This window comes from Cololabis saira, chromosome 20, assembly GCF_033807715.1.
Source record: "Cololabis saira isolate AMF1-May2022 chromosome 20, fColSai1.1, whole genome shotgun sequence".
Lineage (NCBI taxonomy): Eukaryota > Metazoa > Chordata > Actinopteri > Beloniformes > Belonidae > Cololabis > Cololabis saira.
Genome location: NC_084606.1, coordinates 18594689 through 18701873, shown reverse-complemented (window position 1 = coordinate 18701873; position 107185 = coordinate 18594689). Strand labels below are relative to the sequence as shown.

Sequence of the window (107185 nt, the reverse complement as noted above, 5' to 3'; positions counted from 1 at the left end):
TTGCTTTGCATCAACATCTATACATATGTATAATAATTGAATTCTAGAACTCATGTTAGCATTCATTGAATTGTCAGACTTTTGTTTTGACATTTGACAGTTTTCTATTCCTCTTCCATTTCAACCTATTATGGTAGTTACACATTTTCAGAGCCATTCTCATTGTAGAACATTAAAGTCCTCAACAAAATCAATCTGATAATATCAGGTATAATGTAGGCTACAGGACTGTCTCAGAAAATTAAAATATTGTGATAAAGTTCTTTATTTTCTGTAATGCAATTAAAAAAACAAAAATGTCATACATTCTGGATTCATTAGAAATCAACTGAAATATTGCAAGCCTTTTATTATTTTAATATTGCTGATTATGGCTTACAGTTTAAGATTAAGATCCACAGAATATTCTAATTTTTTGAGATAGGATATTTGAGTTTTCTTAAGCTGGAACTCCACTCTAAATCAACGAATCACCTGAGCTGTCATCATTGATTGACAGGCGTGTCCTCTTGTTTGGGAAGGAGGAGAAGAAAAGAAACTAGGTTATTGTGTTGATGAACTTCATGAACTACCAATCAGGTCTGGGGTGGCCACAGGGTGGCCAATGAGATTTCAGGGGTGGCCCAGGCCACCCCAGGCCACCCCCCAAAATCGCCACTGCTGCAGAGCAACGTCGAGAGCCTGCAAATGCATCTGAGGCCAAGCAGTTCTGTTGTGAGAAATGTTTGGAAGCTCCTCCCGAACATCGTACAGGTCTGATCCAGAGTTACTGACGGTTCAGCGTCGACTCCAAGGCTTCACTTGCATTCTCTCACTTTAGTTAGTTTATTCAATAAAAAAAGGAGAGATTATAGTTGCTTAAACACATTGTCTGTTACTGTGACTACATTTAAGTTCAAATCCGATTTTAAAGTTAACTCCAAGGGGTTCACACATTTTTCTTTTTCATTCCACATCGCAACTTGTGTTTTATTGAAGCTTGACTTTATTAGCTGTTGATTAAATACCATAATTAAGTCTCAGATTAGCCTCTTCTATGTGAAAATGTTAATGTTAACTTAGTAAAAATGAACTGCAGTCACTGCAAAAGTTATATTTCTGGTCTTTTTAACTGATCATTATTATTATTTTAATGTTTTCTTCTATGAGGTAACTTGACTGGCTCATATTCTCTCAAATACTTTAAGGACGTGGAGCATCGTGGCAGAACCTTTTGTAACTGCTCGTTGGTTTCCTGCATTTTTTTTCTTCCCCCAGTTGCACACAGAAACCACGTCGGCGTTATTCATTCATATTTTGGCTCAAATGGGTTTAAGGTTCATGTGCTTATTCATGCAATCAGTCTGGGGAGGTTAAGGGGGACTGATCCAGGGACATGCGCTATTCTGCTGATGAGACTGATGCTGATGACAACAGGCCCTGTACAGATGATTGTCCTACTGAGTACTTACTACGTTTAAGAGTAATAATTAATAATTCAAGTGCAGATCAACATTCAAGCAACATTTTTGTCCTGCTGTTGCTTTGGAAACCAGAGTGGACAAAGTTCTTCTTTGTGGCTTCCTGGTGAAATGTGAGAAAGGATTTTCCACTGCAGGGACCACTGCTTTCATGTTGGCCTGTTCCATCTTCTGCTTTTATGACGAGCAGTAATTATAATAAAACATGTATTCTTCATGCAGTATGTGTCCCTAGTGTGTGACCGGCCCATTCAAGACTCACCTCAAGGTCGTGTGCATCGCAGGAACTGGTCAGATAAACCATCGGGTTGGAATCAGAAGCATCAAATTATGCCAAATATTTAAAAGTTGTTTTTTTTCCTACAAAAATGGTTCTTCAAAGTTTCAAACTCCACATCATAGCCAATTTTTCAGGATCACAAATATTGTAAATGTCTTCAATACAGGATGGAATAAAGTGGAATCCTTTACACTCCAGTGTTTCTTGTTGCTACAAGTGTGCAGAGGAGCAGCAGCCTCATAAGAACAAAGAGCCTTGAGAAAATGTGTTTTCTAATTTTGTCTCTTAGGGAAAAAAAGTGTTTATTTGCATCAGTTGGTTTTATGAGTTCCATCATGCAGAGCAGATGAAGTCTTTCTAGTTTAGTTCATCATTTAAGTGACTCAACTGTGCTTTGCTGCTCATGCTGGTGCGGCTGCTTCTCTGCACGCTCTGCGGTGATGTTGAGGACTGAAGGCTGGTTCTGATGGCTGCTGGAATTAAAATACAAACTGGTTTTAAAGATGGGGTTTTTGTTTTTGTTTTCAATTGTGGTTTTTGAATCAGTCATTATATCAAGAGCGGCAGGTTAAACCACTGAATACGAACAATCTGATTAATGATGCTCTAACCTCTTCAAGCAATCGTCTTTGTTGCTATAATATGAACCCTGAAGGAAAGATTTGGAGCTTGAACTTAATAAATAATTAAAAAATAAGACACAGATGTTAAAGGTCATGTTCCCATCATCAAATCTCCATGAATGAAACCAAATGGAGAGACGTTAAATTGTGAAAAATGCATCAACTTTTGTTCAGTTTTGTGAAGCTCGTCACTGCAAAGTGAGAGTTAGTATAGCATCTTTTTATCTTAATGTACTTTTTTCGTCAACAAAAAAAACCTTAAAATGTCTCTAATCATCAAATATTTAAGATTCAAAAACAACAACACCCTGACTGCATACATTTGCAGACCCTTTTAATGATAGAGTTCTCACAGTTTCAAAGTTAGGCCTTCGGCTAAAAGCCACACACATGTCAGCAATTACAACCATTCAGATTAATATCACAGAAAAGCCTGTTCTTGCTGTAATATTTGCTTTAAGGTTTAGAGTTATATGCGACTGAGAATCAAAGAGCTGCTAAAGATTTAAAAAGTACCAATAGACAGATGGAGGACATGTGGCACCACAGAGATGTTGCAGAGATCATGTTCTCCCCCCATAACTGATTAGGGGATGAGGCTTTAACCTAATGGGAAGGCCGACAGCGGCATTGAAGGAAATGCAGGAAGTTGTGGAAGGTTCTGGATCTTTCTAACGTCAGATTAGCATCTCCTGTATCCTGCACAAGTCTGAAAACCGGCGGGGTTTTGCACCAAATATATATTTTAGAATAAAGAATAAGTCAGCTTTGTCTTATCAAACCATAACACATTTTCCCACATGATTCAGGATGACCATTGAATTTTCTTTGGGGTAATTCAGAAGGCTTGCATGACGCTCTTTGTTAAGAAACGGCTTCCTGGATGCCACCAAAGTGACCGTGGTAAAGGTGTTTGCCAAACGAGCCCTTGGGTCCTTGTGAGTTCTCCTTGTTTTCAATCCAAGCTTGACATATTTGCATCTGAGAAACGTTTATCGTGATATGTTGCCCCCGTTTGCTCTGGAGTGGTATTATTACATAGCATGACTTTAATGTTCATTAAAACATCTTAAGTGAAACTCATATTCATGACTCCATTTATCTGCAGGATCCAGCAATTAAATCTTCTTTCTTGGTCCTCAGTGCCTTATTAGCTTTATTTTAAAGAGCTACAGCTATGGAGAGAGATGCAGCGTCGTTTACAAGGTAAGCTCTGTGTTTGCAAAAACTGAAAGCCTAAAAAAAGCTACAACAATGCTACATTGTCCTGTATTTTACTTAATGAAGAATGTGCTTTAATGGGATTTCTATCATGTGCAGGTCTATCAGATTAGAAAGGTTTTGTCCTTCTAAAAAACAAGATAGGGCTTTTTGCCACTCTGAATTTCTTGCATCTTTCCCTCAAAGTTGTCCCTTTTTTTTTAATCATCATCTGACTCAAACAATTGCTCCTCTTATATTCGTGCCAAAGCCATAGCCATGACCTCAGCTCAGAAACCGTCCGAACTGTGACTCATCCTCCTTTTTCTTTCTCTTTGTTTTGCTGCGAAGTGAACGACAAACACTTAGACAAAAGACGGGTTGAAATTTAATTCTCTGCAGCCAGGCGGTACATTCTGAAACAATTGGTTTATAACACACTTTAATGGGTTTTACAATGACGTTTAAAAAAAAACTGACAAGAAAAAAAATATTTATATATATATATCTTGTTATTTCTACAAGATATCATAAAAAAAGAAAAAAGATGAGACATTCAACTGCTGAAGTGAAGAACATACATTTCTGTTTCTGGGGGGGAAAGTCAGGGGTGAAAAAGACTTTAAAACGAAAGGAACATGAATTGAAAACATCTGTGCAACTGCTAGTTGTTTGGCACTATTCTGAAACCTAACAGATACGTGAGCGCGCTTCGCCGTGAGCGCGCTTCGCCGTGAGCGCGCTTCGCCGGGACCACGTGACCCTGAAGAGGTATAATAATAACGGGAGGCTGTCCAGACTTTATGAACAGCTGTAAAAGCAGTAAAGGCTGCCCTCTTGTGTTGATGTGGAGTAAAACAACTCCGCCTGAAAAATCTCAGCATCATTTCCACGAATCTTTGATGACAATTCAAAATACTGTAGAATATGGTGCATTTTGACGACTTGCACCATTAAAACAGGCCCAAACAGATAAATGACCCTCATTTACACTCTGATGGCCGAATTACAGCCAACTGGAAAGGTCATAAGGAAATAAATGTTCCGATTTATGATCATTTATGATTTTATACTTTGGGAATTTGGATGCAATGAGATTTGAGGCAAGTTTAATCTCAAACAGGTCATCTTGAACTCAAAATAAACTGAAGCTAAAAAATGATAGCATGGAGAGTCGAGACAAACCAGTTTTCAGCCATAAAATGATCTAATGAAAATCAATCAGCCGGCATACGTCAACTATCTAAGAGAGCTGTTAAAGATTGTGAAGAAGTGGATTCTGATAAGCTAAGGACATTTGAAAAGGTGTTTGCAGTCTGTGTGTTATTATAATTCCAGTTTAATGCAACTATTATAGTATATATACATCTATATATGTCTTGTATTGGTATATTTTTATATTAGTTCCATCGCTGAAGTTGATACGGAGACGCAAGAAAACAGTTTTATAGTCACCAACATTGAAAAGTGCTGACTCCATCTAGAAAGAGTAAGTGGCAAACAGATGAGTCGTGTTTCATTTACATTTTGACAACTGTAAACTTTAGTTCAGTCTATGCGTGCACATGCAGTGCCAAGACGAAATCGATTTGTGACACAGACGTTAAAAAAAAAGAAAAAAGCAGCACAACAAGTCGTATGTGGCTCCATTTTAATCTTGATCTGACCTGCAAATCACTGCACTAGTGCACGCTAACGTGGGCTGCTGCCTGTACGTACACTCAGAGTAACGCTCTAAAAGTCCATTAAGATACTGCATTCAGTCCCCCCCCCCCCCCTCTTAAATGGCTGGAAACAACTCATGCGAAATACACCAAATATGTACACGTTTTGCATTTACATCCCCACAACTGCTAGTTTCAGAAAATATGGTGAGCAATGGTCTTTGAAAGACTGGCTAAGAAGAGATTAATGATAAATTCAGCCACCAGAAGCACTTTCTTCATATTTTACCCATGAAAACAAAAACCTTGTGAGGCCTAAAACCTGCTCATTGATCACTGATATCTGATTATCCTGTATTAGTAAAACTACTGCAGGATCTGCCTTTCCTCTGTCAGCTCACGCAGCGTAAATGCCCACAACTACTCAAGACGAGTACGTTTCACCTTCACAATTCATTTAGGGGCACCAGATCACACAGTTTGTGAAAGCATGGCAACATTTGGATGAAATTTAGGTTTTTTGGTGGATGTTTTCAGGCTGGACAGGCATTGTTGTAGGTTAAATACAGATACTTAGGCATTTAAAAGAGAGAAGTTGTGTTTGTGAGTGAATATGAATGTGTAATATACACCACATGTACATTCTTGTTGTTACTGCATCTGCCTCATCTTTATTTGCACAGTATTAGTGTCCGGTGTCCTCTTCATTTTCTTGTACTTTACCTATGATGCATTCAGTAGTTGCCAGAAAATGTGGGAATTCCCAGCCTCCAACAGCCTGATGGTGAACGTCAGACATTTAAGATGATACGTCAGGAGGAATTCTGGACTTTTTGAATTACCAGGAGCTCGTAAGAGCAGCACGGTGCTGGTCCACGTCTTTAATCTCAGGAATAGTGTGACGGATGTGTTGAAACACTAGGAAAAGCAAATGTAACTGGAACTTGAGCGCTGTTTTGGGTGTTTGTGACCTCCGACTGCGAGGACACACATGCACACACTGTTTTTCTCTTTATATTCCTCTTATTGTTCTGGCTTCCCATCATACCATCGTCTCAGAGCTCGAGCCCTTCCCGCTGAAGAAGTCCCAGAAATTGGCGGCCGGCGAGGGTTTGCTCTCCTCCTGCGGCGTCTGCCTCACCCAGATGCTGCTCTCGGTGGAGCCGGTCAGGCTGGAGCAGCTTCCACTGCTGCCGCCGCCCAGGTTGAAGCCCAGGGGGCCCCGGCGCTCCTGGGGCTCCACGTCCTGGAATCCGTGGAGTCTCGAGGAAGAGGAGGAGGCGTGGGCCAGGCTGAGCAGGTTGTGATGGGAGTGGAACTGACGCATGTGGCGGATAGACTTTCCAGGAGGAGCCTCACCTGGAGGGAGAGAGGGAGAAAGAAAAGAGATGTTTGCTTAAATGATACACGGAATTACTGACAATATAAATAAACACTTCATTTTTGTCACTTTATAGTCTGAGAGATGCCACAAACCACCGCCAGGTGGTGCTGTTGTCTCATTTATCGTTCCCACAAGACTCAAACTTCTGTCTCCACTAGAAACTGAAGTCAACATGGTAGTCACTAGGGATGGGCGGTATGGACAAAAAAATTATCACGATAATTTCTGGCATTTAACCCAATAACGATAAAAAAAATACCAATACAAAAAGTGTCATCAACGGGAATATTTCTTTCTTTCAGGCTCATTTCTTTCTTCTTTCTTTCTTTCAGACTCATTTCTTTCTTCTTTCTTTCTTTCATGCTCATTTCTTTCTTTCTTTCTTTCTTTCAGGCTCATTTCTTTCTTTCTTTCTTTCAGGCTTATTTCTTTCTTTCTTTCTTTCAGGCTCTATTGCGGCTTTCCTTGACTTTTAATAGCCGCTTGAGAGTTTTTGTTGGGTCCTGTGTATTTGTATGACGCGCTGCTGCTGACAGGGAAGCACGCTGAGTCCGAGATACGTTTTATGGCGTTTAATAACAAAACTTCAGCCACATCGGCCTCCCGATTACATTCACTTAGGTTTTAAATGTGTACACTGCAAAGTGTAATCGGGGTGATCAATAAGATGCGGTCAACAAAAATTACGGCTACCCAACTCGCCTCTCTCCTCCCCAGTGCAGGTGATTTGATTCCTTATATAAGCTACGGTGATGACCCACGTGACCCAAACTTCCTTCATCACCGTGGCAACCAGACCAAACAAATGAAACATCAATATGTGGCTCCTACACACCAGCCCCTAATTATTGAACTAATCTCAATAATTACTGACATAATTAGACATTAATTTTAACATTAAAGCTCAAAATGTCCAACCCATAATCCACACACGAATCTTCTTCTTGAATCATATGACTCAAAGTCCAAAGTCTCGATGGTCAAAATCAAACAGTCCAAAGGAAAGAAGAAAAAAAATCCAAAAAAAGTCACAACTGAAGCCGGTACATCCTCAGATGGCTTCAGCCTCCTGCAGCAGGCAAACCTTTGTGATTGGCCGATCCAGGCAGCTACTCCGGGTTTTAATCCGCACCTGACGGACGAATCCTCTTCGGTCTGGGAAGGTCTGTATCACTCGTCCCACAGGCCACGAGTTACGAGGTGCCGTGCTGTCCATGATAATGACGAGGTCTCCCACAACCAGATTCCTCTTCACTCCTGTCCATCTTTGACGCTCTTGTAGCTGAGGTAGATATTCCTTCACCCATCTCCTCCAAAACAGGTCAGACATATATTGAGTTTGTTTCCACCTCCTGTGCGCATAAATGTCTGAAGGTTGGAATACTCCTGGTGGCAGTGTTGGTGAGGTTTTCAACAGAAGCAGGTGGTTAGGTGTTAGTGCTTCAAGGTCATTTGGATCCAAGGAGGCTTTGGTGATTGGTCTGCTGTTAATTATGGCCTCAATCTCACAAAACACTGTGTGCAGGCCTTCCTCATCCAAGTTTTGTACTTTCAGGGTAGAATTCAGTACCTTTCGCACGGACCGTATCAACCGCTCCAAGCTCCCCCATGATGAGAGCCAGCAGGTGGGTTAAAGCTCCACTGGATCCCCTTCTGCAGCATGACATTGTGGATCTGCTCCTGATTCCACTGTTCAATAGCCTTCTTCAGCTCTCGCTCTGCTCCTACGAAGTTCGTTCCGTTGTCAGAGCGTAGTTCCCGAACTTGTCCTCTTCTGGCAGTGAAACGCCTGAGTGCATTAATAAAGGAGTCAGTGTCCAACGATGATGCAACTTCGATGTGTACTGCCCTGATAGCGAGGCAAGTAAACAGAACACCGTACCTCTTTACCATGCTCCTTCTACTCTTAACCTCAAAAGGTCCAAAGCAGTCAACTCCGACACGAGTGAATGGTGGTTCGTCTGGGATGATTCTTTCATGAGGCAAATCGGCCATCTGCTGGTGAACTGGCAGAGCATTCAGACGGCGACAGATGATGCACTTGGCTAACACTCTTCTGATGGCTGAACTCACACCAGCTATCCAGTACCTCTCTCTCAGTTTAGACAGCATATGATTCCGGCCACCATGTCCCACTTCCTGATGTACATGTCTCAGTAAGAGTTCGGAGATATGAAGATCTTTTGTTAGAATTATAGGGTGTTTCTGTTCCACAGGCATAGACAATCTACTGAGCCGACCACCAACTCTCAGGATTCCATCTTGCAGCTGTAGACAGAGTTTATGAAGATGACTGGACCTTTTAACAGCCTGCCCTTTCGCCAGACTGATTAGCTCTTCCGAAAATCTCTTTCCCTGGCAGAACTTGATGATGGCTAACTCAGCCTCATCCAGGTCTTCCACTGTAAGGCTCCTGTGCACTGCTGTCCTCTTAAAATCCTTCATCTGCTCCTCCACAGATGACTCCTGTTGATCCTGGTTGATGTCAGACTGTGCCAAGGTTAGATGTAACTGTCTTCTCTTCCTCACACAGGACATAAGCCAGCTTTTAATCCTCAACAGCCATGCCACAGATTTCTTTAAACTCATCCAAGAAGAAAAGTACTCGATCAGGTGAGTTACAGGTTCTTCCCTAGCCTGGACAACATTCACTGAAACAAGTCTTTTGACTTCAGGGTCATCAAGTGAAAGGTGATGGAGGTCATCCGGGTAAACAGGCCATTCACTCTCGGGGCGAGACAGAAAGTGAGGCCCTGACACCCATGCAGTATCTGCGATGAACACATTGACCTTTACTCCCCTGGAGGCTATATCGGCTGGATTACTGCTGGTGTCCACGTACCTCCATTGAGCAGAACAGGAAACTTTGAGTATTTGAGCAACCCGGTTTGCAACAAAGACTTTAAACCGGGAGGTTTCGTTCCCAATGTACTTCAAAACAGATGTGCTGTCTGTCCAGAACATAGAGTTCAAAAGATCCATCTGTAACTCTTTCCTCCACAACATGTCAATGCGGCTGGCCATAGTTGCGGCGATAAGCTCCATCCTAGGGATTGTGACACATTTCAAAGGAGCCACTCGAGCCTTTCCCATCACAAAAGCACTGTGTACTTCCCTGTTCCTGGATTTCGACAGCAGGTAAGTCACTGTTCCATATCCATGGTCGCTTGCGTCACAGAAATGATGCAACTGAGCTGAAGTAACTTCTCCAAAGCCTGTTGGCTTCATACATCTGCTGACTTCAAAGTTGTTCAAAAGATGCAGCTGCTGCAACCACTCCAACCATTCCTTAGAGACTGACTCAGGTACAGTATCATCCCAGCCTAAGCCTCTCCTGCAGAGGTCTCTCAGGATCTTCTTCGCTGTTAAAACTACAGGGCTCAGCATCCCAAGGGGGTCGTAGATGGAGCTAACAGTCGAGAGGATTCCTCTTCTGGTGAGTGGTCTATCCTTAACCACTATTTTGAATTTAAAGGAGTCGGATTTAATGCTCCACTCCAAGCCCAGCACTCTCTCTACAGATAACAAATCCAGCTCCATGTCCAATCCTTCAATACTTTTTGCTCTGTGACTCTCTGGGATGACTTTGAGCACTCCAGATCTGTTACTCAACCACTTTGTCAGGGAAAATCCACCTTTGGAGCACAAAGAGACCAGGTTCCTGTAAATCGACACCGCTTCCTTCTCTGTGGCCACCGACACGAGGCAATCATCTACATAAAAACAGTGCAACAGCTTATCAACTGTTTCCTTACTGTAGCAATGCCCGTGGTCCTCTGCACACTTTCTGAGAGCGAAGTTAGCACAACTGGGAGATGATGTTGCTCCAAACAGATGCACCTTCATCCGATACTCAGCAGGTAGTTGCTGAATATCCCCCTTAGGCCACCAGAGGAACCTTAAGAGGTCTCTGTCATGAGGAGGGACCTGGACCTGGTGGAACATAGCTTCAATGTCAGCCATGATCACAACCGGTTCCTTCCTAAACCTGGTCACAACTCCAATCAGAGAGCTAGTAAGATCAGGGCCCTGTAGAAGTTCGGCATTCAGAGATGTTCCTTGATATCTTGCTCCACAGTCAAACACAACTCTGATCTTTCTTTTGGTGGGATGGTAAACTCCGTGGTGTGGTATGTACCATACTTTTCCATCACCACGGTCCAGCTCCTCTTCTGGCACCTTCTCAGCATAGCCTTTAGCCAGAAGGTTGTTTATAAAGGTGTTATATTCAGTGTGGAACGTTGAGTCCTTCTGAAACCTTCTTTTCAAATGACACAAACGTTGCTCAACCACTCTCTTGTTACTTGGCATGCTGATATCAATGTTCCTTAAAGGTAAAGCAATCTGATAATGCCCCTCCACCTGTTTTGCTGAGTTGGTGACAAACTTCAGGAACCTTTCATCTTCCTTTGACATTCCTGGTTGCTCATCAATGCTACTTTCAGGGAAGTCATTCTTAAACTGTTGCTGCCAGAGGTCATCCAGGTTCACAACCGAAACTCTGTTGACAGTTACTTGTGGATGCTCCCAGCTAACAGTCTCTCCACTGTTTCCTGTCAGTGGACCATTAACAGTCCAGCCCAGCAAGGTTCGGATGGCATATGGTCCATCATCCACACTACACACCACTTCCAGTGGTTCCAGCGCTTTGGGAACATTGGTTCCAATCAGTAGCTCTATTCCTGCATCAATCTGAGGTAAGTGAATATGTTTCAGATGTGGCCATTGCTCAATATCCCTTTCAGTTGGAATATTTTCTCTGTTTACAGGCATGGACTCTTGGGTGTAAGCTCTTGGTAGCTCGAAAAAATTGTCCCCCTCTAGTGCTGCGACCTCCAGTCCTGACACTATGTTACTGCTTACGACTTTCTCCTGGCCCATGGTTCGAAGGAGAATGCGTCCCTTCCTCCCTGTGAGGTGGAGCTTGTGCATCAAGCTTTCAGTGCAGAAGACAGCAGTACTCCCCTGGTCCAGGAAAGCGTAAGTGATGACAGTTTTGGTTCCTTTGTTGGATTTGACCTGGACGGGCACGATGGGCAGTTTGCAGTCCTGGTCTCCAGCCCCTGTAAGACCACTTGACACGAGTGTACCGTCAACGTGCTCTGGGCTCCTCTCTGTCTGCTCGGAATCATTGACGGGTTCCTTGTGAAGTATGGTGGGATGTTTAAAGCTGCACTTTGAGCAGGAGATCCTTTTCCTGCAATCTTTACTGATGTGCCCTGTGCACAAGCAGCCAAAACAGATGCCATTTTCCTTTATGAAGCCTATCTTCCGTTGATGTGGCATTCTTCCCATCTGTACACATACATCTAATGTGTGTCCTCCTCCACAGCAGATGCATACTTTCCTTCCCGTTTGTTTAATTTCTCTTTCTTTCCTTGCAGACTGATAATTATTCTCCACAGGTTCTACAGTGGTAGCAAAGCTACTCCCCTTGTTTCCAGGACGAAGTTGTGGCTTGGGTTTGTTCGATCCTCGATTTATGGTTATTGATTGAGAGTCTTGTATGTTGCCAAACACCGGATCAGTCAGAATTTTCACTTGCTTTTCAATGAAGTTAGCAATGTCTGTGAGCTTAGCTCTCCGCTTGTGTCGTTCCTGCAGCTCACAAGCATGGTTCCTCCATCTGTCTCTCAGTTTGTAAGGAAGCTTTTTAATGACACACAACATGTTGGAAGGCATATCCATATCTGAAAGATACTGCACATCCTCCATGGAGTTACAGCAGCCTCTCAGGAAGAGGCTGTAGTCCTGCAGAGCCTTCACGTCCTCTGCTCTGATTAGAGGCCACGAGAGGGCTTTATCCATGTAAGCAGAGGCCACCTTTTGTTCATTACCGAACTGCTCATTTAATAAAGCTTTTGCTTTTATGTATCCCCGTTCTGAGTTTATGTGTTGACAGCTTCTCACAAGTTCTTTAGCATGACCTTTTGTGTGTTGTTCCAAAAAATATAAACGATCACTGCTGTTGGTTGTGTTTCTCTCAACTCCATTCTCAAAAGCTTTAATGAACGTGTGATATTTCAATGGATCACCGTCATAGATTGGGATTTCTCTTTTAGGTAGAGCTGAGAGGCTTTGCTGTTGTACTAGCAACGTTGTTATTTCATTCTGCTTCATCATTACTCCAAGAACATCATTTCTGGGCTCCAGATCCATTGGATTTAATCCTGGTTGTTCATGTGAATCCTGTGTGTTGAATGAGGGGTTCACAAGGAGTTGCACTTGGTCTTGTTCATGTGAAGTTATATTTAAGTTCGTGTTTGTATTTGTTTTGATTTGTTTTGGAATGAACTCATCTGCGTCAACATTAAATAACTGCTTAGATTGTGTCTTTTCAAAGTATGATTTCATCCCATCAGAAACCTTTGATGCCACTTTTCCACTTGTTGTGCTTCGTATCTTGAGAATTTCCAGCGTTGCCATTTTTTCTGCAATTTCAGTGTTGAGTTTGAGTTCTTCTCTCCTTTTGCGCAGGAGTTGTTCCTCTTCTTCCAAAGCGTGCTTTTCTTTTAATAGTCTTTGCCTCATGTTTAAGGCTGCCAGCTCAGCTTGTGCCTTTAGACGTATGGAAGAAGTTGAAGAGCTCTCGGACTTAAGCGTTTTATGGCTTCCGACATTTGAAACACTGTCACTTGGTTTAATGTCATCCTCAATTTGCATTTCTTCATTCATTTCTGATGAATCCTGGTGCTCCTGACAGGGGTTTTGTTCAATTTCAACAATCCAGTTTTGAGTGCTCTTTTGAAATGTATTGCTGTAATTCATGATAGTTGAAAACCATTCTTTTTGTTTGATGAGTTCATCTTCAGGAAGTAAAGGTAACAGTCTACTGTGTGTAGTTGTAGCATTTTCACACAGTGTGTTTAAGGTCTCCATACATTGTTTCACTTCCGACACATTTTTCTCTTGTTTCATTAACTCTTTCATCTGTGGTATTAAACCTTTTATTTTATCAACATCACGTTTGCGTTCTTTTTGCAGCATTTCAATTTTATGCATCAAACCCTTTTCAGTGAGTCTCCTCTCCCGTTGTCTAACAGACGCCATATCAGAGCACGAGGAGGCAGCATCATTTGTTTGACTCATTTTGATCACTTTTCATTCAGTTTTCTTTGAACCATATAGTTTGAATCCATCCACAACACACAGCATATCATAGATTATTTCAACAAGGCAGCATCAGCGTTCTTCCTTGAAAACATCAAAGCTTCACGTATTGCAGCAAAGTGCAGACTTCATTCAGCGCACGGAGCGAACGTAACGCCCAGACAGCGCATATCCGACCAGCATTCATTCAACTGTTCCTCAAGGAGACACTTCGACGTGATGCAATCCAGGTTCCTTCTCCACACACACTCATCCACAGGTAATCTTACCTGGCCTCCATGACAGATGATGTGGCGTTTGTCTTACTGTGATTGTTTGTCACCGCTGTCTGACTGAGTCAGCTGATTCCTTTGCGCTGCAAGCGATCGCTTTCAAATTTGATGCCTTTTTTGTTGACAAATATTGCGGCTTTCCTTGACTTTTAATAGCCGCTTGAGAGTTTTTGTTGGGTCCTGTGTATTTGTATGACGCGCTGCTGCTGACAGGGAAGCACGCTGAGTCCGAGATACGTTTTATGGCGTTTAATAACAAAACTTCAGCCACATCGGCCTCCCGATTACATTCACTTAGGTTTTAAATGTGTACACTGCAAAGTGTAATCGGGGTGATCAATAAGATGCGGTCAACAAAAATTACGGCTACCCAACTCGCCTCTCTCCTCCCCAGTGCAGGTGATTTGATTCCTTATATAAGCTACGGTGATGACCCACGTGACCCAAACTTCCTTCATCACCGTGGCAACCAGACCAAACAAATGAAACATCAATATGTGGCTCCTACAGGCTCATTTCTTTCTTTCTTTCTTTCAGGCTTATTTCTTTCTTTCTTTCATGCTCATTTCTTTCTTCTTTCTTTCATGCTCATTTCTTTCTTTCTTTCTTTCTTTCTTTCTTTCTTTCTTTCTTTCTTTCTTTCTTTCTTTCTTTCTTTCTTTCTTTCAGGCTAATTTCTTTCTTTCTTTCTTTCTTTCAGGCTTATTTCTTTCTTTCTTTCTTTCTTTCTTTCTTTCATGCTCATTTCTTTCTTCTTTCTTTCAGGCTCATTTCTTTCTTTCTTTCTTTCTTTCTTTCTTTCTTTCTTTCTTTCTTTCTTTCTTTCAGGCTCATTTCCTCAATTTATCGTTTTTACCGTGAGATACAAATTCTTACCGTGGGGAATTTTTTTGACGGTTTATCGTGAATGGTAAAATATCGCCCATCCCTAGTAGTCACTGATGAATCTAAGCATTTCCGTGTCATGATTTCACTTAAGCTTTTAGTTTGGCATGTTCACGTACAGAAAATGTTATTATTTAGGAAACTCGCCAACAAATGAACAGCATGTGGCGTCTTTTAGAAGAAAGGATGGACAGATATCCACCAAGATGCAACATTTTCATCACTAAATTGTGAAAGAATGACATAATAATGTTCCTTATTGTAATATCATGAAGACTTGATATATCTCATTTTCTCCAGCACATGATATTAGTGAAAGATTATGAAAATCTGGATAAATCTCCAAGATAGGTATTTGAGGCCCGCGACCTTCAGGTCTGCAGGCGGTGCTGCATTAAAAACAAGCCCGGTTCTCCAAAAGAAATGATTGAAACATTCCCAGAAATCACTTAAAACACATTTGATGATGCCATTCTCAAATTGAGGTTAAAGCCGCATCGCCGCAGGAAGAAGTCCCACGTGAACAGGATCTGGAAGTGCTGGAGGTCAAGGCCGCGCTGGATCTCTACAAGTCAAAGTTAAATTAGGATGAACTAAGGACAGATGAAAAATTGTCCTGTGGAGGGATGAAACCAAAGATGCAATCCTTTTCGGAAACCACGAACGCCACATCCTCCAGACTGAAGAGGAGAGAAACCATGCAGCTTATTGTCAGCGGTCATTGCAAAAGCCTGCATCTCTGATATATAAGGCAAGGCTTTGTGAAAGAAGGGCCCCGGTGCAGAACTGCCCTTCCTGGAGTCAAGAACATTCAACAATTGAAAATATTCGATCCATCACAAAAGGAAAAAAAAAAAAAACAACAGCCAGCAAATACGATTGAGGTTTTGGGAAAACTTAAAACTCGGGCATCTGTCGCCACTTAACGGAGACATTACCGCCACCAATTGTTTTTTTAAAGATGGTACATTTTACGCAGTTCAAATATTTGATATGTTTTCTTTGTTCTGTTGTGAAGAAAAAAGATTTATGACATTTCCAAAACATGACACTCAGTTTTCTTTTTACATCTTAGACTTCACACATTTTTGGGAACTGTGGCTAGGGTTGCCACCTTTCAGAAATAGAAATAAGGGCCCTGATTTCAGCAGCGCAGGAGCCAAAAAAAAAGCCCCAAAACTTCTAAACTGAATAAAAATGTGTTTATTTTATATGAAAAAACTAAATGCTTTGATTTAAAGTTTAAAGTGCTTTAATAGCATTGAACTTGCATGACTGTAGAGACAGACAACCATACTAGCAACTGAAATAGCCTCCTATGCTATGTATGTCCACATCAGCCCAGATGTATAATATAGATACAGGTGAAGAATATGGTGTAAAAGTTAATTTATTTCAATAATTCAACTAGAATATGGTGTAAAAGTTAATTTATTTCAATAATTCAACTAGAATATGGTGTAAAAGTTAATTTATTTCAATAATTTAACTAGAATATGGTGTAAAAGTTAATTTATTTCAATAATTCAACTACACTATGGTGTAAAAGTTAATTTATTTCAATAATTCAACTAGAATATGGTGTAAAAGTTAATTTATTTCAATAATTCAACTAGAATATGGTGTAAAAGTTAATTTATTTCAATAATTCAACTAGAATATGGTGTAAAAGTTAATTTATTTCAATAATTCAACTACACTATGGTGTAAAAGTTAATTTATTTCAATAATTCAACTAGAATATGGTGTAAAAGTTAATTTATTTCAATAATTCAACTAGAATATGGTGTAAAAGTTAATTTATTTCAATAATTCAACTAGAATATGGTGTAAAAGTTAACTTATTTCAATAATTCAACTAGAATATGGTGTAAAGGTTCATTTATTTCAATAATTCAACTAGAATATGGTGTAAAAGTTAATGAAAATACGGTACAAATCGTGTCCTGTATTAGTTCAATACGGGACGCAACATTTTTTTCTCAAATAAAGGACAATTCCGTATTTTACGGGACGGGTGGCAAGCCTAACTGTGGCCGTATTTCTTATTGTCTTCTTTCTCTCTGACGAAACGAAAAAAATCCCAAAACAAACTGGAGTATCAAGCCTCAGCTTCTTCAGATTTTTATAAATACATACATTTATGTATACGTCATTTAAAAAACTACAACAACATACCGAATCTCCCCTCTTGCCGCTTCCGGTTCTGGTTCAGTTTGAGGACGTTGAGGAAGATCTCGCTGGTCAGGCTGCCTTCTCCTCCACCTCCACACCCGTCGGGGGGGAAGAGTGGCGACGGAGGCTCGAGTGGGGACAGACTTCCACTGGAGGCTCCCACCGAGTCCAGAGACGCCCCCGTGTCCCGGCGGCCCCCCGACTCGCTGCTCTCCACCGTCAGGTGGCTCCCACTACCAAACAGGCTTTTAGCTTGGGCGTAGACACTTTGTACATTGACAGATTTTGCAGAAACCCGTTTACCTGAGTTTCCTCCGTAGCAGGTAATCAATGACGTCTGGGTCGGTTTGGATCAGGCTCATCAGGACCTCCTGCTGCAGCTCTGCTGACACCTGCAGGAACATTCATGATGTTAAAGTCACCACCCAGACCGGCGTGTCGGAGGGGAGAAGAGAGTCTGATCATAACAGTGAAGCTGGAGCACCTTGAAGAGCTTCCTGTGGTTCTGTATGAGCAGCAAAGTGACGCTGATGATGGCCGTGCTGTCCTCGATGCCCATCGCCTGAGGACTCACGTCTCCTGCCCGTTCCTTCTGCAGGAGGTTCGGCCCGAAGATCACTGCCAGGTTGGCGGCCGTCATCTTGTTACCCGGGATCTGGAAGCAGTGATGAAAAAAGAAACAATGAGGTATAAGCAGAGGTGGACAGAGTACTCGACCCCAGTACTTGAGTAAGAGTACAAATACTACTGGTCAAAATTTACTCCGTTACAAGTAAAAGTAGCTCAGTCAAAATATTACTCGAGTAAGAGTAGAAAAGTACTTGCTTTTAAAGGTACTTAAGTATCCAAAAGTAAAGAGTAAATTTCTTATTTTCCACATCAGTAAATTACTATATTTTTTCTAAATTAATTTAAGGATCTTTTAACTCTTGTTTCTGAGAATTAACTCTTTGAAACCAGCTGCACTGATGTGCTGCTTTTAGAACCACAATGTTATATAAAACCTGCAGAAACACCAAAAACAAATCAAATGAATGGGATCATAAGCAGGCGTAGCCATTGTTGCGGCTCTGTCTTGACTTGTCTTGACAAACGCAGGCTACTTTGGCGGTATCATTTTGAGGAGGCTTGACGTATTTCCGCTTTACGTACATCCCAGTGGAGAGCGTGCACTGTGATAGGTCTCCTCCTTTGACAAAAACAGCTTGTGTCCAATAGGATTTTAGGGAAGAAGAAAAAAGAGCAGACCTGAAAGTAACGAGTACTTTTCAGTCTTCCTAGAAATTTACTCGAGTAAAAGTAAAAATATTTGTCTTGGAAATGTATTCAAGTAAGAGTAATAAGTACCAAAGAAATCTAATACTCAAGTAAAGTACAAATCCTCTGGATATGTACTTAAGTACAGTACTCAAGTAAATTTACTCCGTTACTGTCCACCACTGGGTAAAAGTTATTCATGAATGCAGTTAAAATACAGTTAAAATCTGGATCCTCTTGTCAAATCTCAGGAGGCCAGTAGGTGACTATGTGACTTTAAGGTTTAACATGAGGGATTAGACTCTTTCATGACGCTGCTGTGCAAAGTAGTCGCTATTTGTCACAGTTTATCATCCTGATTTAATTGGGCCATTAAACAACTAGTAACCCTCAACCACACCCTGACCGTCCCTCAGGGATCTATTGCTGTGTATAAGAATGATTATTGTTCTGTTCATTCAGTTCTCTTTATTGAATCATTCAAAACTTTTGTCTCTGAGCTCACTGGTTGGAAACTTCTGCAGAGAATAATACAAAAAAGAAATAAATCTCTTCTCTTTTCGTAATATTTTGATCTCAGGATTTGTGCTTGATCTACATAAAAAAATTAAGGCAACCTTTTGCATGAGATTATTATGTAGATCAAGAAAGACTAGTCTTTGTATAAACTACTTAATTTTTTGTATGTAAATAATACATTTAGCAAGTACAGTCAACTTAATTGTGTTAAGTTTATTTATCAAAATTAAGTGCACTTTACTTGCAAATGAAGTAGTTTATACAAAGACTAATCGTTCTTGATCTACATAAAAATCTCATGTGAAAAAATCGCCATAATTTTTTTAAAGTAGATCAAGCAAGATCATTTTTACTGTGTTGTTCTATTTAAACAAATAAAGCATGTTTCATCTAAACGTTGGTCAATCTGCCCAATAGATTAAAACTGGTAAAGGAAAAGTAAATACAACAAGACCATTGCTTGTTGTTTGTGTGTTATGAAAAGATTGCCTGGGATTACATAAATACTGCTTGTTAAGGAAAAAATGCACAATATCTTGTTTTTTGAACAAATGCAGATTAAGTTCAAAACTAGATGTATTCATGTAAAGCAAATAAACTTAATTTTTAATTGTTAATATCACAGATTTAAATATGTTATATTTACATGTGCTTAGATTTATTTTTTTCAGTGTATCATGTCTCCTTCAATAAAAGAAAAATACATGTTTACATGTATAGCCAATCAGAGACATTCACTTGTTGAATAATTTTGCCAATATGAAATTTTCTGCCGGTCCTGCTGTCAGCTCCGTGTGAATTGCTCATAGTGATTATGCTCAGGAACGTCTGTGATATAAAGATTATAGGCACAAAATAAGATTCACATATCAGGCCGGTATGGAACCAGCGGATAATCCAGTAAGCGGTTTCATTTATATCTCGCATGGGCTCCACAAACAAACGCTGGGTGGGAGACGGTGAGATATAACTCCATTTCATAACTTCAGTGCTTTGTTGCTACACAAACGTTTAGTATTTCAATGTTTTTCCTTCCATTTGAGGGCCCCGGTTGTGACGTTTCCATGGCGATGAGGCAGCCTACCTCCTCGTCGTTGGTTCCTACGCTGTCCTGAGCGAAGCTCTGCACGGTGTGCAGCAGCGTGAGGAGGCGCAGCAGCGTGTCGCAGTTGCAGGGAGGCAGCAGGTAGAGGAGGTGCTGCAGGTACTGCAGCTGGTCTGCTCCTCTCAGCACTGCAGGGGCCACGGGGAGGAAGAACGGGGGTCATTACCCACAAAATCAAGCTCATTAATACTCTACAGTTGTCTAACTTGAATCCATCATCACCCAAATATTGAGTTACAAGAGTAAAGGAGGAGAGCTTAGAGTACTGTTGTTTTTGGCAGCCTGTTTCAACTTTAGTTTTGGTCTAGTCTTTGGGTCAAGCTATCATTTTAGTTTTTATTAGTTTAAGTCATGTTCATTCGTTTCAGTCGACTAAAAGTCTGAGCATTTTAGTCTTATTTTAGTCAGAATTGTCCAGGACCATTTTAGTCTCGTTTTCATCAAAGATTTAATTTAGCCAAACACATTTTACAATTCAAACAAGGTTTTCTTATCACTATATTATTGTTATCTTATGGACTCAAGAATAAATTCATTCCAGATACAGAAAACGCTCTAATTTGAGTTTACAACATTTATTTTTTCCTGTGATTTTGTGGCCGCATTTCTCCCCATTTTTTTCTTTTTCGACGACACATTGGGTTTTCTTTTCCACGTCTATGTAGGAAAGTCCATCTTTGGATACCAAAGATGGTCTCTTCTTCTTCTTCTCCCAGCCCCAGAGAAGATCCCCGCGTGGCCGGCCATCGGTCCCTTTCTCTACTTAACTTTGTTTTTAATTGACGTGAACCTAGAGCTCTGCGTTAACGGCATCAGCCTCTAACTCTGCAGCTGCATCTTCTGGATCTGATTCCCCGCGGGCCGCGACTGGGATTGAGGACGAGACGTCACCCAGCAGAACTAAACCAGAGGAAACTACTGAAAACATGGACATTAAGGATCTTTGTTACAACATTTTGTCTTGTTTTTCTGGTTTCAATGAAAATGAAGACACATTTTAGCAGATTTTTTATTTTGTAATCTACATTTTAGTCTCATTTTTATCCTTCTACGATATTGCATTATATATTTAATTATCGTTATCGTCACATGACCAGCATGTTCATTGCGTCTCGTCTCGTTTTCCTCATGTGATAAAGGTTCGTTGATGACGATATTTAGTCATAATTTTTGTTGACAAAAGCAACTTTAGCTTAGAGTGCATGAAATGTTGTTTAATCTACCAGTGACTCAATGCGACGGTAAATGAAAGCACTGGTTTGTGCACAGAGGGGTGTCCGTGTGTGTGCGTGCTCACAGTTGGCGTGGAGGAAGGCCGGGTAGAGTTCCCGGGGCAGCAGCGGGTCGGGAATGTCCCTCAGGAACTCTTTGAGCAGCGCGGCCACATCGTGCACGCTGTGCTCCTCGTCCAGCTGGACGTCCACCCCCATGTCAAAGTCTTCCCGTAGCTGAAGGGCACAAAAGTGTCACCAAAAAACAAAAAAAGGCACAAGGGAAAAGAAATTCACTAATAGAAACCAAGGGCATGTGTGAGGTCATGTAGAGGTCGCCTTCCCCCCCGATGGATGCGACCTCTGAAAAACAGGATATCGCGCCTCATCGGCTTGGAGATTATTTTTATTTTCCAGAGTTCAGCATCAGGAAACTGTGTACTGGGGATCAGGAGGCGGTTGCCGCTGAGCTCCGGCTCTGTCGGGAACGAGTCCCTGGCAGTTTCAGGGAAAGTGTGTGAAAGAATCTCTCTTAATGCTCCCAAAGGGGAAACCGGTCCAAACCACATAAATATCTTTGTAATAGAAGATATTTAAGGTGCCGCCATCACTCAACATTTTTCTTCAACTATTTACTTCAGTGTACGTCCATGTGGACGCATGATTGATGAAGTTTGAATGTAATAATGTCTACTTAGCTTATCATTCTGGCAAATCAAGATAAACTCAATTGCCTCTTCTATTTTCAGCTACCATTAAGCTGCACTTAAATTGTACTCTAATTGTAACTTTAATTCCATTTGAAATCAATTAGGGGGAAAATAAAAAGAAAAGCTTTTTTTGTTTTTTTGTATTTTTAAATGGTTATTTTTGTAAATCTTATTTCTAACACTTAAGATGGTTGAAGTCTGGATGCAGGCAAACAAAAGTCAGAAATAAAATCCTTCATGTTTTAAATTTCTGTACGAACACAAAAACTCCTGGAACTACATTTTTCAAACATCTTTATCAAAAGTTTTCATTAACCCATGGTGAGGCGCTGGTGGACCTGAGGGCTGCAGAGAATGTTGATATTTAAAAAAAAAGGCTAAAGACCCACTTTTTTAAAAACTTTTAATTAATAGCATTTTATCTCCTTTTAAATTACTATTTCAGTTTTATCTAAACTTTTTTTATTGGTGGGGTTTGAGTGAGGGGTGTGGGGGTTTGGACCCTGCTTTAACTTTTTAACCATTTTTAAACATGTAAAGCACTTTTTGCTACATATATGTATGAAAAGTGATTTATAAATACAGTTTGATTGATTGATTGATTGATTATGATGATTCTAGTTTTTTTTTAAAGTGATCAAACACAGAAAGTCTTCAAACACATGTTTTTATTTGTATTCCTAGTCTTACAGAATTATACTTTGACTTGTTCTAGTTCAAATGAAGAACTCGTCCTCACCTGTCTCACTCTCTTCTTTGAGCTCCCGACTCGGAAAATGCCCACAGTCTGAAGACCTGAGGACGAGATGTAACTTTCATTTGTTACAAAGTAAACATCAAATCAAATCTGGAAACAGAAGCTCTGCAGACTCGTCAATAAAACGTCCTCAGTGTTTAATATTTAGCAGCATCACAGGGATCGGGACACTTGAGGACTCCCAGTGTGACAGCAAGCCTCACCGTGGGTCTCGATGTGACTGCAGCACCTCTCCAGCACCCGGGGCACCTGCCGGTAGATGGGGTTGAGGCTGAGCTTGGTCTGGGTCCTCCCCTCCGACGGAGATTTGATCAGCTCCAGCTCAGCCGGGTGTGACAGCTGCAGCGCCTCCAGCAGGCGAGACTGGCTCTCTACGAGGTCGGAGATGCAGTCCACCGACATCCCTCCCTGTGGGAGAGAAGATCAGTGATCAGCGTCTGTGCATTCTCTGTCCTGAGAAATGAAACTATACTTCAGCCACTGGTTGACCAGCGTGTTGTAGCTTCAGATTCTGCATCCAGTTTTCATTTCTCTGTAAGGTTCTGACTTCAGCTAAAAGCTGAATTTCATCAGACAACCTGGTATCAAAGTTCAGAATTTTCCGTCTTCTGTGAATACAAGGTTTACAAACTGAGGTAAACATAATTTCTCATCATATTTGTGTCAAAAATATGATGTTGTGCCAGGTGATGTACATTCTTCATCTTCTGGGGATGAAAGGAAAAACAGACACGGCAATTTGATGATGTTGGAAAAATAAAGGTGATGCTAAAAATCCCACAAAGTAGAAAGAAAACATGATGATGTGGATGAGAGGGCAAGAAAAAAAGAGGAAAATAAAAGGGATGTTGGCAGCAGAAATTGGAAAGAGGATTCTAAGATATATGGCAGAAGAGGAGGCCATCAGAACGGCCGGCTTGCATCGCTCATCTTCACATTTCCATCCAATAAATATAACAGGAGGTGAAAAATAAATACAGTACATTTAAAAGATTTGTTTCCAATGGCAACAAAGTCCAAATTAAATACCAGCCAGAGAACATTTGCTCCGTCTGAAATGTGTTTGGTCCAGTGATTTATAACACATTTGTGGTTTGTGGAGTAAAGTGCAAGTGCGAGGGTTTTTCTGTGTTTGAATACCTCAGCTGCTGATGCAGATCACAGCAGAGCCCCGCTAAGCGTCCATGCAGGTGTGTGGGGAACAATCTGTTCCCAGCAGATGACTGCGGGTAGTTATCTCATACACCGATACCCAAAACTGTTCAGAAATGTGTCTGAAACTCTGAAAATCTGACAGCGATGTATTTCAGCACCGGAGAGCATCGGATAACTTTACCAAGCAGGGTGCATTGTTTCTATATCATCCTACCGCTGTGCATTCTGGGACAGTTCGGAGAATATGCATTTAACACGCCGTCTGTTTTTAGTTTGAGTCGTTGTAAATGAAGCCTGAACTTCTATCCACCTGTACTAGAAGCTTTGTGAAGATGGACTTGGAGCTTTGAGCTGATTAGTTATCGCAGTGCTAAATTTTTCTTTAATAACAGATCCAAAGTAAAAACAGACCAGAGGGAATGTTATAAATTTCACAGACATGCAGCCATTAACCAGAATGTTGGAGAAGGAAGACCATAAATTTGAAGCAGCATGACTAGTGAACAATGTTTCCTACAAGCAATCCAATATTCCTTGAGCTGAAATTGAAATTTATTTTTCATCCTGAAAAACTCCTTCGTGCTGCTCCACGATCCATTATGGACCTAAATTGTCAAGCTGGATGGACCTGAAGTTGTCCCGATTATGTTTATTTATAGAGATAATGTGTGAATTAAAGTAACGTTTAAATGATGAAATGATCGGTTATCAAAGCACATTGAACACCAATATGACACAAAAGTAAAATAAAAAATAAAAAATCACCGCACACACCAGAAACTTTGAATGTGATTAAAAAAGGCAGTGTTCTGGAATCTCCTCCGTAAAGCAACTTATCAGCCTTCATAAATACTTTCAACTGCACTCTGAAATTACAGTGAAAAAGACCGCATATCAGTTTATGAGCCAGTGGAACCTGATTATAGTTACTTTTCCTCAACAACCCCCCGCGCCAGTAAAAGTATAAAGGTTAAGAGACCAGGCCGGCATAATGGATGACTTATCTTCAAACTATCTCGCACATGTAGATCATTAAAAGTCATTATTTAGTACAGTGTACAGTAGACATTTTCTCTTGCATCATTCCTTCTCGTTATTAAAAGCTTCTGCATTTCTGAACACGTGCAACATACTTAATCTACGATCTATTTCAGTGATTTGAATTCTGGAATTTCAGTTGATTAATGAGCTGCTACCAGAACCCGTTATGGTTTTTTTTTAAATTTGTTTATTCTTTTTAAATAAATCAAACAAGTGACCTATAGGAGCGAGTTCAGGTTGACATCTTGAGTAGTCCTTTAAGCTCACTGTCATCCCTCTGCTGTTGATAATTAATCCATCTTGCTCATCGATCTATTTCAAGAGGGAGAGGTACCCGTCTCTCACCCATCAGCCATCCTCCTCCTCCTCCTCCTCCTCCTCCTCCTCCTCCTCCTCCTCCTCCTCCTCCTCCTCCTCCTCCTCCTCCTCCTCCTCCTCCTCCTCCTCCTCCACTTGCACCTACAGAGGCCAATTCTCTGGCTTGGTAGTTAAGATATGTCCATCGATAAATCTTGCAATATCTCTATGTACGGCAAGGTTGATTAGATCAGAGCCCAGACGTCATAACTCAAGTGTTTTATTATTATGAAAGCAGTTGACGTCTTTTTGTAAGAGTTGGCTGACTGAAATGAAAATAATCATAAGTCAGACGAGTTCCACATCAGATGTCAGCATGTGCAGCGTTTACCTCTCCGGAGCTGCACTTCATTGCTGGTTTCGGTACCATAGCTGTCTTCTGCAGCTTTAATGATACTCTTTACAAGCTTAACAAAATCACTGTTTGCAGGGTGTGAGGGCCACACACGTGCACAGAAAAGCAAACACACACACACACACACACACACACACACAGCATTTCTGCTTCCGCCGCACGACTGTGCAAACAAACAGGAAAATTAGATTTCTAAATGTTTATAGCTAGAGATGCAGTCAGAGATTAGAGAGCGCCACTTGCTTTCACTTCACCGACTTTACACTTCAGACCTGAACCCAAACAAATAGGCACCAAACGAGTGTGCGAAGGCTTTTTGAAAACCAGGAATTCGAAGCGCGAACATGAGTAGAAGTTCATGCTAAAAGGTCACGGTTAGAGTATTTTCCAGTTAGAACGTTTAGTTTTCATTTCCCCAGAGAGCAACATCCAGTAACTGAAGTAAAAGTGAGGCAAGTAAAGGAAGAAGTCCATCAAATAGACCCAAAAAATGTTAATTTACAAGAGGTCAAGGAGGATGCATGGACTGAAGAAAGCCTAGATTTTAATTCATGAGAGTGCAGCTGCCGACAAACATGTACTAAGTGGGTGATTCACATCAAATCTAATTTATTTCCCTCAGAGGTAGAGGGGTTCAGACCCGTCAGTGGAGGAGGGAGAAATATTTGCTGTTACAGGACAGCCTGTTCGTTAAGTTGAGTTGTGTTTAGAAAGCTGCAACAACCTGGGGTTTACTGTAGGAGTTACTATCGGTAACCAAGCATTACATTGTTCAAAACAGCAGTTTCTAAGCTTTTCTATTTCCTGGGTACTTTTTCATTTGTAACCCCCCACCATGTTTAAAGGAATGCCATTATTTAAATAGTATTGGGATGAGTTGTACAGTTATTTATCTAAAGTGATTATCCGTGATTGAGAGATTGAGGTCCCTGAGAACACCTGCACCCTACATAAGTTCCTGGTCTTAAAACACTTCCAGTATCTTGATTCTTGGCAGGGTTAAAGTGCAGCAAGTGTATTTTGAATCTATTTTTAAATTCTATTTCCAGTCATGCATCGTCCCAAGTTTGCTTCTGTAGTGTAATATAATAATATACGATCAAAATGTCAACCAGCTTTGCATTGATACAGAGTACAATCAATACAATAATAATATGCTCCTATTGCAATTTAGTAAACTGTGTCAACTAATGTAAAAACTTGTACATGATGTGCCTTTCAAGTTAGTTGATTAGCTTATGTATGATGTTTTAATGTGTATGTGGGGTGGGGTATATATATATATATATGTATATATATATCTATATATATATATATACATATATATATATATATATATATATGTAGCACTTTGCTACTACTGTAGGAAAAGTGCTATGAATAAATAAAGTTTGATTTGATTTGTCCCAAATAGTAAGTCTTTTCCACGGTTCTGACCATGCAGTAAGCACTTTATTTATTGTTTACAAATATTTTTTTAACTTTACATTGTTGTTATGCTCTCACTATATTTTTACACTGCAATTAAATGAACTTTCAAAGTTTTTTTTAGAGCAATAAAATGATTGCTCATAAAAAAAGTTGAGTTGCTAAAAGGTATTACTGATTTTTGTTAAGTTAGTTGAGTTAAGATGCGCTTTGGTGCAGACGTCTTACCCTCCTCTGTGCTCGGCCGGTGTTGTCCAGAAAAGTGGGCGACATGGGCTTGTTCTGCGTGTCGGGGAGTGGCGCGGGCGCCACGGAGTTGGCGGATGGCGATGCCGGACCTCCCCCTGTGATGGCGGAGGAGCTGACCAGAGGCTTGTTCCCGTTGAAGAACTGCCACTTCTCGGCCCTGAAGCGCAGGACGCTGGCCTCCAGGTCCAGGCAGTCGCGCCGGCTCTCCTTCAGGGCATCCTGCCGCCGCTTGTAGGCGTGGTCATTGGAAATGACCTGGGAGAGGGGGATCCCGAACGCCTTAGCAGCAGATTCTGCAAAGAAAACAATGTAGTGTAATGAACACAGGGAGATGCAGCAGGTGGTCAAGGTCAACCTAAACAATAGAAACGCCTATCCATCCCTTTTCTGTGCCCAATTGACCCTGTTCCGGGTCATAAAGGGCTCCAGTCAATCTCAGCTGAGAAATGAGGGGTACTACAGGCCACTAATACATTACAAAACTGACACTGAAATATGTGAAATATGTGTCTTTGGTCAGTAGGAGGAGTTTCTGATACTGTACTCCAAATCCTGGTTCCTCAGATGGATCCACGGCCTCAGCTGGACAGTCGGGGATATTCACGCCCCGACTGCAGCGCGTGGCCTCAGCAGCCGAGGTTCATCATTCATCGACCTCATTTACCGTGGACCCAGACGGACAAACCGCAGCCGGCCGCTGAACCCGGACAGCGGCCAGCTGGCTCCAGCTAATTACCTGTCTGACTTTGATTTATTGTGTGTTCACCAAGTGTCTCAGGTTGTGCATTATTGCGCTACAGGGGCTGTGTGTTTTAAGCAAAGTGCTGTCCACATTAAACACCCATGGAGAGAATACCGAGGCTACACCTGCACCTCATGTGAATCCACGGTGGCACCAGAGCTCCAGTCTTCAACACAACAACACCTGAAGAGGGCTGCATCTCTGCAGGGACCTATTTGATGATGATGAACGCTGTCTAAATGATGTGTTAATGAATGTCAACTCTGTAAATGTATTTGTTCCTGCTGTTGAATAGTATAACGACACATCTGCCAAACCATCATCCTTCCTGAAAGCAGTTCTTTAAACTGATGTCACTGTTAGGACATTCCAATAAATAAATTTGCTTTCGTCAACGAAAATTATGACTAAATATCGTCGTCAACGAACATTTATCACCTGAGGAAAACGAGACAAGACACAACGAAAATAATGGTCATGTGACGATAACGATAATTAAATATATAATACAATATCGTAGACGAAAAAAAACGAGACTAAAATGTAGATTACAAGATAAAAACTCTGCTGCTGGGTGACGTCACGTCCTCAATCCCAGTCGCGGCCCGCGGGGAATCAGATCCAGAAGATGCAGCTGCAGAGTTAGAGAGGCTGATGCCGTTAACGCAGAGCTCTAGGTTCACGTCAATTAAAAACAAAGTTAAATAGAGACCATCTTTGGATACACTTTCACTACATAGAGGTGGAAAAGAAAACCAAATGTGTCGTCGAAAAAGAAAACGATGGGGAGAAATGCGGAAAAATAAATATGTTGTAAACTCAAATTAGAGTGTCTTCTGTATCTGGAATGAATGTGTTCTTGAGTCTAAAAGGTAACAATAATATAATTAAAGCTGCAAGCAGCGATGAACGGGCCCTCGCACCCTTGTGCACGTTCAGGCGTGCTGCAGTGGAAGCGCTTGTATGACTTGCATGTAGATTCTTCAGGCCTGGACATTTAGCGGATGACACCAGCCACGACTCTCTATATCAAACCATTCAAAAGTTATGGCAGAAAGTAGGAACTATCAGATATCGACCAATCAGATGAAGGAGCGGGGCTAATTTGCACCAATTTTGTTCAAGGACTCAAAACTGAGTCCGATGACACCACCCACGAGTCTTTATGTCAAAACATTCAAAAGTTAAGGCAGAAAGTAGGAACTATCAAATATGGACCAATCAGATGAAGGGTGGGTGCACTTTTTGGCGTCTATCGTTGCCACGGTAACGCTTTTGACAAAGAAAAGTAATGCGCGTCGTGGCAGGATCGAGATGCACATTTAGATGTATAACACACCTGGGTGCACGTTACGGTTCTGGCGAAGAAGCGGCCGAAGCAATGGCATAAATTGCGCCAAAATTACATGATTAATTCAAAATGGCCGACTTCCTGCTCAGTTTCGGCCATGCCGCCAAGAGACTTTTCTTTAAGTTGCGACATGATACAGGTGTGTACCGATTTTAGTGCATGTACGTCAAACCGTATGGTGGGGCTTGAGGCACAAAGTTTTCCGGGGGGCGCTGTTGAGCCATTAGGCCACGCCCATTAATGCAAACCATTAAATATCACATTTTTCGCCAAGCCTGGCTTGCGTGCAAAATTTGGTGACTTTTGGGGCACGTTTAGGGGGGCAAAAAGGCCCTCATTTCGTTGGAAGAAGGAGGAAAAAAAATCCATCCATCCATCCATCCATCCATCCATCCATCCATCCATCCATCCATCCATCCATCCATCCATCTTCCACCGCTTATCTGTTCCCGGGTCGCGGGGGCAGCAGTCTCAACAGAGATGCCCAGACTTCCTTCACCCCAGACACTTCCTCCAGCCCTTCCGGGGGGAGTCCGAGGCGTTCCCAGGCCAGCCGAGAGACATAGTCTCTCCAGCGTGTCCTGGGTCTTCCCCGGGGTCTCCTCCCGGAGGACATGCCTGGAACATCTCCCTAGGGAGGAGGGACATGCCTGGAACACCTCCCTAGGGAGGGACATGCCTGGAACACCTCCCTAGGGAGGAGGGACATGCCTGGAACACCTCCCTAGGGAGGGACATGCCTGGAACACCTCCCTAGGGAGGAGGGACATGCCTGGAACACCTCCCTAGGGAGGTGTCGAGGAGGATCTGGTACAGATGCCCAAGCCACCTCAGCTGACTCCTCTCAATGTGAAGGAACAGCAGCTCGACTGTAGGAAAAAAAATTCCTACAGATACAATAGGACCTTCGCACTGCCCTAAAAATAAGATAACCTTGTCTGAATTGTAAAAATGGGTTTGGCTAAATACAATCTTTGACTAAAACGAGACTAAAATGTCATCAGTTTTTGTCGACTAAAACTACACTAAAATGGTCCTGGACAATTGTGACTAAAATAAGACTAAAATGCTCAGACTTTTAGTCGACTGACACTTGACATGACTAAAAGGAGTATGAACGTGACTAAAACTAATAAAAACTAAAATGATAGCTTGACCCAAAGACTAGACCAAAACTAAAATTGAAACAGGCTGCCAAAAACAACAGTACCAATATATCACCATGTCATGGTGGTTGCCATGCAAGGAGAAAATAATATTTTTCCCTTTAAGTCCCATGAACCTGTAATTGGTTTATGTATAAGGAGTCATATGATGGCAGAGCACATGTACCTGGCTGGAGCCCCAGATATTCCTGGCTCACCTTAAACCTGCACATATTTCTTCCCCCAAACACTGTATTAAAACACCTCCCTTTATCTTCTGTCTGTCTCTTTCTGTTGAGAGCTTCTGGAAGGAGAGGATTGGGAGCCATCAGGGCCAAAGGAGTGGTGGGAGCTAGACGGTCAATGAACTGTTATCCTCGAGACGTACGCAGGTAAATCTGATCAAGCTCGAGAGTTGTTATGTCTCTGTGTGTGATGATGAAAGGAACTTGTTAACTTGTGAGCGCAGCAACCCTCCCGCAAGAGATTAGAAGTACAGTACAAGTTGACGAGTGGTATAAGAATAGACAGAATCTCTGTAAAGGAGGGATAATCCTGTTAGAGCAGCCGTAGCCACAAAGCAGACATCACACTCGGGCTGAGGCCGGCTTACAGCAGGAGCAGAATCAGAGAGGAAGACTCCAGGCTCAAGCGACGTCGCTGGAGTCTCCGTGCAACAGTTGAGAACAGCAAAGGCTACGAGTTACAAATCACTTACGAGCAGTACTCGAGTTGTAAAAAAAAATCAGGGGGGATGGTGGATTTTATCATATGGGGACAGATAATTTTTGCTGATTACAAATAATATAATATATTACAAATAATAGCACTGACCAAAACACCTGCAGAAATACTGCAGGAATGACATAGCAGCAGTTAAATGCAGCCTTCTGTAAGCTTTAAATATCCACTGGGCTTACATCAAATACATCAAAACACAACAATAAAAAACAGTTTTCTGAACTTATCAATATGACTCTGTCCTTCACAGGATAAGTAAAATAGATCACTGCAAAAACTCAAAATCTTAACAAGAATATTTGTCTTATTTCTAGTTAAAATGTCTCATTTTAGTAAAAATGTCGTTAAGCTTAAAACAAGACTCATCACTGGAAAAAACAACAATTTTCACCTGTTTCAAGTAGATTTGCCCTTAAAATAAGTAGAGAAATCTGCCAGTGGAACAAGATTTTTTTGCTTTTAATGAGAAGATAAATCTTGTCCCACTGGCAGATTTTTCTACTTATTTCAAGTGAAAATTTACTTGAAACAGCTGAAAATTGTCAAATAAGTTATTTTTCTGGTATTATTTTTCTGGTGATGACTCTAAATGTTGAAATAGCAGTAAAACCACATTCATTGATGAAATGACATAAGGGATGGAAAGGGGGGATGGCAGTTTTACAGGGGGGATGATTTGGACCGTTTTTATTTGAGGGGGGATGCCATCCCCCCTCATCCCCCCTCAACTCCAGTACTGCTTACAAGAGTTAATAATAGATAACAGCAAAAAAAAAATTCAAAATTCTAAATCAAAGAATTTGTCTCGAAGGTTAAATGATTTGCTCTGACAAACATCCAGACAGAAGATAACATCCTATGTTTTAAGGCACTTCTGGACATTAACAAGCAGACTGATATTCTATTTTTTGGCTTCAGATATTCAAATGTACAGTAGATATGCTTTTGCAACTTTCACGCATAGAAATGGCTGTTTGCATGTTCTCCACATACTTTTCCTTGGATGCTTCCTTTCACAACATAAAAATATAGGAATGTTGCATTCATTGGTATTTCTAAAAGAGATCATGGGTGTAAGTAGGAGCATGCATGTCTGACTGTCTCATGCATAGGCTGCATAAAAGGAACTGGACAAAACCCTCTGTGAGGGTTGTTTTGAAGCTTATTTTTTAGAGCTGTGCTTGACGTCACACTGGCAGGAGCTGAAGCTGCTGAAGCCCAATTTAAAAATGGGGAGCACGCCCTCCTATCCTGTTACCACAAGCTAGTTGCTAATAGCTCATGTTAACCTACGATACTAACTAACGTTACCCAGAACCAACATTACAAGTTCTGGGTTGAAGCCCACATGGACGTAAGGAAAGTTGTAGTTCCTTAACTGACCACTGGGGGATGATTATAATGACATTTTTTGGCATGAAAGAAGAATATATGGTGAAATAATAATGTTCAAACTGTCTAGAATGAGGAAAAGCATACTATTGCATCCTTTAATGAGACTTGTGGAGTTCGGCTCGCTCTACATGTGTCATTCATCAGAACGGCTGAGTGTTTCCTTAGAAAGGTCAGACTAATCAGAATCCATGCATGCTGAACATGCTCACCCTCAGAGGACCGTGAACATGCACATGATTGCCTGAATGAAAACACATGGGCGAGTTAAACACACACACGTGCAGCCACGGCTCCCGAGAGGAGGAAACCGTAGCCAGGACAAACTGGCAGGATGCCCTGCGAAGCCTTAAAGATGTGGGATTGACTCCACTTGAAATAACTCCCAGCGAACGGACGTCTCTGTTTGTTTACAAATACATGCCTTGTACATTAAACCGATTTTCATCTACACACAATGTCAAAACTGTATCAACATAAAGTACAGAGGATAAAAGCCGGAGCGTAATCTACAGTTTATACACAAATACTACTACAGATGCACTTTAATCTTAATTACCAAACTTAATTGAATTTGTTGCAACTTGACATTAGTGAGTCCAGTAATGTTTTTGCAGAAATTAACAAGCAATGCTAGAAGAGAGTCACGCTTGAACTCATGTACTGACGATGACTCAGACACCTTCCCTCCCCCACGTTGATCCGTTGCTGTGTAATTTAAGGATAAACACACGCACACAAACACACTCACCCCCACCACGTGTACGTCCACCAGGTGCCTGGCTCATGGATAAGCTCCTTGCCTTCTTGGCACACTATAAGGTAGTCTGTAGCCCAGGTTCAAGTGGACAGTCTGACATGTAGCTAATACTAGCATCAAGTTTGTCTTCTGGAGGAAACTAGAGCGCCTCTTTATTTAGGCTGAGGCTAAAAACGTTCCTTTTTTAAAGGGGACCTATTATGAAAAACAAGTTTTTTATTGCTTTAACATATATAAAGTGGTCTCCCCTCAGCCTGCCAACTCAGAGAAGGAGGAAAGCAACCAAATTCTGCAGTGTCTGTACAGCCGCCCGGATGAGCCGTCCAGTGTGATGTGGCTTCTACGAGCCGTTCAGATTCTGCTCCCGTCGTTACGTAACGAAAATGCAATTTACATAGGTTGGCCTCCGATGCGTGAAACTACGCCCACAACTAACTCCACCGGCCGGAGCTTCTGCCATTTTTTCGTAGCGGTGTATCGCGTCATTCAGGCAGCCAATCAGCACAGAGCCTCATTATCATAGCCCCGCCCACTCAGAATTCCACATAGATAATGAGGTTAGAGAATGGGAAGATAAAGACATGGCTCAGAGGCAGAATTTCTAATTTATTTAGCAAAAACAATCAAAAGCTTGTTTTTAAGACATTCATGGCCTGTTTAAAATAGGTATTAGATGCCATAATAGGTCCCCTTTAAATCTGTACTTGGCTCATACATACAGTATGCTCAGAGAGTGGGTACATCATAATAGCAGCTACATTAGGGGTGCGTCTTAATTGTACTTTGTTTTCTAGTGACTTGGTCATAAAAAGACAATTTACAGTAATCAATAAAACATCTGTTTCTTTTTAAAGAAAAATGATGTGCAGTACAAATGAAATGACCTCTGGAAGCTAGCTCAGGTAGATGGTCGCAATCAGCGTTTGTGTTTGCTTCCACCTCCCTGCACAAGGTGGTCTGGAGTGGGGGTCTGGGGTTTGGGCCACATCTCAGGCTTTTGTAGATATTAAAAAAAAAAAAAAAAAAAAAACTTTTTCCAACCTTCAAATAGTATTTGTTTAGGCTTCGGCATTACAGCCAAAGCCAAAGGACTGCTAACTACCGATAAATAACAGAAAGAGGAGGAAAAAAGAAGACAAATAAAACAGGAGAACATACAAAGTATTCACATTCATTACTCAGGTAGAAGTATAGATACTAGAGTTTAAAAAATACTCCTGTAAGTTTTTTACTCAAGTAAAAGTATAAAAGTACTGGTTTCAAAACTACTTAAAGTATAAAAGTAAAAGTAATGTAAGGGGGGGAAAAGCCATTAAGGACAAAAGCCATTGAACATGAATGTATCTTAGTATAATGCAAATATATTAAAGAACCATATATGTGTACTATTGAGCATTAACATGTGTTTCAGAGAGCAGGAGATATGATGACTAGTTGCCTATAAGTATTGTAATGGTGCAAAAAGTCAAACTTCGGAGGCATTTTATCATTTATCCTAACCTTTATTGGAATGTACATCCAAGTTTAGTTGCAGGAATCTGAGGGAACGGATGTAAGAACAAAACTGGACAAGAACATCTGAAACAACCACAACCAAATTCACTCTATCCGGATGGAGCAATTTAACTGGATAGTTTTTTTTTAAAGGCTGAAATTAAATAGAGTAACGAGGCTGTTTTTAAAATGTAAGGAATAAAAAGTACAGATAATTGCGTGAAAATGTAAAGAGTACAAGTAAAAAGTCGTCTGAAAAATAATTACTCCAGTGAAGTATAGATAACCAAAATTTCTACTTAGGTAAGGTAACGAAGTATTTGTACTTTGTTACTTGACACCTCTGTCTGCATGCAGTGGCCTTAATGGCCTTAATTACCGCAATGCACTCCAATCAAACCGCCTCAAAAAGAATACGGCGGTGCACCTGGCCTTTAATCTACACAGATGGCTACAGGTCACACAAGGTGATCGCGGTCTCAGGCGAGACTGTTCTCCCACGTTGTTCCTCTAAAGGTGGAACAAGTCACCAGTGGCCACAAGAGAGGCTTCAACCCTCTCTCCATTCAAGGTGTTGAAAACGTTCCTCTTCCAAGAACACCCTCTGTCCTGAACTGTGCTCTCTCCTAAACTTCCTAAACTGCACTTGAATGTCACCTTAGCTGCACTTATTTCAACATTATGACACTCGAGCAAATTCATGTCTTGTCCGCAGCACCAACCCCTGCCAGCAGTTTTTCAGCATCGTTTAGTCCCAGTAAAGCTATCCCAGACCTCCTTTTGAAAGGCCTTGTGATGTACTTGTGATGTAAAAGGCCTTGTGATGTGTGATGTAAGAATCTGTTATTTTGTATTCATCATAAAAGGAGACTTCACAAACACCTGAGACCTGTACCCTGCTAAGCAGGAGGAGTCTTGCTGGAGGCTTGTTCCACAGTTCTGACTCTTAACATCCTCAGTTGTGTGTCCCAGCACCAAAGCTTCTCATTAAAAAACTGTCTTTGAAGCATTGACTTTATATTTTCTTTCAGAGCATTATGATCGGCATCATAGCTGACCATTTGCACTTCTATCTTTTTTAAACTGACACCATAAATTGATACTGCTGTGGGTGTTTATGTTCCCCAAGGGATCGGCGCTAACTATCCACAGATGTAGTCCTGGTGGTTTCAAATAGGTTTCTCACAGTTTTTTTTTAAACATGGGCATGTTCTTTGGAGTCCTGTTTTTGAATGCTTTTCTTTTAAGTCCTCTTTTTTTTTCCTTTTTGTGGCTCTAGTGGCCTTTATTCAAGTTGTAAACAGGAAGGGGGTGGAAAGAGCAAATAGGGACGACATGCAGCGAGGGGTCGCGGGCTGGGACTCGATCCTGCAACCGCTGCCGGAGGACTGTAGCCTCAGAACATGGGCCACTTGCTTAAGTCCTCTTTTTTAAATCAATTTTTCAATCCTTTCATCTTTTTAAAAGGATATCTTTATATTTTGCTTTGCGGATTCTTCTGATTCTTGAGAATAAGTCAAACTTTTTCGTGCAAAATGAAAACTTTTTGTGCACTATTGAAGCAGTTTCTCCACCTCAATTTGAGCAGCCGTATTTAATAGTAGTAATTTTCTGCTTTCAATTATGTTGAAGAAGAAAGAGCAGCAGGATGGATGGACAAAAAGTCATTAAACACTCCATCGCCATCAAGAAAGAGTTTCATCTATTCAGAAGGTGTATTGTGATAATGGATGCATTACTCTTGATGTCTGTTGGCAGGTGACCTCTCAGCCACAGAGACTCTGGACATGGCGACATAAGAATAATAGTGGTTGGGGTCAACCACATCAGACAAGACCTCAGATGGCCTAAAGACATTCCCACGCATACAGTAACAACAGGTTAGGGCTGCACGATTAATCGTTAAAAAATTGCGATCTCGATTCATGCTTGAACGCAATCTCATTTCCAAATGACGACGATTTAAAAAAATATATATATTTTTTTTTTAAAGATTTTTTTGGGCTCTAGTGGCCCTTTATTGGAGATGCAGACTGGAAAGGGGTAGAGAGAGAGAACGGGGAAGACACGCAGCAAAGGTGCGCAGGCTGGATTCGAACCCGCGACCGCTGCATCATATTTTTTGTAACGTTTACCTTTTGTATCGGCAGCTTCTTAATAGCAGCAAAAGGCAATGGGGGGTTCATCCCAGCCAGAGGAATAATTTGTTGCCTCAGAACTACAGGATCTGTTACAAGTCCCCTTTCTGAAAGGGTGTTCAACTCAGGGAGGAACAAATATTGTTCAAAATTGTTATTATTGTTTAAATTATTCAAAGGTTTGTGTAAAGAAGACAAGAGATGTTTATTGTTATTATATTTTTGTTCAGCTGTTGCAAAGTTAAAGTAATAAGTGCAATAAATTTTATATTGGAAAAAAATCGTGAGAGAATCGTGATCTCAATTCTAAGCAAAAAAATCGTGATTCTCATTTTGTCCAGAATCGTGCAGCCCTACAACAGGTTGTAAGATGCAGCCAGATACGGGCTACATGGGACTCTATAACCACGTATGTACCAAGTACCGGTTGGAAAACCAGTCCCAAAGTTAAAAATACACTCCAAAAGACGAAGGGCATTAACTATTAAATCCCTTGGGATGTTATGAACCAGGCCAGTGAGCTGGTGATAGCTGACCAGTCTGACATTATGCCAACATGGTTGGGGTAGCTTTGTTTAGGCAAACCCAAGTAACAGGAATGTCAAGAAGAAGGGAAATGAGGAGCTGGAAAAATACCAAGGGGCTGAAAGAAGACCCCCAACCTAGAAGAGTGGCTCCACAGATTCCAGGAATACAACAAAAAACCTGAATATATCTTGCCAGGAAAGTGTAGCTAAGATACTGTGAAGGACTTGGTAGGATTAGTTTTTTGAGTCTGTGTCAATCATCATGTCCCTGCATCAACTTCAGGTACCTGACCTGTGTTTGCTGTATGGATCTTTCTATTGGATGTGTAAATGTCCACTCTTGGAGAGTTTATTACCTTACCACATCAGGAATTCATTGACATATTTTCACTTTTAGGACATCCTAGACTTACTAGAAAAATCCCACGCTAAAGCTCAGACAGGAAGACAGCTGTGTGTACAAGAGGCTTGTTTAGAAACGCAAGTGCTTCTTGAGGATATCTGGTCCTCGGCTCTGAGTTCATTATGAGAAGATACGAGGAGATGTAATGCTTTGCTTCTTAGGAATCTCTTTTATTGCTCTTTCACAAAACTGACAGCTGGACGATAAGGTTGATCCTCCAGGGTATCCTGTTTAAAAATACGTTTACTTCAGACACGGTGTCCTCTGTATAAACCTAATTACAGGTATTGTTAATGCATTAAAATAAATATGCCGGTTTTTGTAGTTTTTCTTTTTGTTTTTTTCCCCAAACTTCAAACAATGCCTTCAGGTGACAGAATAAAATGTAAAAATACCACATTGTTACAAGCCTGGACAGCCATTGCAATTCTTTTCCTCTTTCATGCAAATAAATGATCTGGGGCCTCATTTAAAATGGACTGCGTAGGAGTCATACTAAAAGTGCACGTACGCTCAAAAGCCGAAAATGGCGGGCGCAAAAAAAAATCCGGATCTATAAAACCGCGTGCACGCAGACTTCCACGTAAGGTTCTCTTTATAAATCACAGTCAGCTGGAAGGCTGCGCACGCGAATCCGCCTGGTATCCCGCCCTCTACACGCCCACTTTCTACCAAAAATGGAATCATTTTGCATATGAATGAGCGTGCTGAGCATGCGCAGTGGCTTCCTGCAACCTGTTTGGCTTCAGAATGAATGAATGAACGTGTCGAGCCACCGTGCCACTGAATTTCACTGAGATCTGAGATCTAGATGTTGTTGAATAGGAGGAGGACAGGAAAACCACATTATTTTGTGGTCACAGTAAAAGTAGAAAAAATAAATAGTATAAAATAAAGCGAGTGAGTGGCAGCACGCCGTTGCTGCGCGGAACGCCGTGAGTTCCCCGTGCAACAGGGGGACACACGTCCCCCCGTCTTTTCAAAATCATGTTTATTTTCCCCTTACTTTTTACAGTTTAAAAACTAATGGTAGGCTCAGCCTTAAATTGCAAATTATCAAGACGCTGTATGAAAGCGATACGAGAACGGCCCCGCTCCCCCTCCTCCCCCGTCTCCCCTCAGAGCGGCTCAGGGCGGGTTTATGGTTCTGCGTCACCAACGCAGAGCCTACGGCGTAGGTGTGCGTCGCCGCGTACCCTACGCCGTAGGCTCTGCGTCGTTTTAACGCGGGGCCATAATTTAGTCACCATACACCCGCACGTAAAGGTTTCACGCGCCCGTAAAACTCATATATATGAAAACAAATCTGAGTCCCTTTAGGGAAGAAATGAGGGGCTCCGTGGGGCTCCCTAAACGCAGCCCCTCATTTGTTCTGTCCTAAAGCGGTGAAGGAGGTTCCCGGCGTGTCCTGCACCGCGGCTGCAGCTCCAGCAGCACCAGAGTCCTGACTGACAGCTTCACACACAGAGGAACACGATCAGCGCTATATTATTTTATTTTATTATTTTATTATTTTAAGTCTGATATATTTTGTGATATGTGATGACATTATTAAGAGTATGACATGAATCTGGCTTCATTTCACCACCTCAAACCCTGCGTCGCCAGTTCCCCGTGTCTTAAGTACATTCTTACGGGAGGGTCCTAGTTGCCGTAAAGATAAGCAGATTTTTCGGTTAGTTTTTTCTTTTTAGATCCGAGGATTTGCGTAGAAGGCGGCTTCCGCAACTTTCAGGCGCTTTTTCTGCGCAAGCAAGCTTTATAGATGAGGCCCCTGGTTCCTCTGGATCTGACTTGGACCTCCAGGAGAAAATACTATTATACGCAGAAGAAACTGACCCTGGAAACGAGTTGATAGACGTACAAATAAACAGATACAGTGACAATCAAGCCAATATCAATAATGGAGAAGTAGGAACACGGGGCTTGATGTTGGTTTTGGGGTAAAAACCTGTTAATCCAAAGTGCTAGTAGCAAATGTGCACTCATCTTGGTCATCTTAGTGGGTCTTACATGGTCCTATTTACCCCTTTTCCACCAAACCGGTTCCAGGGCTGGTTCTGGGCCAGTGCTGGTGCTGGTTCACAACTCGTTCAACTTGCGAACCAGCTGAGAACCGGAACAGCTTTTTCATAGCTCGGGTGCTATGGGGAGGTACGTCATCACGTCACTGCAAACGTCAGTTACGTTGCTGCGTTTGCATCGGCGCAAAAGTTGAAGCAACAACAACGTATTTGCTCAAATACGGACTTGATCCGTGTAGAACCCTCTGTGGATCATATCGCTAAAAGACAGGTTGTCTCCTCCACAGACCATGTTTGAAATTTGAAAATGTCGCGGTCTTGCAGTCTTGCTATTGCCATTGGTCTTAATAACTCTGCCTCCTCCACTTACGTAAGCAGTTCTTTCCTCTAGTCCAGCAAAGAGTTGGTGCTACCTTGGAACCAGTTTTTCTGGCCCGGAGCCAGTTCTTTGTCAGTGAAAACAGAAAGCCCGGTTCCAAACTCAGCACTGGGCCAGAACCAGCCCTGGAACCGGTTTGGTGGAAAAAGGGTATATGAGTCATCGCATACAGTCAATCCCACCTCTTCTGTTCTGTGTTGCATTTGCTTCAGTATATCTATACGGCCAGAAATACTACAGCAACTCCAAAGATATTACCCTTACTGACATATAGTACTTTTTACATGTAATCAGCAGCCTGCGGTATCTGGCCCAAGACGCATCCCGTCTGTGGTGGATAAGCAGAGTCCTCAGTGTTCTCTGTTTCAACCAGCTTGCTAATGGCGCTTTTCCACTAGTACCTACTCAGCGCGACTCTATATTCGCCACACCCCCGTTTTGCGCTTTTAAACTACGGGCCGAGGCGGGTGGAGGCGTGCCGAGTAGATACTTTTTCTGTATCTATTCTGCCGAGGTTCTAAGTCGGCCCTGGATCTGATGTCATCACACTACACGCCACCGATTGGTCGGGGGTCGGGGCCGTCAGACGTTTGAGTCAAGAAGCGGGAATCAGCGCAAGAGCGGCTCGCAGCGATTTTATTCAACAGGCAATGGCAGCGCAAACGTTTGTTTCATGATCCAACTCTGAGGTGCAGATGTTCATAAACCTGGTGTCTGAGGAGAGAATTAAAAAGGGATCTAGACGGGCGATAAGGAAGGACCAGATCTACCAGGCGCTCGGTCACTTCTCAGTCGCTCACGGTTACCAGCTGACTTTTCATCAGCGCCGACACAAAAAAAAAAAAAAAAAGCAGCACATATATCATCTCCTCCAGGTTCTACATCTTTAGTGTTGTTGTCTTCTTCGTTTAGATCACACAATCAAATACGTCACAGCAGCTTCGCTCCAACCTCCTACTTCTCATCTGGGTGTCTAGAAACAAACGAGGACAAGGCGAGTGGAGGCGAGACGAGTCGAGTCGCGCTGAGTAGGTACTAGTATAAAAGCGCCATAAGTGGCTGTTTTTAAGAGGCTGGATTTAAAGAGCTGCAAATACAACCTGTGAATGTGTGAGTGTTGTGTGTTTACGCATGTATCTTAACGGCTGTGATAATCACCTGAGAACAGCGGGCATCTCTTTATGAGAGGTGTGAGGTAACATAGCAGATGATTGACCACGAGGCTTAAAGAAGGGAGGGGGAATAAAGTAAACAGGAACTAAAACAGACTAATTCCTTCTAAAGATGTGTTATCCTCATTCAACAACAGTGGTGGGGTTTGTTTGCCACCGGGCATCTCAGTCAGGAACCCGATTCTATTTAACTTCATCATTCAAACACAAGTTTAATTTAATTACTTAATATACATCCATTTTTGCATTGCAGACCAGAAACAAATCCCAAAAACTCTTCAGGCGATCAAACTATAACCCTGATGTTTTTATTTAACACCAGCTAACAGATAAAGGTTTATTTTTAGCAGTAATCAGAGTACTGCGGAAAAATCAACCTTTTCTTCTGAAAGAGGTGCAGTTGCGTTCAAAGTGTGACACAGCGTGACTGTACAGGAGCCCGGTGGGCATTTGTTTTCATTCAACATCCAGCTTATAATAATGCAGCTGGAACAAAGACGCAGGACCCAAGTCTGACTCAGTGAACCCTGCATGATTCAGCCCTGCAGCCCCGAGTCACTTGTGCCTTATAAACACAGCGTCTCAAGTAGGAGAGACCATTAGCGGTTAGTGCTGGTAAAAGCCACTGGACGCCGGTGGTGGAGATGCTGCTTCAGCCAACAGAGGCTGCATTGTACTCCATCATGACAGTTCGTGCGGAAAACAGTGGAGCTGTGGGGAAGTGTGTCCACATTCACCCCGGGAGACCAGCAGGGACCGTGGATGGGATGGTGTTTAACCGCTTTAATGTCGGTGTGTTTCATGAACTCACCTCGCTCTTTCTTTTCCTTGGAAAAGGAGTCAAACTTCCTGCGCAGAGACTTTCTTCGTTTGCGTATTTCTGTGGAGGATAAAAGAACACTCGATATGAATAAAGCTTGTTAGCGGGTAAGAGCGTGTGTTTCACAATAAGGGATGTTGTTTAGCTTTTGGTCTTTGACCAGGGTGAGATCAAACACTGGTGGGCAGCAATTATCTGCACACCAAAGAAGCAACACTTCTGCAGCTCTTAATGAACCTAATGAGCTCAACAGTGTTCTCTTCTTGCCACATTAAAACACCTTCCATTCAAAGTGCCCTCAGTGTGAACTCTTGTCTCTCCGCTCTCCTCCACCGGTTATCCGTCCCTCCTGAGTGCTCGCGCCTCTTCCTCCGAAGATCAAACCGTTTCAACAGACGAGTCCTTGTTGTTTGTTTGAATAACCAGTTTATTATTACTGGCTGCGCGTGAAACAAAAGGCAGACGTACGTGTGACAAGAACATAAAAGAAAGGTAAATAAATGAAAGCATGTTTTCATAATTTGAGTCTTTTCTTTTTTTCTGATTTTTCCTGTCATTTCTCATAAATTCTGCTATTAATAGACTTTATAGCAAAAACATGAATAAAGAGGTTGTGTTTTCTCTAATAAAGCGATTAATGGTATACCAAGTAGGTTTTGTTTAAGTTCTTAAATAAACAAATGCACCAGTGTCAGTTTGTATTTTTTCAGAAATATTTTTGAATCTTTTAGAAACGAGGGCGGTAATTTCTTTAGAAAAATAAAATCTGGGTTTGGAGGTTCATACACTTTGCTGACACCTTAATCAAATATCTCACATGCCTTGGTCAAAATAACACAAAGATACAGTATAGAAGCTCCCTTTACAGCCACGTCTTCACAGCTCTGTTCACAGCAGCTGGTTTTAGCTGGTTTAGAAGCTTTGAGCTACTCACTTTAAGCTGGGCAATATTTTAAATCGTTTGAGACAGCCCCATCTCACACTGCACGACTAGATCTTTGAGTTCAAAAGTTCACAGCGCACGATTTATGTTCTCACACTGTACGTCCCGATGCTCGGATGCGACCCGTCTGCTCACACTATACGATCATAATCCTCACGTCGGACTTCTGTGTACTGGAACTGTACCCTACGCCGTAGGCTCTGGGTTGGTGTAACGCGGAACCATAAATCAGCCTTTAGCAATTTGTGCCGTTCTGTGTGGCGATAAATGACAAAAGATTAGACAACGCCGTAATTGGACAAGGAATTGGCTGGGCAGACGTGGGATATGCAGCCTTTTTTTTCTGCTATTAAAACATGATTTGTAATGTGAATTTGCAACACTTAAACTACATATAATAGTTTTTGACGTGACATCAGAGATTGCGCATGCTCTCTGCGAAAGGATGAGGCAAATCGGGTCGTAGCACGACCAGGATTTCAAACACGTTTGATTTTCTTGCGAGCACACGATTTGTGATCGGGAGCTCGTCGTGAGGTGTTAATCTCTCGTCGTTACCCCACGTACTGTATACTGCACGAGGCACGACCAACGATTGGGTCGAAATCCGGCCCGATCCAAAAAATAGTCGCACGACTGGAAAATCGGCTCAAAACGAGCCGATAATCGCACAGTGTATGCCCGGTTTTAGAGGTACCACATATGCACTATGAGAGGACAAGATAAAGATGAGGAAGCTGGATAATTATGCATTCATCAGGTCTGTGATGTCACGGTACAGTTAGATACGGCAGACAATCAAATATATGTCTTCAGGCAAAGAAAAGGTTATTGTTAAAACAATAAATGTACATGAAAAATATTCAAATACTCTTATACTGCAACAAATTTTAAATTAATGAAAAACAGAACGATGGAAAAATATATAGACAGAGTTAAAGTACGTCATTGCATCGGTTAAAAGGTCCGGTTCAGCTCACTTCACAGTTTTAGCTTTAAGCAACTGGACGTTGACGAGAAATTATGGTCTATCCAAAAGAAAAACTTTACACTTATTTGTAAGATTTTTCTTTTCATCAACGTTTTTAGCTTTTATCAAAAATTGTTTTGGCTTACATGAATCAATTTTATTGTGACTTTTGAAGTTTAATCCAATTGTTTCCTAGAATATTAACCCCTTCCTAAACTAGATTTACTATTTATTTTTACATTTCCAAGCATTGTGTCATATTCAACTGTGTGAAAAGTGCTATAAAAATTGTTTATCTTTTGGAAGGAGGCCCAGTCTTTAGTCCAAGAATTCATGTCAGTGGTTTAAACTGTGCAGTTGTCCAGTTCCAGTCCACATGGCTGTGAACGCCTTCTATGTCAAGGCTCGTCTACTGTCTTTTATGAGCTCAACATCCCCGTCCTCTGACAGGGTTTATGTGGAGGAAGGAGTTGTTATGGTGAGTAAAGCTGCTGTTTAGAAGTTACCAACTCAGGGTTGGATCTTGTCACCTATTAAGCAACGACTGGAGTTGAATACTGTCCAGAATACTCCCGTCACTATCATGGAAATGATTCTCCTCTTACTCATATAGAATAAAGAAAGTATATTGTATATCTAAAAAACAGCAAGAGAGAGAGACTTTGTTTGTGCTGTTGGGATAACGGGGTCAAATTCCCATGACTACAGGAAATTAAAGTTTATTTCCAAAGCTCATGGCTCCTCCCAGCATACACACTGTTGCCAGCTAAGGATGATCCTCTAATGAGTGTATGCCTGTGTGCTTCTATGACATATGTATGTGATAAGACACCAGTAAACCGAGGTAAGGTGACAGAAAAACACGAGTACCCAGATTTGTGACTCCATGTATGAAAGAGCCATTCCCCTGCAAATTTGCATCACTAAGAATGTTTTTGTTGGTCGTTAAAACTGCATCTGAGGCTGATTTCAGTCTGCGCGCAAGTAAATAACTGGAGAGCAGTCATTTGAATCAAAACACTCCCTCTGGCTTAGCGGGGATTCAGAGACGGGGAACAATGGTGGTTTAGAACTTTATGAAAGATCTGCTGAGAACGTAAAGCACCGATATCTCCCAAGAGTTTCCGGAACTGATGATTTTTAAGCCCCCCCCCCCCACCCGTTACTATGTCTGCAGGCAGATTTAAAACCTTTTGCAAAAACATTATGTAAGATATCAGATTTTAATAAAGTAAGATTGGCTGTTTCAGAGGTGCAAACATTTACATTTGGTTTTTGTTCAAATGCACTTTTTTTCCCCACACAAGTTCCAGCCTAATTGTAGAATTTGCAAAAGAAATATTTGATTGTCTTAGTTTAATATCTATCCAGCTGTAAATGTTATAAATTAATGAATGTGGATGCCAGTGAAGTAATTTTGCAGGATTTTGCAACAAGCCAATATGTGATGTTTTGGAAACAAACTACCTTTGTGGATATCAAGCAGTTTCTTTCATTTGTCAGCAAAGAAGGATATAACTTCTTCCAGGTTTTTCTTTTTTTTTTTTTACTAATTTTACAATTATGTCATAGAATGTAGTTTCCAGAGAAGAGTATAAATCTCCTAACGGCAAAGATGTGAAACTGAGAGTGAAATTTTAAATTGGTACCAATATTTCTGGAGTATTTGCTATGGGGGTATTATTGTTCCAATATTATTTGTGTGTGCGTATCTCAATCTGTGTGTGCGTAAAAAGATTTGTGTGTCTGTATTCAGATTTGTGTGTGCGTAAAAAGATTCGTGTGTCTGTATTCACATTTGTGTGTGCGTAAAAAGATTTGTGTGTCCGTATTCACATTTGTGTGTGCGTAAAAAGATTTGTGTGTCTGTATTCATATTTATGTGTGCGCAAAAATCAGCCGGGAGCTCTCGATTGGCTGTCTTTGCACACGTGGATTTTGACACACTTCTGCCGCGGCAAATCTGTAAAAAGATCTGTGTGTAAAACGATTTGTGCGTCCGTAACTTTTCCTTTGCCCTGAGCTCGGACTCACAGGCTCACGCCAGGCTACAGCAATGCAGCCTTCACACCACTAGTCGGCGCGTAGCTCTCAGTCAGTACGTTTACCTGCAGCAGTTCCATCGGGTTTCTGATCATATTAGACATTGTTTGGATTTTTAAACTGCATGCAACACCTGAACCCCATCTACTTCGGACCTATGTCGGACACTTAGTAATCGGGTTGCATATGGAGTAAGATAACTTCCAAAAAGATGTGTCCATGTTATAACTATTCGTATTCGTAATGATAAACATTTGTATGTAAATAAAAAAGTTGTACCCAAAATTCTGCTGTCAGGCACATGAGTCTGATAAATTATTAGGGTTAGGATTGTTTTTATATGAGTAAGAAATTAGGTAAGAAATTGACCTTTTACGTCTCATTTATTCATTCACACGCACTAATATACTTGGGAAACAGTTAGGCACCAAATATAATATTTTTATTTATTTTTTATTTATTTTATTTATTTATTTTATTTTCTCAGATGGCAAAAATAAGAACTTTATTAATCCCACATAGGAGTAATTCATGTTATATCAGCTATAGTAGTAGTGCTGAAAAAAAAAAACAATAGTCTATCCCCCCTCACAAAAATAAGAATAGAGAAACATATTTTCTCAACAACAAAACAAATTTAAATTTTTTCAAATAACAAAATAACACATTTGAACCATTTTTCAGACAATAAAAGAACTGAAAAAATCTAAAGAAATGTTACTAATTTTTTAAATATGTTTATGTAAAATATGCTTTGTTGATGAGAAAATATATTTTTCTTATTTTTGTGAGGGGGGATAGGCTATATATTGTTTTTCGGCGCTACCTTGTTCTCTATAGCTGATATAACATGAATTACTCCTATGTGGGATCAATAAAGGTTACTTTTAAGTGTGACTTTAGAATATAAAACAGGTAAAATACAAGAAAATATTGATGGTGGCCAAACTAATTGTAAACACAGGTCGCACACATGACGCTGGTGAGTTTCTGGTGCATAATGTGACGTTCTGAAGCTTAAATCTCCGTTTTCCTCCGTTTTCCTCCGTTTAGACGCAAACGTGAAAACGGAGTTTTTGCAAATCTCCACTTTGGCCGGAGTTTTCAGAAATGATCGTTTTTGGGGGCTTTGAGCTGCGTTTACGTGTAAACGAACGGCCAAAACGCATGAAAACGCCTCCGTTTTTGCCCCGTGTAAACGGGGCCTGAGTGCTACGCGCCGACTAGTGGGGTGAAGGCTGCATTGCTGTAGCCTGGCGAGAGCCTGTGAGTCCGAGCTCAGGGAAAAGGAAAAGTTACGGACGCACAAATCGTTTTACACACAGATCTTTTTACAGATTTGCCGCGGCAGAAGTGTGTCAAAATCCACGTGTACAAAGACAGCCAATCGAGAGCTACCGGCTGATTTTTGCGCACACATAAATATGAATACAGACACACAAATCTTTTTACGCACACACAAATGTGAATACGGACACACAAATCTTTTTACACACACACAAATGTGAATACAGACACACGAATCTTTTTACGCACACACAAATCTGAATACAGACACACGAATCTTTTTACGCACACACAAATCTGAATACAGACACACAAATCTTTTTACGCACACACAGATTGAGATACGCACACACAAATAATATTGGAACAATAATACCCCCATAATTTGCACTTAACTAATGATGAACTTGGCATTAATTGAAATGTCTGTCAAATTCATCAAGCCGAAGAAGACAGCAAAACAAAAACATAATTAAAAAAAAAATGTAAGAAATACAATTCCACAGTGCACTGCAAAAACAACCCCTCTAGAAATGACCCTAATATTTCATAAACCTGGTCAAAATCTTCTTATTTTAATCAAAATGATCCTTGCCAATGGGGTAAAAAAATGTTCCTGAAAAATAGGCTTTAAAAAAGAAAACAACTTTTTTTAGAATTGAGTGTTTGCAGTGTAAGGCCCCGTTTACACGTAGCCGGGTATTTACAAAAACGGAGGCGTTTTCATGCGTTTTGGCCGTCCGTTTACACGGAAACGGAGGTCAAAGTCACCAAAAACGATCATTTCTGAAAACTCCGGCCAAAGTGGAGATTTTCAAAAACTCCGTTTTCCCGTTTGCGTCTAAACGGAGGAAAACGGAGATTTAAGCTTCAGAACGTCACATTATGCACCAGAAACTCACCAGCGTCATGTGTGCGACCTGTGTTTACAATTAGTTTGGCCACCGTCAATATTTTCTTGTATTTTACCTGTTTAATATTCTAAACTCACACTTAAAAGTAACCCCCCCCCCGTCCAGCCTCCTGCTCATTCAAGCCTGTGAGCGCGTCAGCCAGCAGCATGAAGCCTGAATTATGGTTCCGCGTTAAATCGACGGCGTAGGGTACGCGGCGACGCGCAAGGTACGTGCGCGTCGCCGCGTACCCTACGCCGTAGGCTCTGCGTTGGTGTAACGCGGAACCATAAATCAGCCCTTAACTGGAAGTTACACACGTGTCATTTGTTGATGTTTTTCCAGGATTCTGATTGGCTTGCATGACGTTAAGAGCGTTTTCATGCGGGTCCGTGTAAACGAGGATTTTTTTGAAAACGTAGAGGGGAAAATATCCGTTTTTGTAAATACCCGGCTACGTGTAAACGTGGCCTAAGAAGACCTACAACAGAGCACTGTCATGCATAAACACATTTAATTGTGTTTGTTTGTTCTGCTACTTGTAACTATGGAATGGTTGGCCAACAAAAAGATTTTTGAGGAGATTTTCAAAATGTGGGAATGCACCCGTGGCAAATAAAAAGTTAATAGATTAAGCAGTGCTGTTCCTGTGGTGTGTGGAGCCAGTGATAGTACCACAACCCGTCTTAACGGTCAACACATGGCAGACAACCGGACAAGAGGAAACAACCAAAAGAGCATTTGGACTGTTTTAATCCAAAATAAATCTTTATTGGAAATAAGTGAAATTCCTCAAAAAAGTAACATATTTTGTACATTTTGGTGCGTTCCACATCTGTTAGGGAGAGAGAGGCTTTATTTTCTTTCAGACTGCTTAATTAAACATGAATACATTTTCATCTTCCTCTCTGTTGCAGTTCAGGAATTGTAACCTTCCAGGTACCATTTGGACTCGGACTTGAGGTCTGAGTCTGACTTGACTAAAACACGAACAGCTCCAACAAAGTTGCTGCACGTTGAACAAGGTGACGTCAAGCATTGCCAAAGTGAACCACGGTGAAGACGCTCAACTTTTTGTAGAAGTTGTCAGCCGACAACACAGCTACACAGCTAGTGGTTGCCAGGGAGATGGTACATGGGGGTGGGGCGGTTTTAAGGACGGCGGCTTACATCTGTAGCAAAAACACATTTCATTGATAGTTTATAAGTACGATAAAGGCATATCAGAAACATCTGCCTGCTTCTAGTTGAAGCGTTACCGAGTGGCCTTCCTGGTTGTGTCTGAAATCTTTTAACGCTGATAACAAAGTCGGTCGGGTTTCATCTGAGCACAATGTGATCTGGATTAATCAGGACAGTGATTGCTAAAGACCTCAGTATGGAGCCAAATCAAGGCCAAAAGTTTTGCTAATTTGAAAAATTTGAACCTGAAAATTCTTTTTTACAGTTTTAATTTTTTTTTTCAGTATCAGATCTTTTTTTCAGTTTCAGAACTTTTTATTTCAGTTTCAAATCTCTTTTTCAGTTTCAGATCTTTTTTTTCAGTTTCACATCTTTTTTTTCAGTTTCACTTCTTTTTTTCAATTTCACTTCTTTTTTTTTAGTTTAAATTTTTTTTTTTTAGTTTACATTTTTTTTCAGTTTCGGACTTTTGGCCCCGATATGGCGTGGGGGGCGTGGCATCAACTGAGAGGGGCGTGGCATCAACTGAGAGGGGCGTGGCATCAACTGAGAGGGGCGTGGCATCAACTGAGAGGGGCGTGGCATCATGAGTGACAGCATAAGAGAGAAGGCGGGGGACGTTCCTCAGTCATGTTGCCTTCAGGAAACGTAGGTTGCAGAAGTTATCAGTAGAAGTTTGATTCAACACTGTATATACACCATATTCACGTGATTGGCAGTGGAAAAAACTGATATTAGTGACACATTTCTGTTTAAAAAGCTGTTTTAGACCGTACTTGGCACCAATCGCAGTATAAAAGCAATACACTATGCCAGACTGTACAGTTCAACAGCCACACTTTAAAGTTTGACATTTCCCACTTCCACATAGCCTACTACCAAGAACGCATCGCAGTATCGTTTGCGATGGCAGAAATGTGTCACTAATATCAATTTTTTCCACTGCCAATCACGTGAATATGGTGTATATACAGTGTTGAATCATACTAGGAGATGGAAAGAAATGTTTACGAAAGATACAAACGAAAGGAGGAATGCTGGAAGTGGAGGAAAAAGTGATACAAAAAGACAAAACACAGGAGGAAATTTAGAGAAAAGGACGAACCCTTTAGTTTGGACTCCCTGTAGAGTATCTTGGACAACAGTTCATGAGAATGAACTCTCAGCCCGAACCAAAGACGAGCATATCTGTTGCACTACTACCGACATGTTTCACAAGGAATTCCTTGGCAGGACCAACTCGCAGCGTTCATTTGGACGTTTGCACACAGAGCATTGGGGTCAAGATTGAAACTGCAGGGCTCTGTGACATGAGCTCTTCTCTCTGTTTGAGGGAAAATATGCAGAAACTCGGGGGGAAGCGAGATGTAACACGAGGGATAAATAACCGCCTGGTGACAGACTGGTAAAAGCAAGAGAAGGAGAAACCCAGCGGAGAGAAAGTGAGATCATCCCGAAAGAGGACAAACCAGGAAGGAGGGAGCGTGGCAGGGGGTGATGCCTGGACCGTGGCAGACAGGGTGCACCGCAGAGATTTCCCCCCGGGGGAGAAACACGGAGGAAACATTCCCACACTCGCTTTATATGCGAGCTGGGCACAAGAAACCATCTGCTCCTCAGCTGATGCCCAGAACTCGTCAGGAAAAATTAACACATCGCACTTATGTGTAATTCTCACAATAACACTGTCTGAAACTGCAGGGGGAGGCGATAAGCTAAACGTATAAATAGCGGTAGTGGCTCTCAGGATGGCATTGGTTCATATAAACACACCAAAAACAGTTTGTACATATCTAAGGTCATCGCATTAGGGACAAATTAAATCAGGGACGGCGTGTTTGTTACTGAGGCCATTCAAATAGATTTGAAATGACACTAACAGTCCAGGAAGCTTCAGTTGTACTGTTCACAAGGTTATGCAATTGATATTGATGTCATAATTTCAAATTTGAATTGGTTATGGAAGCCGCAGCTCTATTGCAAACTAATTTCCTCCCCTTTGACTGTGTGAGTTTCATTCATTTTGAGTAATTGTCATAATTTCAACCTTAATTGAGATTTGATCAGTATTGATTCAACCACCATCTTTTAGAGTTGTGTACCAGTATATTTAAAACTGAGTGAATCTGCAACTTCCCATTAAGGTGAAAGAATTACTTAATCTAAACACCCCCAAATTAAATAACTCGGTCGCTGACTTATGTCTCAACACTAATACAATTTTTTGGTCACAAATATGTTTAAATATTTTCACTAAGACAAGAATCCAAACTTGCAACTTATACAGTACAAAGTTCCTTAACAGAACACATTATACAGGACAAAGGATGTTCCACATGGGTTTTGCACCCTCTAATATCTGCTCACAGTGCAGCCCAACCCCCCGTTCCTATCCCCCTCATATATATGTAAAAAAAAAAAACCTTCAAACATGATGAGAAAACTGGCTTATAGGCTTCTGGCCTGTGGCTGCTGGTACCTCTGAATATTTATTAAAAGAACTGAGTGAATGTGTTTTTTGAACCTGTTGAGCCAAAACATCTATCAAAAAAGCCCAGCAAAAACATGCAAAAGATGGAAAGATTTCCCAACGTGAAGAGAGCAGGAAGTCTCACAGGATGCGTCAGATGGGAGAAACAAACTTTTCTCTTGTCACTAACTGTAAGCCTGGACGAGTTTAAACGGACATTTACTCCCATGAGATGCCAATTCCAAGTAATTTCTGGACCCTAACATGTTGTTTTTTTTCATTGTGAGTACTGACCTCTGACTTCCTTCACTAGGAAACTTTGGACTTTGAACTTCTTTGGAAAACTGTGGGAAACGAACCAGAATACGTCCTGGAAAGCATACATTTTGGGTCTGTTTTGATTGGTTTAAAAGGTATATTGTGGTTTGCTAAATATACTGTACATCTTGATAGTATAATTTGTCGGAAAAAACCCTCAAAATAAAACCTCGCCCAGGGGTGCAGACATCAGGTTTATTTATACCCCGCAAGAGGTCCGTAAAAAATGTGTCCGACAATCCTGAGTCTGTTATGGGTGATAAATGCCTCCAACAAGCTCTGTTTAAACATGCTGCTTTTTTGTGTATCCACAGCTGTCCCAAATATGATCAAATGTTCCCCAACTAGAATATCCTGAGTGTTTCCCAGCCAACTACTGAACCTCTTACTAAAACATCCAATTTTGTCAGAATAAGCAACCGTTGCATTGAGATAAAGAGCTGGCGGCGCCAAGTCATCATTACAGTCCAACTCTGCAGAAAATGTGGAAGCTATACATTTTTGGATTGTTAAATCCTCTTTTCCTCCGAAACATATGTTTACTATGTGCACTGATGCTTAAAACAATTGTGGAAAACGTAGAACACGACCCAATTAATCAAACGAGTCCAAATATTCTCTGAGATGTTTCCCTCTTGCATTTTAAGCTGTGGAGAGACTTGGCTCCTTTTTAATATCATCTGTTAGGCACGGTCCTAGCAGAATACCTCACAGCGAACTTCCCAGAGTTTTCAAAAGCAGATTAAGAAGCCGAACCTTTGGTTCTTCGGTCCTTCTCTTGTGGAACTAGCATCAAGTTTGTTTTCTGGAGGAAACTAGAGCGCCTCTTGATTTAGGCTGAGGCTAAAAACGTTCCTTTTTTAAAGGGGACCTATTATGAAAAACACGTTTTCTCTTGCTTTAACATTTATAAAGTGGTCTCCCCTCAGCCTGCCAACTCAGAGAAGGAGGAAAGCAACCAAATTCTGCAGTGTCTGTACAGCCGCCCAGATGATCCATCCAGTGTGATGTGACTTATACGAGCCGTTCAGATTCTGCTCCCGTCGTTACGTAACGACGAGAGCGATTTACATAGATTGGCCTCCGATGCGTGAAACCACGCCCACAACTAACTCCGCCGGCCGGAGCTTCCGCCATTTTTTTGTAGCGGTGTATCGCGTCATTCAGGCAGCCAATCAGCACAGTGCCTCATTATCATAGCCCCGCCCACTCAGAATCCTGCATAGATAATGAGGTTAGAGAAAGGGAAGATAAAGACATGGCTCAGAGGCTGAATTTCTATTTATTTAGCAAAAACAATCAAAAGCTTGTTTTTAAGACATTCAAGGCCTGTTTAAAATAGGTATTAGATGCCATAATAGGTCCCCATTAATAAAAACGTGTAGGTATAGATGGCTTGAGTTACAATAATTAATTGGATCGTAATTGGACTGAAATGGACTGTATTTAACTGAACCACCTTATTTATATTCCATGTAATTGCCTTGATATGGCATCTGATGTCAATTAGCTCAAAACTAATGACCTGAATTGAACTGAAAACGGATTAAGTAGTAAAAAAAAAACGTTTTGAAGGAGTCATAAATGTTACAACCCTCCTCATTACAACTAATCAAACATATTATCGTGCTCATGCCCAGTGTTCATCTCCTGATGGGAGACCCAAACAATTCCCAGTAACAAATGTGAGAGAGCCCTTCAGGCCGTAATAAGACTGTATTTTTGGCGTATCTGATGACATCAAACCCAGCGTGTCAAGAGTCCTGGGTGAGTCGCGCTGCTTCCTCTCCCTGAGGCACGGCAGACACCGTAAAGAGCAAGGCTCTGTGGACACGCACACAAATAACTTGCCCATCAGCAGTTTGTGGGGGGTTTTCTGTACAAACCTAATGTTGTAAATCCATACCAGACATGTAGCTTTTGTTTTTAATGCCTAAGTATATCGTAACCACGACAACCCACGCAGATGAACTGTTGATATCTGGATGTGAGTCTTGTATTGGGACTTCTCATTCAAAATGTTGGTGTCACGACCCCCATGCTTAAAGTTCAGATTGAAGCGCTTACATTTTTTCCCCCCACAAATAAGATAAACCAGCTAAACAGCATCAGTTTCCTCACTCCATCACTCCCCACGGCAACTTTAAGGGGAAGGCTATAAGCGGTACTCGAGTTGAGGGGGGATGAGGGGGGATGGCCTCCTCCCTGAAATAAAAATGGTCAAAATCATCCCCCCTTTAAAACTGCCATCCCCCCTTTCCATCCCTTATGTCATTTCATCAATGAATGTGGTTTTACTGCTATTTCAACATTTAGAGTCATCACCAGAAAAATAACCTATTTGACCATTTTCACCTGTTTCAAGTAGATTTTCACTTGAAATAAGTAGGAAAATCTGCCAGTGGGATTTATCTTCTTATTACAAGCAAAGAAATCTTGTTCCACTGGCAGATTTTTCTACTTATTTCAAGTGAAAATCTACTTGAAACAGGTGAAAGTTGTTCTTTTTTCCAGTGATGACTCTTGTTTTAAGTGTAATGAGATTTTTTTACTAAAATGAGACATTTTAACTAGAAATAAGACAAATATTCTTGTTAAGATTTTGAGTTTTTGCAGTGATCCATTTTACTTATCCTGTGAATGACAGAATCATATTGATAAGTTCAGAAAACTGTTATTTAATTGTTGTATTTTGATGTATTTGATGTAATCCCAGTGGATATTTAAAGCTTACAGAAGGCTGCATTTAACTGCTGCTATGTCATTCCTGCAGTATTTCTGCAGCTGTTTTGGTCAGTGCTATTATTTGTAATATATTATATTATTTGTAATCAGCATAAATTATCTATCCCCATATGATAAAATCCACCATCCCCCTTGATTTCTTTTTACAACTCGAGTACTGGCTATAAGAACCCGCGGATGTAAAGTCGCTTTATTCCCATTTAAAAGTTTCTGTTCTCAGGGATATTAAGTCCCACACACTGTCGAAGAAGAAGTGTGATTGCACCTGGAGATCAGTGAGAGCATACGTATACAGAAATAAGTTGAGCAGGTTAGGCGGTTAATTAACCCACGAGACGTGAGGGAACATTGGAGTCAGAGAAAAGCAGCTTACATGCCCAATGATCTCCAAGGAGCAAAGGCGACCAAGAGACCCTGTGCACCCTCTCACACACACACACACACACACACACACACACACACACACACACACACACACACACACACACACACACACACACACACACACACACACACACACACACACACACACACACACACACACACACACACACACACACACACTCACACACTGCTTCACACTCTGTTTCTTGTGGCATCTGATTGGTGAACTTCCCAACCCCGGTGATTCCTCCCGCCTCGATAAACACGAGGAGAAAACCTCTCCGCTGAAGTGTGTGAGGTGAGGTGAAAAATGTGCAGCATTCAACTATCTAACATTATCAGATGGATTTAGCGCTCGAGAGTTTAGACGGATCAAGGAGTTACACATGATGTTTCAAAGGATGTAGTAATCCAGTAGCATGAGGAATGTCTGCACAAGTAAACATGGGCTGGAGTGTCTGTTTCCTAGTGTTGCCCCAGATTAACCAGAACAGTTGGGGTCTGGGGCGGCGTGGGCAGCAGAAAAGCTTCATCTGTTTAGAGGTTTTTAGATGAAAGGTCCACTAGTAGGCTATGTAGTTGACACAGGAATACCTTTGAAAACATTTGGCAACCATTTCTCACATGCAGATTAAAGACAAAGAAAAGTCGAGCGGCATTAGGCAGGAATAATATGGTTCAAATGACCGACCAGTTTCATGTTTGTTTATCAGGGCAGAAATAATGATGAAAGGTCAGCGAGAAGTTAATCTTAAAGCTTCGGTCACATGGGTATGCAAGAATGCAACCAGAACTCCCGTTCTGCCCTGCGGGCGATGCAGAAAGTTTCCTTGAAGGCAACAAAATGCGCATTTTCCATGTGAGTATTCAATAATATCAAAACAAAGGATTTGGGAAAGAAATTAACCTGTTTTGCATCAAATATGGCAGACTTTTACAGACGTTTTGCACACGTTAACTGCTGATGATTTGATGTACAATATGACTATAGGTGTTCCTAGATTATCCAAACTTGGATAATCTAGGAACTGCCACCCGTGTCATCCAAGATATGTGCTAAAAGATGTGACGTTAACACTGTTTTTTACAATAATTGAGTTGTTTTTGAATTATTTTTTAATAGGAAATGCTAAAAACCAGGAGGAGCTCAGTTATTACGCCCTGACCGATCTGGCCTGAGGTAACCTGGTTAGAACAGCAAATTATCTGCTAATTTTTAAGACTTTTCCAGGAGTTAGGGTTATGTTGGGGGTTGTTTTTATGTAGAAAGCATTGGAATTGATGAAAATGGTGATAGGAATACGCTTTTGACAGAAAGTCACTTGCTATTGATTTAAAGAGTCCTCAAAGAGGAAACATAGTTCTAACATTAATAACGTTCATATCAGAACTAAAAATAAAAAGACAAATTAATGTGGCTATCAGGTCATTTCTAAGCCGCAGACTCAAGATCATGACCACATTTGGAGTTGAGAGGCTGAAAAAGTGCTTGGCTTCCATCAGTGGTGTCGTTCCTTCAGTGGTATTTAATGTGAAAAAATGTCCTTTCAGGTCTGAGCTCAGCACCCCGTGAGATTGTTTCTGTGCAGCAGACAAGACTAGCCAACGTCTTCCTTTTTGAGCCGTGAGAAGAGCCTTTTTTAGACAGCAGAAAAACAACAGTTGCTGGTTTACACGATGACCTCACCGAGTCGGCCCCTCACATATCACAACTCTACAGAGAAGAAAGTGGCCCACTGAGACTAGTCATATTGACATGGCTGAATGAGCACGTTATGGTACATCCTTTGTCCTTGCCTTATCATTTAACAGCCTGGACTTTTAGACATTTAAAGAGCGATTTATGTAAGTGTTCCAGGTTTCCCCTTTCAATCAGCTAAAATCCTGTAAAACAGGAGGCTGAGCCACTCAAACTGCTTCAGCTGGATAAAGATTCGGTTCTCACGCTGCTCTTCAAAACAGATGAGAGTGCTTTGTAAAGGCGACCCACTGCTTGAGACACCTGAGAAAGCTGGAGCCATCGCCCATCATTGTGAGTGTCTGAGATTTGTGCCCGTGTTGTTTTAACCTTGATACAGTAGTTACAATACAGTGAAATATTCTTCCAACGGCGCACAAATGGGTCCACGAGACCAGATTTTGTGTGTGATCATTCGTAAGTAAAAAATTAAAAAGTCAGAGAAACATTATCAGCGCCGGCTCAAAAGCCCAGGATAGTTTCTGCAAAAATTCATTACATAGCACATTTCTGTCATGTGAAAAGTGTAATCCTGATCAATACTATATATGTTGCTACAAATAATTCAGTCTCAAGGCAGCTGTGCTGTTCAGACTTTAGGACTTTTGAAGTGCACATGAATCCTCTGTGTGAACCCCATGACTTTATTAACTGGCAGCACTGCGGAAGCTGACAGTGATTTAGTCACTTATCTGGTCTTCAAACCGTGTTTAACAAATAACATCCCAGAATTAACACAGAAAATGATGCAAAACCAGTCATGAAACAGGGCGTGTTCTTCGGAAAGTAAAGCTGAGGAAAGATCAAGCATCGTAAACTTTTATTCTCATCTCATTTAGAATTGTATATTTTTGCATATGGGTCTTTATTGAAATAATAATAATAAACAGATATAAGAGCATCTGTCCTCTGGGTTGCATCTTATCCTTCTCCAGAGTGACCTCGGCTCATGCTCTTTCATTAGCTGTAGCTCGGAGGTGGAGTTGCCAACAGCTCCAATATTGAGGACTCTAGAAATCTGCCTGCAGTCCAACGGCCTGTTTGCTTAATCTTTGATTACTAATTTAGGATTTAACTGTGTACTATGAAATCACTTTAGTACTGTATATTGTTATCAACTGTCCTTGCCAGCAGCCACTACCACTAATTATGTCTTATTTGCAATATAAAAAAGCAATGTAAAGACATGATAATCCTACTGTAGTAGGGCTGTGCGATTAATCGATTTTAAATCTAAATCGGATTTATTAATCAAAATCGATGTTAAAAAAAGGAAATCGGAAAATCGATTTTTTTGCAGCTGGCTGCATTACAGACAGAGCTCGTCTAGTTTGGTCAAGAAAATTGTAAATGTTGTCACTTCACTAAACTCAAGGAGGATCTACAGTATCTTTCAGTTGCACTTCATTCCCAATAGGGAAATTTATTTGCTATTTTTCTTTAAAAATAAATATAAAATATTTGAAACCATTTTTTCCATTTTCTTTTGTAGTTTTACCAAAAAAAATCGAAATCGAAATCGAAAATCGGGTTTTCAGAGAAAAAAATCAGGATTTTATTTTTTTCCAAAATCGCCCAGCCCTATACTGTAGCTAACCTTTGCACACTTAAAATAACTAAAAACAGCTGATGAAACTGCCCCCAACACTTGCAGATAAAGCACAGTCTCCAGACAGTCACGAGTATGTGGTTCAGTAACAGCCTCTTGGTTATTCTCACACCTCTGGGGACGCTGATCTTGAAGTCCAGGTCCCTCTCCTCCAGGTGGTACAGTGCCACTTCCTGCAACCGGGCTCGCTCCAACTCCGACAGGTTCTGGATGGGAACCGGCTGCAAACGCACGCTCTGCCCCAACATGGTTGCCCACGTGTGATCCCCCTGCGGGAAAAAGCAGCAGAGGCTTAATCGGCATTTAAGAACCAAGAGAAAAAACAACGCAGCTCATTATGCTGAGCAGCTGTCTTTTTATCTCTAAACTCTAGAGCAAACTTTCTTGTCCATCTGACAATTTACTGGAATCAAAAGACAAAGTGGAAACCGCTGGGCTGCAATTAGTGCACATTATCAACCAACAATCAAGCGTTTAAAGGAAAAAGAAATCCAATTTAAAGTCCAAAAAAGTCACAAACAGTGACTTGCATGCATTTAACTTTGTCCTATTTTTATATTTTTACTTTAAAACATCATCAGATAGTTTTTTTTAAAAGGCAAAACATTGTATTACTACTTCTTCCATTGTACTTTCACATCTTATTAATTTGTTTATATTTATCGTCCCCTTTCCTATTGTGATGCCGTTTCCGTCTGTTGACTTTGAGGTCTCGTCATAATGGAAGTTTATTTAAGAAGTCCACAAGTTGAATGCACAAAGAATGTACCTGCACTGCAATAACCTCAGCATGAGAACAAAACCTCACAGGGTGTGTAATGTTTATGTGCCTCTGGAGGAGTCATGTCAAGTCCCACAAAATCTCCTCCCAGATCAGCCTCTCTTACCAGGCTTGAGAACAACACGTTAATAACAGAATGCTTTTATTATAAATCACTGGCCTTGTTATTAAAAGTTGTGGACAGTGAGTCTACTGCTGAACTCCCAGACTCACAAACCAATGCTGACAGAAATGTGTACAGATTTTGCATGGATGCATACAGTGAACGTGCATCCAACTCAAGTCCAATGCTATAAATTATTCAGCTTAAAGAATCACTGACATGCCATAAAGATGCATCAAATCCTATTTTACATCATATCTGCAACATTTTATCCATAAAACCATTTTTAATCCTCAGAATCTGTTCAAATGTATGCCCTCATCATAGTCCCCATTTAATGTGGATAAGCTGTGGGATATCATCACATCATCTGGTTACCAGGTCTGAAAATAGCAACCTCAGATGTACAACTAAACACTTCATATTTTTGTCATTTCACTGTTTACTTAAAAACTAAGCCAAGATACAGAAACATGGTCGCGTCTGTTCCAAATACAAGTCTTGATAAGGCATTCATGTAGAGTTCTCATTTATTTCTAGTGCTGTCCTGCAGAGAATGTGAACATATGTCATAATATATTATGGTTGAGACGAGGATTAACTCATAAACGGGGGCTAAATGCAGGATTCAGAAAACAAAAACTCTTTTTTTTTTAAACACACAAGAATGAGCACCAAAATTAGCGTGATAGATAACATTTAGCAAGTTGTAGGATCTGAAAACCAACCATGGGGCCTCCTGATCCAAGAGGCGGCGCCAACACAGTTGGTTAGCGCTACGACCAATCAGAGCAACAAACAAGGTGATGCATGCAGAGTGAAGAAGACGAATCAGTGGGAGAGTGTGTAATCATAGAACATTAACTTGTGTCTATTGGCAAACCAGCAAAGACATGTGACTTGCAAAGGAAAGATTTGAGTACCGTCTTATGTTAAATTTCTGAAGAAAAAGTCTAAACCTTTAACTTTTGATGCCAAAGTTAATTAAATCGTCAGCTGCAGCCATCTGCACTGTAACATCATGATTACGTCACTTCTCCGTCGTTATCTTGTTAAGCCCGCCCACACTGCAGGGGTAGAATGATTTGATTGACTCCCCAAGACTGTTGGGCATATTTAATGAGCTCCAACAAACATAAGGTACCGTAGTAGTAATGTTCGATACCACCAGTTTCCTTTCCGATCCGATATTGAGTAAAATTCAGGCTGGTATCAGCGATACTGATTTGATACCGATATATTGTGCAACACCACCTAATGTGCCCACTGTAAATCTAAAGATTGGTCTATTTTAGATAGCTTGAGAATGCAAGACATTAGAGTCACTTACTTAGCTATTTATTTTAAAGTCAGAAGTACACTGAGGCAGCGGCCTCATTCACCATATAGCCGAGCTGTTACAACAAAAAAACCAGTGTTTGAAAAAGGTGTTTCCATCACTAAATAAATAAGAGAATAATAAACAAAAATAAGAACTACTATAAAAATGAAAATAAAAAAAGTAGTTCCTACCAGCAGCGTGTCATTTAGACAAAATGTGAATAGTTTAGTTACCTTCCATATTGCTGTTAATGATATACATTACCACAAATGACTGAAGTATCAAAAGTATCCATATTTTCATTTGAGAATCGACTTTAGCTAGACGTTCCTGCAGAGTAGATTTAAATTTGCCGGCATTAACTAAAAATAAGGAAGTATGAAGAAGGAAAGTAGGACTGAGGGTGCACCATGATTTGGGCTTGTTTCCTTTCCCTCAGGGGTTGGATTCCTCGATGGAAATGTCCTGGAGCATCAAAGTAAGTCAACCACAAAATTACTTAAGAAAATAAATATTATTTTAAAATTCCACATTTCTCAGCGGCTTAGTCAGAACCAGTACTGCATAGAAATGCTGTGAAATGACCCCTAGAGGGTAATTCACAGCAAACATGCTAAAAATAGTTCAGTAAAGAGCAGCAGTCAAACACCTGAACCTTGTTACGGTCTGATCCAGACATGAAATCATCGCTGTCAAAGGAGATTTCAACCACCTTTTAACTCAGAGGGTTCACTTACTTTTTCCTCTAGCATTGTGAAACGTTAATGGTTGTGCTCAGCAAAAACGCAGTAAATTATAATTGTTTATCTGTCATCAGATGACACACACTGTTTAATTATGGTGACTTTGATGACAATCTGATCACATTTCATAGAAACTGAATTCAAGAAAATGAGTGCATGTATGTGTAACGTATAAAGTGGCGTCTAGACAAAGAGAGTCACGTTGGCTTCACATTGTCCAAGTCCCTTCTGCTTGAGAAGTAAAATAATGGGTTGAAATCCATACCAGGAAGTTAAAAGGGGTGAGATTGTACAATATATTGTGCTGTCAAAACTAATGAAAGACACAGTATTACTTTACTCTCTTTGTCTTTTGTTCACTTGGAGTCCCTTGAGTGTTATGTAACCCCTTTATCGGTGACTACCATGCTGCCACACAACACACTGACGAGCTGAACTGTTGTTATATGTATTTTTTGAACTTTTATAATTGTTCCCAAGGCAATTTCTTGAAAAATACACATTATCAGCCACAAACAGCTGAATAGATGACTTCATCGCAGCGGTACATGTCCTTACATACAGGTCGTGGCAGTACACACTGTCAGACCTATTTAATCTCCATTTATTTCTGCAGGGATCCAATTTTACCAGGGATGATATTTGATTTTTGATGCTTAACTCTGAGGACAGCAATGATTAGAGAGGACTGAGAGGGAAACAGGAGGAAACTTTACTTGAGGGAGACTGAGAAAGGAGAGGAAACAAACCTGAGTGAAAACAGTGTGATTTAACCAGACAAAAAATAATTAAATAAAAGAAATGCATGTTTTAATATGCGTCCATTAAGTAGTAAGCTCGAAAAATGTTGTACTGAAGACTGTGAATAAATCCGCTGCTTAACCCACGCAACAGTTAGCTTGTAAAATGTCTTAATTCACGTCTCCACTCAGGCAAATTTAAACTCATGATGCCTTCACGAACCAGTGACGCAGTTGGGCTGATTCACAAACTAAATCAAGGTTATTTGGCGCATCTATCTGACGTTAATCAATGCCGATTAGAGTATTGTGCCTCCTCTCAGATTCTTAGGTGGAAACACAAATTCAACCACACTGAAATAGTAAATTGTGTTACCAACTGGGATGCTGAAAGGAGTGTTGTCTCTCTGTTGGAATCTCACAGACACAAGAAACTTCTTTGTGCATTTCTGGAAGGGGTCACAAGCTGACCGATGCTTTGATCCTTAAAAACACATCCTATTGTTGCAATGCACCAATAACAACAGATGTCTGATACATACAGTGTAGTACAGTTGTAGACTATGTACAGTCCCTCTTCCTTTTTCCTTCACTTTGCTTTTTATTCCAAAACATCCGTTAATTACTTTCTACCAGACCGTCTTAAGTGGACATGAAACAGTAGTCTGTAGACGTGGCAGTACTGTTACAGCCCTGGGGCCTCATTTAAAATGGAGTGCGTAGGATTCATACTAAAAGTGCACGTACACCCAAAAGGCGAAAATGGCGGGCGCAAAAAAAAATCTGGATCTATAAAACCGCATGCACGCACACTTGCACGCAATGTTCTCTTTATAAATCACAGTCCAGCTGGAAGGTTGCGCAGGTGAATCCACCTCATATCCCGCCCTCGACACGCCCACTTTTTACCATAAATGATATGTTCTTGCATATGAATGAGCCTGCTGAGCATGCGCAGTGGCTTCCTGCAACCTGTTTGGCGTCAGAATGAATGAGAGGGTGTCCAGCCACCGTGACACTGACTTTCACGGAGACTTAGATCAAGATGTTGTGGATGATATGGAGGCCAGGAAAACCACATTATTTGGTGGTCACAGTAAAAGTTAGAATAAGTATATAAATAGTATACAATAAAATAAAGCGAGTGAGGGCGATGCGAAGACGGGGCGGGACCCGCTCCCCCTCCTCCCTCCCGTCTCTCCTCAGAGCTGCTCAGGGCTGATTTATGGTTCCGCGTCACACCAACGCAGAGCCTACGGCGTAGGGTACGCGGTGACGCGCACCTACGCCGGACCCTACGGCGTAGGCTATGCGTTGGTGTGACGCAGAACCATAATTCCGGCTTAAAAGTAAACACAACATGCGCACACGTACCTGTGCATGACAGGCAGACACACACGGGGAGAAGAGACTATTTCTTTCATTTTTATTTTTTTTTAAACTTTATCCTTATGAACGCAATTGTTATATAGTCCAACTTTCCTTATTTTAATCAGAACACTTTCTTTTTTCCTCTTCGGCGTGGAGTAGTGGGCTCGGAGCGGCAGCCATCACCCCCCCTCCCGAAGAAAATCAAACAAATGCAGTATATAAACAGACAAACACTGTTTCTTGCATAAACCAGGACCAAGACAGCATAAGGTGCAGCCTATGATGTAACACATTTTTGTTTCACGGTAGCATTATCTTTGAGGAAAGAAATAAGCAGTGTGAAGCAATTACAGCTGTTATGGTGTGGATTACTGTGAGGAGTGAGAGTTTCCATTAAGCTACGCTGTACGCTCCAAGTTTATTCAAATCGTTGGCACTGGCGCCACCATGTTGACTTAAATACAATGTTATTGTGCTTAAGACAAGATGTAATCACATTTACATCCATATCAGTCATATTTGCTTCTGCCAAGACATACTCTTTGTAAACAATCACCTTCAAGCCTAGTTTTTTACAATAGTACCCAGATGAGCGTCTGGAGGGCAGCGTGGGGTTCAGGATGCTTCCACCGGATTGATCTGTAAACCATTCAGCCTGAGCTGGAGCCATCAAACCACCAATATTCATAAAAGTGGCACAAAAATGACCAAATTTGGCCTAATGTTATTATGTGTACAACTCCAGAACTCCAGGTTTTAGCATTTCTGATTTGTCTTGCCATTACCATTTGCAGTCACAGTGTCAGCTGCCCAAGTGTTACATAAGCCCACATCATCCACTAACGACATTATTGCCATTGGCCTGCTGTAACCCACAGCTCAGACGAAACAGAGAAACCACCAGGACAAATACGGAGTCAGTCACAGCATAATGATTTCACAGTGTCTGAGCGCATAAATGTATCATTCAGAGCAATACTTCGGAGTGTTTTCCATCTAGCTGTCTTCAGATGGCATGTATTCAGTTATTTATGAGGGTATGGGCCTGATTTATGTGTGACTAATTCATTGATAATGTGCTGTTTCCGGTGCCCCCCGGCTCCGAAATCAAAACATGGTATTCTAGCACAACTGGTCACTAGGACCGGATCCAACTTTTTCAAAGGCTGCGATCTTCATTTTTCAACCCCACCAGTGAGTTTTCTCTCAAATCAGATTTTCTCTCACTTTAGATCTTGTGTCCGATTGTGACTTGGTTTTAATACCAGGAAGTGGGAAGTTGGACAATCCAGGCAACATTTCAGCTAAACCACACAGGAAGACGGAGCACGGGAGAACATAATGACCCCACTATTGTGGAAAATCTGAAACCTTTTAGGCAGTGCGACGAGCAATGTATTTCCACATGTTCTCATAAGATGCAAAAGAGGGTACGCTCAAATCTGGAGATCAAACAGGACTGAAGTGCTGGCAGAGGACTGGATTTTTTTTTGTGCTTTAAGATAAATTAGTCAATTACGGGATCGAAATAGCAGTAAAGTGAATGTTTGTGTTCACATCAACGTGGTTTGTTATTGATGAGGTGATAAAGTAAAAGAAACATGCTCTAACAGCTAACATATGATTCCCATTCCTGTCTTCACCTCCCCGTGTCTCACCCATTCTCCTGTTGTTTTTAAACACTTCCCCTGCGCCGTGCTTCACGTCTCCGCCAGACTGCTGGTGATGCGGTGGAGTATATTCCTCTCCCCCGTGGGTGCTCGTCATCGCGTCCCCTTTGTGCTACTCACCATTAACCCCAGCCTTTCATCGTGACCTCGCTGCTCGGCCAAGCAGGACAAATGGGAACGAGTGCTGCCTCTTGTTTTCATTAATTAGCATGAGGTGATGAGGTGGCGTCTGTTTTATTGGCATTAGCATGACACAGGCCGGGCGGGAGATTTCTGCAGGGCAAATGGGAGACTGACCCTGAAACCCCTCGAGAGGACCAGCTTCATTATGATGCACTTATTTATTCATTTATTTTCCATATCTGCTTCAGTCCTCTTCTGAGCTGCTGGAACCTCATCAGGTGATGAGCGGGAAAAAACCTGAACAGCCATGTTGCAATCAGTTTGATGAGAATAAAGTTAACAGATTTGCTCAGTGAGTCTCGGATTTCAACCGTTAAATAGCCTCGTGCATGTTTAGGATGGAAGATTAAATCGAAATGAAGATTTGGTGTCATTTGTGGTGGGTTCCTTAGATTTACTGTTTTTATTTAGTGAAATCACCACGAAATGGGTTTAATTGGATTAGACAGTAATAAACATGTTTACTTTTTGTGTAAAGTGCCTTGAGATTACTTTTGTTGTGAGTTGGCACTATAAAAACAAAGAATTTGAAATCTGGCTGGAATAGTTGCTTCGGTTAATATGATGGATATATGATGTAAACAAATGCAAATGATGTAATGCATATTTGTCTTTCATCCATCCTCCCTCCAGCTTGGGTTGCAGGGCTGTTGGACTGCTGGCAGTCCAATCTGTTTGTCTTTCAACTGCAAATGTTTTGACACCGCCATCCTCCCGCGTTGCTGTGTAATCTCAGGTCAGCAAAACTGAAGAATTCCTGTTTCAACTGGTTGCAAAAGCTCCAAAGTAGCAAATTCAAGCTCCGGCAGCTTTAAAGCAAATGTCATGTAGCATGCATTTGAAAAATGAGACATTACGTTTCAGGAGGTGAAGGAGGTGCATTTCTGCATTCCTTTATTTTTTTGTGTGTGTTATTTCACAAACTCAGAGAGTTAATGCTGCCTCCATCCAACAACATGAGACAAGAAGTTATCTGTTATGCTGCTGATGCCATTTCTCATTCCTTCTGCATGAAAGCTGGGAATGTTTTTTTTTGTTAAAACATCCTGGAGTTGTACTTTCTGCAAGTCTGTCTTTTTATTTATTTATTTTGCGTTCAGTTTTCCTTCATATTTTGTCTTAATGGGTTTTTGTCTTTGGTCGCCAACAATGAGTGCACCGCAGGCTCTCTCTGTGAACTCCACACGGACCGAAAAATGAGTCATGAAAATGTTACATTAGTACGTCTCCTACCTGAGGCACAATTGAATGAAGCTTGGAAAGTTTCATCATTTGCACAATATACTAAACATACTAACCAAAAGCTATAAACTGAAATTATATGTTGAAATTAAATCTGATGACTGGCAGGGTTATTAAAGCATAATAATCTCAATATGTTTTTTTGAGAGAGAAAGGTTTGATCTGATGATCTGAACTTTGGGACATGATGGGTCATCTGGAAGCCATGAAAGGCCGTAAGGGTACGGACCTGGTCATCAACAATACGGTGCTCAACTGTCCCCCATACATCCCACCACCAACAGCAGCGACAGCCTGAGCTGTTGATATAAGGCAGGATGGATCCAAACTCTAACCCTGCTCTCTAAATCCTGTGAAACAAGCTGAGATCCATCAGACGGGCCAATTTTTGCAATCCACCAGTCTCCAAATTTGCTCAAGTTGAAGCCTCATTTTAATGTATTTAGTTGACCGGAGTGATGTCTGGCATGGATGTTTGCTTCCGTGACTCATCACCATCGAAAGTTTTGACATATTCAGACCAACCTACCCAGCATTATTAATTGTCAGTGGTGGACAGTAACGGAGTAAATTTACTTGAGTACTGTACTTAAGTACATATCCAGAGGATTTGTACTTTACTTGAGTATTAGATTTCTTTGGTACTTATTACTCTTACTTGAATACATTTCCAAGACAAATATTTTTACTTTTACTCGAGTAAATTTCTAGGAAGGCTGAAAAGTACTCGTTACTTTCAGGTCTGCTCTTTTTACTTCTTCCCTAAAATCCTATTGGACACAAGCTGTTTTTGTCAAAGGAGGAGACCTATCACAGTGCACGCTCTCCACTGGGATGTACGTAAAGCGGAAATACGTCAAGCCTCCTCAAAACGATACCGCCAAAGTAGCCTGCGTTTGTCAAGACAGAGCCGCAACAAGTCAAGACAGAGCCGCAACAATGGCTACCTACGCCTGCGTCAGGAGAAGAAGGATCCGCTGAGTCGTCTGAGTCTGATAATGAGCCGGACTCGGAGCAAGGACTTTCACAAAATCCTTGGCCGTATCTTAACTCTTCTAAAAGCAGCACATCAGTGCAGCATCAGTGCACATCAGTGCAGCTGGTTTCAAAGAGTTAATTCTCAGAAACAAGAGTTAAAAGATCCTTAAATTAATTTAGAAAAAATATAGTAATTAACTGATGTGGAAAATAAGAAATTTACTCTTACTCTTACTTTTACTTAAAGTAAATTTAAAAGCATTTACTTTTGGATACTTAAGTACCTTTAAAAGCAAGTACTTTTCTACTCTTACTCGAGTAATATTTTGACTGAGCTACTTTTACTTGTAACGGAGTAAATTTTGACCAGTAGTATTTGTACTCTTACTCAAGTACTGGGGTCGAGTACTCTGTCCACCTCTGTTAATTGTCAACTAAAATCCCTCCTCCCCACTCTGATGCTCTAATTGAAGTTCAGCAGGCCGTCTTGTCCTTGTCCGCTTGCCCAAATGCACTGAGCTGCTCCCAATTGATTAGCTGATTAAATATCTGCGTCACTGAGCAGTTGAACAGGTGTAGCTTATAAAACTGGCAATGCTGCTGCTAATTTACAGAAATGCAAAGAAAAACCCCAAACAAACAAAAAAAAAAACACAAAGATACCCAACATTATTATGCAACACAAAATTCAAAAAGAGAGTAATAAGAGACTGATTCAGAACGACTACAAGTGAAGGTCAAAGCCATCAAGATGAGGCACAAAATGACCCTAAAAGTCACAAAAATGTGAAATATAAAAAAATAGACGTAAAATTTGACAACTAATTGATGTGGGTGTAAAATTACTCCAAAGTCATGTAGAGTAAAACATCTACAAGATAGATAATAATAATAACAATCATGTCTTCCTGGTTTGTGGTTGTTCTATGTCTCTTTTTCTTCTAATCCTTTTACATGTCAGTGCTCAGGGGCCCATTATTCATAATACGCCCACGATTTAAACCACTAACTAAAAACAGAGCGGAAGGGACATCAAGAAGACTTCAACACATCCAAAGAAGAAGTTTTCTTTTTGTGTGTGTGTGTGTGTGTCTTTTCCTATTCAGTAGTTTACTTATTGGACATGTTTGTGTTTCCATTTTAATGAAGGAACATTATGTTCATATTATTCAGGGCCATGTTGTCTTTCTTTGAATTAATAAGAAACAGCGGCTGGTCTCATTAAGATGTTCTCAAGAACGAATCCAAACCAAGGCTCATTAGCATGCTGCAACACAAACAACCGCTGAGAAACCGTCACGCAGCACCAACAGGCCCCTGGCTGAGAGTCAGCCACAAAGACGAGTCCTGAGTCCAAACAGCAGCTCTGTTGTGTCAGTCGGCACTAACTAGCCGCGTTGCAGCACACACACTAACACACACACAAAGCTTCTCTATTCCTTCACTGAAAATGCTTTTTTTCCCATTATCTTTGGTTTCAAACATAAAACAAAAAACAAAATTGAACATTATTGAATGATAGAGCCTTGTTTAGCTTCCTTTGTTCATTTTTGACTCCTTTTTTGTGAAAAGGAAGTTGTGTCAGCACAACGTGATGCTGTATACATATTTGCGTCATCACAACTTGCACAATATGCTATTTATGTCCTCGGTTAAAAATATATGTGTGATCTTCTAACTGCTCACTCAGGTCATCAGAGCAAAACGTATGATCTATCCCAAGATCCCGGCATAAGACAAGAGGAGATCATGCTTTTCAGTCCATCGCCTCGATTATGGAGCGCTCTTCCTCTCTCTATGCGCCTGACCAACAGTGCTGGCTCTTTTATTTGGACAAGCTTTTAGGTGATAACCTTGATTTTGCCATTTTTTTTAAACTGGGCTTTATTTTGTTCTTTCATTTCTTTTTTATGTTCTTAATCCCTGTTTGTTTTCTACTTCTTCTTTTATCCCACTCTGCTTTTTATTTGCAAAGCACTTTGTGATTTTTATCTGTGATAAGTGCTCTTCATTGATTGATTTTTCAGAACTAAAACTGAGTCACCCGACAGCATTTGCTTCATTCATGTTGTTCAGTCAGGTGTTTTGATTATATAAAATGAGCAACTAACAGTTATTATAAATACATGCCTCATATTAGGAAGTCTGAATCATGGGATGTGTATATGTATTACTAGTTGGGATATTGCTGATAAAAAAGAAAAAGAAACTTAATCCCACTCAACACATAAGAAACAAGTAGTAGCAGTAGTAGACAGAATCACAAATGTTCCAGCTGCTCCTTGTTAGAGGGGTTTGTGTTGCTCTATGTTCATTTTCAAAATATCCCAGAATTGCACGGTTTGATTGATGCCACCAGGTTAATTGATTCACTGTTTTCCACTATATAAACTCATGGCATTGTGCCAACATCCAGGGGTATTGTTGTCATCTTAAAAGACAGCATTATGGTTTTTCCGCAGGCATTTCTGCATGACATTTCCGTAATGATCACATCCACAAACATCTAGCCCCATATCATGACACTGCCGCCTCCATGCTTGACTGCTGGTTCAGTGCAACGACTATGGCAGTCCTGGCTCAGTGAATTGCAAACATGCTGGGGGGGACCACAGGGTTTTTCTTGCTCTTGGGGCGTATGATTCGATCAGGAAAACTGTCCAAGCGTTCCAACATTTCTGATTTCTAATGACACATGAAGCACTTTGCCAACTTGAACAGCCTGTATATCCAAAACTGTCTGAAACAAACTGCTGGTGTTTACAAGAGGCGAAAGAAGGAAGACGAGAAAACTTAATTCATTCAACCCTTTTTCAAAACTGTGTAACTTCAGAATACATCGACTCATTTATTTGTCTTCTTTGGCATCTATTTTTTGCATTTTTTTGTGATAAGTTCTTCTGATCGGCATGAAAGTTTATTTCTACAGTAGATTATTATTTCCCTTTTGAGCTTGACCTGGCTTTGTAGAATGAATTAATCAAAACTACCATCGTTAAATGGTCAAATTGATGGTATTTATGAAATGACCATTAGCTATTTTAACATACGACAGCAATAAATGGTTTTTAAATTGGCAAATAGCTGGAAACAAGTCAGTTCATATACTGTTAAGAATGAGAAATGGTAAAGTTTCTTTGGAATCTAAACATCTAACAATAGATTTAGCTTAAAATGAAAAAAGAAACCTTAGCTGAAGCTGTCATCCATCCATCACATGTTCAACATCGGGGGAGAATAAAAGCAACAAGAGTTTATCAGCATAAAACAAATCACACAGCAGAAAGATAAAAGTCTTGGCGCTAAAGTATACTGCTGCACACACACACACACACACACCCGAACTCAAACACACACACAGAGTCTGTACCTGTCCTGGGGCTTCAGTTTTTCTTTTAATTAAAATCCTCAACGATCAGTCTTGCAGCTTTGTCAGCCTCCACTTGAACTTAAGTCAGACAAACAAATGCATCTGAGTGCTGAGCTGAATGAAGCTGACTGGAGAGCAAAAGAGGCAGGACTGGGGAGGGCTGAGGAGCGGGTTAGATTAAAGAGAGGAGGAGGAGGAGAAGGCGGGGTGTTCACTCAAGAGAGGAAGCTGGATACAGAAAGGAGAGAAGTAGAAGAGTAGCGGGAAGAGAGATGGAGAGATGAGGGAAAATGAAGCAATGAGCTGAAAGTAACAGAGAGAAAGACACGACAGCAGAGTGGAAGAGGAGAACGGACAGGGACACATATGGACTAAAGGAGGCAACAAAGGGCAGAAGAGGTCACAACAATTCACCAGAGAGAGAAAGAAGGTTAGGAGGGCAGGCACGGAGAAATAAAGGTACAAAGTACAAAGTGTGAGGAAAAATAAAAGCACCAAATCAGGAAAGAAAACAACAATATAAGAAGCAAGATGAGTAAATGAGAAAACATAATTACAACAAAATAACTCATATGATAAAAGATAAAGAGGACGTATTAAGTCTTAAAGAAGAGGAGGATGAAAATAAAGTATTAGAAAAAAAGAGCTATAAGGCAGTAGGCAAAATGACAAAGCAGAAATAATTGTAAATGGAGAGAAAGGTTCAAATAATGTTCTTGGGTGTTAAAAAGGTGTTAACAAACGAGAAAAGGAACACGGTGAAGAAAAATTTAGAGATTTAGAGAGCAGGGTTAGAGAAAAATGACTTTAAAAGGATGGAAGATGGAGGTACGAGAAGGAAACAACAGAGGAAGGGAAAGAAATGTGGGGATGGAAGGGGAAAAGAGAAGATGGATATGGGTAACAAGGCGTGTAAGGAAAGAGAAGGAGATTTGAAGGGAAAATGGAATAGAGGGAAAGAATGGAGGATAAATGGAGGGAAAGAGAAGGAGGTAGGAGAGAGCAAGTGAGTAAGTGAGGGAGTGAGTGAGTGAGTGAGTGAGGGGGGAGGAGGATTAAAACAACAGGATAAAAGCTCTATAAAAAGGACACAGGAGAGCAGAGCGAAGAGAAAAAGACCGTGAGGATACAAGATGTTTTACAATAGCGGAGTAAATCTACTCCAAACAACAGTTGATAACTGTCAGGATGTTTTAGTTCGCTGTTAAAGCTGCCTGATCCCAGATCTGACCTGATATCTACCATCTGAGCTGGAATTGGCCATTTCTGCAGCTTGGAGGATCAGGAGACTGTGTACATAAGTCGTGTGATTTCAAAATAAAAGCTCTCTAAGGCGCCACACTATATCATGCAAAACTAAACTTTTTTTTTTCATGTTGAAACATGAGTTTCAGTTGCATTTGTAGGAATATTTGATTGGTTTTAGGTAAAAACATGCAAAAACCAACTAAAGCTCCTTTGGATTCCTATTATGGGAATGATGAAGTGGACTTCTGTTATAGCCAATAATTTTTTTTCTGAACACATTGACAACATATTGTCGAACACTGAGGAAGTGAGTATTGTGCTAATGGAAATGGGTACCACATAACATTTTCTATTTCACCTGAAAATAGAACCAACTGTTGTTTTTTTTCTTCAGACCTTATATTATGTTAAATAACAGCTTCATGATATGATTTTTTGGGTCTACTGATTCAAGTGCTTTAAGATTCAAGTGCTTTAATATACAAAAGGCCACACATTTTCTCATGCTTTACATTTCTTAACAACCTCTTGTCATATCTGTATATTATGTTACCTTAACAATTCATTTTAACTAACATCTCTTACAGTTTTTCACAATTGTTTAAACACATTTCCTGATAGACTACCTCACTTTCTCAAAACTCTAAACACAAATTACAAAATTCACACACAAAATGCTAAATCCTACACTTCTCTTGCAAAAGCACACTCTACCCTCAAAACAGTGTTAACTCTTCACTAAATGGTATTTCCTTCTCAAATGCCAAACACATACATCATTTGAGTAGACATTTCTAAGCACCCACTGAACACTGATGTGCAGAATGGAAGACACTATAGTATGAATGGAAAACACTATATGAATGAATGAATGCCTCAGTAGAATCATGCATTTGTATGTTCAGTGTTACACATTCAGCTGTTGGTTGTAATTTATCACCATATAGTATTCTTATGTATAGGCTACTCAAATAGAAAACAACACACAATTCTTTACTGTAACAACAAATACGTAATATTTTACAGTATGAGTAGGAATGCTAGAAGAAGTGCAGTGTTGTAGGGGACAAGGGTGGCATGGTGATGGAGGACGCCGTGGTGATTGAGTCCAGTTTGAGCAACATTTATTTATTTTTCTTATTTATTTACTTTGTTTCTTTCTTTCTCTCATATATATGTATGTTCTTCTCATGTAGTTATTTTGTTATGTTTTTTCAAATATTGCACTATAGTGGTTACATTGTGTTACTGTAAAAGGGTAGACAAAATAAGCTTTGGCTTCAGTCTACACCTTTTGGTCCTTGTTTGATATACATGCAAAAAAAACAACTTTGTATTGACTACTGACTTCTATAACGTGACGTTGGCCAGGGACCTCTGTGATGGCACGCTGGCCGATTATATTCCTCCCTCGGCGCCTTCTTTTTACAAGGTTGAACCCCGCTTCATCAATGAATATGAATTCAATGGCAAATTGCTGATTGCATATTGCACAACAGCCTTTGGAGTTTAGAAATGTGATTGACTGTGTGTTCTGTGTGAACAGCAAGAGAGGGAATTCAGGAAGAGTGTGCAGGATATTGGGAATTATGTGTAGTGTTGTGAGAAATGTGTGGTATGGAATGGGAATTTGAGTCTAGAGCAGTAAATGTGCTTGGAGTTCAGCAGGATTGGTTCAGCCACCTGAAACATGAGTTTCAGGTTGTGCAAATTGTGTCTGATGTTCCAATAAATGTGTTTAAACAATTGTGAAAAACTGTAACTTGACTTGACTCTTTAAATCTGTCTGTTCAGATTTATCAGTGAATGTTTACAAAAAGGGAGAGTGCAAATCATTGAACGTGTAAGAAGAACTGGACAAAGCCCGTGTGATGTCACCCATACGTTTTCTGTAGGGTGCCTTTGGACCCTCTTGCTTACCGTAGCCACCTGCAGAGAGCGCTGTGCCAGTTGCCTGTGGTAAAGATGATCCATACACACCCTCAGAAACGCCAATGCTAACATGTAGCATGCCAAAATGATCCTCTACCAACCACTGCTATCCAAACAAAACACAACTCAAACCCCAAATTCATATATGGGCATACAGCAGTGAACACAAAATCAGCACATATCTATTTTACTGCTTTTGTAAGTTTCACTGCTTCAAGCAAACCACACAAACGCCGTATCATGAGAAAGCTGAGATTGGCTTTCTCAATCCCAATTGAAATTGTATCGAGAGAGTCTGAAAAAAAACCTTCACAAAGGGATAAAATATGTCTTACCTTTACTTTTTTGTGGTCAAAAGTTTCATTCTAGCTAAAAAAAAATGCATATACTGTCCACTTCTATGACTCTGTGTTAGTTTGAAATTAAATAAGTCTTGTTTGTTCACATAAAGATGAAGGAGCTTAAGAATTAAGTATGGACACCTCCTACAATATACTACCTTAAGATTCACCTCCTTTTGGATTGTCAATAGTGTTTCTAAGGTGAATTCTCTTTGATTTTCTGGGCTTTGATTGATCGATAGATTGATGGGTTACAGGGATGTTTAAACTTTTTTTTCTGTTGTACAGTTGTATTTCAACTGAACAAGGTACTGTATAGCGGTTTCAGTTGGATTTTCAAAATAAGACAAAAACGGTTGTATTTGGATGAATGAATAACCATACATGAAATCTAATTAAAATGCATGGTTCCAAATATTGTTCCCTTTTAAATGGTACATTTAAATGCTCAGCCTGGATGTTCCTTTGTTAGAAAGTCTGTAAAACTGCTCAGGTTCACTGTTCTAGCATCTGCTTTAGCACACATACTCATCACAATATACTTTATTATACTTACTTCTAAATTTATAAATGGATAGAGCAGCTGACTTATCAGTTACACGGTCAAAATAACTCTGAAACACATATCTTGGTAATCTAAGCTTTTTTTGAGACCAAGGTTACACAAACAGCTCTTGTAAAGATGTTGTTATTGAATGAAAAAAGCAGGCCTGGGAAGACAGCTGGAGCACGCCCACCTCATTCATGTCTCATATCAATCACAGTTGGCCATTTTAGCTTGGCTGACTTAGCTTTTGCTAACCCACGCCAACCATCTTACTTCCACGTTGAGTCTCATGCGGACCTAAGATTCGTTGCAGTTCCTGGACCGGCCACTAGAGGCTGGCTCCAAAAGTGAATCAATCTCAATTGACTCCCATGTTAAAATGTCCAACTTTAGAGCAGAAATATAAACATATTTACAGCCTGGTTAAAAAAAAACATTTTGGTCTCAATCGTTTGATTTCACACCCACGACGACTGAGGAATTTTTTTGTACCACGTCAGGAGAGTTTAAAGGAGCTTGAGGCTGGATTTATGAAAAAAATTCGTATACGTTTTAAGTTTTCTAGTAATAAGGTCAGATAAGGCGTTCCAAACCAAAAAGAATGAGCCCTCTAGCGTATCTCTCCGTTGCCTTGAACAGGCTGTGTGCTGCAAAATGTGCTGCAATTCGGGCCCAAATTTCCCGCGCTGTCCTGCGGATGTGACGTAACATGGCGCTGCATGCGCGTTCTCCCCGTTCTCCCGTGCCGGCTTCGCTGTTGGCTGCAGTACCCCCGACGGCCGTCGTGGCGAAGGGTGGCGCTAGAGAGTCTCATTTCTTAAAAGGAGCGTCATGCTCCTTTAAAAGAATCAACACATTTACTTCTAATATGACTGATAAGTAGTCGGCTTAGCAAGTTGCAAACCACTATCACTTCCTCATCTGTAATCGTCACGCTGCCACCCTTCACCAAGCAAACACCCATTTGTATTAACTCAGCATCGGCTAAACGCAGCTAACTTTGAAGCGTTGATTGACTTGCTGTGGGAGTGTTCCTGTCGCAACATGGCTGCGTCCCGTATGAAGGAAAACCATTGTTCTATAATATTAACTGGATGGTACATTGAAAATGGCCGCCCATTCATTTCAATGCAATTTGCTCAGCCAGCGCATACGGCGAAAACATTTCTGACTTCCGGGTTTACTTCCGCGTTAAGGGGCCCATAGTGCATGCGCAGTTGAGTTACCTCCCATGATGCTCTGGGGCCTCCCATCATGCCCCGGGGCAACATCAATGGCACCGACACGGCCGTGACGTCACGCCCAGAAAGAGACTTTTCTTTGACTTTTCTGGCCGTTATAAAACATTTTTGACGGATATAAAGTCCATGACTTAAAAAAATAGAATACAAAGATTAGTAATTGCCGGTGATTACAGCTGGAGGTGTCCTGTGAACAGGCTTCTCTTTTACTATTGCGGTCTATGGGAAAAAAGCTTTCTGGACCCCATGGGATTTTTTGTTGCAGTACCGCGGCTGGCCACTGGGAAAAATCGGCGTGCCTTCTGAGTGCGAGATTGGGGGGCTGTGGAAAACAGGCTTCAAAACTGGTTGTCAGAAACCAATGAGTCACGTAACTGAAAGCTTCGTCCATTGTTTCATACAGTCTATGATGCTGATTAATATGACCCTACTTTTATTTTGTTCTCATCAGATTTGTCCAAATTGAGTTGAGTTCCGGAGATGCAACCAAAACAACACCCGAAACAATGATATTTAACTAGGAGGGGATGTACTGTAGGTGGGCCAGTCTACCAACATCGCAGCCTGATATACTCCAGGCAGGGCCGCCGCAAGGGGTGTGCGAACCGTGCGACCGCACAGGGCCTCGCGCCCCAAGGGGCCTCGCGCCCCAAGGGGCCTCGCGCCCCAAGGGGCCTCGCGCCCCAAGGGGCCTCGCGCCCCAAGGGGCCTCGCGCTATGGGCCGTTTTTTTTTTTTTTTTTTCCCTTATAAATATCAACAGTCACGTTCCATTACAGAACTAAATGTGTACTAGTCTGTGCATATCAATAAATATATATGCAATGATGCGCGTGTCTGTTGTTCAATACAACTGATCAGACCAAGCGCAGACACAAGCTGCTCTGATCCAGACGGGTGGAGTTGGAACAAACTGTCACACAATGTCGAGAGAACGAGACAGAATCAGGAAATTTCCATCAGGGGATGAAAAAAGAAAAAAAACTAAAGAAAATGGAAGAGTTTAATGCCTCTCTGAAAGGCTCGTTTGATAAAGTTGTTACAAAAATCACCGATCTGACCGGGTCTCCAGCAGCCGCGGGGCACCGCGTCGAGGCAAGCCCAGATGATGATGAGGCAGGAGAAGGTATCCAGTATTTTGCTAATTGGAGAGTTAAAATTGCGCATATAGACACCCGATCCGACCCGAAAAACCCCAAAAATTTCGCAAGGGCCTCCCCACCCATTTCGCACAGGGCCTCGCAAATCTCTCAGGCGGCTCTGACTCCAGGTTTGAACAAAGTTCCAGTTGAAAGGACCCTGAAGTGTTCTACTGCGGCTCCCGGCTCCACACTGGAGGAGCTGCAAGGCTGCCAGCAGGACATCCCATAATAATGACACCCCTTACTCTCCTGACCTGCAGCTGAAGTCAGGCAGCTCGATCATAATCATTAAAGCCTGCATCCCGGATTCTCTCTAACAGAGGGCCTGTGTGTGGATGTGTGTGCGGGTGTGTGCATGCAAGAGTGGGGACAAGCCTGGAACACGTCTGTCAACGCCTTACGCGTGAAGCGTAAAACAACAGCAGCTAAAATGGGAAGAAACGCAGAGCCCCTGACCTCTTCGGTCAGATTTAACGACCTCAATTATCCAGTCGAGTCAGAGAGGAACACAAGAGATAAACACGTCAAACACGCCGCCCAGGGGGAGCTCTGCTAATAAACAAAACTGAATACCAAGCAGTAGCACATGGAGTGAAGACTAAACAACAAACAATTAAAACCAGCTCGATGCTCAACAGCGCGGGGAAGGAAAGTTAATCATGAACCTGACAGCTTGTCCTGACAGGAGACAGGAATGCTAATGCTTACGGATTAAACTAATGGATTTGGAAATAAGGATCCGGACAACGTCATCCGTCTACCCGGAGCTAACTGCTTTGTCATGCAGCTGCCGTAACAATTTCAAATTTCATACATATTTCCATCCCATTCACCAGAAAGCCTGATTTAAACTGCACGCTGAAAATAGTTCAGGTTTTGCATTACATTGTTTACACTTCCACAGCCTCATCCATCATTTACTGATTTTGTCATAGTAACCACTTTAAAATGTCAACACGTTTTTCAGCTAAACAAAGCATATTATGAAAATAGATTATTCCTCTATGAGATCTTTTTTTTGTAGAATCATACATCAATTTAAATTAAAAGGGGTTGGGGTGTTATTGGTTCTACTGCATGATGCAAAAAAAGTGCTTAGCTGTAGGAACAGTCTTGGCTTTTGACCTCAAACCCGTCCTTTTCCACTGATTTCACCGATGTCTCACAATGTTTTTCTCCATCATCTTTGATCCGCCTCACTTCCTATAGTGCTGTCATACATTTCCAGGACACATGTCAAAGGTGGGATGGCACAGTTGAGCGACTCACAGCCTCAGGCTTGTGTGCTGACTCCGGCCGTCTGCTTCAAAACAGGATGAATGAGGAACAGGCCACTCTCACTCATGGTAACGGGCCGCAACAAACAGCCAGAGCAGGAAATCCGTGTCAGGGAGCAACGTTGGACTTCAGTGACGACACTGCCACCTACGGGTCAGTCTGTGTATCGATCTGTCCTTTAAATGCCTTGACTTTGACTTCCTGATTTCTTTTTCTTTTTTTTTTGTTGGATGGGGGGAGGAGTGGGGTGGTATCTGCATAAAAGTGGAGTCGAAAGTTCTCCTGTGTTTATGCTCGTCAATAACAATATTAATGATTCATCCGTTCTATTTTTAACTCCTTTAACTGAACATGGCTATTAAATTATTACTGAACAACTCGACTCCAGCAAAGCAGAGATTCACTTCGGTGATGCTGAGAAAGTTTGTGTTCTGCTGCTTGTTTTTAAAAGTTGAATACTGAGTCTCATCGATACATGTGTCCTTCTATACACATATATATACAACTAGGAATGTTGCAGGTGAATAATGTTGCTGAACTTGAATCTTAAACCAAAAAATTACTTAGCTTTTTCTAACTTCCTGTTAGATGTAATCAGAGCTGGGTAGAGGAGCCAAAAATTGTACTCAAGTAAAAGTACTGTTACTTAATAATATGACTCAAGTAGAAGTAAAAACTAGTCATCCAAATAATTACTTGAGTAAAAGTAAAAAAGTACTTGGTGAAAAAACTACTCAAGTACTGAGTAACTGTTGAGTAACGTCTGATTTATTTTTTTAACACAACTATTCAAACTGACAAAAGTACAAAATAATCATCTTCAGGCAAATTAAATCAATGAAATAATAAAATAAATTAAAATCAATAAAAAATAAAAAAGCTTAAATTAAAATAATCTTAAAGTAAATACAAGTACTTTAATAAATAATAAAATAAATAAACCCAAATAAAAAAATAAATTAAGCACAAGTAGCACAAAATTTCAAGCCTTTGTACTTTTCTTTTTTAACCAGGCAGAACTAGAACAAGCCCATGAACTCATAGAAACTCTGTGTGTGTTTGAGTCTGTGTAAATGTGACAAAACATGCAAAAAGAAACATTTTTCCCAAAGAATCGCCCAGTGATGTCATGAGATTGACGCGTATGCGGATAAAAGGGAAGTAAAAGAAAAGTAACGAGCTCAATGTAGCCTAATGTAGCGGAGTAAGAGTAACAGTTTCTTCTTCACAAATCTACTCAAGTACAAGTAAAAAGCATAGTGATTCAAAACTATTCCTAAAAGTACAAATTTTCCCAAAACTTACTCAAGTAAATGTAACGGAGTAAATGTAACTCGTTACTACCCACCTCTGGATGTAATATGTAAATTGTAAGGCTTATCTTCTTGTTACAATACTTATGTGACAGGGCACCCTGTAGAATGAGATGACTGTTGACAAAATGCAAGATCTGTGTTGTCAGATATTAAAGCTAACTAACAGATCAATTATTGCCAAATACGGACCTTTGACAGTATACATTACCGGCTGGAAATTAAATTCTCACATATCATTTTATCAAGTTTCTGCCGTCTCACATCTGCCATCAAATTCAAACCACTGATTTACATGTAATTGTTTCTTCAGAAAGTATACATGCACATTTTAAACATTTGAAGTACCGTATTTCAGCAGCAGCAGCCAAAGCAGCAGCAAAAGACGTCCGTGTTTCTTGCTTCCTCTACCCTGATTGTGCAACCTGACCTGTACATCACCCAGAGGAAAAGGTTTTTCCCTTTACCTTCCCGAGACTGTGAACTAAAGTTATTACACTTCATGGAGAGAGTTTGCGTCATTTCCTCCGCTGGCCCAAATTAATTATTGATTAGTGCAGCTTTGAAAAGTTAAAACGATAAAAAAAAACAAGGTTCCAAGTGAAGGTTTAAAGGGCAGTTGCAGTATTAAATGTTTTATAACTCGATGTTTAGATGCTGTCAGCAGTGTGGACAGAGTTCAGGCGGGATTGTTTTAAGGAGGGCCTGTAAACTTCGTGACCTAGAGTACAAGTTACTCTTTACAATAACTGAAACAGATGCTTGAGATATAAGATAATGCAACTCGTCCAGTAGTCAACGAAGTATTCACAAATACTGGATAAAGTAACCTGCAGCAGTGGCCAGGATCATTTTTCTCCTGCTGTTGTGTGGCAGTGCGAGCACTATGTGATTGTATGTACAATGTATTACTACAGCAAACACGTAGTACTGGATGTGAGGAGTCAGTTCCCCAGAACTCTCGCGAGTCTCATGTTCTGCAATAGAAGGAATGCGCATCACGTTACAGATGCGACTTCACAGCGGGTTACTGAGTGGCAGGAAGACTGAGTGGCCGCGTAAACCTTCAGTTTGAGCAACTTGAAAACATCTAAAATGGGAAAGAGCTGTTGTGAGATCGACTGTACTCATAGATTTTGCAAGAAATTGGAGTTATCATTTTACAGACTGCCGACAAATAAGCTTAAGAAAGACAAATGGGTCGCTGCAATTCGCAGAAACAACTGGATTCCAGGCACCGAAACGTGGATTTGCGGTTCACATTTTGTATCAGGTAATGTTGGATTTTTGGGTAACGTTAAACGGTCAAATCATAAAGTTCCGTGTCCTCATTACTTTAATTTCTACAACAAATCCTGCCTTGAAGTAGGACCAAGCATCAAGACTTTTGTATGCCTTCAAACTTTGCTTCGTGTATTTCCCCGGCGTAAAAAATTAAGTGCATATAAATATCAGGAAACTCGATTTGTGGCCAAATATTAATGTCCATGGACCTCTGGTTCTTTGGGTGACTGACTGTATGGATCACTGTCAAGTCCAACTGCCTTTAATTTAAGCCGATTATCAGCTGTTATCCCGTCTTTTCCACAGTTTCCCCTACTAGTTGCAGCCATTTTTGCCACTCAGTGTGAGTAAGGGTCCAGTGGGAAAGTGACGTCAATGCATGCCCTCTATATAAAAAATAAATTCCTGTAACATCTTTGACAGAGATTGTTATATGTGCAATAAAAAGTTCCAGGATGTTGTTTCATAGTTTGCTGCAGCCAGATCCAAACACTAATAACCCATTTCCTTCAACTGATCTGACAGCAGGAACTTTGTGATTTTAATGTTTTTTTTTTGTGTTTTTTGTTTCTTGTTTGTTTGACAGACGGACGTTTACAGAGCAGCCAGTTGGGATCATTACAAAATTACAGTCCAGTAGCACGACCCCATCACGTATAATTGTATTTACAGAGCATTAGGGAACAGATAAATTATTGACCATATCAGATTTAAGTGCGACAGAACCAGAGAGTACTGATGAAGCTATCCAGTGCTTTTAATCATCAACTTAGGTCCTATCATTTATTTATGTCCATTTTTGCATTTTAGGCTTTCAGTGTATTAATAAAAAGGTTGAGACAATAAGGTTTTTATTGATTTGTAATGATGCCTTTAAGTAAAAGTTCCACTGAAGACAAAGTGATGCCCCTCTGCTCATCTTTGGTCCTTGCAGATTTAACCTTCATAGGTCCTTGTTTTGTACCACATTCATCAATATACCGTAAGCTGATAACGTCACCTGCTTATAAAAACATGACCTCACCTCCTGTCTTACATGAAATTGCTCCAGAACCAGCCATTTTGAAATGTGCTGCAGGCCTGGGAAGGCAAAGTTGGTGGATGTAAACATATGAAATGAAAGTGACCTAATAAAACATGACATATCATGGGTTGATACTGTCTGCAAAACACAAAATTCAAAGTTAATTGTCAGAATCATTACTTTTTCTTTCTTCCCATTTGCGCTGGCATACTCTCCAGTCTTGTTCGAGGTTGCACAAAATCAGCACATACCTCTTTGCGCATATTACAAAACATTGTTTTTTTTAGTTCATGAGAAGATGAATGTGGGAATTTCTTTATTGTGTTATTAAAGAAATCAGATTTCCTGAATCTGAATAATCTCTGGTGCACTTCAGTGATGTGGGTTTCCCTGATTACTAAAATATAACCATGGTACATACTTCTAATTGCCTCTCCATCAACCTTGGCTGTACTTCCCACACAAATTCAGAAAGCTGAGGAGGAAATGCCAGCGCTGATAGGAAACAAGATTCCAGTGAGAAATCTGTAACAAGTCTCTTTCCTCATCTATCGGACGTTCACATCCACACCCTTCCTCAGGACCAGCACCGCCATTACTGCTTAACAGCTTCCACCTTCCTAAAACTTCCTCTTTGCTTAATTTCTACTGGCAAATATGCAATGGGAGTTCAATGACTTCCTGCTGAGAGGGGAAATTGCACTGTGAGTTTGTCTGTGATGACGTCCGCCGCTCGTGATAACTCGGCTTCCCTTTGCAATTTCAGCAAAAATTTAAACAAAAACATACAGAATGACAATTAAAAATCAGTGGGATCTGATGAGCTTAAAAAAAACAGTGAAAAACTATGCAGGGTAGTTCAGCTGACATCGATTGATATCCCTCAACATCTGCAGTTGATTTATTACTGAATAAGCAAAGCTGGTAAACACAGCAGAGAAACAGTCATTAGGTTTTTTCGGTGTCTACTTTCTACCAATGTTTGGACAAAGCCTTAAATTTAAAACACACAGCCACTTCTAATGAGAAACATGTGACCTAAAACCCACTGAGAACCATGATATTCATTCAATAACTGATGAGTCTGTTTGTCTCACTGGGGCCCTTCAGTCTTGATCACTGAAAAGTTTTACTGCTCTCTAATGCACATTTTTTATTGACTGAGAGATGATAGATGATATGAGAGAACATATTTAAAACTGCTAAAGTGACAGTTCAGTGTAGTCTGGTTTTGTTGACTGACTGTCACAGTTATTTAGTTCCTGTTTTATTTTGAAACCTGTGTCTTTTTTTAAGAAATGTCTTGACTTCCTTTGTTTCCCATGTGACCTGCTTGTCTGCACCTGTGTCTCATCAACCCTTCTGTTTATATCTGGTCTTGTCTTTCCCTATCTCCCTGTTGGTCCGTACTGTTTCCTTCTTTTCATGTGTCACGTCAGGTTTCTTTGGATTTGTATCCTGTTCATGTTCTGGTTTGTGAATCCTGCTCAGCAGTGCTTTTGATTTTGTTTAAATTAATAAATCACTATTTTTGGAACTCCTGCCTCCTGGGTCCTATCCTCCAAACCCGTGATACTGACATCACATGAATTTAGAATCTGGACAGGATTAATTTGATTGACTGTATTTAAATGATTTGGATATAACTGGAGTGTAATTGAACTGTCACCGGACTGGTGATCTGTCAAGGTTGTATCCCCGCCTCTCCACTGGCATAGACTCCAGCCGACCCCCGCAACCCAGGAGAAAACAGGAACGGATAACATGTGGACTGATGAATGGGGGTTGTCTTTGATTGGACCGTTGTGGATTGGTTTTCCATTGAGATGGCTTCTGTTACGATCTGTTACTTCTGTTATCTGATTCATTGGTGTGCCATCTCAACAAAATAGGAATTATTATGAAGAGTTGGTGGGTTTTATTTGTCAACTCTAAGATAAGATAAGATGTAATCTCCCTTCCTAAATGCAAAAAAAAATTAGCTTTTTTTTAGTGGCAACTTATCAAATTAGTCAATACGATTAGTTGTGCTGCATTGATATGGATCGGTGCACAACTAATTGGAGCACCCTTAGTTTTAAGAAAGATGCTGCTTACACAACTTAAGCCACAGTGGATAATGATGCTGTAAAACATATTAGCAATACATTTATTTGTCATGTTCAAGGCCAACAGTTAATTATTCGCCTTTCACTGATTTGTCAAGAGGTCAATAAAAAAAAAGTTGCTTGGTTTAGTGTTAAGAAACAATATCATTGATATTGTAATAGATAAATACATAGCTTGTCAGCTGTTTTTGTGACTCTCTGTCACCAGATGCACCGCTGGTTGCCTGACACATTTCCTATTATTGCCCCAAAACAACTGAGATGATCCAGTAATTCTGAAAGTTAGTTTTGATAATCACCTCAAAAATCCACACATTTATCTAAGACCCATCATCATGGCCGTCATGTCACGTAAATGAGGACTATGTATTTGGCTGCTGAGATTTCTACCTAGCGAGCGTACTAAATAACTAGCGTCGGCCTCTCCGGTCTTGTACTACCAGTTCCTGCCATGTGTGGCGGTAGCGAGCAACATAGCAGCTTCAGTACAACATGATGACTCAAAGTCAAACGGTTTGTGAGCCTACTTAACCGGCAGATTTAGATCGGTAAGTAACCCGCTGCTGATTTTTGTTTCACTGAACATTTTTGATGGTAGAGTAAATCAAGTGACTGTTGTCATTTCAGTGTCAAATGTATTGATCTCGACTGTGCCTCACCTGCTACGGTTCTGAAACAGAGATGGTTTTAAAAGTGATGGTGAGACAAATGATTGCACTCTTATATTATATACAGAGGTGAATAGAGTAGCCAAAAATTGTACTCAAGTAAAAGTATTGTTACTTCAGAATAATATGACTCAAGTAGAAGTAAAAAGTAGTCATCCAAATAATTACTTGAGTAAAAGTAAAAAAGTACTTGGTGAAAAAACTACTCAAGTACTGAGTAACTGTTGAGTAACGTCTGATTTATTTTTTTAACACAACCATTCAAACAGACAAAAGTACAAAATAATTATCTTCAGGCAAATTAAATCAATAAAATAATAAAATTAATTAAAATTAATAAAACATAAAAAATAGCTTAAATTAAAATAATCTTAAAGTAAATTGAAGTACTTTAATAAATAATAAAATAATAACAGAATAAAAAAATAAATTAAGCACAAGTAGCACAAAATTTCAAGCCTTTGTACTTTTCTTTTTTAACCAGGCAGAACTAGAACAAGCCCATGAACTCATAGAAACTCTGTGTGTGTTTGAGTCTGTGTAAATGTGACAAAACATGCAAAAACAAACATTTTTCCCAAAGAATCACTCAGTGATTCCATGAGATTGACGCGTACGTGGATAAAAGGGATAAAAGAAAAGTAACAGCTCAACGTAGCCTAATGTAGCGGAGTAAGAGGAACAGTTTCTCCTTCACAAATCTACTCAAGTAAAAGTAAAAAGTATAGTGATTCAAAACTACTCCTAAAAGTACAACATTTCCCAAAACTTACTCAAGTAAATGTAACGGAGTAAATGTAACTCGTTACTACTCTACCTGTGATTATATATTATATAAGATATATATATATCCTCTGTTTTGATTCTCAGATTTTGTGTTTTGATTATCAGAGTTGGGGTTTTGATTTGCAACTGACGCCATGTAATGGACGAGGGGTGTGAGGTAGGCCTGGGCGATAAACCGAAAATTTACCATTACCGACATTCTCTGCGATGACCAACATCAATTTTCCCATGTCTGTCAATTCTGTGTTTTGATGAAAGAAAAGAAATGTCTTCCTGTGACTCCACCCATCCAGTGTGAACAAGAAGGTCAAACCCAAGAAAATGTCTGATGGTTCAAACGAAGAAGCGGCTGACATAACAGGGCTGTTTAGTGTGAGACTCACGCAATCATGCATTTATCGTTATCGAGGTAAAACTGCCCAATTTATCGTGATATTGATTTGAGGTCTATATCGCCCAGCCCTAGTGAGAGAGTCAACTTTTTTGGCTTCACATTACACATTGACCTTGAACTTTCCTTCTACAAACAAAGTTTATCTTTTTTTTTTAAATCACACAAGTTATTTCACTCAAACTCAAACTTCAATAACGGAGAAAGAGGTAGAAACTCAAACTCAGACTGTAAAAGTGCAGGACTCCCTCGGTAAACCTGGCAAGATCTCAGTTACAAAAAAAAGAAGAAAACAACCCCTGTAAACTATCCTACAGAACATAATTAAATATTCTGAACCCGCTGATAAAATCATTCTGAGATGTTAGATTAGAAATCTGAGAGGAGCACAGGCACCCAATTCATCCCCAGAAGGTCACATGTCATTTTATCATTATTAGATAATAAACAAAGTCCATGCCAGCCTTGCATGCTGGCATTCCTCAGCACAGATTTGCTGATTTATTTTTCCTTTTTCTTACAGTTGAATGCTGCTAATCAAATGTGATATCTTCCTCAAAACGGTCACTGAACGGTCAGAAAACAACCCTCAGTCAATACTGGATGTCTTGGAGAACGTACTCTGAAATAGGGAGAGTGAGTCTGCTTAAAGCATTAACGTGGAAATCTGGCAACATTTAGAGCTGGGCCCTCTTTGACATGTAACCAAGCCATTAATCAACGGTGCGTTTGTTTGCCCTCATCTCAAGAGAGACACTGATTCGCCCGGGACCCCCCTCCCACCTCCCACAGAAGGCAGAGGAAATACCGCTATGATGTAATCAGCATCTGCTTTTGCCGCTGCATGACATAAGTTTGCTGTTTGCAGAGACGCAGTGAAGCATTAAAGTGCACTCGCAAAACATTTTGTTTCTGTCTGGCAGCATTTGCTCGCTCCGTGCTCGCACAAGTTGTTGGTCTTGTTCTTCTTTAATTCAGTCTGCATTGTGACAAAAATCCACTCGCGACGTGAAGCGTTCCTCTGAATCCTGTTAGTTTGCAATCATCTCCAGGGGAAAAAAAGAGTTATTATGACCATTGCAAGCTGTAAATCAGTGTGCTTTTACTTTGAAGTAGAACATAAATCTAAACTTCTAATGTAACTGAGAGTTGATGACATTCTAAGGGTCAAAGGACAAGCACACACCTTCAGCTCGTATAACGTTTACTCTTTGATATAGTGTACACCTATAAATCCCAACATGTGAAGTTTCCATTTGTTTATCCATCTTATGCTTAACTGTTATCAAAATCACGGCTAAAATCAACATAACTATCCGTCCAAGTTGGATATTTTTCACATCCAGTCACTATGATTAAAAACAGCTTTACTTAAAAGCAGTTTACTTGAATTAAAACCTCAGATTCAATTAACTGTGGAAATGCAATACCCGTGCTTTGTTTAGACTTTGCTGAGAGCGTCTACGACGACGTTGACACAGACAATCAAGGGATGAATTCAGAAACGGTTAATGTGTAACCGGACTACAAAGATGTGATATAAGAGGCCACGGTTGAATTCCAACGCGGCAACCAACGTCATTTCAGCACCACGTCTACTCGCCTTGAGCCCACACATATGTTTCATATCTAAAAGCAGAAATGTCATGCATTTCTAGGAGAGAAATTCAATCATTGTCCAAAGCCCGGTTCATAATTCTTGTTTAGAGCCAAATGTTTTTAGGGGATTTCTTGTTCAATAAATCAACACAAATTAAAACAGCAAGGAAAACATCAGGTATTTTTTTTAAATCAGGCTATAAATGAAATATGAACAAATCCCTCTGTCAGAATGTCAGATTGCCAGCAAATTTATATTTTGTCAAAACCTTTAATTTAGGTTTTCTTTCAGTACCTATGAAGCACTAAATCTGTGAAACTGCCGTGTAAATAACAGAGAAAGTCAACAATAGAAAGAGGTGGAGGAATATGTCACAACCAAACCTAAGTACAGGATACGTTTGCAGTTTCACGTCAAGTGTCTATTTTTATGAGGGCCCTTTATGAGCAGGAGCGCTCTATACATTTATCTTCCCTAGTAAAGGTCAGAAGTTGCGGCGATGAATGCTTTCCTCCCACATTTTAACCCAACAACTCATTTCAGGCTCACAGGCACGTTGAGATGTGGGCAACGGGGGAACAATGGGTGGGGACCCTCTGCAGGGAAAATACAGGAAATGTACAACATGCCAACTGAGGCTTTCAAGCCTCTCAGATGAGGCATCTTGTCTCTTCCATACTGACTGTGTGATGTCATAACGGTAACAGGATATTTCTTTTGCTGCTTCCATTCTTGCTTTTCCTTTCTTCGATACGTTTTTATTCACGTCACCTGCCATAAACATTTGTTACATCTGGTGAATCTTTATCCCTCGGCGAACTCCTGCTCTCCCCCACAAATCTCTGAGATGTTTTCTGCCGCTAGGTCGCATTAAGAAGCAGGTTTTTGTGTAGATATTATTCACTTTGAATGCCAAATTGAATCTCCAAGGAAACTGTCTCCAACAATGAATAAACCCTGGCAAGAGAGTGTTTGAAGTCATTTTTGGGAAGTTGCTTCATGTTTATGCTATGTAACGGAGAGAGAAAAGATGTTTTTTTCTGAACATCTGCATGTTTTAACTCATTAGTGAAACAAAGAAACTTGAAGACTATTTGATATCCTGCATAGTAACATCAGCTGTTGGGATAGATGTTGGTCTTAGGTCTCGCTGCAGGAAATTTTATGTTAAAAGTTGATGAAACAACTTTTCTTCTTCAAAAATTTGAGTTATCACAGCCTTTGGTGATGAACTAGATCAGACCGCAATCAATCAGGAAAAAAGTTTGTCCAATTCAGGATATTTGTGGCAGCTCTACAAAATCCAAGATTAAGGATTTGGGAAAAAAATTGTAATAGTTGTATTTAGAAATAAAGAAAAACCCCACAAATCCCTTCATAAGACAATAAACTCCTGTTTCATCGTCAGGATTTCTGCATGTTTACACAGAGTTGAGGGATCCGTAAGGACTCATCAGATCAGACTCCAAGTTGTAAGTGATATGAACAGACTCTGATCCCCTAAAACAGCTGGATTGGACATCACTAGAATAAATATGCAGACATATAATGCAGAGAGAGTGGTTTGAGTACGGCAGAGGGATTAAAGTGCTTGTTAGCAACAGATGGTGTAATCCTGAGATGTTGCTACACAGAGATGCCGTCCTAATGCTGATCCAAAGAGTCACCAATGTACAGCCCTTGTGCAATTTGTGTCCCTGCTATGTCAAGATTTCTTAGCTAGATGCATAACAGAGGTGGAAGCATAATGTGAGCTTGTTTTGTTCCCTGAAGCCATTGGGTTTATAAATCCTCTGTATAAATAACAATCTAGAACAAAAAAATGGAGCAATCTGTTGGCTGAAACTGAGTCATGCAACAAGACAATGGTCTTCGATGAAATAGTCAAATATTACAAGCAATATGCATAATTTTCATGGTGAATAGAAACACATTAACATTCAAAGAAAGGTTTATAAATGTTAAACACAAACATGAAGTTTGTGGATGAGCCTTCCCCTTTTAAAATGTTGCAGTCAAGTGTCTCTGCGTGTATTTGAGTTTATTTGGACAGCTGTAGTGTTTTAGCATCAATGGTACAGTCTACAACCGTAAAGCCATGCATAAACCCCCCATGCAGCTCTGGGTTTCATGGCTGTTTAACGAAGTGCTCATCATTCTCAGGCTCTCATACTGAGGATTGCAACCAGTCATGCAAAGTGACTAAACTCCTGTCGGCCTGTCAGGGTGTCGGAGAACACCTGACAGCGTGAACCGTTGTGCAAAGTGATCCTCCAGAAGTCAGTAAATCAGCCTGCTGCTGGAGTTTGCGGCTGACCACCTGAAGATCCATCACGATGTGCGTGCCGGGCTGACGGAGGAAGACTGGCAGATACACCGTAAAGAATGTAACCAAAGTAGGTTTTATGTTTAAAGATGGGAATATCTGATTAACGTCAACCGATGCTCAAACAAATATAGACCAGATGAAAAAGAAACTGGAAGAGCCTCTTGTACGCGTCCAGTGTTTTTCTTCCCTGCTTTTCCATTCAGATTGAAACAGAGACGGATGGTTAAGAAGAGGGAATCCTGTGGTTTTTCCTGTCATAATTCAAAAACAGCTCTCCCACTGCGCACGCGGACACACGTACACATCTGCACAAATGTGGTTTTATTGCTGACTTTAACTGAGGGGCCGTGTTATGTGTCCACAAACATACGTTAATGTTAGACAACGCTCCGCAGATGTTATCCATTGTTTTTACGGGGGCAAAACAGTGAGCAGCACCTCTTCAGTTGCGTATTAACAACTTCCAGCTCTGCATGAAAAAATAAATACACGTCTACCTCTCAACTGAAGTACACAACTGCAGCCAAGTTGGTTTTATTCACTAATGCTTTAAGTTCTAGTTTGTGAGTTCAGACTCTGCACATGTCCCAATGGATTAAAGACGAGGTTTCTTAAAAGATACTAACAATTTACAGTTTATAGATTTCACAAAAAACCCATAAAAAAACACCCCCTAAAAGATGGGCAGCATGCATTTTCCTTTTTTTTCTTTTTTATCTGACAAATAATATAAAGGATTGAGTTTTTTGTTTCTTTACAGCTTTACTTACAAACTATTCTTGTGTAGAACAAAACCAGAAATATTTTAAATCATTTTTAACTAAGATTATATAAATCATGCCACACAGCTCCAAAATATTCATCTTATTCATTCATTCATCTTTGAAATAAAGTTAGAAAGAAAGAAGTTTGCAGAAGCGCTAAGATGAGAGCAGCAGCCCAGGGCTGCTGAGCTCTCAGTGAGCTGTCATGAGATACATGACAGCTTGCCACAAGGCATTTGAACAATTCTGAGACCGTGAGAAGTAAAGCTGCTTTAATCTTATTGGAGACTAAATTATTTGGACACGACTGCAAGCGAATTGTGTGATGAGAAAAAAAAAAAGACCTCACTGAGCGTCACTATTAACACCATTCCTGCAGTCAAACACAGCGATGGTAGCAGTAGCATCATCCTGTGGGGGTTATTTTTGATGGCATTGGCTGCTAGATCAGTGAAATGGAAAGCATTTGAAAAACCTTTTCCAAGGGGCCTGGGATTGCTTTAGGAAATCTCAGTGAAAGTCCTGGAGTGACCCAACTGCTTCCTGGAGCTGAAACCACCAGAGCATCTCTGGAGAGACCCGAGGAGAGGAAACTAACTTATGAGCTCTGTCCAAACTGGCTGAGATTTAATGTTGTTTTTTACAAAGAAAAACGACAGTAACTTCCATATAAAGGTGTTCCAACTTGAGTCTGCAAAAGGTGCAAAAACGAAGTCAAAGATATTCAGCCAAAGAGGCACTTTTTTGCTTTACCGTTGTGAAAAAAAACAGTTAGACCACATTGGTTAAACTCCCACTAAATCAAAAATATTCAACTGGTAAAATGAGACGATCTGTAATATGTGTTGATTTAAACGGCGTAACCGACAAACCTGAAGAGTTACAACAAAAACGCCCCGCATGCCGGGAAGCTGTTCTGAGTAAACAAGAAGTGGAAAGAAAACCACATGTGAAGGGTTCAACAGCCCATCCAGATACACAGCTCCCTTGACATGGCACAGAAATCACTCGCACACATACTTTATATGCTCAAGAAAACTTGGTTTAGATTATGTAGACAATACAATCTGCAGTAATAAATCCTTATGATAGATTTTAGTCCATAAAGGATACAGTTTGGTATTGGTTGACAAAGAGAATCCAGTTTAATTTAAAAGCAAAACCAGATGTTGTTTAAAAAAAATAAAAGGTGATTTCTTTATAACATCCACAAAGTAACCAACCTTAAATAATATGCAAAATGTTTGCGTAACGCTGTGTAAAGAAGCGGATTTTGCAAAGTAAATCATCTTAAACTCCTCATTAAGAGCCAACAGCAACATGATAATTAGTGAGGACGGAGCCTGCAGCTGGAAGTGGTCTATCTTAGTCCGGTTATGTAACTGCAAGAAGTCTGATCAGAGATTACGGACTGTTTATAAAGACACGCGCCACAAACCGCTGCTGCAAACGTGCATGGGATTAAAACACAAGCTCGCAGTCATTTCACAAGAGCTCATGATTAACAAGTATAACAGGTTAACAAAAACTTGCAAACTTTCAATAAAGTTCACAGCCAGTTCACGACAAAAGTCATAAACAGATCCTGTGCAGTCCAATTAAATACAGTCCACCTCAGTCCACCTATAATCCAATTGTGTTCCAATTAAATCAAATGACTCATAATCCGTTTATAATCCAATTCATTCCAGTTGTAATTAATGTAGTAAAGTAATAAAGTAAACCAAACATTTGTGCTCTGAGAAGAAATAACAACAGAAATAAACCCACATGTAAGGTGTTTTCTTTGCATTTAGAACTTCACAAAGTTTTTTAAAAGACGCTGGGGACACACGGCATGAATCTGCAAGTCTGAGGCAGCGGCAAGTTGATTCAATTACAGAAACAACATGACAAGTTCCTTTGGTGTTGACTCATTACAAAAGTTTGTAAAATTCAATCAAAAATGTTTTGGAGTCTTTCTCTGTTTCTTGTAACGATGTGAAATTTGATCAGCTCCTTATTTAATTTAAGTTTTGATCAATTCCAACCTTCAAAACAGCCCCTTCTTTTTTTAGATCATCACACACTGACACTTGGGAAAGAGCCCGCTGAATCAGGTTTCAATATACAGGACGTTTCATACAGCATCACTTTTGGATATGCAGGTACCTTTACTGCTTGACCTTTAGTACCTTTAATTCAGATGGTAAAATAAATACTTTTGATATATTATGGTGCAGTACGGTCAGAGGTGGACAGAGTACTGGACCCCAGTACTTGAGTAAGAGTACAAATACTACTGGTCAAAATTTACTCCGTTACAAGTAAAAGTAGCTCAGTCAAAATATTACTCGAGTGAGAGTAGAAAAGTACTTGCTTTTAAAGGTACTTAAGTATCCAAAAGTAAATGCTTTTAAATTTACTTTAAGTAAAAGTAAGAGTAAGAGTAAGAGTAAATTTCTTATTTTCCACATCAGTAAATTACTATATTTTTTCTAAATTAATTGTTGCGGCTCTGTCTTGACTCTGTCTTGACAAACGCAGGCTACTTTGGCGGTATCGTTTTGAGGAGGCTTGACGTATTTCCGCTTTACGTACATCCCAGTGGAGAGCGTGCACTGTGATAGGTCTCCTCCTTTGACAAAAACAGCTTGTGTCCAATAGGATTTTAGGGAAGAAGAAAAAAGAGCAGACCTGAAAGTAACGAGTACTTTTCAGCCTTCCTAGAAATTTACTTGAGTAAAAGTAAAAACATTTGTCTTGGAAATGTATTCAAGTAAGAGTAATAAGTACCAAAGAAATCTAATACTCAAGTAAAGTACAAATCCTCTGGATATGTACTTAAGTACAGTACTCAAGTAAATTTACTCTGTTACTGTCCACCACTGAGTACGGTGAAGCAAAGGAAGAAAAACGAGCAGCTAAGGGGGCTCATGCTTGAGTCCCTTCTGACTTTTCGGGGTCCGTGTGAGTGTCGGTCCCCCCCCCCCCCCAGGATGATACGTTTCTGTAAGCATGACTCTCAGCTTTAGGCCCGTTTCTTCAGATGTGGCATCGAAGAAACCACAAACCAGCATGAAAAGAAGAAGAAAGAATGTGTTGTAACAGCAGACACGTTCAGCTCGTTCACATTACCCTAAGAAAGAAACTGGAGTGCTTTGGTCCGGCTGAAATTATCATTTTAAAATGCACTGAAAAGTGATCAAATGTAATCTGGTGCCCACCAGGGCACACCAACATATTTGTAAAAACAAAAAAACACCTTAGATAGCTAACTGAAATCAGACTAAAACTTCTCATTCTCATAATACAATGACATTGTAAGTCCATGTAAACTTTCAACCGGTCTACACACTGCATGTTTCCTGCAGTTTCTGCTCAGAGCTCTAGCCCAGAAGTAACAGAAGAAGCTAAACCAGAGAAGAGGGAAAAAAAATCAGGAACACAGGATATAGAGGGCTTTACCATTGTTCCAGTTAACCACTGCTGCTGTAGCAGAGATTTATCTGTTGTTTTGATTGGTGACTCAACAGGCCAATGCTAACAAGCTAAAAGCATAAATATCTCCGGGGAGAGGCTGGCACACTTCAGTCAGTAAATGGCTTCCACTTGGGTGCACGTACATTGAGACAAAGTCCAAATAAACAGTCGAGCTTAGCTACAGCCATTGGCTGGCTCAATGTAGTGACTGTCAAGGCCTTGTTGGATTCTCTCCAGAAATACACTCTCCCATCCTCGGAGGAGAAGTAGAGGTGGTTCTGGACTACAGATACCCCTCCAAAGCAGACTGGACTGGACATACAACCCATACGCTGTCTGCTGGGGACTGTTTTGGTGTCCATGGAGCTGGAGAATGGACAACACTCTACTTCCTTTTTACAACAAAGTGATTTAACAAATCAGGTTAAAAACAAAACAGCAAAACTGCAAGAGACCATCCCTACCCACAGCCATGACTTTTAATAACTCTTCACCGTTTAATAACTCTTTAAAGTGAGTGTATAGTCTTGTCAGACATACCTGCTACTAGGGTTGCCACCTTTCAGAAATAGAAATAAGGGACGCCCTGATTTCAGCAGCGCAGGAGCCAAAAAAAAAAAGCCCCAAAACTTCTAAACTGCATAAAAAGTTTATTTTATATGAAAAAACAAAATGCTTTGATTTAAAGTTTAAAGTGCTTTAATAGCATTGAACTGTCATGACTGTACAGACAGACAACCATACTAGTAACTGAAATAGCCTCCTATGCTAAGTATGTCCACATCAGCCCAGATGTATAATATAGCTACAGGTGAAGAATATGGTGTAAAAGTTAATTTATTTCAATAATTCAACTAGAATATGGTGTAAAAGTTAACTTATTTCAATAATTCAACTAGAATATGGTGTAAAAGTTAACTTATTTCAATAATTCAACTAGAATATGGTGTAAAAGTTAATTTATTTCAATAATTCTACTAGAATATGGTGTAAAAGTTAATTTATTTCAATAATTCTACTAGAATATGGTGTAAAAGTTAATTTATTTCAATAATTCAACTAGAATATGGTGTAAAAGTTAATTTATTTCAATAATTCAACTAGAATATGGTGTAAAAGTTAACTTATTTCAATAATTCAACTAGAATATGGTGTAAAAGTTAATGAAAATACGGTACAAATCGCGTCCCGTATTAGTTCAATACGGGACGCAACATTTTTTTCTCAAATAAAGGACAATTCCGTATTTTACGGGACGGGTGGCAACCCTACCTGCTACAGTTACTGAAATCTTCACTTTCTGACCCCGTGTTGGTGCAAACAAGAACCTGGTGTACTTTTGATCTGCGGTTCAGAGTTGAGGCAGCGCAGAGAGAGGACGAAGGCTGTGGGACATGGATTTCTTCCATCACTGACACGTGGCCCTGCAGCCTCGGTCAGAAAGCAGATACATGGTTACTGATCATGGCACACCACCATGTTCCTCCTCAGCTTTCATTGCTGCAGGCTGCTGGCCCATCTTCTCCTCGTCCGCATAGATTTTCCTCTGGCGACATGTGGCATGTATTAGTAGGCAGCCGCAGACGAGGAAGTCACCGCGCACGTACGCTATTCCCCTCTCGTGCACCGGATCGTGGATTATTGTTATACTTCACACAGAACTTTAGCGTGCCCAAGTCATTTATTAGCAAGAGCACTGCTGTTGTGTTTATATTACTACTTTTAATTTAACTCTACTAGCTGACTTACAAACTATATTATAACGTCTTGTGATAATGTTTTACATTTTTGAAATTACAAGTGGAAAAAAGACCACTGATCAGTTCCTTTTTTTCTTTTCTTCTAATATTTTGTTTTAATGATGATAAACTATGGAAGAAACACTGCAAAAACAACCCCCCCCTAGAAATAAGCCTAATATTCCTAACTCGAGACAAAATAACTTAATTTTAAGCAAAAATACCTCTGCTAATGGCGTAAGAAACAGTTATTGACTGGAATTCTTTAAACTAGCAAAATTGTCTAAAATAGTTTCCTAATTTAGTGAAACAAGGCTTTTTTGTTTTCTTAGAAATTAATTTATCCAGTAAAAGACTTCATTAAATTAGATTTTGGTGAAGCGTGTGTTGTAATATGCAGTTGTCACAAGAGTCAGCAGCTACAGGAGTCCAGAGCTGCTTTGGGTGATTTTTTCTAATGGGGAGGTCACGAAAGCTGGACAACATCTCTTACTAGACGTGTTTGTCTGGGCTCAACAAGGCTGCCGTTGGATCTTGGATTTCAAAGGGATTGGACCAAAGACAGAGGCAGAGAAACACAACCAGTTATTTCACCACAGCCAAGACATCGCTCTGTTCTTCACACCGGCGTGGGTTGGATCGGGTCCAGCATCATCTCCACCCTGAATAAGGGCATGGTTCATCACAGAGAAAACCATTCATGCTCACATTCCCTTGTATGCAGTTTCAAATCAACCTCATATGTTTGTTTTGAATTTGTGAGAGCATCTGAAGTACCTGGAAAAACCCTGCTCAGGCTAGAACAAAACGGCACGAGGTGACTGACAGCACTGTACTTTCCTAACCCGTACCATCAATGAAGATGGAGCCTGTTTAACTCTTTAAAAAAAGAAAAATTATATTCACTGAGTTGATTTTTTTGGATATTTTGGTTAAAAAATAAGATGTAAAGGCATGTTAACATGAATCCACAAGATGCAGCTGCATCACTCTCCAGATGTTGCTCCATCTTGGATATGGCTTCTTCAACTGAAGTAGTTTCGAGTTACAACAGGACCATGTGTTTGCATCAAAATGGCAATTCATGTTAATTATACAATATTAAAATAATTTTTACTTTTGAACGTGTAGAAGAAGTGTAAAAAACGATTGTTTTCAGAGGCAGCTCCGTCCAGTTGTTACTATCATGTTTGGATGCAAATTAGGAGAGCTTTTGGCCTCAGCTTCCAAAGGTTGCCTATTTTTTCATCAAGTACTGATCCAGCTCCATGGAAGCATAAGATTGTTTCTGTGAAGGGTGCACCCAATCCATAGTTTCCCTGTCTAAACTGAGCCAGCTTTCCTGCCTGGGTGAGGACATGGGACTTCCCTGACTCTTCTGCAACAACACCCAGAGCCGTCTGGGAGATTTGTGAGGCCCTGTGCGAAATGGCCGGGGGGTGGCCCTCGCGGGCTCGCTACGCTCACGCGCGCAAAGTTTTTGGGTTTTTCGCGTCGGATCGGGTGTCTATATGCGCAATTTTAACTCTCCAATTAGCAAAATACTGGATACCTTCCCCTGCCTCATCATCATTTGGCTTGCCTCGACGCGGCGCCCCACGGCTGCTTGAGACCCGGTCGGATCGGTGATTTTTGTAACAAATTTATCAAACAAGCCTTTCAGAGAGGCATTAAACTCTTCCATTTTCTTTAGTTTTTTTCTTTTTTCATCCCCTGATGGAAATTTCCTGAATCTGTCTCGTTCTCTCGACATTGTGTGACAGTTTGTTCCAACTCCACCCGTCTGGATCAGAGCAGCTTGTGTCTGCGCTTGGTCTGACGCAGTTGTATTGAACAACAGACACGCGCATCATTGCACATATATTTATTGATATGCACAGACTAGTACACATTTAGGTCTGTAATGGAACGTGACTGTTGATATTTATAAGGGAAAAAAGGAAAAAAAACAAACAAAAAAAAAAAAAATTCAATTTTTTTTTTTTTTTTTTTCAAAAACGGCCCATAGCGCGAGGCCCCTTGGGGCGCGAGGCCCCTGTGCGGTCGCACGGTTCGCACACCCCTTGCGGCGGCCCAAGAGCACATGTGACGTTTATTGAACAGGAGGGTCATCTTCTCATAGATTTGATGGATTTCCGTGAGGTATGTTGAAGATGCAGTTTGGTGAGGTTGATAGCAGATAGGGGTTTAGTCGTTGAATCTATTCAATGTCTTCATCGCCATCAGGTTACCAGGACATCTGTGTGAAAACAAGGAACTGACACCGACATGGGAATGAGATCAAACTTGACTGATGCTGCGACTCAACTCCGTAATCTTCTTGTCTAATCCAGATTTCCTGATTTACTCTCTCTTTCATGTGCTGACATGTCTGGCACCATTAAACATCACAACATCTCGGTGCTTTTAGACTAAAGCGTGTCATGTGATTACAAATCGATCAGCTGGCTTTTGGCCTTGTTATGGGTTCTCATTTCATACTTCAAAATTCTCCTCTGGTGATGTTATAGTTGAGTACCCGATGGGAAATGTTGCAGTAAATCAATGTAAGCATCCATTGGCTAACATCAGTAACTCTCTGGAGGTCACTATCTGTTCTAGTCTGTCTGTTCCTGGTCTCTCTGACACACACAAGACCCACATTTTTAGAACTGTAGTTTGCCAAATGTATCTGCATTTACTCTTTGGTCTCAACACTCCTTGTTGACACCAAATCTCCTTGATGCAACTCCTTGGGAATCCAAACTTCTGCCAACAAGCTACATGATGCAACTGCCAAGTAGTGCTGTCTTTAAAGCTCCAACCATTAAACTGTTACACTTTTTTAAATCGTAGTCTTTGGTTGTTAGATTGTCTACTTCCAAGCTGTAGTTGGTAGAAAAAAAAATAAAGAAAAAATCCCTGATATTTTAGGATAAAATCCTCTGACCTTACAGCGGCACTATGTAACTTTTCCACCTTAATATCATATTTCCAGAGTCATTGTGATGGTACATCAACTTCCAACAGGTTTAATGAACCTCTGTCATGGTCTGAGGGGTCTGTATCGCCTTCACTGGCACTATGTAACTTTGAGGAGCATGGTAGGAACCCTGCCACACTAAAAAACTACACATTTTTACGGCTTTGACTGCTTTACAGCATACGTCACTTCCCCCTCCTTCCCCATTCGTATATATATATAGCATTCAAAAGCAATATAGCAGTCAAAAAAAAAGAAAAGAAAAGTAAGAGTAATACAAAACATGTACTGTATGTTGTACTATTATACTAATTTATTGAAACACATGGCGAGTCAAACATTTACCAAAGCAGCTGCCAAACACTCCTAAACAAGGTAGTAAGACGTGGGTTCTGCAGAACTGCGGCAGTAAATCCCTTATAAAGAGTGCAGCTCCGACGAGGAGCTCCATTCTTTAGTAGGGATTTCATATGGATCCAGACCGTTAATAATCATTATTTTCTCCATATACCGCTCCCTGGCTTCCTTGTTTAAGGTATCCCGGTAAATTCCAGTTCCTTTCCAGCAGTTTAACATCTTTTTTTTTTGCGTTCCGTCTGTTCACTTGGTGAAACAGAAAAGCATCCCGTCTTCTCTCAAAACAAATGCACGCGACGGGACAGGAGTTTTCCGGCAGTACGCGCTGGTGCTCATGGGAAACGTAGTGTTCTTTCTGGTAAAACACTACCGCTTTTGTCCAAAAGATGCCGCCAAACTCAGAAAAGCTGAAAGTTACATTGTGCTGCTTTAAAGGAGCATGAGGCAAGATTGAGGCAGGATTTATGAAAAACATTCGTATACGTTTTAAGTTTTCTAGTAATAATGTCAGATGAAGCGTTCCAAACCAAAACGAATGAGCCCTCTAGCGTATCTCTCCGTTGCCTTGAACAGGCTGTGTGCTGCAAAATGTGCTGCAATGGTGAACCGGAATTTCCCGCGCTGTCCTGCGGATGTGACGTCAAATGACGCTGCATGCACGTTCTCCCTGTTCTCCCGTGCCGGCTTCGCTGTTGGCTGCAGTACCCCCGACGGCCGTCGTGGCGAAGGGTGGCGCTAATGAGTCTATTTTCTTAAAAGGAGCCTAATGCTCCTTTAAGATATGGTTATATCAATGCAGTTATGTGGAGTTCGAACAAGCTGTTTTGGCTGTTTTGGTTTTGAATTGGGTCAATTCCAAAAATTGACCCAATTCTCCCACATTCCCATATATGACTAATAAGACTAATAAGGAATAAAGGCACCGCTTTACAGCACAGGGTGGCGCGTTGCTGACTGATGCTGGTTTATACATACGTACATGTGTCCTTAAAAAAACACAAGTTAGGGAGTCCGTTCTCTAATAGCAACCCTGGCCGTGCTGATCTGTCAGGGTTTCTTTTTTCCACCTCAGGTTATCAAAAGAAAAAAAACAACAAAATTTAAACTAAAACATTTAAATGTTTCATTTCAGTTCAATTTAATTCTAGTTTTATTTGTCTACCTAAGGGGAAATTTGGCTGGGACAAAGGGAATACGCCACAAAATAGTTAACAAGAAAATAAGCAAAAAATAAATGCAGCAAGAGATAACATAGTATATATAAAGTGCAGTTCCTCAAAGTCTATTACAGTGGCCGTTACATCCATATACACACTGCTCTGACCAAGTTTAGAACATTTTAAATTAAGATCAATCAAGATGGTTTTCATAAAAAATATGATCTCATTTTGATCTCCTGTAAGCAATACATCTCAAAAAAATTGGAACAGGAGCAGCAAAAGGCTAGAAAAGTAATTGGCAAAAATACAAAACAACTGGATGAGCATTTGATGACCAATTAGATTAATTAGTAACAGTAATGGGACTGGGTATAAAAGAAACAGATGTAAAGATGGGCAGAGGTTCACCAATTTGTGATAAAGTGGTTGAAATAGAAAATTTTCCTTAACTTAAAATTGTGAAGACTTTAAAGATCAACCGAATCAGAGAATCAGGAGGAATCTCTGTGCGCATGAGACAAGGTAAATGTCAAAAAATTGATGCTTTTGATCTTCAGGTAGCGCCGCAATAAAAAGAGACATGATAGTGTGTCACTTAGACTACAGATTAGAGGGAATATCCAGTTTGTTGTCAGCACTTAGCTCAAAAGTCTTTACACCATAGGCATGATACCATCTCTGATGGTATCATGCCTATGGTGTAGACAACTTACACATCTGGAGGTTTTACACATGCTCCATTTCACATGCTCCAATTCAGATGTCTCTTTCAGAGAAGGCCTTGCATATTTCAGCAAGACATTGCTAAACCACATTGCAATCATCACAACAGCATGGCTCCACAGGAGAAGAGACGGCTGCTGAACTGGCCTGTCTGGACCATCATGAAACAAAAAACCTAGCAATAAAGAGCCAGGTCTGTTGAGCAGCAACGATCCTGCTTCAGACTGGGACAACTTTCGCCTCCTCAAACACCAGCAACAGCATCTTCTGACTCCCCTGATGTTTACAGGCAGTTGTTGAAAGACGAGGGAATGCTACACAGTGGTAAACATAATCCTGTTGCAACTTTTTTTGAGATGTGTTGCTGCCATTACATTCAAAATGAGCTAATATTTTCCATGAACCGGTAAAATGTTTCAGTGTCACCACTTGAATTGTTGTTTATGTTCACTTGGGAATAGCACATGGGTTTATGAGATTTCTGTTTTTATTAACATTTTACATAGCATTCCAACTTCATTGGAATTGGGGTTGTAGGTTTTAAAAGTACGAACCCCTTTTATGTAGAAAGAGCCATCAACATTATGCAAATGCATTTGGCAACGGGGATTAAACATCTTGAAATAAATGTATAAAGATATGATATAGCCATGTTTGAAGATATGCAATGCATTTTTTCATAGGCTTGAAGATGTCTACTGGGTCCACATTGGACTCCAAAGTTACTGGACTAATTCTCCTCCCAGTCTTTTGACAATCTGGGAAAAACTTTGAGGATATAAATATCAAAGTTTGAACAAACATTACCCTGCAGAGGGCAGCTCAAGCATTCAAGAGAAGAGAGCTAGATAAAGATCATTGTTACGTCACGCAATCCACACATCTCTTCTTAAGAAAATCAAGACAAAAAATAAGTAAAACTACAGAAGAAAAATAAAAAGCAGCATCTGAAAAACCTCAGTTACTTTTAACAAGCAAAAAAAAGGTTTATTACCAGACTCATCAACTCACCACGTCAACAGGAGCAACACACATTCTCCTCATGGAGAGGAGGACAAATCCACAGCTCATGGCGGCTAAAATCCTGCATATTTAACGGGATCCAGCCACTTCATGGAGCCATGAACATGCCAGTGGCAAATTCACAAATCAAAAAGACAAGCTTGAAATATGATTGAGCCCTACAAGCTGCGAGAAAGTGTGACGGAGTTGGTGGAGAGGGGACGGATGCCATGGAGGAAACCAGAGATGATGGACAGATGTGGTTTGATAGAAAAGGGCTGCAGCTGTCTGGTGACGGCTGAAGGGAAGGAGAAGCAGCCACCGAGGGCTAAATATGTGCCATTAAATTGAGATTTAGCTGGACTGGGTTTTGGAAGTTGCAGCCAAGCCGAGTGAATCTCCAGAACAGATGGCAACGTCCCTCAGTCTTAAAGACCTGATTGCATCATTGCACTTGCAAGCACACACTCCATGAATCTTCACTGAAGCAATCAATGTTAAAATAAAGCAGCATGAACTTAGTTTCTTGCATACTTCAGAACACTTTGGTAGCTACTGTTTTTCTGGATTGTTATTTAACATCATGACTGCTGCAGATAAGACAGCTCAAGTCAAGACTCATCCGAAACACCATCTCTCCACCCATGCATGCATCCATCCATCCATGCATCCCTGCTTCTCCCTTGGATCACAGGAGTCTATGAAAAATAGAGATTTTTCATACAATATTGTGTTAAAGCTCTTGCATCCACTCTATTAGTGAGTGCACAGATATAGCATTAATACCTTTCTATATCTGCAGTGTATTTGCACAAATCTAAGTGTATATAAAGTAACACATTTCCAGCATTTTAGCAGGCATGCTACCTCAGAGGGCTCCCAAACATCTGCAATATCTACTCACCTAACACTCTTTGACACTTTTAATAGCATGAAATTGTTACCTGCACTTTTATAGCCACATTAGTACAGGCGGGGATTCTCTGTCAGAACAGTTGGGGATTGCATTTCCCCACTTTTATTTTCTCCCCAAAAACACAGAGACACAACACAGCTGTTGCTCAATGAAGAGACGCAGTCAGCTCAACCTGAAACGCTGGGCTCAAAGTCACTGGAACATTGTGCAACACCGGGTAAAAGTCAAAGTCATCTTTTTCTTTCATTAGTTATCTGAATCATTAACGTACATGTCGGTGATAAATGCAGCTATGAACTGATTTCGAATCTGATTGTGTCCTGCCGCCACTAAGTTTCCATTTGATAAGAAGAAGAAAAAAACGGTGCCGTTTGTTATGCAAACTTAAGTCAGCCCAATTGAAATGGAGATGTAACAGGCTGGGTGGATGCAAGGTTTTCTTATCAGCAGTTTAGACAGATAAACAGATCATACGCAGTAGGAGTATGTTTGATTTTATTTAGTTTACTTCATGAATAAAACATTGCACTTATAATAACACATTAAAAAGTACCTGAGAGACCAAATAACATCGAAAACTCTTTTCCTTTATTTTATTCTGAGTGTGTTTTGTGGCCCGTGGCGTTTGTAAAGAAGAAGAGAGACGTGTCACGGGTTTCAACACCCGGCACTGTGACTTTTTTATATAAACCCGAAACAGGAAAAAAGCAGAAGGAATATCAAGAAGAAAAGGTCATGAAAAGGGTATTAAAATATACATGTTACATGCACTTTAACTGTTACCCCCTTCATGCTTTGTCTCATCAACTACATTTATTTAGTTAAAGATCCATACCTGCCTCACAGGTCTCCAACACATTCCAGGAAACGATGGGATGGAGCTTGGTGAAGTCACTTGGTGATTTGATTTGATAAAAAAGCAGTACAAATAAAAGTTTTTGAGTCTTTAAAGTAAAGATGGGAAGAGGATCTTTAGCTTCTCAATAAATGTGGAAGAAAATCATTAAAACCTTCCAGAACGAGTGAAAGTTATTTGCATAAATCTCACTCTGCAGTTCATAAAGTCTGATTTCCTGAATGGCACCACATCAAGAACAATCAGTCCTCAGCGGCTGCTATAACCACGTGGAAAGGGGGGGGGGTCACTTTGCCAAACTTTTATCAGAGCGCTACCACGTGGAACTAAATGGACAAATGCAAGTGTCACAGGGGTTTCTGGGAAATAATTTAATGACAGAGCAGTGAGGGCAAAGACTGCTTGATAATACTTGATAAAGGTGATGAAATAGCCGTCTGAGCCTTGCATCGTTTTTTTAAGTTCCACCTCTAAAATACTGATCCAGATGTTGGAAGTCAAACGCCACAGGGGTTCCAGGAAAAGAGGAATCTTCTTTAAAAAAGCAAACAAGCGTAATACATGTTGCCCTCACATTATTCCAGAGACTCATTCACAGCCTGTCAGCAGATTTGACATAATCTGACAGAAATGGAGACAGAGGTGTTGCATGGCAACAGTAAACAAACATGCAAAGCTGGCACTGGTTTGGTACCTACCACGTAGTAGAAGTGCATGTCTGCTCGGGTCAGTTTCATATGTGCACAGCTGGAGGTGGGAATGCCGTCCGTCCATCCAGGAGCGTGAGTAAGTGTTTGAGGGTGTGTGTGTGTGAGTGTGTGTGTGTGCGTGAGTGTGTGTGTGAGGAGGGTGGGGGCTGTCAGGTGCAGGTATTCCAAAAATAAAAATAAAATCCTCTTCTGTGAGTCGCTCTCTTCTTTATGGTCTCTTTTCCAATATTGTTGCAGCTTTCTCTCTTCTACTCTTCCTCCTGCACTTGACGTCTCACCACACCCCCTCCCCCTCTGTCCTCCTCCTCCTCCTCCTCCTCCCCACATGACTTCGGTCCAACGTCCCTCCCTTTTTTTTTTTAATGGTTCCACTTCCTTCACTTTTTCTATTCTTCCAGTGTAATTTTATCTCTCTATTTCTCTTTCCACCCCTTGCTTTGCCGCGCAGGCCCATCCTCCTTCCTCTCCAGCATCACTCTTTCCCTTTTCTCAGTACTTGACATTCACGGTAACCATGACTCTATGTTTTTCTTTTTAATGCTTAACTCGTGGGGAAATCGGTGATTAATTAGCAGAGCATCTGAGGGCGTTACTGCTGTCCTCCATCTCTTGCTGTGTTGATTTCAGATTGCTATCAGGTCTTCCTGTGCTGGCTGCAATTTGTCTGCGTGTGTGTGACAGATAGCAGCGTGGCATGCGCTCGGCTGTCAGAAACAGGAAGAATGGTGCTTGGTAGTTTGGCCCTGACGAACTTGTGTGTGTGTGTTTGCCTTTACTTTCATGTCGATCTTCATGAAGTCCCGTCTAAGGTCTACATTTAGGAGATGAGAGGTCCAGATAATTTACTGACGGTAATTTCAGTAAATTTCAATTTTACGCTGAAGTGTCGTGGTAAATGTCGTGGGTAAAACATGACATGACACGACATGCGAGCTCTATTATTAAACCAAGTAAACACACACACACACACACACACGCACACGCACACGCGCACACGCACACGCACACACACGCACACACACACAAACGCACACACACACACACACACCTTCAATTACATACATTAGCCAGAGAGATACTTCAATTTCATAATAAGACACGGTTCCCAAAGCTTGCAGTTCAGCGACGTTTATTCATTAAGTGCTGATTCACATCAAAAGTCCTCTCTGGGCACTTTACAGAGACGGTAAACAAGTTCAAACCAAATCCAATAAAATAAAGTCCAATCTAATCTGATAACATTAATCGCATTAGAATTGCACTCATATCGCGCCAATTCACCAAGGAGTTGCTTGGCGAGGGAAACCAACAGAATGGATCGATTGTTTTATTCGATTCCTCATGTGGAGCATGCACCGGCTGGCAGGCAGCAGTGAGGGTGGAGAACCCACTCCAAGCAGGAAGAAACCGCCATCAGATGGAGACTTGTTACAGTAAAAGTGGAAGCATGGCTGTCGGGTTTAAAGCAGCCACCTCCACTGGATCAGAGCTGAGTGCAGGTGAACCGGCGAAGGGAAGGGTCCAGGTTTGAGCCACATCACACACATGATCGGTTTTCGGATTTTCTTCTTTCGCTCTTTAAAAAAAATCTCCAAAAATGATTGATAACTTGTATTGATAATTGTTTCTTGATTTAAGGAGAAAGAAGAATACTAAAAATCTAAAATCATTTGCAGATTTAGCTTTTTTATGCTTTTGAATGAACTTTTGAAATTCATCATATTGTTATTTTAGATATGATATTAAGATTAGAATAATCCTTTAGCTGCAGTAATAACCGCTGACTCAGCACCACACTGCTGGTTTTTGACTCATCAGTTAGATGACTCGGATCATTTCTAAACTAAGACAACGTCAACAGTGGGACATTTTAATTTAAAAGCGTCATTAAAAAACCCCCAGTTAGTTTCAGTATTATTGAAGTAGCGATATCA

General features: G+C 40.7%; 1 protein-coding gene across 4 annotated transcripts; it reads right to left on the bottom strand.

Moving 5' to 3' along the window:
* Positions 1–2683: 2683 nt before the first annotated feature.
* arhgap36 (Rho GTPase activating protein 36) lies at positions 2684–105509 on the bottom strand. 4 transcript variants are annotated; one of them, XM_061710730.1, is made up of 12 exons: positions 105240–105509; positions 58980–59136; positions 42277–42345; positions 27177–27490; positions 22816–23020; positions 22595–22650; positions 21232–21382; positions 19914–20062; positions 17538–17708; positions 17357–17445; positions 17057–17286; positions 2684–6586 (listed from the first exon to the last, which is right to left on the bottom strand). In XM_061710730.1, exons 1-12 carry the CDS (start codon positions 105276–105278, stop codon positions 6270–6272), a joined length of 1947 nt encoding a protein of 648 aa, XP_061566714.1. In that variant the 5' UTR covers positions 105279–105509; the 3' UTR covers positions 2684–6269. The 4 variants fall into 4 exon arrangements, with proteins under 4 accessions (XP_061566714.1, XP_061566715.1, XP_061566716.1 ...); XM_061710731.1 differs by lacking the exon at positions 105240–105509 and adding an exon at positions 104521–104797; XM_061710732.1 differs by lacking the exon at positions 105240–105509 and adding an exon at positions 80759–80874.
* Between the last annotated feature and the right edge of the window lie 1676 nt (positions 105510–107185).

Coding starts and splice junctions, on each gene's coding strand:
- arhgap36 (XM_061710730.1), bottom strand. CDS start 105,278: ATGAAACTGACCCGAGCAGACATGCACTTCTACTACGTG. Junction 59,137..105,239: donor ACATGCACTTCTACTACGTG/GTAGGTACCAAA, acceptor TTTTTCCCGCAG/GGGGATCACACGTGGGCAAC. Junction 17,446..17,537: donor ACCACAGGAAGCTCTTCAAG/GTGCTCCAGCTT, acceptor ATGTTCCTGCAG/GTGTCAGCAGAGCTGCAGCA.